The following is a 144179-nucleotide window of genomic DNA, read 5'->3' as shown; positions in this document are numbered from 1 at the left end:
AAAGGTGAGCAATTATTCTTGATTTTCTTTTATAATAAATGAAAAATTTATTTGTGAGACTAGAGAAAGTGATTATAATCTAATAATATGCTAGTTAATTATTACCTAAACCAGAAACCTCGATCGCACAGTTATTAAGATAAATACACCTTCGCAATGTTCTTAAATCAGCACATCTTTGTTTTGTAGAATCGAAAGTTTACACAGCAATGCCTTTCCTCAGTTCATCTGCGCCTTTCGGATAATATTCAGCTGTAATTTGCTTTCGACAATTGGTTTTTTCTTGTATTATTAGTGCCTTTGATATTAATTCGAAAGATAATGATAATGCTGCATTGCAAAAAGATTCTCGATATTAATTTCTTTATCGTATTTCAAATTTTCTTGAACATCTTCCAAGTTATGTGTATTCGATTTACAGGTAGATGTGACAGTTTGCAAAACAGATATACGCAGGCTATGAAAAAATTTAAAAAGTTCGGAAAACAAAAATTGAAAAGACCCAAACAAAAAAGTAAACCACCAACAAAAAGAAATAGTCAGTCTGGTGAGACGACAACTTTAACTAACAGTAAAATTATATCGCAAATTTAAAGCTACCAAATATAAAATAGAGAACAGCTCTTCACTAACCGCTTATTACGGTACTTCTATTACATTCCAACACTGAATACATTTATATTTCCAGCCATTTTAAGTTTTGCAGACAATAAGTTAATTTTAATTTCCTCCCTGGTATTTTTCCTAAATTTGTGTATAAAAAGCTTTTAAGGATTAATATAAAAGAATATATATAAATTGTGCTTTTACTTTTGTTTTTGCAATTAACGTTTTAATGTAAAAGAAAGTATACATTTTATATTTACTTTTGTTTTTTAGTTTGATCACAAAAGAAAATTTTAACTAAACTATTATATATTCATTTATATTACTATGTCCTTTTATTTATATTAATTGGTACAAATATCGATAGTTCTTTATTGGTTTTGTTGTTTCTACAGTACTATGTCGGGGAAAATTTTTTCTAAACTACGGTTCTCGTCTAATTCTTCTTAATTTAAGGTATTCTTAACGAATACCATAAGAAGAACTCTTACTCATTTTTATTTTAGATTTTGTTTATGATTAAAAATATTTTTGGTTTAAGTATATATGAATTTTTTTGTTTTTATCCTTATTTGAAATTTTTGAAATTTAATTTCGATCCTTATTTAAGAAAAGACGAAACACTCTCATTTACTTTGGTTATTGTTAATTGACAGTAGATTGGTTTTCCCCCTTAACAAGTCAATTAATCTGCCATCAATGACAATAGCTACTTTTTCAGTACTTTGGATTTTGAATTTAATATTTTGAATTTTTACTGTTAAAGGATTTTTCTATACAGATTTAAAATAATTCTTACTACAATATAAATCTAGATGACTTTAGATCTGACTTGGAGAGCTTTTTAAAAAATGTTTAATTAAATATTATTAGAGTCGCGCAAAATGCTTCAGAATTAATTAATTAGTTAAGAAAGTGGTAAAATATCCTAATAATATAAACGAAGCTTAATAAAGCTAAACTAATTTATATAAACGAAGTCTGGCAGTGTATCTAAATGGAAAGTACAACAAAAAAAAAAAAAAAAAAAAAAAAAAAAAAAAACCATTTGAAGCACGAACGTGGAAAACAGAACCCAGTTAAAATTAATAAATGAAAAATGAAAACAGTAATTATTAATAAATATTAAATAACAAAAAAAAATCTGAAAATCTGAAATGTTTCAGATTTTAAATTACGTCCAAAGGGGCGTTTTTTAACATTTTGTGTGTTACCTTTCTTTATTAAATATCATGTTCCTCGCACTTAAACCATAAGATCCAGTGCAACAGCAATATCGCAAAATAGTTTTAAAACGAGCATATCTTTAGAATTTCCGATACAGAGACTCACGCGCTGGAGATAAAAATGTTTTTTCTGCACAACGTTGCCATTGCTCGCTTTGAAATCCTTGAGTTTGTTAATCAAAAATTCGTCAAAGTTTTAAAAAATAGGAAATCGATCATAAAACAAATTTCAAATTTCAAATTTGGTCTTCCACATGCTCATATTCGTTGGAGGATTACGTTATTCAAAATTCGATGACTCTATGTACCGTTATTTTATGACAATGTGAGAAATATACATACATTTACGCAGATTTTCATTATTTAATTTCTTCAAATATAATGCAGGACTCTAACATTTTATGGCAACAGTTTGAAAAGTGAACCGACATTTATCCGTCCGACGCAAAATGCCAAAACGAAACTAATAGTCCTTCGGGATTCAAATCCCTTTGGACTAATAAAAATAATGAATAATATTTGATAATTCCTTTATCTTTGTCAAAGAACAATGTAAGTAATTTTCAACAGAGTCAGGCTTCTGAACTAAATCTGAATAAATTGCAACATAAAATATAAAAAGAAATTCTTTTTAATTTCTAATTAATTTAATATAAAGGAAATAAAGAACAATATATTTACAAACTCTCCATGGTTACTCTCCATGGTTTTATTTTTATAGCTAAAAAAATGAAAAAGTGAGGAAACGATTAAAAAGAAAATAGTTTAACGTTTCAACCATCTCTAATAGTTAAAATTAAATTAATGCAACATGGATAATTAGCAATAGAATGATGTTTGCAATCCATGCAAATACATGAAATTAAGAAAGCAATGAAATGTCTGCTTCAGTATTTACTCTAATTTTCGTCAAAATATTTCGGTATGTGCGCATGCCAAATGTAGAATGTGGTTACGTGCAACGGAATATGTACAATATTGTAAGCAAATCCCACTGTTTATAAATTTTAAGTCTTTCGCAATAAATGATTGGTTAAAACTACTTTTTCTATTTCGAGTACCTATTTAATAGAATTAAATCTCAATTCAATTATTTGGAATTATTAACGGTCGCCCAATGGGAATCTTTTAAAGCATAATATGCTTTACAAGTACAGTTTATCCATTAAGATATAGCATAGGGTATAGCGAAATATTTCTGTGATACTTGATAAATACACTTAGACTAACATGAGAATTCCATACATCATCTTTATATTTTAAAAGTGAACAAATAAATATTGTAATTCTATAAAAATATTTAATATCTTCATTTAGATATATAATGATTTAAATGCATTTTTGTTAGCAGCTGCGTTTATTGAGTTTAAATAGCGTAGTTTATTAATTAATAACAGACAGATTAAATATCTTAAATTTTGGCAAAAGGCAACAGATTTGAGTGTAAACGGAAACAACGCATTTACAAGTGAATGAAGTGAATAAACGCAAAATCGAGTTACAAACTAATAGTTCTTTTAAAAAAAATAAAGAAAAACACTTAATAATAAAAATCTGGTTGCAAACAATTCAGGATATCGAAATAAATATGTTTCTAAACTGTTTAAAACAGCATTTCGAATTCCCAATGCAGCGTTATGGCATATATAAATAAATAAAGTAAATATTGGCATATATTTTACTTACTTTATTTACTGAATATCATATTCTTTGCAAATATGCCACATAAAATTCGATTGAACAGCAAAATCACACAAAAAATTATAAATAACATACCGCTGGAGATAATAATGTTTTATTACGTAGAGATTTTCCAATGCTAGCTCTAAAAGCGTTCAGTTTATAAATCAGAAATTCGTTCAAGTTTTACAAAATATGTAATAGATAATGAAACAAATTCAAAAATCGGTCTGCCAGGTGCCCATGCTCGTGTAGAGGACTACGTTATTCAAAATTTGACGGTTCTAGGTACCACTTTTTTATCACAGTGCAAGAAACATACATACTTTTATGCAGATTCTTCATCATTTAATTTTTATAAATATAATAATAATAATATTTGGAGGCAACAATTTGAAAAAGAATAGAGCGCATTTAAATGTTCTACCGAAAATGCTGTTTTCAGACTAATGCTCAATTCGGGACTAACGTCGCTTTTGCGCTAAAGAGAACACTCTATAAATTTAATGCTAATAATTTTTACATGCTTAATATTTAATAAAAATGAGATGCAATATCTCAATTCACATCAAGCATAATGATGTATTTTAAACATACTTAATAATTAAACTCCTAAAATTACACGAAATTTCTACGCTATTTAAAAACAATAAACGACCTTAGCATTTTACTTATATGTTGCATAATCACTAACTATATTTACATTTGCTGATACAGTGGACATATGCAAATCATTGTCAGAGTTTCGGCAAACTTAAATAACACCTGAATGAAGACATTAGGTATTACCTGTTTTTACGCACAGGGCAGAATATCTGAGCTGGATGTTCTTTTGGAACACTTTCTAATAAAAACTGATTCGTATTTATGTTATCGGGGTAGCGATTCTGCTAAACTAAGACTCAAATTAATAGTTTTTATTGTCTTATTTGTTCGACATTAGTGGGTCGCAGAAAGAGAGGATATTGAGTCAATATAATGCCAGTCCTATTTTGCACATTTAATCTCACGTGCTCTTTAAAGTGATTTTCCAAAACATTGCTCAGCTATATCGACAACCTAATTTTATACCTTGTGATATGCTAGCACATGTGATGTTTGAAACTTATTGCACGTACGTTTGAGTACAACCAAAGTAGACACATTAAAATTCAAAACGACCTTTGTATTATTAGGAAGTTTGAAAACGGCTTCATAATTTATATGCTTGGGATATTTAAAATGTTTTATGGGATAACCTTAATTTTAACTTGAAGTATGCACATGAAAAGAAGAACAGATAGAAAAGTAAGGCAAGGACGCAAGGTATTTACAAAAATACATCCTTAAAGAAGGATCCAGTAACAACGGATCTAAAAACCAATCCCTAAACACTTCGTGAATTTCTAAAAACTCAAACTTGTGTATGTAACAAAATGCAAGCTGTAATGGAATCCAAATTAGGGAGATTTTTACTGTCATTATTAGCCTAAAAGAGGGTTAACTCATAAGGGCTATTTGTTTCAAAACGGCATTTTGTGGCGTTGGTACCTAGAGACATTAAAATTTAGAATAACTTAATCCTCCACCCGAATATGTGCATTTGGAAGCCTGAATTTTGAATTTCAAAGTTGTTTTAATATCTATTTCCTATTTTTTAAACTTTATCGAATTTTTTGTTAAAAATTCAACGATTTCAAAGCAAGCGATGGCAACACTGTACGAATATTTTTTTATTTTCCGCGCGCGAGACTGTGTATCGGAATTTTTAAATATATGTTGTTTTTAAATATTTCGTGATATTGCTGTCGCATTCCATTTTATGTGGTTTAAATGCGAAGAACATGATACGAGTATTTAATAAATAAAGGTAACACATAAAACGTAATAAAACGCACCTTTGGGCGTAAGAAAATCTGAAAGCTTTAAAAATGTTATTAATATTTTAGTAGCAGTTGATAAATATTTAATTGGAATTTTCATCGACAAAGGGCACTTATCTTTAACAGCAATAATGATTACAATCAGCAACACTTCCTATGTTACAATTATTTCTGTAATGATTATTAATATGACTACAAACGTATTTCTGACTTTCATATAAAGACAACTTATTGAAAACTATCTTATTGAAAACTGTGCATAAATGAATTGTTTATTCTTTACAAGTGCTACAGAACTGCAATGAAATTCCAAATCTTTACTAGAGAAATCTTAAAATAAAGAATGCTAATGTAATATAATTTCTATTTCTCAGTATTAAAGAATAAATAATTCGAAAAATAAGTGACTTAAGAGATATTTAAAAATAAAAGAAGATTCATTTTTTAATATTCCAATCTCGCACTTTAATTACTATCAAAATTAAGAAAATATACTTCCAGTTCCAAATTCTTAAGATGATGAGGAATCAAATCTCGCAACGGGAGAATTTTGATTAAAACTTACAACGTTTTACAATGCCAAATTTTGAGAAAATAAATTATAACTAATTTTTCAGAAATTTATTATAAATGATATGAGTTATTTAATAACGTAACAAAAAATAATTCTGAATGGAAAATGAAGTTCTGATTAATATAAAAATAGATTTTTAACAAGTTTAATTAAAAAGTAAATATTTCATGAAGTTTCTGTTCGAACATTCAGTAGCTGTGTAAAGACCTTAATTTTATCCTAACCAATTATTTTTAGCTTGACTTTCCATTCCCTCCTGATTTCAGTTTCCTGCCGGAATGTAAATTTTAATGACATAGTATGCAAAAGCTAAGTGTGTTCAGAAGAAGTATTTAAGCTTCGTGTGAAAGGGTGGCAGCGGAATCAGTTTCGAGTTTATACTGCACTAGTGTTTGAAATTAGCTCTCTAGTTGGTGTTAGACACTTTTCAGATTTTACTGATATTCTAGGCTCGGCTTTGCTATGTACAGCCGATTTAGCGGTTTAGATAAGTTAAGGAGCCAGTCGTCAGCCGTTCTAATTTATTACGATTTCTACATTTGTATTTTCTTCTTCAATTTAGTTAGCCACAAGGGGTGGTGAAATGTGAGCACCGAGTGCGAGCATTTTGTTAAATTTTGTTTAAATAAAAGGTTATTTAAAACCTTCTTCTGCAGTATCTGTATCGAGACCCAACAACTTGGTCTTTAGGTGAAGGCAATAGCCATATGTCACGACATAACTCTCTCAAATAACTACGCCAGTTACCGTTTCCACGTCTATACAGACAGGCTATCAGTCATTCATGCCTTAACGCAACCAAAGGCAAACTTCCGAAGTTATCGCGGAAATACAAAAAATGCTCAAAGGCCGCTCTTCATTTACGGAGAGCCGCTTTTCCTGGATAAAAGCACATGCTAGAATCCCTCGAAATGAGGAAATGGACTGCCTCGTCCAAGAAGGAGCACAGAACCTGAATGCACAAGATCTCAAACTACCAAATCCCATCTCAAGAAAGTAACACGGATTACCTCAAATGAACGGTGGCAGTATGAGTGTGACACAGTTCCCCAAGGAAGAAGCTCCAGTGATTACTACCACAAAGTTTCAACAGAACGCCTAGTCTCGTCCCCTTACACCACCAGGTTTGTTACCGGCCATGGACCCTTCCCCCTTATAAGAGGTATGGCTGCATCAGATTGTTGCGTATGCGGAGACACAAGCAGCCCTGAACACTATCTAAATACATCCAGTTACAGAGCAGCTGCACGTAAATCTGCCGATCAGTTGACGCAGGATAAACGTTTCTTGATTAAACAACCGGCTTTTATAAAGAAACTAGTCAAAATGATGGCAAAATTAAAAGCATTAGAACTGAATTGTGTCGTGTGAACTAGCACACGCCATGCCCAAGTTACACGAAAACATGATAAGATTACTTTCTGTTTTGAAATAAATTCCCGATGCAGTTCTCATGGGATAACGGAAGAGCGTTGTTCTGAACAGTTGCGAGATACGGACAATAGCCATATGGTCTGTGTAAGTCACCTGAGTGTCCAGATTCTGCTCTCACCTGTCACCTGCTTGATGATCTCTGAAGTATAAGTAACGGTTTGGATTAATGTTGAACGAAATTTAAATCGTAGTATGTATAATTAATAAGTATGTATAATGTATGTGTAATTAATAAGTATGGATAATGTATGTATTATGTAAGTATTATGTAAGTATGGATAATGTATGTATAGCTAATAGGCGTGTATATTCTATGTATAATTAAGAAGCCTCACTTCTCGATATAGCGTATCTTTATATAGTCACTAGTTGTATAATGTGCACTGATACTGATCTGAATATGTCAGCAGAGATCGGGAACGTATTATTAATGTATTATTATTGTATACATCAATAATGCAGAATGCATAACGATGAATTGCTAATGGTTTGGTTAAATATTCAACGAATTTGAAATCGTAGTATGTATATTTAATAAGCATACACAAAACATGTATAATGTATGTATAATTAATAAGCACCACCTTTCGGTATAACCTATCTTTATATATTTTCTAGACACATAATATTCACCGGTACCAATCTGTAATGTGTCAGTAGAGTTTGGAAAGGTAATGTTAAGGCATTGTATGTATTAATAATGTATAATACAAAGCAAAGTATTAAAAATCGTTTAGTTACATGCTCAACGAACTTGAAATCGTAATATGTATAAGGTATGTTTATTTAATAAGTAATATGTATCATTAATAAAAGCACCACTTTTCGATGTAACGTACCTTTAAGTTAAATGTTCCATAATGTGCAATCTGTCTGTAGAGATTAGGAACATTTATTATTGTATGTATTAATATATCGAGTGTTCTATTAATGTATAGTGTATAAAGATGTATTACTATTGCCTTAATTCAACATAGCATCACTTTCTTGCAGTTCAATGTTTAATGTTATGTTTTAAATATTCAACGTCCTTGAAAATGTAAAACGCACGCTTACTAGAAGTAACACCGCTTTTCGATGTAAGATATCTTTATATTGCCATATACAAGCATTATGTATAATATAATAAGCATTGGTATTATAAGGATCTGCATTACGTCTGTGTTCTACCATCAGCTCTTGTTTAGCAATATTGTTTTTCTGGACAGTTGCGAGATACGGACAATACCTAAATAGACAGTGAAAGCCACCCGGGTGTCCGGACCCTGCTCCACCCGTCACCTGCAGTACCTGTTCTTCAAAGGTGATGTACGTGTGAGTAACACGTGCATACGAAAATATCCCTAACATTAACTAGGAAAGCCGAAATCTTAGTTAAGATAGACATGTTACAATTAATAATCAAATTTAATAAGGAAAAGTAACAGTTGCCGGGTACATTATAACGGCTTAAGAAATTCAGAGCACAGTACAGATGCGAGTACACAAGTTCACATATCTCGGCGAAGCAGAGACGCACACATTTGTTGAAGTAGTTCCACTTGACTGCCGGGGAAAATTTTTCTCTCCCCGTCAGCCTGTAGGTTTGCCAAACGGGTTTACTATTTCGCCAATTGGCGCTTTTCTGTACAGTTTTTAAGTCCGTATCGCCTGTTTGGCGCTGCCGCTGCATACTCCCTCCGCAGTGTCAACGAAATGTGACATACCGATGCGGGGGTCGGATTAATCGTATAGAACGGGTGATACAATTGTCCGAAGTTTTTTTCACACTCTTGGAAGCAACTTGAGAAGAGTCCATGGTTACAAAAGCGGGTTTCAGTCTATCTATGGAGATCGTTTGCTTAGTCCCTTTTATTTCGAGATCAAACGTTTTATCTTGTCTTTCTAGCACCTTAAATGGTCCATCATAAGGAGTCTGAAGTGGTTTTCTAACTCCGTCGTGTCGAACAAACACATATGTGGACTTGTGAAGGCGTGGAAGAATGAAACATGTTCGCTGGCCGTGGCTAGAAGTCGCGGTCGGGCGAACACTGGCAAAGTGAGATTTTAAATCCTCCACAAACTGTTTGGGGGATGCATCCGGAGGTGTCGGATTGAAAAATTCTCCTGGGAGACGGATAGTCTTTCCATACACCAGTTCAGAAGTGGTTGCTCCTATGTCCTCTTAGAGAGCGGCGCGGAAACCCATCAGCAGAGTTGGAAGGGCAGCCACCCAGTCACTGGTATCGTGCGCTTTTAAGGCAGCTTTCAAAGGACGGTGGAATTCCTCGATCAGTCCATTCGCCTGTGGGTGGTACGGAGACGTCCTGATCCTCTTGATTCCCAATAATTGGGAAAGGGTTCGAAATAAGCCGCTTTCAAACTGTCGCCCTTGGTCGGTAGTAATAACAGTCGGACAACCAAATCGAGTAATCCAGTGGTCATAGAAAGCCTGTGCTACTGTGCGTGCTGTTATGTCTGGTATGGGTACTGCTTCGGGCCATCTAGTAAATCTATCTATCATAGTTAGACAATAATAATTATTTTGAGAAGGAGGTAGGGGACCAACAAGGTCAAGGTGGACGTGATCAAACCTCTGTGATTGGTCTGGAAACTTCATTAACGGGGTTCTAGTATGCCTGCTTACTTTTGCTTTCTGGCAGGGAATGCACTGCCGTGCCCATTTCGCGCAATCTTTGCGGATGGAAGACCAAACAAACCGTGAACATACTAACTTTGTTGATGCGCGAATGCCGGGGTGAGACAATTTGTGCAAGGTGGCAAAAACTTTCTCACGGAATGCCGGAGGAATGTAAGGACGGGCGTTACCTGTTGACACATCGCAATATATCGGTAAGCTACAATTCGGTAAGGTAACTTTTTTGAGATGTAGAACTTTTGACTCTTTAAGCAATGTTTGTAATTCTGTGTCGATTTCTTGCATTTTAGCGATTTCCTCATAGTCGATAGGGTTAGGCATGCTTATTGCTTCTATACGCGAAAGTACGTCCGCAGCGATATTCTCCGAACCTTTTATATGGCGAATTTCAGTGGTGAATTGTGAGATAAAGTCTAACTGCCTAGCCTGACGAGGTGAACACTTATCCAAACGCTGTCGGAATGCATACGTGAGCGGTTTGTGATCGGTGATTAAAGAAAAGTTCCGTGCTTCCAACATATGCTTAAAATGCCTAATAGCAGCATAAGCTGCCAATAGCTCTCGATCATACGCACTATAGTTCCTTTCCGCCTGCGAAAGCTTTCGTGAGAAAAATGCGAGAGGCTGTAAATTTCTATCAACTATTTGTGATAGCGTTCCACTGATCGCGAAGTCTGACGCATCAACCTGTAAAACCAACTGGGCATCTTTCTTCGGGTGTGCCAAAAGAACAGCATTAGCGATTAGCTGTTTGCACTTTTGAAATTCACTCCGCGCTTCCTCAGACAAATTCAGGATTGTCTTATCATTTTTCTTAGCCCCTTTTAAATACGAAGTTAAATGTATTTGATTCTGGGCTACGTTGGGTAAAAATCGACGGTAAAAATTTAAAAATCCTAAAAATCTCTGCAAATCTTTTACCGTTTTAGGAAGTGGGTAGTTAAGTATCGGTTCCACTTTGTTCGTCAGAGGCTTGGTACCATCTTTATTGATTATATGGCCTAAAAAGATATTTCCGGAACGCCGAAAACACATTTCGAAGCGTTAATTGTCAATCCATATGAAGTTAATCTTTCAAAAACAGTACGTAGGTGAGATTTATGCTCATCTTCCGTATCACTAAATATCAAAATATCATCTAAGTAGACGGAGGCGAATTTTAGATCTCCAAGAATTTCGTTCATAAACCTTTGAAAGGTTTGAGCTGCTCCGCACAGTCCGAAATTTAAAAACGGAAATTCGAAAAGACCAAATGGGGTGCAAACTGCAGTTTTCGGCATATGATCTGGATGGACTGGTATATGATGCTATGCCCGAACGATATCAATTTTTGAAAAAATTGTCTTTCCGCTAAGCGTATTATTAAGGTCTTGTAAATGCGGGATAGGGTATCTGTCGGGTTCGGTGCACGCGTTTAGTTTTCGGTAGTCTCCTACTGGCCGTATGTCGCCCGAACTTTTAGAAACTACATGAAGAGGTGATGACCATGCTGATTTTGATGGTCTACAAATACCTTGATCTATCATAAATTGAAATTCTTTTTTTACTGCTTCGTATAACTTAGGGCTTAACCTACGCGGTTTACTGTGCACAGGAGGACCGTTTGTTTCGATGTAATGAACCGTACTATGCTTTACTCTACCCGAATCGGATTTTAACTTCAGTACTTCCGGAAAGTCTTTCAAGATTCTGTGATATGTTGAATCACCAGATATTAACTTTACCGAAAAATAATTTTTAGAATCGGAAAGAGAACCAATACGAGTTAATTTCGTAGTATTATCGATAAGCCTACCTCGTTTTAAATCGATTAAAAGATCAAAATGACTTAAAAAGTCGGCTCCTAATATAGGCACTGGTACATCTGCGATTAAAAACTTCCAAGAAAAGTTTCGTCTAAGTCCTAAATTCACAGTTAACAATTTTGTTCCATACGTAGAAATTCTGGAATTATTCGCGGCAAATAATTGAAGCGAATCAGGATGCATTTTCTTAAACTTAGAAGTCGGTGTCACACATGAAACATCCGAGCCCGAATCAATCAAAAAGTTTAAATTTAATCTGTTATCGTAAACATGTAAACGACATGCATGTGCGACTACCGATGAATTTCGATCGACAGCCGCTACTACTAGTTTTCCTGGGCCGTAGTTTTCTGAGAAAAGGAACAAGGTGCTCGACATTTTCGTGCATTATTACCGAATCGCGAATGAAAATAACAATAATTGTTCACACGCTCTCGGGAATGCCCACGCGAAAAACTACGTGCTTTGTTATGTTGATCCCGGGGGAAATTATTCCTCTTTTTTCCGCGGGAGAGTTGCTCGACTTGTTTACTTAGGGCAGAGATTTCACTCCTTAAGGCCTTAAGCTCCTCGGGGGGGGCACCAGAATCGTTAGGGTTTCTGGGGGAACTTGCCGAAGCTGCCTGGACCGCGAACACGCTGTTGTTCGTTGGCGTGCGCACTTCAGCTATCTTATCAGCCATTTTTGCTAAATTGTCTAAGGATTCCGAACTTATTGATAAAATGGCATGCACCTCGGAAGGTAACATTTGCAGCCATAATGATTTTAAAAATTCGTCAGTTATACAGTTTCCACCTAATTCTCTCATTTTTCTCAATAAGTGAGATGGTTTGTCGTCCCCTAAATGCAATTCAGAAATAAGTCTGCGTATTTGCTCGCTTTCCGAATCTGAGAATTCTACTATTAACCTAGCTTTAAGGGCATCATATTTAGCCGTCGCTGGGGGATTAAATAAAATATCTGATACTGCGGAAAGAGTTTCAGGGTCTATCGAAGAAACCCCGTGGTTGTATTTTGTACTATCGCTACTAATCTTCGCTAAAGCAAAGTTACTTTCAACTTGAATAAACCAAAGTTTAACATTTTTTTTCCATAAAGGGGGAATTTTAACTGCCACGTGTGAGATTTGTGGCTCCTGAACCGCCATATTCGATTCCTCGTTGGTTTGGTCTTCCGATCCTGGCATGGTTGCCAATTATAAATATATCGTAAATCGTAAACTTAATGTTTTGCACTATACCTTATCAAAACTGTTGTAAAAAATATAGTAGTATATGTAGTAAAAAATATTATGGCACCATATGTGGTGAAAATATTATTATGAAGAGGAGCTATATGTAGTAAGAATATTTGTATGCAGTAAAAATACTTATATATTTTAATTTCTTATGTAATGAAAAATGTGTTAATTTCTGTAAGCTATGAGAAATATTTAATACAATTATTCAAGTGTATAAGTGATAACCAAAATTTTGAATATCAATTTTATCAGCGATGAAGTTATAACAATGATTAAGAGTACATCACGTTGTTTCCGCAATAACCCGAATGATAGGGATAAAATATGTGACCCACAGAGGATAGCAAAATAAAGTACTTACCCCAGACGTTGTGATAGTTGAAGAAGAAAATACAAGTTATACAACTACAATTCACTCTTTCTATCTTTCCTATCAAAAATTTTATTGTTGAGCTCACACAAATAAACAAGAAAATTAAATATCAGATCATAACTATGGTCCTACTAAAAATACAGAGCGTCCATTCGTTTATCGATATACTACAGAGCACTATCCATTTGCATCACTTTCAATAGATCACGAAATATCTGGAATCGAAGAAATATGTAAACCCGGAATATACTTGTCTTGAAATTTCTTTTGATTTTGAAGCTTCTACCAGTGAATTAATTTGAAGCAGTCACCACGTGGCGATAGACAATGGATGAGTCTTAAATTGCACAATGAGATCGTTAAAATTCTTGTTTTAAATCTTCATTCCACACAGGATGAATTTTCAGCAGCTGCATATAGAATGAAGATATTCAATAAAAAAATTTACAGTTATAGGACTTTTCAGGAAAGTTAAACGTACCTCAAGACACGGCTGTAGGTGAAGACAGTCCGTGAAGAGACAGGCCGAAGCCCGTCCTTCACCCTTGAACTCCCAGCAGCAAAGAGGAAAAAAACCGGTCCAACAACTGCCACCAAAGGCTTGGATGATACGATGACGATTCTTGAAGCGATAGTCTGAAGGTGGATGCCGGCTTGCTAGCACAAAAACAGTATCAATTTAGAATAAAATAATGAAGACATTCAATATCTCAATAAAAGTGTGAGCACAAATATTACCCAAAGATCAATTTTAAACAATCAATAATTAAATTAAAACTATAATTTTAGAGCAAAACATATCACAAAAACATAATTAAGACTAATCACAGATAATTAAAAAAAATTGACCACATACCTGTAAATCCTCCTTAAGTGTGATAAACCACGTGTAGTCCGTACGATAAAATGAGGAGGAAATAAATAGGGTGGACCCTTTATCAGTCATAAGGAAGAGCATTGGCATCAAAATAAGGCATACTTTTAGTTTTTTAACAAAGATTGAGACAGATAGCCATTAGGGATCGAAACAGAAGGAGCGAGAGACAGGGTCACCAATGATGTACGTGTGAGTAACACGTGCATACGAAAATATCCCTAACATTAACTAGGAAAGCCGAAATCTTAGTTAAGATAGACATGTTACAATTAATAATCAAATTTAATAAGGAAAAGTAACAGTTGCTGGGTACATTATAACGGCTTAAGAAATTCAGAGCACAGTACAGATGCGAGTACACAAGTTCACATATCTCGGCGAAGCAGAGACGCACACATTTGTTGAAGTAGTTCCACTTGACTGCCGGGGAAAATTCTTCTCTCCCCGTCAGCCTGTAGGTTTGCCAAACGGGTTTACTGTTTCGCCAATTGGCGCTTTTCTGTACAGTTTTTAAGTCCGTATCGCCTGTTTGGCGCTGCCGCTGCAAAGGCATAGCGAGAATTCGCTATTTCGTCTTCTATGTAGGGTGTACAATTTATGCTTCCAAACAGACAGAGACTCTATAACTGGCGCCCGAAATAGTTTAGAACAATAGAAAACTCTACAGTTGACCTAGTCCCTTCCACTTCCACAACACCAGTGACTCAAGATAACCCTTCCACAACACCAGTAAATACTATCAAGATAACCCTATAGAAGGCTTTGGCTACATTGCCGACACCGAGGGATCTTCTATAAGGCCCTAGTGCCTTTTTGATCAAAACGGTTCATTAGCAGCATTTATATACCAGGTAAGATGATCACTTCATTTTGTACTCAGTGGGTAAAATCTACAAAGTTGCAAATTCAATTTCAGTTCTCCTAGGACAGGCCTTGAGTTGGTATAAAGGGATCGGCAAATTCCTACTTGGAATACCAGGCACGCCAACATACACGTATCAAAGCTTCACAGCAGCCCTCCTAAAAGCCTTTCTAGTCATAAAGAATCGTGCGCAGTTAGAAGCCAAATTGTACAGCCGGTACCAAATGAAATGTTAAGATCTCACAATTTTTTTTCTGCAGTAAAATTCGAGTAGTTAAATTATTGTATGGAAAGAACCCGACGACGTATTAATTTACCCCATCTTTCCGAGATTATTCCTACCGTCGTAATATTTTATAGAGGTAAGAAAACCGTCAAATTTGGAAACTTTTTTTGAGCCGGCCACAAAATACGAAAGACGCCGCATTTCTAGTAATGCACGCATACAGAAGCATAGACAAGAGTACAGAAATTTGTGATAAAACAATGGTACCTAGATCCATCCAATTTTGAATAACGCACGTGAATTGTGAATCGTATCAAATTTTTAATAGAGTGAATTTCAAAGAATGCATTTATTCTATTGTGGTTTATGCGTTGTCGGCGAAGTAGATTTAATTCAATCCAATAAGTTTAAATGAAATGCAAGAAAAAATGCGTATAATTTAATATTCCGTACAAGGAAGTCATGTGGTGTACACATCAGATTTTTCTTTTAGTTCCAAAATTATTTTTAATTTCTTAGTAAATATGATATTAATTTTGTACTTAATATGAAAATTTCTGATGAATTTCAAACCTACTTTCACATACTTCATCAATATTTTAATTGCTGTCCAAACCTACTTTCACATACTTTATCAATATTTTTATTGTACTCATAAAAGATGTTATTTAAAATATCTTCGTAAAAGTGACATTTACAAGAACTAGTAGAGGTAAAGTAAAGGGAACACCAGACAGTCATAGTAAAGCATCAGGTACAGTTACCACGAAATATAATGCTTTTTGAAGGTATTTATGTCATATAATGTTAAAAAAATAGTTTTTCCATAGCCTCATTAAACAGTTTCTGTGATTGAAAATTTTAACCAATTTTCAAATTAAAAAGTCTGCTCCAGTTATATGTAGCAAGAAGTCTTACGATTTTCGTATTAAGAACAAATTTCGCTAAGCCTTTATTTCTGAGCATATTACTGAACTTTCTTTCAGTACTTCCAAATTAAGCTCCTTTGTTCAATTATGAGTTCCTTTGCAGTTCTTAACTTATTCACTTTTTTTGCGGTCTTCACAAAATACCCGTTTTTACATGCTATCCTCATTAAACCAAAAAATGTCTAAGAACATTGTGGAAGTACTTCTTTGAAACTGCGCCATTACCTGGTATATCTTTGGGTGTATCAGAAAAGAATCTACGATCTGATTCTAAACAGGTGCATGTAAAAAGTGGAAATATATTTCATTAACGGACATAATGCATAGCAGAGAAGTGCAGTTCAGTTAGAAGAAATTGTTTCAATATTGTGGCTCCACTGACAATCATTTTGTACTATAACGTGCTTATCCGCCTGCATCGTGTTCATTCGTAAAACAAACTTAATAGGCTATTTGTTTCGAAATGGGGTTTTGCGTCGTTAACTATAAACGGCTCTATTATTTTTAAAATAGATGCCACAAAATCATGCTGCCCTGCATTATTTAAAAAATTTAAATAATGAAAAATCTACATGCATGTATGTATATTTCTCGCATTCTGAAAAAAGCTACCTAAAGCCATCAAATTCTGAATAACGTAGTTCTCCACGTGAACAATGGGCACCTGGAAGCTCGAATTTGTTTTATCATTTATACCATATTTTGTAAAACTTAAACGAAGTTCTGATTTATAAACTCACAGACTTGAAAGCCAGCATTGGTAACATTGTACGGAATAAAACCTTTTTTTTTTCTCCAGCGCGAGAGTCTGTTTATCGAAAATTCTAAATATTATCTGATTTTGCTTTTTAATTTAATTTTATGTGACGTAAAAAGAAACAACATGATATTTATGATATTTAGTTAATTAATTTAACACAAAAATGTTAATAAAAATATAAAAAAATGAAAGAAAGAAAAATTACAAGGCACCTTACTAAGAAATTTGAACATTCATATGATGAATTAACAAAAAACTGGAAAAAAATACAAAAATATTTTATGCCAACACTTAACACTGCATTGGAAATTCAAAACATATGCTGCTGTTAAAATCCTTGTAATTTTTCTATTGAATTTTATATGGCGTAAGTGCGAAGAAAATTATGCTCATTAATAAAACCAAAATGACAAAAAGAATATGGCTCAGCTGGAGTGAGTGTAACAGCAGATTAGCAGATTGCAAACTCAGGAAAGGGGAAAAAATCTCAACACACTATTTCGGGCAACAATTCAAATCTGAACCCTTTCAGAGTTTTTTCTCTTGTCTTTAGTTATTCTTGAAACCTGATTCTATTATTAAACTAAAATGTTTTTTTTAGATTACGTGCGTTGCCAATAAATCATAGGATTAGGCAAATCTCTTATTTCATGCACCAGTATTTCAAAAATAATAGTCTAATCTAGAGCTAGACCAATTTGACATATATTACATATTTTAATTTACAAACATTTTCGTAAGTTTATGTGCAAAATTCATTTATAACTGTTATATTTTTCCTCGAAATATTAAATATATTTTATGTTTAAGGTTAGCAGTGAATTGCTGCTTTCTCCAGTACAGAACAGATTATTATAATTGAAACTGAGAATCAGTATAAAAAATAATACCAAATCTTAATCTGTCGAGATATTTTGAAGAACGAATATTCTAATTAGTCTGCAATGTAGCAACAGATCTTAAATTACGCCTTTAAAATCAATCAAGTGTTTAAAATACTTATTTGAATAAATCTTGTGCATAATGCAATAATACAGAGGGCGTTTAAACATTTTTAGAACAATTTCGATGAAGAATTAAAAAAAACGTAAATACTTTGGATTATATATTTCTGGCAAAAGCTTATTATATGAAATGAGAAATATGGTTTGCTATTTTTAAATTTATTTTTTTTTTTCAAAATGTCTATTTCAAGCTGGGAATTGAAAACAATGCTTTATGCCTTCTAGAAACATATTCTTGTTCCATAGTTCAAAAAGGTTGTGAAAGACATGATATTAAAATTTCTATGTGTAAAATAAGGAACATTATTAATCAGAAAGATAGATACCGTCAATCCTTACTTCTAGATGGAAAGAAGATTCAAATGAGTACCAGAAAATTTTACGTACGTATTAATAAAGTAATAAATCAAGTTTTAAAACTTAAAAAATCTAAAAAGCATTTCACCAACTTTTACCGAACATGCGGCTCAACACAGAAAACTTTTTAGAACCCTGTAATGAAGACTATTCAGCCAGAGCTAAATGAAAGTACATTGTTCCCTCAATGCAACATGGATATTCAATTATCTGAATGCATTTCGTCCCTTTTCGTCTTTTATTACCGTTGAAAACTGCTTAAATTTCGCGAGTTATGTAACAAAAGTCAGTCTGTATTAGTTATAAAATTTTGTTCATTTGTATCATTGTTTATTGTTCAAAAGTATTTTGTTTCATTTGTGGTTTTCTTGTATTTATTGCTGTTTAATTTTCTTCCAGTTTGCTCCTACATTTTTCGTTTGTTTATAAGTCAGTTAAAAGTGAAAAGACATAGTTATTCATCTAATTTCACATATAAGTACAAATGCTTTTAAATCTGTCTATCTTCCGGTTTTCAAGTTTCAAAGCAGCTTTCGCAAAGTAACTTGCATTAGAAGTAAAAAAATGCGTTAAAATCTTTAGGCTATTAAAATCTCGAAAGGACTGTATCAACCTCAGCGAAAAAAGGCATCTCATTTTATACACATGTTTAAATAGTTAGTTCTGCTATCGAACACTTTGAACCATATCGCATTCTTTTTCCGAGAACTACAATTTTTTGCATCTACAGCCAAACTTTGAGTTCTTCAGTTTTGGTTTTGGTCTCGTTTATTTAATAATGGCAAAGCACACTAGGGCTATCTACCTAAGGGGAGGGATGCCTTCGTGGAGGACTTTCTAAAGGAAACTGGCTCGTATACACGTTACACATGGGGAAAATCACGAAAGTGCCCATGCAGCCAGCCTGTTAGCGGAGTTCGAACCTCGGACCGAACTACCGGTATTCAGCGACTTTACCGCTCGGCTGCTGGTGCGCCCTTTGAGTTCTTCAAAGAACACAGTTTGGTCGTCTGAAGAAATAAGTACATTTTCGTTTAGAAGGTGGTGCTAAGATTTCAGTAAGTTTGTGTCTTTTTTTTTTTTTTTTTTTTTTTTTTTTTCAACGTTTGCTTCCAATTGGTTTCCAGTTTTAGCTGATAAAGCTTAGATTTGACTTTATTACTTAGAGAATCTTTGCAAAAAATTTTCGTTTTCTTGGCATTAAAAGTTTAGTTTAGCATAATCGAAACCGCAGAATTTTTGAGTGTTGTTTAAAAGACAATTTGTTTTAAATTTATATTGGTTTTACTCTTTATATTTATTTGTTTTCGAATTTTGGATTTGCATATAATGGTTTTAGGTCAATTGGAATTTTTTAAACGGTCTTTTTACATAATGTTTTTTTTTTGGGGGGGGGTAGTCCTGTTAGCACAACGCTGTCTTTTATGCGTTTTACCAAGTGTTTCGAAGGCGTGTGGGGTAAATCCTGGTACATTTGAGATTCAAGTTTTCGGATTTTAGTGTCTTAAATGAAAACTTAATAGATTCCTTTTTCGGTTTTTGATCTAAAATGAACCAGAAGAACGAAACACGTTTTCGAAACATCTTAATCAGCTTTGGTGAAGCTTTAATTCATTTTTACCTGATGAGTTCTGAATTATATAGAGTAATAATAAAATTTTTATGTTTTAAATTAAAATTTCTTAATTATATTTTAATTTTATATTACCTTTATACGAATAGAAAATATTTGTTATATATATATATATAACAAATATTTCCTTTTGGTTTTACAAAAAAACAATATTAAATGGTTAGTACGATTGTTAATTCATTGTATGTCTCCCAGACGATGCAATACAGTCCGTACAACGCCTAAGCATGCTGAGTATCAAATTATCGATCTGATCTTGGGGAATATTACACCACTCAAAAAGCAATGCTCTCCGAAGTTCCGGTAGACATGTAGGAGGAGGTTGACGGGCTACAACTCGTCGGTCAAGCATGCCCACACGTGCTCTACTGGATTCAAGTCCGGTGAGAATGCTGGCCAGTCCATACGGGGGATATCCTCCGATTGAAGGCATTCGCTTACGATGTTTGCACGGTGAGGACGGGCGTTGTCAGCCATAAACACAAATTGTGCGCCCATGGCGCCCCGAAACAAACGTACATGTTGTTCCAGAATGACGTCCCGATAGATTTGGCTTGTCATGGTTCCAATTTGAACATGCAGGTCAGTTGTGGAACCCAGAATAATTCCACCCCAAAACGAGCACACCTGCACCACCGTAATATTGAAACTCAATACAATAGTTAATTCAGGCAGTTTGTACCTTCATGTTTTTTGCAGAGTGGGATCAAAAGTAAACTTTCAGTTTTGTGCACCGAAAAATCTGCCTTCTTTCCCGCTGGCCGAATTACTTGTTTTTCGATAGAGAATCAAATTTTAATTAATTTTTCAACTGTTTTAACTGTATTTGGTGTTTCATGTTTTTCTGTATTTAAACTTTAATGAAGATATTTTGAGTTTTTACCTATTTTTGCTTTGCCACGAAGTGAGAACTGAATTAATAGAATGAGAAATGTACCTCTAATGAAATTCGATAAAATAAGCTTAAATGAAATGCACTTTGCCTAAATATACTATTTTATGAGATATTTTTGACTATCATAAAGATTTCCCAATCTTTTGAATGAGAAGTAATGAATGAGCTAATCTTTATCCCAAAGTGGAAATCTCTATCCGAGGAGACATAAAATACTCATCATGTTCGGTTCAAGTGTTCTGGAATATGTGATGAGAATTCAATGAGCGTAGAGTTATGTTTAATGCATTATAAATGTTGTAAGCTACTGCATTTATATATGCATGACCGCATTATCATCCATTGCTCAGCATATTTTGAAATCCAATTTACTAAATCCTACTTAGGTAAGAAGATTTATCAGACAGAGCGTATTACTACATTCTTCTAAAGCATTCATAAAGTAAGCCTTGGAATGGGGAAATATTTTATAAACCAGAAATGCGGTGTTACGATGATCAGAAAATATGACTGCATGTGAAAAATCATATGCATGTGCTCCTCGTATATATATATATGCACGTAGATAAAGTATCCATAAAAGTCTTAATGCTGCATTAAGTTTTAGAACGTTTGGCTGTAGACGTGTACTTCCAGTTGCGAAAGAATTTTGAACAATGCACAACATATGTTTAAGATTTTTCGCTCTTTTAATATCATTCAGTAATATTAGTGACATAGATATTTCCTGCGATATGTCAAATGCATTTAAAAGAACCAATTTTTATATTTTAAAATGTTAAACCTGTATTTTTAATAAGTATGTGAAACCGTTTTACTACATAATTTATTATTCATACAAAGAAACGTTATTGCAACATAAATAGGTTTCCTTTTTCTTTTTGAATAAAAGATATAGGAATCGGCTGTATGTCAAGAATGTAATCTTCCGATGTTTTCTACAGCACGTATTCTATAAGATTCTGGTAATAATATCAGCTTTTTAAAAATCTTTTAAAATGGCCAATATCTTTTATGCCATTTTTCACAACATTGGTCACGTTTTAATCTTTTAACATCAAAAAATAATTTTTTAAGTGATTATTTAACATTAGGTACAACCCAAATATATCACAATTATTTTATATACGGCCTCTAAAATTTCAGCTTAAAAACTTTACAATTAAATATATCGTTTATATTCTGTCTTCTACGAATAAAACATTTCGAATTTTATCTTTTTAGAATTTTATATTAGTTTAAACTTAGTGCTGCTGTAGACTTCAAACCATATGAAAATTTAGATTCCATAATTCTTATATTTTTTTTTAATTTAAAAGCCATACTATTAATATTTTCATTATATAAAATGTTAGTATACCTATACTACAAATGAATGGAAAATAAAGTTGACGTAAGGAACTTTCATGGACACCTATATATGTAAACACAAGTGATACAACAGTAAGGATAACAACTCTTCAGTTAAAATATAGTACTTGGTATTTGTTTAATATAGAATACTTATTCAGAAGTCAAACAACAAAAATCAGCGATATAATTTCAAAATTTTCACAGGACGAGTTTCTATGGTTTTACCGAACCACCATCCTCAGCTGCAAAATCGCAAATGAACAAGATAGGAAGTAATGATTAGATAAGAAAGCCTGGACAAGAATAAGCAAGTGACGCCATCTGTTGGTGAAACCAGAACTAAAAAATATTTTTTTAAAGGCCAAAGGCAAAGATGGATTGGAATTAGGATCGTTAACAAGAACAGAAAGATTTTTCTGATTGTGAAATGCCTTTAGAAAATCCAGTTCTCCAATGGAAGATGTTTTTTGAATTATTTTGGCAGCAGAAAAATTGAAAGTGTGATTTTTGGACTAACAATGTTGAGCAACAGAAGACTTCTGTGTTTCCTTTTTTTTAACATATGTCTCATGTTCCTTGACGCGAAATTTTAAGGCTCTCTTAGTTTGGCCAATATAAATTAAACCCCACTGGCAAGAAATCCTATAAATACCCCAAGAATTCATATCCGGAATGGGGTCCTTGAGTATGGAACTCGGAATTTCATTGATGGGAGTATAACAACCCGAAAGTTAAATTTCTGCAAAATATGTGCAACTTTATAATTGATGGAAAGAAGGGAATGATAACAGAATTTTATAATCTCCTAAAACAAGAGTGTGCCTTTTAGTGTCTTGAGATGAGAATTAAATGACTAATTAAAATCATCTAACCGGCCAAAAATTTGTCGACGAAACCCCAGTTTCACAAAACTGATATTTTCTTGACTATAAATCAAAATGTCTTAGATATTTTACACCTGTAGTTTTACTTTTCTTTATGAAAGACTGCACACAAGCATCCTACTCAAAATATAAAATCATCCAATGCTTGAATGCAAGATATGTCACATTAATAATGCAAAAATATGTATTGTGTAGGCTTATCTCATTTGCCTCCGAATAACATCAAAAAAGGCTCCGATTTTTTTTCGAGCGTTTCCAGGATTATGCATATCGTTGGCATGAGTCTTGGTTAATTTATAGGTGACATTACGACTTTCTATCTCCGTCCCAGTGTTCAAGGAGAATCCCTCGAGATACTGGTCCGAGGATCTCACCAGGCCTTAAAAGTTTAAGAAACAACATTTCTTAAAATGAATATATTGTCATGATTTTAGTGCTATTTAATGGCTAAAAAACGTTTAGAAAAGATCATAGCAATAGGTAATTAGTTAGATTACATTAGTTTTTCACGGAGAAGAAATAAGCTGTGATCCCTTAAGCATTACACAGCATTCCTAGAGAAAGCGGAAAAAATGTTTGATTTTCCAATTATCATCTTACAGAATAGAATTTTATTTGAATAAATAAATGTTGAATGGTGATTTAAAGAGCTGCAAAAAAGAAGAAAAGACTTACTCTGAACGAAAATCTTATCCCATTTAATTGTTAACTTTCTTTTCTTTTGTTTGAAGGGCTTAAGAATATTCTTTAATTGTTAAACGGAATACAGCTAAAAGAACAATAAAAATGTTCTCAGCGTTCGGATATAATTAAAAAACAGTATGGAAAAGGGAAATTAAAACTACCAGATAATGAAAAAAAATCATGAAACTCTGGAACAAAACTTTAAAGCTTATACCAAAATAATTTATAAAACTGTGTGTTCCAATTATTGGCATGCTAAAGAAATTTAATCCAGGAAATATAGATCCTCTAAATTTTTTAAGTATTCGCTGAGACGGCAAAATCAGGAATTATGGGACTATCTCGTCTTTAATTTTAAATATAACAAGAAAATGTTACACCAAAAAAAAATAATAATAAAAGAAAATCATTAGAGAATTTACAGTTGGTTGAGATCGGGAAATCGAATGGTTGAGATGAACTAGCTGGGATGAATTAAAAACGTATCTAAACTAGTTACAAATTCCTACCTTTTAGTACCTAAGCCGTTAGTCATTAGCACAATACTTTCGGACTACAGAAATAAAATCATTACGTACAGGAAACTTAAATTAACAACTATGTCACCATGGATTGTCCAGAGATATCCTAGATAGTCTAACATAAAGCAGACGTGCTTTCAGGTAATCAAATGAAATTGAAAGCAAGAAGGATGGCACAGCTATGACATCAGGTTAATTAAGAGTAGAGTAGTCGACCTTGTTGTGGTGAACTCAATTAACACTAAATCAACCTCAGTGTTATCGTCATTTTCCTTTTCCTGGACATTGGAATTTATAATTTCGTTATTATGAAAAAGAACTATCTGTTTGTAAAATTTATTGCGTCACCACATAATGCTGTCAAAGAATAGGCCATGAATAATTTTGTACCTTCAAAGATTTTTAGATTAAATATGCTATATTAAAAGGTTATATTTTTAAAAATGATTGACTTCTATTTATCTTATACTAAACGATACGAAAGAACAAATGAATCTAGATAACTAATTTTTTCATCTGAAAGTGATCCGATCAGGCAAGCATTAGTAGCCAGCTCTTCCATTTATTAATCATCTGTTGCGATTTCCACCAACTATTATACAAAACATAGGTTGAGGGGCATAAGAAACAACGGAATACATGGAACAGAAATAACAGATGGTTTTTAAACGAAAGAATATGCGCAGATTTTAACAAGTTCGAGAAGGTTATTTTAAGTATAGAAGATATACATACCGATATACTAAATATAAAACTATGAGCACACGAAACCTGGGGTTGTTGTTTATTTCACAGAAAAGTTTATTAATATAGAGAATATCAGGAGCCAGCTGAAGGAAACCTTGTATAATTGCTTCGAAATACATATGAAGTTTACAAAAACAACATCTATTTTAATTCCTAATTCCATAAAATATATCTTTATTGATAGTATTTCAGTTATGCATTCCTCTACATCAGATATGCTTATGTATACTACGCATTTATAGACAACCACAAGCAAATTTGTTCATGCTGAGAATACTAACCACATAAAATTGCAGAAGCTGTTGCTTTTAACTCTCAGATGATGAGAAGTATCTTTAGCTCATTTGAATTAGATCCATTTGAAATATTTGCCGTAGAATGTAACTCAAGTTGGCTGCACTTTTCATTGAATTATTGAAAACTATAAGAAGATATATGAATATTGTATATTGCATCCAAAACGTTCTGAGGAAACTAGCAAACGATTGTAGATACATCACAAATTGCATCGATTCCTCAAAGTAAAATACATTACCTGTAATTTCATCAAATTTCAAAACAACGCTACTATAATATAAATATTAAATGACCGAAGAAAGTCTAAGGAAATACAATTTATATGTTTCGGGATACGCTTTGATGTAACTTAATTGGCTTTACATTTAACTTAAAGCATGGCAATAGGCTTGAATAAAACCATAACCAACGACAATGATATATCATTGCTCAATATCAAGCATGGACGGCCAGCTTTCGTTGTCCCGTTAAAGACAGTTATATAATAAAGATATAATGTAATAAAGTATAATAAAAATCGATGTAATTCCGTGGTAAAATAAAAATCAATTATTTTGAAACACCATTATAAATTTAACACCTTGCGCCATAGAATTATTTTAAAATTAATTTCATTTCGCAAACTAACAATAGTTTTAAAACAGTTCCGAAATATTTGTCTTAAATTAATTTTAAAAATATTAAATAAGAACACCTCCGTTTTTATTAATTTTTATCATGACCATACTATTTTAATATTTAAAGCCATAAATCCTTGTTAGTTATCATTTACCGTAATTTATAAGAATTACCTTTTTAATATTGCTTTTAGTAAAGGTGTTATAAGGACGGCTGTCTCATTTCCATTAATTACCATACATAATCATCTTTTCAGACTAGACTTTACGTCTCAGTTCATAAAATGATAACCAAATTTACTTACATATTATTTAACACTTTCTTGGAAGTAAATTTTCATTGCATTAATCTCAAGGAATGGATTCAGAAAATATTTCATTATACTAATTAGTCCACCTTAAAAGAGAAGAATTAAAAAGAATAATGTAAAAAAATGCTGCCTTTTCAGAAAACTGTATACGGTGTTCTCGTACTATACACCGCGAAGATGACATCCGTCCTAGTTCTTGCCGTACGGAATTGAACGTCATTTCTGCGGAAATCAGTTACATTGGCATACAAGGCCTGTTGTTCAGTACATATTATTTTCTTTTGTTACAAGATAGTTTGAATACCACAGTATTACATATGAACACTCTTATAAAACTTATAACATAAATCAATACTATATATAAGTGAAATTATATTGTATGTATGCACATATCTGCAGTGCATTAAATGAATACTACATTTGGTGTATAAATAAGTCAAATGTGATATATTTAATTGATGACAGTCAATTTGGAAGAAATACTTTTACGCTACCGAAATATATAGACATTATGCAGCATTGTTACTTGTATTTAAAGTGTTAGGTTGGCATATTTACTATATTGTAATGAACACTTATATTACGAACGTTATATAACTGTATGAACAATCACCGGATGAATACACCGGATGAGTACAAATATTTGTATATATCAAAAAGTTGATTCGATGGAACAAAGATTTGTATAACAAAAAAGTTAAATAACTACATATACGTAAAAAAAGATTATATATATATATATATATATATATATATATATATATTATATATATATATATAAATTAAATACTTATATTACATTGGCTGAAACAGTAATTTAGCTATTTGGGGAATGACTGTGATGCGAGCTGTTCCAGGTTACTGCGTTTTTGCAGCGCAGTAGGTAGTGATAGCATGTAGTTTCGATAGAGCAACATTGTTATTTTGAATATTATTCCACCACCCTGCGCGAAACTTTTTTTTTTTAGATGGAATTTCGCCGTCAAGCGGCATTCAAAGTAATAGACTGCCCACTTTCCCATAGTCGCAGATGTCTGTGTCGGATAGACAAACCTATGTAGATAGACTTTGTACAGTTCATGTCCTGTTAGGAAATGTGACATGCTGCCAGTTTTGCTCTGCAGATCCATGCTTACACTTGGGAGCATTGCATGTGTACGTCGACCCGTTGTATCATTCCAGCTGGTTTGCCAGTGTCTTATAAGAAGTTTGCATGTGGAATGCTTTAGCAGCGAGGTTGCAAGTGTTGTTGGGCACTCAAGTAAGGATGCACTATTGGAAGCGTCTTTAGCCACAACGTCTGCACTTTAATTTCCTAGTATTCCTACGTGCGCTGGCACCCAACAGAGTACAGGACGAAAGCATGCATGCATGCATGCATGCATGCATGCATGGATGGATGGATGGATGGATGGATGGATGGATGGATGGATGGATGGATGGATGGATGGATGGATGGATGGATGGATGGATGGATGGATGGATGGATGGATGGATGGATGGATGGATGGATGGATGGATGGATGGATGGATGGATGGATGGATGGATGGATGGATGGATGGATGGATGGATGGATGGATGGATGGATGGATGGATGGATGGATGGATGGATGGATGGATGGATGGATGGATGGATGGATGGATGGATGGATGGATGGATGGATGGATGGATGGATGGATGGATGGATGGATGGATGGATGGATGGATGGATGGATGGATGGATGGATGGATGGATGGATGGATGGATGGATGGATGGATGGATGGATGGATGGATGGATGGATGGATGGATGGATGGATGGATGGATGGATGGATGGATGGATGGATGGATGGATGGATGGATGGATGGATGGATGGATGGATGGATGGATGGATGGATGGATGGATGGATGGATGGATGGATGGATGGATGGATGGATGGATGGATGGATGGATGGATGGATGGATGGATGGATGGATGGATGGATGGATGGATGGATGGATGGATGGATGGATGGATGGATGGATGGATGGATGGATGGATGGATGGATGGATGGATGGATGGATGGATGGATGGATGGATGGATGGATGGATGGATGGATGGATGGATGGATGGATGGATGGATGGATGGATGGATGGATGGATGGATGGATGGATGGATGGATGGATGGATGGATGGATGGATGGATGGATGGATGGATGGATGGATGGATGGATGGATGGATGGATGGATGGATGGATGGATGGATGGATGGATGGATGGATGGATGGATGGATGGATGGATGGATGGATGGATGGATGGATGGATGGATGGATGGATGGATGGATGGATGGATGGATGGATGGATGGATGGATGGATGGATGGATGGATGGATGGATGGATGGATGGATGGATGGATGGATGGATGGATGGATGGATGGATGGATGGATGGATGGATGGATGGATGGATGGATGGATGGATGGATGGATGGATGGATGGATGGATGGATGGATGGATGGATGGATGGATGGATGGATGGATGGATGGATGGATGGATGGATGGATGGATGGATGGATGGATGGATGGATGGATGGATGGATGGATGGATGGATGGATGGATGGATGGATGGATGGATGGATGGATGGATGGATGGATGGATGGATGGATGGATGGATGGATGGATGGATGGATGGATGGATGGATGGATGGATGGATGGATGGATGGATGGATGGATGGATGGATGGATGGATGGATGGATGGATGGATGGATGGATGGATGGATGGATGGATGGATGGATGGATGGATGGATGGATGGATGGATGGATGGATGGATGGATGGATGGATGGATGGATGGATGGATGGATGGATGGATGGATGGATGGATGGATGGATGGATGGATGGATGGATGGATGGATGGATGGATGGATGGATGGATGGATGGATGGATGGATGGATGGATGGATGGATGGATGGATGGATGGATGGATGGATGGATGGATGGATGGATGGATGGATGGATGGATGGATGGATGGATGGATGGATGGATGGATGGATGGATGGATGGATGGATGGATGGATGGATGGATGGATGGATGGATGGATGGATGGATGGATGGATGGATGGATGGATGGATGGATGGATGGATGGATGGATGGATGGATGGATGGATGGATGGATGGATGGATGGATGGATGGATGGATGGATGGATGGATGGATGGATGGATGGATGGATGGATGGATGGATGGATGGATGGATGGATGGATGGATGGATGGATGGATGGATGGATGGATGGATGGATGGATGGATGGATGGATGGATGGATGGATGGATGGATGGATGGATGGATGGATGGATGGATGGATGGATGGATGGATGGATGGATGGATGGATGGATGGATGGATGGATGGATGGATGGATGGATGGATGGATGGATGGATGGATGGATGGATGGATGGATGGATGGATGGATGGATGGATGGATGGATGGATGGATGGATGGATGGATGGATGGAGGATGGATGGATGGATGGATGGATGGATGGATGGATGGATGGATGGATGGATGGATGGATGGATGGATGGATGGATGGATGGATGGATGGATGGATGGATGGATGGATGGATGGATGGATGGATGGATGGATGGATGGATGGATGGATGGATGGATGGATGGATGGATGGATGGATGGATGGATGGATGGATGGATGGATGGATGGATGGATGGATGGATGGACGGACGGACGGACGGACGGACGGACGGACGGACGGACGGACGGACGGACGGACGGACGGACGGACGGACAGATTTGACTAGCCTTCTGGAAGAATTAAGAACGTTCTATCCTATTATTATTATTATTTACGGGTTCCGCCCTAAGGCACTACACAAAAGGAATATTTGGAGGACTTCGTAGAGGACTTTCTAAGGAAAACTACGCATGGAAAAAAACACGAAAACAACTATACAGCCAGCCCGTTCGCGGGATTCGAACCTTAGACCAAAACTATCGGTGTCCTGGAACTTTATCGCTCGGCCGAGGCCCACCAGCAGCCGAGCGGTAAAGTCGCTGAACACTGGTAGTTCGGTCCGAGGTTCGAATCCCGCGAACGGGCTGGCTGCATGGGTGTTTTCGTGGTTTTCCACATGTGCAACGTGTATACGAGTCAGTTTTCCTTAGAAATTCCTCCACGAAGGCATCCCTCCTCTTATGTAGATAGCCCTAGTGTGCTTTGCCGAAATTAAATAAACCAAACCAAACCAATTATCGCTCGGCCGCTGGTGGGCAAAGGACTAGGACTACAAAAATGTGTTTCCCAGAATATTTTAAAATATCCCTCAAATTTCTATCAAAATTTGGCATATAAAAATCCCTATCAAAATTTGGATAGTTTATCGCCCACCAGTAGTGTTTTGGCTTATATCATATATATAAGCCATTTCAGAAATTTAAATAGTGATCAATTTAGAATCAAAATATTTACAGTTCTATAAATTAAATTACCATTTTAAACATACAGTATGTGGCCACAAATACGACTACACAAATATACTTGCTAAAATTATTACATAAAATGCAACAAATAATAAAATATAAAATAAATTATAAAACAATAGGTAATATCATAACACCCTGTAAAGGCAGCAATATAATACTAGAAAATGACCACATTATTATGACTTGTTTTTGCTTCTTAAATTAGGAATAAAGGTACTTTGTTTCTAAATCCTTAACTTGCCATGTATTAATAGTGGAAGTGGACTTTACTCTTAAATTAGACAACGTTATGTTAAACTACATAAATAAACATTTCAAAAAGAATTTTCAAACTGTTTTTTCATAATAAATATTATTTGTTAATAAAGGTAATCCTTATGAAACAATAATTAGTTTGCACTAGAATAAATAGTATAAGGTACAAACGATTTGTTAAAGAAAACATTAGACAAAAATTAATCCTACAAAATGACGTGTTTGCATAGTGTATTGCAAGTTTATTGATGATATAAATTCAAGACCTCTTAGATAATGAAGAATTAATACCGCAATATATTTCGTTACCTCTGTTATTCAATAACAGGTTATACTTTGTAAATGAAAATATTTTTTAAAATTTTTACACTACCTTTATGTAGAAGTTTTGTAGACAACCTAAAATAACTTGTGGAAATATCCATTATTTACTATTTAATAATTTAATAATTTCTTTTCTTCTACACTACATTAAACTAATACTACCTTAGAAATATTAAATTATAATTACTCTGATAATAGGTAATAAAAATATGCACTGGAGACTATTGCCTTCAGGAAACCTTTAGTTCTTTTACGTAAAGTTCAATGTGTAAATTTGATTTACAGGTATGTTATAAAAATATATTTCTCGTACTTCTCTTATACTTATTTTTTATATATATTTATACACATACACAGAGTGTAGTAATAAATGTGAGAGTTATTTTGTTTAAAATCATCACAATCTCGAGCAATACGGAATAGGTTTTTTTACTTATATATATATATATATATAGGTAACTATATATATATTTTTCTACCTAAAATCCATATATATATATATATAGGTAAAAAAACTCTATATACGGATATATGTACACTCTTTTGCAAGAAACTCGAAGGACTTTTGCGATCGTGACGAAATTTCGTATGCAAAAACATCTTGATCGAATATGCAAATGATCAAAGTTTGAAGGCAAATGAATAGGAATTGTGATCATAGCACGCAATTCGCAAGGTATATGACCAATAACAAAAGCGAAAAATTCATCTTTTTTGTTGTTGTTGTTGCTTCCTTTGTAATTATGTATAAAAGTAACTAAAGATGCCATTACAACGATATCGAAAACCTTACAAACAACTAAACGACTTCGAACGTGGTCGCATTGTAGGGTTGCGTGATGTTGGGTGGTCATACCGAGCAATAGGCCGTCACTGCAGCGTACAGACACTGCTGTGCAAAGATGTTGGCAGCAATGGTTGCTACAAGGAAACTGCCGACAAAATGAACGCTGTAGAAGGCCAAGTAGCTCAAATTCGAGGCAAGATAGGATGATTGTTCGCCAGGCCCGAACCACTCTACGGTATCATTGTCGACTATTCAACGCACTACAGCCAAGTCTATACCTTACGTGGTACCGTCCACTATCTCGCGGCGCTTCTCTGAGGCCTTTAAGACGTTTGCCTTTGACCCCACAACATCCGCGGAGTCGTCTGGAGTGGTGTCGCAGCTCATCATCATGACTGCCATCAGAATGGCATCGAATAATGTTCAGCCATGAATTCCGCTTCACTCTTGAAGCAGATGATCACCGCATTCGTGTCTGGAGAGGACGGGGCCAGCGGTTCCAATCAGCCTTTGTTTTACAAAGGCATACTGACTTAAACGCTGGAATGATGATGTGGAGCGCTATTTCTTATGGCAGCAGGTCATCTTTAGTCATCCTCCGTACATCTTTAACCGCTCAACGGTATGTTGATACTATCCTGCGGCCGGTTGCATTACCCTTCATGCCACTTTATCCTGGGGCCATTTTCCAACAAGATAATGCCAGGGCACATACCGCTCACATATCTCTGGACTGTTTCCGTGCGGTTGATACTCTTCCTTGGCCAGCAAGGTCACCAGACCTTTCACCAATCGAGAATGTCTGGGACATGGTAGACTGCCAGATTCGGGCACCACAAAATTTCGCAGATCCAAAGCGATAACTGATGGATGCCTGGCAGAATGTGTCGCAGGATGACATTAGAAATCTCTACCACTCCTTGCCTCGACGAGTTCAAGCATGCATTGCCGCCAGGGGCGGTTCGACCAACTACTAATTTGAACACTCAATGGGTGATTGTGAGCCGTGAACAGGTACTATTATCTTGATTTTTTAGTCATTTTACTATCTATTATTTTTTGCAAAGATATATACATATAATTTACACACACAGATATATATATATATATATATATATATATATATACAATATGACAAAATACGATGACTGCGTTAAGAAACAATTGGTGGCTTCAAAATTAACTATTCTAAATTGGGTGTTCTGCCCCTCAAATTTATCTGTTCTCCCAAATTCTGGATCTTTCCATGTTACATAATGCTGCCTGAAAAATGGAATTAAAACCCAAAATTAACCAGTTACAGATTAGCTACACTTATGCACCTATTTAGTATAAACAGCTAATAACTGCGTAGTATCTCTCTCTCTCGCTTCTTCGCCTGACTGCTGACAGCGTGTCGCTCAGCCTCTGCCAGCTATTCGCTTTATTTAAAATGTAATTGCATTTCTAAATTTATGGGGAGCGTTTAGCACTTCTACTCTTCTATTAGTTATTAAGATATGTACTGAGAAATTCAACATCCAAAAATAAATTATGTTTAACTGTCAAGCTGTTCATGATCCTAAAATTCCATCGGATCATTCTAAGACACAATTTCCAGTCATCTACGCAGCAGTATTTTCGGCCATGACTAGAACGAGAATTGTGATTTTCTCCCGCCAAAAGTACATCGTTATATATATATATATATATATATATATACACGTTATATATATAAGCTACGGAAACATAATAGATCCGTACTGAAAGGAAGAATTCTGATTGCGTAGAATGCTAATGCATACTGATTAGGAAACTTGACAATCAAGGTGGGTTAAATTCTATTTTTATTTAACTTGACATTTGTTCCCAGTATTTATTTGGCAATCTAATAGTGTCTATGTTCAGAATATTTACTTTTTTTAATACTATTGCGAATGGAAGAGAGCATAGCGATACTGCGTTCAAGATGCAACATAGATTCAAGCGAAGAGTGTGTTTATCTAATATGGCAGTCTGCTGAGAGAAAAGTTTTGATTTATGTTAGCACGTTAGAAAAGTTTAATTTTAAAAGTTTTAGTTTTAAAATGTTTTAGAATAAAGAGGAAATAACCAAATTAAAGAAGAGCAATTGAAAATATATTATTAAATTAAATTATAAAGCTGATTTACATATTTTTTATCTTACACACACGCACTTATAAATATATATATATATATATATATATATAGAGAGAGAGAGAGAGAGAGATACATATATATAGATATACAGATATATATTATATATATACAGATGTGTGTGTGTTTTAATAGCTGTATAAAGTCATTATTTACTGAAATATAGTCACATAGAAAATTTTGGTAAAATTTATGGTTTCTGTCTTAAGATTTCTTCATCTACATAATTCATTATATTTCACTATACCTCTATCTTCAGAAAGTTTTATAACGAAATAAATTGCAACTGAATATTCTCTAATAAGACAAGAAGCTACTTTATGGAAATTTTTCCATTTCACAAATCTTTCTTTCTGTCCTAATTAGTTGTATGCTTCAGATTCAAATTTATGCATAAACTTTCCCTGAAAATAATTTCGAATACTGTAGTAATTCTTTCTTAGCCTAATTTATTCTTTTTCTTTTTTTCCCAGAAACGCTATTGATACAAGGAACTTCTAAGATTAAAAGAGACCTGCACGTGGATGCCGAATTCAATCTTCAACATTTTGTCATTATTCTAGATTTGAAAGCGTTCGTAATATTTTTCAGATTAACATCGAAAAGAAGTATTTGCAAAACTGAGAATGTTTAAGTCTCATAAATATTTCTTTAAAATGGTAATGCTGGATGTGAATTCTTGTAATGGAATAAGAATGCACTATTTAAGGTTCAGTGTATTCATGAAGTGATCATTTTGAATGAAATATTAACAACTATTTAATTTCTTCTAATCATGTGGTTAATGGATAACTGCATTTTAACATATAAATTGATTGCAGGGAAGAAAATATTACATACTGATTACAATAAAGATGAGTTAATTTCAAAGGTGGGCTGCTTGGACAACATGGCAGGAGTTCCAATTAAATACAGGTTGAAATTGAATTAAATATATGTGTTACGTTTCAATAATACATTTATTTCACTCATTTATTATATTTTGTCAATTCAATATACAAAATTCAATTAATTATATGTATATCTGTATTTTGGAAGGTATGCATAATTCATGTTTCTCTGCTTTTTAATTTAAAGCAGATAACTTCAATAATTTCACGCATGCAGTTTCTTATTTTGCAAAATTAATATCTGGATTTTATTGTTGATAAAAGGTAAACCAAACCTATTTTAAGTTAATAGCTGAAGAAAAAGCCGATTTACCTTTTTAAACCCATACACGCCATTCATGATAGTTAATATCAACGTCTTTTGTAGTCTTCCTCATGTATATTTAAAATTTGCAGTTAGAAAGCATTTACAATATATACTTAACTTACAAATGTTTGAAAGGGAGACACCTTACATTTACGCAGATTTTGAATTAAGCTAGCTTTCTTTCGAAATCGATCCAAAAGCGTAAGTCCCTTTCTTTCAAAAGGAAAAACACTCTAAAACAGAATCTTACAATACACTCCTAAACCGAGTCCCACAACCATTTAAATTCTATATACGTAGTAAACAAACGGTGATTTGTAGGAATGGAATGGTTTAGATTAATTTAGATTTTATTATTTTATATTCTTTAAATTTAAAAAAAAAAATTATTGTTATTTCCATGAAAAACGTAATCTATAGGAATTTAAAAACTACGTGTTAAATGATCCCATAAGGGTGTGGTTTTGCTTACCCCTATTCAAAAATAATAACTACCTCTAAATTGAATGATATACTTGGAGATACACTCAGTCTTATTCTTGACGATAATTACGTGCAATACTTTGTGGTAGAATATTTTGGAAAGCAGTTTTTTCAGCTCTAGATTCTCTACATCCATCCTCTATATGTGTTAACTCAAACTGGTCTTGAGAGAGGAACTCCACTTAAATAGTGCACGGACATTTGAAAATGCATAAATGTTGCCCCAGGTACTTGCTTAATTATATCTACAAAAATATATGATAAATTGCCAGGATTTCTTTCATCGGATTATGCACTCTTCTATTAAATAAACAAGAACCTACGTAATGGGCCATTCACCAACAATAAGTAATACAGTATTTTTCAGGTCAGACCAAACTTCTGCTCGAAACCTTGAGGCTCTTTGGCATAGTAAATGCGACTTGCTCTCAGCAAACAGAGATTAATTTACGAAATACAAGCGGCTTTTGGAAATAGAAATCATGCAATGATGCATTTCTTTATTAATTACTAATTTGATGCCTTAAATTGCATTATGTATGTAGCAATTTAATCTATTTCAAACTGTCCACTCTATTTTTATCATTATACTAACAAATAGAATTGAAAATAGTTCTATATCTGACTATTATCAGCACAGCCATGTTACTTTTAGAGTAGATAATGGCCATCAGGATAACACAAAATATAAAATACGAAAGCAATTCAAAATCAATGGTCTCCATTTTTTTTATCAGGTTAATTTTATTTCAGACAATTCCTGCTTACATTATTTCTGTGTAACCTCTTGTTTATCAACGACGATCGCAATCCATTCTCTCAGACGGTTTTCTGTTTTTATTGGGATACTAGCTTTTTTAATCTCTGACTAGCTTAGTTAACTTCTGAAAAACCTCTTTCGCAGAGGGAAATCGCTGTCCCCGCGAAAGCTATTTCAATTTGGAGAGGAATTTGAAATCTGGTGATTTTATCCCATTACAGGTGTAATTCGAAGTTAATTCCCCATCGTAAGCATGCCGTATCAGTTTTAATCAAATTTCTTCATATTTGTTGCAACCTTTCACACTAAAATGCTACTGGTTCATTTTTTGCGCATAAAACACATTTTTTTTTTTTCATTTGACATCTTTCGAAATAATGCCTTGGTTATTCCACCATTTACGTAACTAATGTTTGAGCACGTTGAAACTTTTGATGTCGAAGAGAGAATTAATTTCACTAGACTGAAAACGATTTTATTTCTATTCAAAGCTTCCAATTCACGTTTTGTCAACTGGCGTTATTCGCGATAAAAATATTTTACCTTTATAATCCTATTTTCGTTTTACTTAAGCTACATCAAACAATGAACGACCAATTGGACACAAACATATTTCTCCTAATACACAACTTCTGTCAAAATACATATGTCAGTGAAATCGCTCTTTAACTCGTGATTTTTCTCGCATTTTGCTTCACGAACTTTTCTCCTTCTAGCCCTCCACAAACATCGCATTAGTTTACAGCATCTTTCTAAAATTTGTTGTGGCTCTAAATTTTTCCCTTCTTTATTCTGCCGCCGATTGCAACTATACCGGTTGCATGGATCTAGTGCCTGCACTACAATTCTTCAATCTGTTAATAGTTATGAATTTAATAATATTTAATCATAATATATATCTAGCATGTCTTTCATATAAGCCTAGTACCCTGAAAGAATGTTGTACGACTATTCACTTCGTAAATACTAAATATTCACGAAATGTGCTGAAGAATTCTGCTGGATTTTAATCCCATAAACGTTTTGTTTTAATCAGTGATTTTTCATTTTCTAAAGTATTCCCATACGTGTATAGGCGCCATTTCAAACAATTATTACTTCAAACTGCCGTTCTCTGGAAACTTCAATTAGACTAACTTTTAGCCTTCAAATAACACAAATGTATGCATTCGCTTTTACAATACTCTTATAATGAATACTGAGCACATTTATCAGAACTGAATAGAGGATAACATCAGGTGCTGCGATCAAATATAGAACTCGAAGCCATCAAATCTGAAACCCAGATCTAACTGGTCGGTCTGCTATCAAACACAATTTTCACTAAAATTATAACATAATTTATGAAAGCTACATAAGTAAAAGCAAGATGAAAATAAAAAATCGAAGTGCATGTATTCTATATATATGTCATAACTCTTCATGCTTCAACAAAACATGTTGAATTCGGAAACTGCTAGACACTTTATTACAATCGATATCCTTATCTTTGTTTAGGTCCGTTTTTACTATTAGGATATAGACAAACTTTAGCATAGGTAACGTTTGACACAGATAAGACTCTTTGAGCTCACTTTCGCTCCACAATATAACAAACATATAAATTAATTCAGGATGAATGGTACAAAGAGAAATCATATTTGTGATTCCTATAATAAATTTATTTTACAGATAAATACATCAAACGAAAGGTTAACTCTCCAACTTTTATTTAACATTCGTGAGAACTTTCTTATTACTGATTATGTTCAGAGAAAAACAATTCACTGTTTTCTAGAATACGGAAAATCTCTAAAAGTAATCATTGTTTAGAGACATTTTTTAATCAGATTTGCTAACAGCGTACTTCACTATCACAATATCACGAAGCAGATGAAATGGGTTAAGAACAAGGTGTGTTTGTACGAGAAGAAATTACAAACATTCTGACTTCCGCCCAGGTGAACAACCAATAGACGATCAATAATGGAAGCACCAGCAAGTCCGTGCATCATGCAGCCAAGCAAGTAAAATTATAACGAGCGTTGCACAAGCTTCTGCAGCTCAGTTTTTTAAGTTTGATAAAACATGAGCACTAAAAACTGCCGAACTGTCAAATGGATAAAGTTTAGCGTAAATCTCCAAGTGGATGACACTAACAGCAGGCTAATATTCCATGATAAAACCACGTTTTATTTCCGTGGCAAACTGAACAGGTATCATTTGATATTTAGGATACAAAAAAACCTATCATTTACATTGGAAACATATATATAATTATCTGAAGGTAAATGGTTTCTACGCATTAACAAAACTCGATGTGTTTAGACCTTTTTTGTTACATTTACTCCTGCCATTTTAAAGAGAAGATTTTCTTATGCTCAAGCTAACACGGCTTAAGTAAGTGAAGCAAGGTGATCGGCTCAACTGATCAAGCTACGCTATCTCTAACAAAAATTCTATGTTTATTAACCAGTTATGTTAATATAATTAATTTTCATTTCTACTTCCGTCGTCTCCCATCAATATTCAAATTAATTCTTATATTAAGCACCAAGTTCTTAAGACAGAGGATTTTGGCAGCTATAGCTGACATCTCGCTATGAATTCTCTTAGCCAAATGTCTTCGTTATTTCATCACTGGTTTGCTTACCGTAATATTGAGAGTTTGAGGGCCTGTCTCAAGGCTTGTAGACTCATTTTGTCTTCTAATATAAAATTTTAATTTATTTGAACTATTGCTTCGGTTGTTCCCACAAGCTGGATAGCTATAATTTTTATACACGGGTTGCGTAAATTTTAGTCTTACGTTTAAAAAAAAAAAAAAAAAAAAAAAAAAAAGATTTATTTATTATCGAAGACAAAGAGGGAAAAAATTATAAATCTGGTTTCGTCAATGCAAAGAAAGTTTCAGTAAATGTTTATCATTGTAACAAAATTCATTAACAGGGAATTAAAAATAAGAAAAATGGGGAAAAGTTTAAAATCAACTAACGCAATGTACTATAAAGGAAAGTTCGGCATAATATATTTACAGAAAAAAAATCCATTTCTTTTTTCTATTGAGTTTCAGAGAGTGAAACAAGGAAAGTACCACTGCATTTCTTGGAAAAAATTAAAACTGATACAGGTATTGTTTATGTACATTTTCAACATATTCTCTGATGTTTAACTTAACGAACTATTATGTCATTGGTCAAGAGTTCACTATAAGCACAAACCCCCCGCGATTGATGGTTTATGGAAAGTTGTGAAAGAGGAATGTAAATAGATACCGCTGTAAATTTTAAGAAATGCCCTTCTGTTATAAATATTACGATCCAAACGTATGGTACAGAAAAGAGTTTGTCAGATCGTACATTAAAAATGCTCATTACATTTTAAACATTAATTAAACCATCCCCAAATCGTTCTAAAATGTGTAAAAACTTTCTGTACATCACCACATGAGTTGCCAGATTGATTGGTAAAATGTTATCTTTGTCCAGAGTTAACAAGACAACTCGAGAGAAAGGTTTGAAAATATTCAGTGATGTGCAGTTCTGATTGCTGATCTGGCAAATTTCGCTGGAATTTATACTGAAACAGGGCAGCACTAAAGGCCGTCATGTGTGAAAATAATGATTCTAAAAAAATTCTGAAATTGCAATGATTTTCGCTTTTAGTGAACATCCAAAGTAATCCTTTTAAAGTTTCTATTTAAAAGTTAACAATTTTTAGGTTAGAATTAAAAAAAATTCCTATGCTAAAAATAATTCTAGGGTTCGATCTTCGGAACTTAAAGTCTTTTTGATGATTCGAGAGATAAAAGAATTTGAATGTCAAAAAAAAATTTAACTTGTAATCCAGTTCACATCTAACGAATTAATTCCATTACTAAAAAGTAGATTTAATCTCAGGGTTTTGGTCTGCATGGCAATTGTGAGGGAAAATAAAAGTTATTAATTTCCATGTCAAAGACGAAAAATATCTTAATTAAAAATAATTTTCGTTTCTCTAAAAACAGTTTCTCTGTTATGTGCGCTGTCACCTACTATTAATTTATTTTTTTCTAGACAGTGCAGAAGCTTAAATTTAAGAAAAGCATTCAAAACTTATTTAAAATGTGTGATTTATTCTTCACTCAATTGCAAAACCTTTTATAATATTCTTTCATAAAGATCGATATGTATACTTCAGTTCATATGTAATAAAATCAAACAACAATTATAAACGAAGAGATATAAAGGAAAAAAAAATTTTTTTGACCTGAAAGAGAAACTCTCAAACGCATCGTACAGTACTTTCAAATTTTAATTTGTTATAATATAAATTTCTGAACACAGAGGAGGAGAAATAAAGCTTCTAATTTTTACTCAACTGTAGCTGGAGACATAAAAAATTAATAATGCCCTCTCCGGCACTTGAACCTGGACCTCTCGAATACGCACCGAGTGTGCTACCGCTACACCACGAAGGCCTGCGAAAAGGAGGGAGAAAATATCTTATACGATTTAGGTATGGATTTGCAGCCCTTGAATATTCAGCTACGGTTCTGGAGTTTTTATGAAATATAGAATGCTGTTATACAATACGTATTAGCGTAATTAAAGTTTCTGCCCCTTCACTTGGTCGAGCCCAAAATATTAGCTATTGAAAGTTGAATAAAATGGCTATTTAAAAACAGGTCGAAACGCCTATTATGCAAGTCCCTTAGTATAACAAATATTGCATAATATTAGTCAAATGTATTAAAAAAAGTGATTATTCATAATGATAATGGCGAACGTTTTTCTTATATCTTGACAGATTTCTTGGAGCTGGAACGAAACCATGTTTCACAAAGTTTTATGTAAAAAAAAAAAAAAAAAATTAAATTAATTTTTTTCGGTTACTACGAGAAGGTAATCGGAAATGAGTACTTTATGAAGCAAAATAATAGGTAAAATTACTTAGGAAGTCAAATCGTTACATCTATTTCAAATGGGGATTCGTTTTCCATTCAATAATTTATAGTTTATCAAGGCCGTTATTTAATCACCTTAACGCTGAAGTATTCAGAAAGAGCAAATCAACTAAACGAAATCAATGATGCATTCAAAGTTAAATCGAGGAGGATTAAAAGCAGAAAGGAAGAAAATAGTAAACGTCATGGCCACACTATTAACTATCGATATTTATGAAAACTTTTCATTGATTTTTACCGTTAAACTAAAAGACGATGCTGTAAGTGAGAAGTCAAAAATCAATAAAATTGATATTGCTGGAGTTATTTCCACTAAGTTCATTATTCGTTATTTTAAGCCATGTTAGTCGAAGCTCATGTTATGTATGTCAACAATTTCATTTTTTGAAGTATGCGAATTAGTGTTTTTTGTTTCTTTAAAGATTTCTTAAAGATGTGCTTCTGATTATGCTAGGTACTAACTTAATTTAAACTCTTTAATAATTTTAATTTGCGTTTTGTTTCAGCTTACCAGTATAATGATTCAGATGAGTTTAACGTTTCAGTTTTTTCTTGCTCAAATACACTGCACAATTATTTTACTATTTCTTTAGTACTGTTTTTATTGTAAATTATTATACATAATTTGGAACAGAAAGGGCAGATACAAATTGAAATGTGAAATTAATAGGCTATTGCTAAATTTAAAGAAAATAATTAAACATTTTGTGTGTTCTATTTTGTTATTTAAGTTCAATTTTAATGTAAATTGCAAGCACGTCGGGAAAAGAGATGAAGCTATTGAGACATTACTAAAATAAGATTTTTTAATTAAATAATTGTATAACTGAATTACCTCCTTAAGTCGCAATTGTTTCGTTTGACGAAAGTGCTTATGGTAGCTTAATTCGAGTATTCTTATGCTTTTCCCTTGATAAATCTGTGTGAAACCTCAAACTGGGCTGATTGACCATTTAGTCCATTCTTTGCATATTATTTCTTTATAATTTTTTTTTGTTTGCGAACAAAATTTATGTTTTTTAGGTTTTTAAAAAATGTATTTAGTTTTTTTCATTTTTCCAATTTTGTTTTTGTAGATTAAATTGTTTAATAGTTATTACAGGAGGTTTTTTCGCATAAACTTTAACTACTTTAGTATTGAATTATTTTTTTTTATTGATGTTACTTGTGTACTCTGGAACAGCAGTATCATACTTAAAGCATTAGCAAAAAATTTTTACTTGCCTCTCCTGTGCTAATATATTTTTCCATTGTAAAGTTGCGCGCTTCCAACCTGCACGCAACAAAAGTGGTGACTGCTGAGAACTGGAAATTAGACAGAGTCTTGAGAAGGGTTTAAGTCCCTTTTTATTCAACTTTAGAAATTACAAATGTGTGCTCTTGACGCTCACAAACTACGCCGACCCGGCGGTAAAATAAAAATAAGAAACTGAAAAGAGATAATAACAAGTGACTAACTACGAAGCTCTCTAAACGTAACTAACCTCACCGTGTTCTAAAATACCGCTGATAATTCAGCAAACTCTGAATATTACGTTGAAAGATTAACAAACTGCCGAGGCAAGCACACAGGCCGAAACGCGTGGTTCTTCAATTTCTAACTAGCCACCTCCACGCTCGTGAAGTAAGAAAGCACTCTTCGAACTCGTTTCCTTTCTATTTAACTCAGATACTTCCGCTGACAATTTGAATCCTTGCGCGTTCTACTAAAATTTACATACTCTGGCATTGGCAATTCCAGGGGAAAGTAAGGCTTGACAGGAAAGATAGTTTAAACTTAAAATAAATGTTAGTTAAAATAAATATAAACCTTACATCATGTTAATATTTTTTTTTTAAATTCTTCTATGTTAATATTTTAGTAATACTGCGTTGAACTATTTCATGGAGCTACAGCTCCTGGTAACGTTTTAGCAAGCTCGCTACAATATTTCTTCCTATTATTTTATATTTTTGCAGCATTTTGTGCAAAAAAGTTTTAAGACCAAATAGGTCTTACGTCACATTACTTGTTAGCTTTTCAATTTCTATTTCGATTATATATATTAAATTTTATTCTGCTACAATAATTATGAGAGGAAGATATATTGTATATCTGCCCAGTCCTAGGGCCATCATTTGGCCGGTATCATGGAAAGCAAAAGGAAATGTCTAAAACAGCCCTGTAAAAATTGTAAGTACACCTGCGTCTCTTTTTCTCTGTTTTTGGTAACTGACATTCCATCTAACACGCAAAAAGCGACAATAAAAGGCATATATAAAGTATAAATACTATTTCAGTATCTTTCAACGAATCCAGCCTTCTCGTATTGGTCCTACAAATGAACAAACTGTGCAACTTGTGTTAAAAAAGAGAACCAAATTTGGGGGGGGGGAAGGAAAAAAAACTATTTACAGCCGAATATTAAAGATCAGACTGCCAACATTCTAATGCAGTGGCAGTTTCATCTAGGTTAAAACATAGACGAATGGCCTGGATGCATAGTTAATTTACATGTTTACCGCCCATGTCTAACCTATTTAATTCTTTACAAAGTCCTCCACAAATACAAGACAAATAGTCCTTGTTTGCTGTGATATATTCATATATTTAAATAATATGAAAGAGAAGAAATATTCGACAAATACGAATATTACGTTCTTCAGAAACTTGAACGATTTGATAATGATTCTGATACTGATGAAAAATACAACGAAAATAAGCTTCAGTTTTATTATGGAAAGCCGCAAAAACTAAACCTTGAAAATCTACCCTCAAACAATAAATCAATATTAAAAATAACCTAAAGAAATCTGATATCATTTCATTATTTTTGTATTATATGATATGTGACTGCCTTCCAGTTTCTTTTAATTCATTCAAAGATTGAAGATATTACGAATTATGCAACTGCCTTTATTATGTTTGTTTCTTTCATAAGCATATACAAAATCTTGCACATGATAAAATTCACCTTAAAAACATGAAATAACTGAATATGGCAATCTGTATCATAAAGTACACGTAGAGCTGAAATTTTCGATGTACAGCCAACATCCAAATTAAAACGCAGTCCATCTTATGGCAGTTTTTACGACTATTCATATCCTTGTTATAATTCACGTTCAGTGATTAGTAATTTTATTTTACAGCTTGGTCTAACAGTTATGAAATCAGTTACTTTATCATTCAAAGAAATAAAGGCTGAAGACAATTATTTTAAGATTAAAAGCAGCGAAAAGATGTTATCGAGTTTTCCCTTTCAGTTTTCAACCTGCAAATGAAAAAAAAAATCTATTCTTGGCTGGTCAGTTTCCGAAGAGTATTAGCTAGCTAATACTAATGTGTGTTTTCCAATTTTTTCCCCCTGGAAAGCATTTTTCATGCGTTCTAATTTGGAGAAACTTGTTTTGGGAATTAGATTGCATCGTAGTTTTAAAGGTCTTAATTGGAAAAGTAGAAAATGAGGTGCGTAACTTGTTCATATCTTTTTTTCCCTACTGACTTCAAATAGAAGTTGTATTTCCAATAACAACATACTCAGATAAAAGTTGAAATATCGAGTAGCCTTCTGATTTTTGTATATTTTGTAATTTCTTTCTGCCTTTGGTATTAAGGTATTAATAAGCGCTTTTTTTTTCAGATTTGCATGTACAAACAAAAATTATAAGTGGTGGTTTCTAGAAACATGCAGTTATTTAATTATCTTAGTAATACATCGGATATTAAGCGACAATGCCTTTTTACTGAGTGGTCGAAATGATTGTATTTTCTAAGAATTTTGCATTTAATGGGAACAGATGCGCTTAAATACATAAATATGTACAGTGACTTTATTTTGAAGTAAGTTAATGGTATGTGTCTCAACTTCTAATGAGGTCTTCATATACAAACAACGGCGAAAATAATTTAAAATTTGAAATACATTGATACTGATTCATGCAGACCTTTGATTTCAATTTGGAGTCTATATGAACAGTTTAAAGTATATAAAAAATTTAAATTTTAAGCACCAATAATTTAGAATCTATATTCGTAAATATTTTGATCTCTGGTAATTTAAGGAAATTTCCGCATTCAATAATAACACATTTATTATCACATTCTGGTATCTAGGGAACTGACAAAGTAAAGACCTTGCTAATGTTTTCATTTCCGGTTCTGACATAAACTTTTATATGAATCATTTAGATTCACAACTAAGCAAAATATGAAGAACTGAAATTTAAAAGAAATCGATTAATTTTTATGAAAAATGTTATATTTATTAATATATTTATCTTATTATTTTGGCTTTATTTTCGTTTCTACATTAGTCAACTTCCACCAGAATTCAAATAAGTTAAAATATGAGTAAAACTGATATTTCAGGCAACCCTTGGCTGCATAGATTCATAGTCTTTCTGTTTAGTTTAAAATTCTGGTAACCGCGGTTGCTTTTGCGAATACTTTGAAGCGACCATATTGTTCGTTTTGTATTTAATATTTAGTATAATTTTAATGTGTGTAATGATTACTCGAAAATTAGCGCGAAGTCCTAGTTCTGGTAAGTTTTTGACTTTGCAAAATAATCAGATAGATAATAAATAGATTTTATTTTAAATTCTTACTTAGGATGTGACACTTTCAGTTAAAAGATAATTTGAATGATAATCTTATAAAAGTCTTTAAGGTTACTTGAAATGAATCGCTATTTTAATGTTATGAGAAAATGTGTATTCAGGCTTATTCAAATGAAAAGTCAAATTACAATATTTTCTAGAATGGTTTAACATCGAAAAGTATGTTTACCTAGCAGCGATGAATAAATATCGATTTGTTGTTATTAACTGAAATATGGACTGCAGTCAAATGCACTACAGTTGGACTACTACTATTTAAAAATGGACTATATTGTTTACATTGAGTTGGACTACAGTGTTACATGAGAAGTTTCTAGTGAGTTCAACATATGTTTAAGCAAGTAGAAGTATTGAACTAATGAATAATTACATTTTATAATGTAGAGACATTAGGATATTTTTGGAAGCAGGAGAAATGAAAAATGAGCAAACGCCTTCGCCAGGAACCGAACCACGGACGTCTGGAATACGCGCCCAGTCTACAGACCACCACACCACGAAGGCATGGCAGGAAGGCGGGAGAAATACTTTATATACTCCCTCTTTTAAAGGGGATTCCTTTTAAAAGGAATTTCGACTGTTGATTTTAGGGGATCCAATCGCCAAATCCTGGTTGGGGAGAATCATCATCCACCATCCTTTTTTAGTTCGAGTAACACTTTAGAGACATTAGGATATTTTTGGAGGCAGGAGAGATGAAAAATGAAGCAAATGCCTTCGCCGGGAATTGAACCACGTATGTATAATACTGGAATACGCACCCATCCAGCAGACTACCACTTTACGAAGGCATGCCAAGAAGGCGGGAGATATACCTTATAAAATAAATAAAATAAATGAATTGATGCTCAACCACTGAAGAATTATTTATCGAAAGTGAATATTTCCTACTGGGTTGATCATTAGTTGATAAATAATTCAGATATAAAATTAATGCCCTATATAATAATAATTAAATTTTTTCGTGAGAAACTGCACTTGCTCTATGATATAAACGCATTCATTAATAAATTACGGATGCGTGTAAAGAGAATTTAAGTTCGACGATCATAGAAGTTTTAAAAAATGCCAGATATCTTTAAAAAATACTAGATATTTTTTTCAAACAACACATTTTGATGAGAAAATGCATACATCAGTATTTACTGAAAAAAATGTGAACCTATACTTCAGCTCCTCTGAAATTAATCTCATAAATTTTCAGCTACACTGCGGGTAGTTTTGGATATTTTTAGTAACTTACACAGAAAGTATCATTCCTGAGAAATATAAGGGAGGCACAATTTTTTTTTACTTATGGTTCTAATGAAGACAAATCTATAAAGTACTATCATATTATATTTTCAATTACGTCATACAAAAATTTAATAATTCATTTTGACTAAGCCAGTTTCACAAATTTCATTCCATAAATTGCTATAATTTTATATAAGACACTTAAACACTAAGACACTTTTACTGATGTCCACTCTTGACAACTAATGTGAAGTCGGTAACTTTAAATTTATTGGTTTCATTCAGACGATTTGTTTAATGAAAATGATTTCTAATAAATGAAAAAATTAAAATAAATCATATTTGAGGAAACTTATAAATAGATATAACACTAGTAGTATGATTGCTAGTTTAACCATCTAACTAGCTAAATGAAATTGTATTAAGTACTATTATTTTTTCATACCAATCTAACCACCTCAGGTACGCGGCTGCTTTTATGCTTCACAAAATATTTTTATAGTAGGTTTATTACTCAAGGCATGTTATGAAAACAAAGACTAAAGTTAATACGTAATTATACACATTTTTCCACTGTTAAATTTTGGAGAAATGCAGCTCTTTATGTTCACATCCAGAAGGATTCCGATTGAGAAATGCAAGGTAAACGTTCTTAAGCATAAAATATTAATTTCGAATTACACATGTGCAAGCAATTTGATAAGTCTACGTAGAATTAAAGCTTTAAATGAAGACATCTACAGTTAAATCAAGATAAAAGCAATCTTTGCACAAAAGCTGCCAAAGCAGTATGCCAAATTTTCTTTACCATCCTTATGGCAAATTTTTTTTCTGTGAAAATAGTTGCGCTAAATTAATTAAGATTGAAACCTTTCATAATGCAATCTTGACAGGTCCATGAATGTTACAGCATGTGCTTGTTAGAATTTTTGCTAACAATCCTAAAACGTCAGTTTGTATTATAAATACTTAACCTAGTAATTTTAAAATCCTCATGTAATATAAAATGCATTTTAAATACTATTAATTATCAGTTCTTATGATTTCTTCAATAATAAAAGTTACTTCAATACTTTTTTTTAAAGTCAAACTGAGCTTTTAGATAAGTTTTCGAAATTCTTTGTAGTTTTAAGTGCTTTAGAGAAAGAGAACATGTTTGGAAGAATCTTTTGAATATAGTCTTTAATGCGATAAAACAAAGCCACTTTACCTTCAAATTTAGAATTCATAATAAAAGCGAATGTACTCTAGTTTATTCTCCTGAAGATTAATTAGGCAATTCCCATTCTATTAATAGCGCCTTGATCAAAATGGATTCACTTCTGTCAACTCTTCGAAATTGAACTTAGTTAGACGCCAATTTTTTTCTTGCTTAAAACCGGAGGAAAATCGCCTGGATAAGTGATAATTCCATCCAAGAAAAAGGGTCCTTATTTCAGTCATTAATTATCATAATCTTTTGACAGCAATTTGCGTTTAAAGCGTCTGTGGAAACCGATGAAATGATAGCTGCTTTCCCCTTTGAACTTTGAATGATGAAGGAATTAAGCAGCAAATTTATTGAAGCGAATTACGAAAAAGATAAATTCAGTTAATGTAGCAACAAAATTTGTGCTGAAATGGGCTTTACCAAATTATCAATTGTCATTAGAAAATAGCATTACGTTGAAGGGTCAAATAAATATGAAGGCACAAACATGAGATTTATTATTATTAAGTTACTGTTGTAGATAACAATTTTATATTTTTCTTTTTGTATTAATTCATTATAGATCATTGTTATTTCACATTTCTTATTGGTTTAAATTTTCTTTTATTTCTCTGTTCGTAAAAAGGTAAAAGTTAATATTCGGAGAGAGGAAATAACATAAGATGTGTTTTGCACAGGCACTACACTATAATTCAATAAACTCAGGAACAATGAACTGTATTATATCTCACTTTAATTCTCATTAATTTACATCGTTCATGGCCACTCGAAGCCACGATTCTCTCACACGCTCTTAGCTCACAATCTCATGTCACAAAACTACAAGAGCTCAAGGCGCATGCGCCGACGCTAGTAATGAAACGCGCGCGCAGGCGCAACATACCGCCCGCCTTGACATGATGTAATCATTCAAAATTAGATCTCACAATAAAAAATTACAGAGTGACAATACGAAATACAGGTAAATAATTGTAAACATCAAATAATAACATCAACAAAATCAAGCTACTATAATAAGAAAATACAATAATTAATTACAAACATACTTTTTGTTTAATTTGGCATAGGTAAAGGACAAATTTTATTAATTGATCTTTTAAAAATACCTCTTTTCGTTTTCACTGAAACTACTCTAACCTTATTGTCTCTACCTAAGAATATCTCTACGATTCTGCCAAGAGGCCAGTTACATACAGGAACATTATCAGTCTTTAAAATTACCATAGTTCCAACCTTGACATTGTCTTTTTCAAAAAACCATTTAGTTCTTCCTTGCAGTGCACTCAAATAGTTATTTCTCCAATACTTCCAAATTGTTTGCACTATTTTAGTCAATTTTTGCCAGCTCTTTAATCTATTATCGTTAACGTTTAAAATATTAGGTTCTGCAATAGCCGTGATAGGTCTGCCTATCAGGAAGTGGCCTGGTGTCAAGATATCAAAATCCTCTGGTTCAGATGATAAAGGATGTAAGGGCCTAGAATTCAAAATGCCTTCAATTTGAGCAATTACTGTAAGAAACTCCTCATAGGTTAGTTTCAAATTGCCTACTACGCGTTTCAAATGAAACTTAACAGATTTGACACCTGCCTCCAAAAGACCTCCATGATTGGGAGCTCTAGGGGGAATGAACGACCAATCAATACTCTCACTCGATAAATAATAACCTAATTCATCATCTGGTTTGCTGACTAGCCTATTCAATTTCTTTAATTCTGCGTTACTACGAACAAAATTGGTTGCGTTATCTGAAAATATGCGAGCACACTTGCCTCTCCTGCTGAAAAAACGCTTTAAGGTTGTGATAAATGCTTGACTAGACAGGTCCGTTACCAACTCAAGATGACAAGCTTTGGTAACAAAACAAACGAAAATGCACACATACACCTTGTTAAGGTGACCTTTTCTCTGATGTGGGTATTTTATAAAATAAGGACCAAAAAAATGAACTCCAACACAATTGAATGGAAAATTCGGGCTGACTCTTTCTTGAGGGAGTTAACCCATAAATTGTTGACAGGGCACTGGTTTTGCTTTGAAACATACGACACACTCATGTACTATTTTTCTACAAGTGTTACACCCGTTTAGGGGCCAAAACCCTTGTCTAACATTAGACAGTAAGCCTTGTGGACCAATATGCATATATTTCTTATGAAACATAACAATAATTAGATTAGTCAACTTATGATTCTTTGGTAAGATTATAGGAAATTTTCTATCAAAATTCAACTTACAATTAGCTAATCTTCCTCCAACTCGTAAAATTCCATATTGATCTAAAAAGGGAAAAACACTTCTTACCTTGCTATCTGGAGGTACCTTACCCTCCTTTTCAAGGCTTGAGATTTCTTTTTTTAAAATTCACTATCTTGAATTAGCTTAATCAGTTTAAGTTCAGCTAATTTTAATTCTGAGCTCTGAGGAGGACCTGAAACCTTGTCCTTCCCCTTGCAGTTGTTTACACACCTAAAAATAAAACTTAAAACACGAATAATTTTAGTGTAATTGTTACTTAAATTTAAGAAATCCTCAATGAAAGGGTTAGCTTTCACATTAAGAAAAATATTAGAGTCACTAAGGATTTTAAGTTCGTCTGGAAAGTCCTTCACAATGACTTCCGCCGGAATCTCTCTATTTGGATAGTCGTCGTATCTCAGGAACAGAGGGCTTTTCCACCACATATCATTTTGTAGAAGTTTACTGGGATCCAAACCTCGGGATATTAGATCACTCGGATTCTCCTTTGATGACACATGACGCCATTGATGACCATTAGTCAACTCTTGAATTGTTGCCACTCGATTTGCAACAAATGTCTTCAACTGGTAAGGTTCCTTTTGTATCCATGAAAGCACGATCATGGAGTCACTCCACAGATAAACTTTATTCACAGGAATCTCTAATGCAGATATTACTCTAACCATCAACCTTGCAAGTAGGACTGCCGCACATAGCTCCAGTCTCGGAATAGTAACTCGTTTAATAGGCGAGACTCTGGATTTACTCGTCACTAGTCTTGTCTTCACTTCTCCATTTCTCGAACGGCACTTGCAATATATGGTTGCTCCGTAAGCTACTTCAGAGGCATCTGCAAATCCATGAAGTTCCACATAGTCTATTTCTGCAATAAGAATAAAGCTTTCAATTTCTATTTTACTTAAAACTTCCAGTTCAGTAGAGAACTTCTTCCATTCATCAGCTTCCTTTTTTGGTAGTGGTTCATCCCAATTCAGCTTTAACAACCACAACCGTTGGAGGAATATTTTGGCTTTACTTATGATTGGCCCTAGTAAACCAATCGGGTCAAACAATCTTGCAATCGTGGACAATATTTGTCGTTTGGTAACAACTATGTCATTATCGAGTTTCACTCTAAAACAGAAACAGTCTCTTCTAGACCTCCAAGACACTCCAAGTGTTGTAGATTCTGCTTCATTAGGAAAGGAATAAGAGTGATCTTCAAGATCCGCAAGTTCAGCATGATTACTGCACCACTTGTGCAGTGTCATTCCTGCACTCTTTAGTATTGCAGTTAACTGAGATCTAAGCTCCTTAGCTGTACTCAAAGATTCCGCTCCACTAAGCACATCATCCATATAAAATTTTTTAAGTAAGACTGGCGCAGCTAATGGAAATTTTGGACTTTCATCAATCGACAATTGTTTAAGAGTTCTCATAGCTAAGTATGGCGCACTAACTGTACCGTAAGTCACAGTAGTAAGTTCGTAGATTTTCACAGGTGCATCACTTTCCTTTTTCCACAGGATTCGCTGCAAGCATATCTGTTCAGGGATAATTTCAATCATTCTATACATTCTTCTAATATCCGCCGTAAATGCGAATGGGTACTTTCTAAATCTAAGCATGATTGAAAAGAGATCAACTTGAATAACCCCTCCATTACGTTGTAAAGAATTTATCGAAATTCCATTTGATGTTAAACATGATGCATTAAACACTGTTCTCAATTTAGTTGTTGTTTTTTGAGGTCGGATTTTTAATAATATTCCATGATGTGGCATATAGTACACTACCCTAGGCTCATTTTTCTCTTTAACCTCAGTCATATGCCCTAGCTCTTCATACTCCTTTAAAAAATCCTGATACAGACTCAAATATTCAGGGTCTTTAACTAATCTTTTCCATAGGGAATTTAATCTCTCAAGGGCAAAATCTTTTGAATTTCCTAAGCAAATAGGATCTTCCTTTAGTGGCATTGTTACAATGTATCTCCCTTCTTCATTCCGCTTATGAATTTGCAATAATTTTCTTCACATATTACTGTTTCTTTATTTTTTGGAATGGCTGTTTCTACATTCTCTATTTCCTAAAATTTTCTCATTGTTTATTCTAATTCATTAGATGTTTTCATTAACCCACAACGTACGCGGCTCTGTTCTTCTGATGTAACGCTTCCCGACACTATGAACCCGAACACGCTGTTTTGTAAAATAAGACTCGAGTTTTCATATCGAATTTGTTCAAATTTTAGTATCTCAAAGAACACCTCAGCTCCTAAAAGCATCTCTATACGTTCTGGAACATTAAAATTTTTATCGGCTAATTTTATGTTACAAAAATCCTGCATTTTAATATCAATTTTCCTTGAAGGAATCAAATCTTGCGTGATTTTTGGTACTACTAATAAGTCTAAATGTCTCACGTAACTTTTATCTTTATTGCTAATGCATGCCGAAACTCTTTTTCGAATTGTAAACAAGGAATGATTTAATCCGGAAATCGCAATGTTTACCTTCTCAGAATCAAAGTTGAATTTATTCGCACAGTCTCTGCTTATAAACGATGAAGTACTGCCGCCATCAAGTAATGTTTTGACTGGATGTAACTTACCCATACCATCACTAATAAAGCAAATAGCCGTGCTCAGAAGAACACTTTTTTTGGATCTGTTTAACACTAGTCGCTGTAAGTAGAGTATTACCGCTGTTAGGCAGAAAGTCTGGCGCTAGAGTGGAAAGCACACTGGAACTACTCGTTGTTTCGTTTTTATTTTTTTCCTTCTCTTTCGATGATTTATTTTCTACCGGAAAATGCAGTGTCATGTGGTGTCTTTTCCCACAAACGGAACACGAAAACTTTGATTTGCAGGTTTTGACGGAATGGTTTAATGCTAGGCAATTAAAGCATAATTTATGACTTTTGATGATTTCAACCCGATCATTCACCGGTTGTTTCAAGAAATTTGGGCATTTTGCCAAAAAACGATTTTCCTCACAAAGAACACACTTTACGCCTTTTACATCGGCAAGGAATACCTTTGAAACATTTTTCGACGTTTTGTAATTGTTGCGAGATTTTTGAAAACTGTCCACACTTGCGGCAAGGGACTTTCCGCGAGATGTGAAAAATAAATCTGCTTCCTTAGCCATTTGTTGAGGCGGAAACCAACTTTCAGCTTGCCTTACAAAAATATGGGCTGACGTTTCTCGATCTAATGTCTCAAACAATTTGTCTGATATTATTAACTGCTTCAGAGTTTCAAAATCAGACACATTCGAAATTTGTGGTTAATCGCGACACGAACTGCACATGGGACTCATTTAGGCGTTGAGCCTTTTTAAAATTTTCTAAAACAATTTGTGGTGTAGGTTCGAATTCTTTTAGAATAATAGCTTTTACTTTTTCATAGTCACTTAGCTCCTCATCTCTAATATACACGATAATGTTCGAAGCCCGTTCCCCTAACAAGTTTAACAATATTTCCGCCTTAGATTTCTCAGGCACATTTTTTGTCGCGAAAGCTCTTTCTAAAGACGAGAAAAAATAACTCCAGTTTTCAGGTTTACTCGGAACCTTCAATGTTAGTGTTCTTATACTTTTAATAAGATAATCTAAGTAATCGGAACTTTCTCCTTTAGTTTCGTTTTGATAGTTATTAACACTTTTGGTTTCAGCTCGCAATCGAGCAATTTCCAGTTCTGTTTTACATCTCTCTAATTTAATTTGTTTTAACTGTAATACTTTAGCTTCTTCAGATTTACGATGCTCTACTATAGAATTACCCAACTCTATTACCGAATTTGGATCGGATTTAAAAGCTTCACCACTTTTAATCGCTAAATTTAATTCTGTAACAGTTATCTTTTCTCTTAATTCTATATTCAGTTCTAAAGCCAATAGCTTTAAATCCTCTTTAAGTGCACCTTTTATCAACATTGTACTCTTAATGAAATAACACAAGATAATAAGTAATTTTTCTCAATTACTTAAACACAGTAACACAGTATATAAATTTTCTCAAAACTCTTACACAGTATCTCAAAATAACAAAATGGCATTTTATTCTTAAATCGAAACTGCTGACTTACTTTTAAAACTCTTACACAGTATCTCAAAATAACAAAATGGCACTTTATTCTTAAATCGAAACTGCTGACTTACTTGTTACATGTAACTAACTCATAATCCATAGATCTCTGGCCCATGACGGACCACGTGTTTTGCACAGGCACTACACTATAATTCAATAAACTCAGGAACAATGGACTGTATTATATCGCACTTTAATTCTCATTAATTTACATCGTTCATGGCCACTCGAAGCCACGATTCTCTCAGACGCTCTTAGCTCACAATCTCATGTCACAAAACTCCAAGAGCTCAAGGCGCATGCGCTGACGCTAGTTATGAAATGCGCGCGCAGGCGCAACAAGATGCATATATCGTAAAGAAAATAATAAAACGACACGTTAGTTTGATTTCATACGAAAATGTTAGTCTTGCATTTTTTTAGACTTTCAAATTCTCAGCAAGATCAGTTACATTGCATGCCGCACATTGTGATAATTCGGCTCTCACAGTTTCTGTTAGTTTCTTTCTATTAAATTTCTCGAGAGGGTATTTTATCAAAATATTCAAACATATTATCGAAAAGTATATTCATAAATAGAAATCGGGCAATATAAAAGTAAGATAGTTTGAATTTTTTAAAACATGTTGCTGTGGAAATACGAAAAAGAAATATTGTTTTTTTTAACTAATTGCATTTTAATCCTTTTGAATGAACACGTAACATGGTGTTTCCAAATTACTTAATAACGAAGCCATTTTATGGATGCGTCTTTTTATTCAAAATAGAAATAAAATACGCGTAGATTGAAGCGATCGTATTAAGACAAATGAAGAGAAAAATACTCAGCTCAAGACTTCATTTTCCGAACTGAATACGTAATCGCTTATATACACATAATGAACGAACTGGAACATTCTAGACTTAGAGGGTTCTAGAAAATTGAGAACATTCCGCAATAAATTGAACATAGCGAAACAAATCAAGACGAAGGAAATTTAATTAAAAATCAACTGTAGGTAACTTGCTTTCTATATGGGTTTCGAACTTGGGACATATGTTTTCGAAACGGTTCGATGTCTTACCCACTGACCACGATGTGATTGGGCGAAAGAAGCAATTTTCGCTAAAATATTTAATAAAAACAAATCAATTATTATATATTATCACCGTTTGTCAAAAATGTGAAAGATCATGCAGATGAATTGGCCTCCCAGATGGTGTAGTAGTTAGGAGAGCCTACTGCGATATCGAAGGGCCCGGACTCGAATCCTGGAGAAGGCATGGATTTTTGTAAATGTACAGCAACTTTGCGGCATGGGGTCAGTCTAAATACATGGCAAGCCTTAAGTCCTCTCGAGAGATTAGTGGTATGGAAGAGGGGTTGGAGACCCTCAGACCTGTCTCCCCAGGTGCTCTCCATCAGATTTGGAGTGGAAATGAGCCCCTGAACTGGCAGCTGAACGTTGCTCAAGGCTTTTGCCAACGACAGGAGCAATATTGCTCTTCTGTTTCTTGTTCTTATGTTTCAGACAAGGAGATAAGTCGTAACAACAACAACATGAACTGCACTTTCGCAATATTTGAAAAATAAAACTTTTATGAAGAAAAACTGTAAGGATGTGTTTATCATAAAAACAACAACCCGGTAATTATATAACGAGCTCGCTCGGCAAAATTAGTATATATTTAATACCGTTGACATAGATCAAAATCATGAATCTGTATTCTCTGCTATGCGAGATCTGTATTTTCTTATGATTTATGTTATGTTAACAGAAAGAAAGGTCTCACTCTTCAGACGTTCTGAAATAATTATTATGTAGAATTTCACAACTTAATTTTTTTCCCTAAATTATAGACGTCACAAACGTGACTCAAAACTTTATATTTTAGATTTGCTGTTTCGCCTTGGCACAGCACGTAGTAGATATGCTACCATATAAAAATACGACTGAAAACTATCGCATAAGAAGTGACGATAACTAAATTTCATTATTTCTCGCTATTATTTAATTTGGAGGCAAATTTATTAGTAATATTTACAGAAAAATATTAAAATACAGTTACTATAATAACAAACATGTTCCTAAAATTACATCATAACATGCTTTGATACAGAATTAAATTAATGTTTTATTTTTGCAATCCCAATTAAAATCATAAACCACATGATAAGCTATCTTTAGTGATTTAATATTTTATATAACACTTTCGAAATAATTCTTCCGTTTCATTCTTTAACGTTATTTAATAAAATGTGTTGCAGATATAATGTCCTTAGCAAAAGTTTTTTTTTTTTTTTTTTTTTTTTTTTTTTTTTTTTTAATTCGCATGTAGAAATTCAAGAAAATCAGAAAATCATGCACGAGAAGAGCGTTATAAAAATATTATTCCATTTTCATCCGTAAACCCCATATTAAGGTATATGCCATTAGTTATCATTTTCCAATAATTAATTAGTTATCCTCTTCTAATTAATAAAGAAAATTTCAGACATCCTTTTGGTTTCCTAATGTCCAGCTGATAACGAATTTTTCAATTAAAAAAATAGCCACAATATCCTAGATTTGAAATCTAGAATTATTAAGTTTTATTTACTCTACGAAGTTCTGAAACTAAAAATATAATATTTAGGTATAAACAAAATTTACATATTTGTATTCTTACTTTTACAGCATTCGTAATTCTGCCATCTAGGATATTTTAAACTACCACTAACAGTAGCTGGCTATTAGGATATACGTTATCAGTATCTTTTTGACATAAGGTGAGAATGTTTCCTTATAAGCCTGAGAAATAAAGCGGTTATTGTGACACTACCTAAAAGACAGGGATGTCTTGTTGAGGAATTTAAGTGTCAAAATATTTCACACCCAAGATGCGCATCAATCAAAAAAGGATCAATCTGTCAGTTCGCCATCATTAAAAATGCATTAATACCTTAACTGATCGATGAAAAGGAGCGAAGAGTATAATGCACACATCTTTGCTTTCAGAAAGAAGGTAAACCTGTGCTCCTCGCCATTAGTGGAGTAGTAAGTAACAGTATCAAATTTTTGCTTGGATTCTAGATGCTTTACTTTAATGAACTGGGAGAGATTGTGTGGCAGACTCCAAGAACTATTAATATTGATTTCAAGTATCTGTTGGTTTGAGATATATAATCATTTCCCAATCATTTCTTTGTTTTTGATAATAAAATACTATTTAATTCACCTTGAAATATCGTTCCTTTACATTGATTTATCATTCTGTTAAACGTTTAGATTATTATAATTATAAAAGTTGAGTTAAAAGCTAAAGCAACATTCATTTTTATGTGTTAAATTGTAAGTTAAACGCTAGTGTTCAAATCTGATAGGTATAAAATGGTCAAATTATTTGGAGTGGGGTAAGTGCGTAAAGGGAGCAAATGTATATACCGGTTATCTTTATTATAATATGACCTAAATTTCTAAAGCTAATATATAATAATATACTACAAGTTAATATGAGCTATTTGACATAGGTGTCACAAATCACTGAATGTAATTGTCATGCTTAAATCAAGCATTTCATACCAGGCTTCTTAATATTTCTGTTGTTACCCAGTTAAACATGTTACAGAAAACAGTACACCTTACAGAAATGACAGGTAAACTCAAACATTAGTAAAACAAGTGAGCAGTAACAAAGTTATATCTTGGTTCAACAAGATTTCAGAGTATCTTTAAATTAAAGCTAAGCTCTTGTTCCATTTTTGAGAAAAGTGCAGTATCCTATGAAAATGAAAATTTATCAGGAACTTCGAATTTTAGTTAATTTTAATTAAACACTTATAGCTGTGAAATTGTTTGATATCTAGGTATTGACATAGCAGACTGAAAATACACAGATTTAAATTCAACTTTACAAAAAGGAGTCTGTATTTAGTCCACTTCACGTTATATTTAGAAAAGATTGCTAGCGGGCATTGTGATCTATAAGGGATGAAATGTCCTAGAAAAATGCACCGACATATGTACTTGTGGTCAGCAAGAATACATATTAAAATCCTTACATTTTAAAAAGAACCATTTTGTCCATTTAAGAATGCTACGTAACCGCTTGAAACTTTAGGGATGTGCCGCTTGTCTACACTGCTCGGAGGTGGTGGTGTGGTGTATTTAATTATGGCAAAGCACAATAGGGCTATCTGCCTAAGGGGAGGGATGCCTTCGTGGAGGACTTTCTAAGGGAAACTGGCTCGTATACACTCACTGCTCGGAGGAAAAAATTGCTAGGAAAATTTGTTTATAAATATAAATTAGAAGAAAACCTCAAGTTATGACAAGTCTATGAGAAGATCTGAATTCAAAAGTTCTTAGCGTTTATACTGCAACTCTCTGAAAACGTGTACCTTTTTGCTTAGTTTACAATGAGACGAATCATAAACTAAAAGGAAATTATTAGAATAACAGCCTCGTATCTCTCCTCTAAACCCAAAACTCAATTAAAGTTATGGGTTAAAAATCGGTTACTCAAAACTAGTATGCGATGGAAAAACATGATACCCATATTAATAACTATTGCAAATAGTATATTCTAATATTCAATATCGAAATATTATTTATCTGAATTTATATTGCGCTTTGTTGCTCAGTGTCGAGATGTCAAAAAATATCTACAGTTATCAAAAGAGTTTCAATTATTCAGATATGAAAGGGCAGATATAATGTTAGTAATTACTAAATACATTTTCAAATATGAATATCAAATCTAGCAATACGTTGTATGTTCTATCGGGTCAGTCCACAAGTTCGTGCGCATTAAGCATATGCGTGGAATTCACTATGACGCATTTCCTAAAACAATAAAATTTTGAAACTTGTCATGCTTTGACTAACATAATATTGAGTTCATCACCACCTTTCGTAAATATCGGACGCATTTTAGTGCACATAGATGATGAATATATATAATCAGTACAAACGTGCTGTGCTACATTTTTTTTTTTTATTTTCGTGTGGTGAATCTGCCAGGTTTTCAGCGATAAAAATTAACAGTGCACATGGTGAACACACTATTAGTGTCAGGGATGCCCAGAAATGGTTTAAAAAATTTAAAGTTGGAAAAAGCAGCATTGATGATGGACCCCGTTCAGGACGTTTTGAACTTTTAGAAACAATTCAAAAGGTTAATTTAGAAGTTAATAGTGAACAGTTTTGCCGTCTAAACTCAGAATTGATCAAAAAACGCCCACGATTGGTGAATTTTAAGAAAGTGTTGTTTCATCCTGATAACGCTAGACGCATACGGCTCGAACAACGCTTCAAAAAATTAGTGAATTTAATTGGGAGCTTTTGTCACATCCGTCTTACTCCCCAGATATTGCCCCAAGTGATTTTCACTTATTTCGTGCCTTACAAAATATTTTACTGGGAAAAAAATTAAATTCTACGCAGGATATGCACAATGAACCTTCAATTTTTTTGCATCAAAACCAGAGTCTTTCTACAGCAATAGCATACATAAAGCTGCCTGTAAGATGGCGAGACATTTTGGATAATGGAGAAAAATATATAATCGATTAAAACGTTAAATTGTGTTTTTTTATATTATTTAAAAATTTACAAAAAATGCTCACGAATTTATGGACCCAATATATTATTATGCATTTCAGTTAACAATTACTATTATTATAGATCATATTTTTCGATTTCGATAAGAACCGAGTATATTCATTTCGCGTATAAAGTCAAACTGCGTTGAACCTTTATTTGTTTCCTCAAATTTGTCTGGTAAGTAACCGCCACGGACATGCAATTCTCTGCCTTCTAAACTGAACTTAAGAGGAAGACAAATTTTATTATATTTTTATTTTTATATTTATTCACGGACTGAATTTATTGCATTTCTATTTTATTTGATTTTATATGGATGATTTTTAAGTTTATAATCGTTACTTAAGTACGTGTAAGAAATAACTATATACGAAATAACCTTAACGTTTTACTCTGGTATATATATATATATTGACCTCTCTAAGGCCCGCAAAATTTTTTATTTAAATTATTTTTTTTGAAGTATTTAAGTAATGGAAATATAGCTACATACTTGACATCACCTTTTTTTCCACATTTTTGGATGATTTTAAGGAAGAAAAAAGAGCAGTTGCTTACATATCTAATTCATCTGAGACATGTAAAAGGTTTGTAATTAAATTTCTTAAGACATGTCTCCACAGAATTAGTAGCAAACAGTGGATAGTAATTAGGAATAATTATTTCCCAGATCTCATTTCTAAGAGTATTGCAAAAAAGGTAAGGTTTTTCAGTTACTTGTACATTAGTTTCTTATGTATGGGCAGATTACTCGACTTTATTTCTTGAGAATTGTCTCAATTTTATACCTGCTCATATCTAGCAAATTGTCTAGAGACTACTAAAGCGTAAAATACTATCGTCACACAACAGATGATTAATGAGTTAATGAGTTCATTATAAAATATTCGATTTTTATTTTTAATGCTTTTTATTCATCAAAATCATACTTATTTACACTTTAATAGAATTTGAACATTTTATTATTTTATTAAACATTTGAACCGCTGGATTGATTTCTTATTGCTTATAATATTATACTAAAGATTTCAGACATTAAAACTCAGTTCACGCATCTTAACGGCTTCTAACAATGCGACTACATTGTTAGAAGTCTACAGACCGTCATTGATCATAAAAAAGTCAAGAAGCTATATATCGCTACAGAAAGTGCTAGCACAAAAAAGCGAGAGATTAAATAAATCGAATTATTTATAGATGACGCATAATTAATTATTTTGCAATCGAGGTGAAAATGATATGACATTAAAATCTGCTTTCAATTGGAGTAATGGTGAAAACATTTATGCAAATCATCATTCCTCAATAATCAAAGACAGAATAAGTATTCTAGCCACAAATGCTTTTATGGAGCCTTCATTTTTGTAACCGTTGTTTGAAGACACATACTTCAAGTTACAATATTCCTGTCTTCATATTTTTAGTTTTAAAATACCAATTTTATGAAAAGTTATAAAACCTAAATTTTTGAGCGTCTTTCAGATCCCTACCATTACGTTTAATACATTATATTTATTATAAGAAAAACGAAAAATTCGTCTTGGAGATGATAAATACTGCCTGAAATATGTAATTTAATAATTTGGAATTTTTAACATTATTTCCAGATTTCCTTGAAGAGTTGATTAAAATGTAAATTAGAATAATTCGAGGCTACTTTTTCTTATCAAAAGTATATTCATTTGCGAGTTATTTGGATGTAGCAATTTTTAATTTATAACTGTGATAGCTTATTCTAACTTCAATAGTTAGATTTATGACTTAAATTCCCACAGATAATTTATAATTTTCAAGTGCTAAAAATTCGTTATTAATTCTTTCATGCACATTATTACTTTTAGATAAAAAAATCTAATAATTATACAAAAGCAATTATTACAGTAGATATATTTTCTTTTTAATTTATGCAAATAATGGTACGAGTTGGTATATGCCAATACTGAATAGTGCTAGTAGTTTACAGAACATGAGTTTTATGATATTTTGTGTATAAGGTATCCTTATTGAACAAAATATATATGGATTAATAATTTCCATAACAATCTCAATAGCATGCTCGTCTTTTTATCTATTAATATCAGACACCTTTCTTCCAAACTGAATTATATTGTAGCTGCATATAAATGCAAACATATTTATCTTTTTCTTTGTGCACATAATTGAATATAATTTTCAAATCTAAATTTAAATATCTCTGTCGATATCCCAAAATTCGTGTTTTTAATTTAAAATGCCATGACATAAATATTTTCTTATTTAAGCATGTTTATTATAGAAATAATATTAATGTATAAGTGACCATTGGCGAAATAATGGATACGTAAGGTCTTTTAGGAATAGAATGTAAGAAGCATACTTTTTCACTACATAATGCTGCATGAAATATATCAATATATGTAAAATCATCTTTTTGCTAGATATTGCATCATTTATACATGTTTTAAAAATCTCACTTTGTTAACCGAGGTAGTTTTTTTTTAATTTTATTTTAAAGCTGAATTTAAGAATTTATACTGCTTGGAATAACAGCGCCTCTACGAATCTGAAATTTTAAAGCATAAATGACAAATAAAAGGTGTTGGACCCTGTAAAAATGCAGTATCTTTAAGATTTTTGTATATTCCAAAGTCAGTATTATATGATGTTAATGTATATTAATTGTATGATATGCTATACTATATAATTGAAAAAAGGAAACTTTAATCTATACATATGTCTGACAGTACCTATATAAGAATTGTGTTACTGGAAATTAACTGGTCTGTAAAATGTGCATAGTCTTCTATAATTACAGACAGGTTTGTGAAATCCCCAGTTTATGGAAATTTCTAACAATGAGACAAACACAATTATGTAAAATTCAATCATAGCCTCGGATGGTTTTAGCAAGCATAGTTTTAATTAAATGCTTTCAGCAATATTAGTAATTGAAATAATTCAGCAAAGGACCAAGAACCAAACTCAGTGCAAATGTCTAAGCTGCAAGGATTTTGTAATTATAAAATTTGATTTATTTATACGAAAATGCAGCATTTTGTCTTCTATGCAATAACTCACATGCATTTGTTTTATAGAACATGTACTTCATAGTATCGTAAATCATTAATTGGTAGAGCTACACATAGCCTATCGATAAAGCTGTACATTGCTCTACATCGATAAGCTGTACGTATTATACATAGCCTATCAAATGCCCTAGTTTCGAATATACTCGTATTCAGCAAGGAAAGAATACATTTTTCCCCCAAGATAATGAATTTTTCCTAAAATGTAAATTTTTATCCATGGATTACTTTCACATGTCTTTCTCTACTCTTTAGAGAAAATAAGTGGACATAATTTCCTTTCTCCGCTTTGGAAAATAAATTATTTTACAACATTTATCTACATTTACTCAGAATCCTAAATATGATCAAAAGCACAAGTTTCTAAGAAACATGGGCTATTTATTATAAAAAAATCAAATAATTTTTTACTTGTTATGCCTGTGTCAGTATAATACACCGATCAAAGAAAAAATAACTAAATATTTACAAGCTTAGCAAATGTAATAATGTAAAACTTACTGCTTTTTTAAAAAGAATATGGAAATAACATCTATGAGTGAGCATCGTCTCACCAGTATGCAGCGTTCCCAAAGCATTATCATTACTAAAATACCGAGTGTAGGCGTTTTGATTGAAGACTCAAAGCAGTATAAATTGATGCGGCAATTTTACCAGAAACAAAAGCAATATTAATTAATGTATAATGCGTGACAAGTATGCAAATAACATGTTGTAGTAAATATACCCACTAGCTTTCCTCGCATGTTTATTTGTTGCAAGTCCATTAATATCACAATTTTAAAAATGCGCAACTTTTTTCAAAACAGTTAAATGTATTTCTTTTATTCAGAAGCACGCAATAAAATTAGGTTGAAACCTAATTTTTGACGATTAAACTAATATGAAGAGATTTCTCAACATCAACTTTGTGGAGACTGAAAAAATATCCCTGAAATGTTCTCTCAGAATGGATGAAAGAGAGATTAATAAGATGGCATTAATAACCTGAAAGTTAACAGGAATGAAATATACAAAACGAAATATCAGGACAGTTGAAAATTATAAGAGCAAATTAGGTAGAACAGAAGAAAAGATTAGCCAGCGTTAGAAATTTCAAAAAGAGGAAAACTGAAGCCACTAAAAAGAGTGGTATCCGCAACTAAGAAAATGTAGGCTTTGGTCTCGTTCCTTACAATTTGGAGAACATGCAATAATTCAGTGTAGTCTGAACGCTCGGTAGTTTGAGTATTGATTCACTTTACTTCAGAACCCATCGCGTAAAAGGAAAAATGATCATCATATATTTTTATTGAGGATCATTTTGGGAAGTGAAACTATATTTCAATGTGAGGAAACATTTATGTACAACAAGCTAGTTACACAAAACTATGCAATGTGAATTAAAACTTTAAGTATCACACTGCATGTGTTTCATAATATACAAACTCCACTACAGGCATCTATATTTATTAAATAAATAATAATTCGCACCTTTTTTCTTCAATTTGATGCATTTTAGTTTTATGTTTTAACATTCTCTCATCACTTGATTTTTATTAGCCCAGTATGGTTATTAACCTAGAAACGCGATTTTGCGTTGTTTTTATATTAATGCGTTGTTTCTCTTACCGATCAAGTATGTTGCTGCCATTCCGCAAAATACAAAATATTTATCTTTGAAATTAAATCTGCCTGTAAACGCGATTTTTCGTTGTTTCACTTTTATGCGTTCTCTTTTTTTCATACAACTGTGTTGCCAGCCCGCAAAATTTAAAATATTTATCTTTAAAATAAATGTCATAAACAATTTATTTATAAAGAAAATATTAATTAAAATTATTCATTATTTTAATTTATAAAAAAATAATATTTTTATAGAATTACGTCATGTATATTTTTCAATTTTAAATATGTTGATGATATAACACGTCCACATATTAGCCAATTATCGTCCGAGTAGGAAAGTTTACTAGCCTTTATTAGTAAATCCTTTAATTTAGTTTTATGATATGAAATCTAGAGCGGTTGGAAGCAGTACATAAATATATCAAAATAACTAACAGCGTTCCAGATATTAAATATACAATTTTTAATGCGTAATTTCCTATTGAGAGAGATTGCATTAATTAAGAATAATAATTCCAAATGTGGCAAAGAATGATGTATAGAATAGGGTCTTCCTGATTAAGAACCACAGGTTTCTACAACATGATAAAACATGATAAAATTTTGGTTACAGGTGATATCAAATGTTAAGAAGCTAATCATTCATTATCTAACTTGTCATGTACATTTTAAGCCGACATAAAATTGTTACTCAGCCTTATGTTTGTTAAATGAGCATGTACGTTTTAATTTTATTAATTTTTCTTTGTCCTAAATACTGCATTAACTGATAAAAAATGGACATCACTAACTCACCAAATTTTGAAATCTAAATGAATATAATTCGGGCTGCTGAAAACATTATCACTCTTTTTATTATTACGAACTTATCTCAGCGTTTGTTCCTGGTATGAATGCTTTTTGAGAATCATAGAGTTAAAAGGCGTCTATAATGCTCTGAAATTCTAAATTAATATCAGTTACGTTCAACTTGGACAAGAAGTTGTTTTGAAAGTAAAATCCTAATTCTAACTAAAGGTTTTACAGGCAAAAATCTCGAAGTCGCAGCATACAGGAGATGGCAAGATAAGCTACAAAAAGGAAACGATATCTACGATATTTTTACATGAGGGGAACATTTTAAGATGAATTCATTCACTAAATCGAATAGCCAGTGCGATACTTTATTGTGATGCGTTCAGACATTTGAAAAAGGCTAATTTAAATTCTTCAACGGTTAAGGTATGAAATCTTTTGCTTCACTTTGCGAAAACGTTATATACAGTGTCATAAAATGTAACAGTTTTTATCAAAAATGAAATATGGAACTTATCTCCTTTAACGCTCAGATACGGTGTTTTCTACAATTTAATCTGTAAATTGGAATGAAACTGAAGACATTGCGTTTTGATTTCATAAATATATTATGGTTGAATCGCAGAGGATATAAGGCATGCCACCAGCTATTTAATCTGTTTCACAAAATATTTTTGCTGATCAATAAGTGAAGTTCTTTGTAAATACTCGAAAACTTCGATGCATCTGCTTACAAATCTATGCAGCATAATGTAGGTTTCCATTTCATTCACGCTTCGAGAGGAGAACTTTATGTTTGCTGAAGTGCAGTTCTAGGTCGAATTGAGCCCCAATACTTCTTCGGATGATACTGAGTAACAGAGTTCCACCACAACTTCAAACGCATTTACAAGCATGTCGATATAATTTCATGATTCAAAAAAATTCTTTTGAAAAATGTATGCCAACGTAATAACATTTCAGATTTGAATTATAATAATACTTATATACATTCGTTTTGATTTTTAACTACTCTTAAGTTTTACTAGCATTTGAATTAAACTACCATATCCTTCCTGGCTCATGTCGCAATTTTCGATCAGACCAGAAAGTAAGAAAAATTTGAAGCCATGTGACAGAGTAGCACGGTTTGAAGATCTAATGTAGATAAATTATTTTGCTTTTAGTAAGTGATTTAAAGGTTAACTATAGTTTAGAGCGAAAGGCTGCTTAACCTTGAATGCATTTGTGTTGTAAAAATTTGAAATTTACTACTGAGGTAACAGCTTCATCAACGTAACAGTAATATACGGCAAATCATCAATTTAATTTAAGTTTCAATTTTAGTTGTTAAAATACCAAAAAAGGCATAATAGATTTCATTTTAATTTTAATTTTACTTGATTTTTGTGTTACTAATTTATTAGGCTAACAAGTATGCGATAAATCTTCCTGTTAACTACATTAAGTTGCTTAACGTATGTTAAACTTTAGATTTATTCGTTGATAAACTAGAAATTAAAAGCAAAAATATATTCAAATCCAGTGGTTTGATTGACGTGATCGTAGAACTGAGTTTTAATATTCAAGCTTAACATTTTGAAGTGTTCCGGAGAAATCTTCAAGCACATTTACAGCTGAAGTATAAATGTAGAAAGACACTTCTGAAATGATGTAAATCAAACATGGTTCCAAATTTGGTCTATTTCTTACGCTTTCTTTCTGATTAACGTAAATTATATCTGAATTCAGCATATAATAAATATTATCTTCTGTATTCGAAAATATTATTCATAATGTAAATTTTATTATTAATAATATATTTGAATGCAATAGATGTTTTTTAATAAAAATATTTCATAATATATATTTTTTTAATAAAAATCAAATGTATGGATTTAAAAAAAAACGAAGAAATATCATTTCAACATGCGAATAATAATGCAAGATTTCTATTATTTCTACTATTTCTAATAAAGATATAAGTCATTTATACGTAATAGCATATTAATTTCATAAACCGAAATCTTGCTCAGTAACATCCCACAGGAAATCATGCTGTTTGTGCCATGGTATCGCTTCTGCCATTCTTTGATGAAAAGCGCTAACTTATTTAACTCTGTGCTGGGGAGTTAGCTTCTTCCAACGAAATTTCCCCATTTTCGGCCTAGTCAGTTTGCATGAACGATGAAATGAGCTGTGAATATGAGATTATTAATGAGGAATTAAGGAGAAAGATTACGATCTCCCCATGCACAACACGATCTCTATTTTACATAATGGAGCTTGAAGATTGAGTTTCCCGGTATCCTGAAGGAAGATATGAGACAGGTTTCATCTCAGACAATTATTGCTTTTGACGATAATGCGAAGAGAAGGATTCGTAAGGTGGTGTAAAATTCCTAAACTTGATTAAGAGAATTAGAAGTTAAAAATATTTTTACGGTGAAAGTCAAGTATTATGCATTTTTAATAACCCAGATTCCTATCATTAATTTATATTCTAGAAGTATATTCCTTCACATTAATATTATATGTACTGATTGCGAGTATAAAGTACCCTTAAAGGGATAAAAATATTTGCATTTAATCTTAATAAATCTGATGAATTCTTGCAGAAAGTGATATTAAAGATCACTTTTCAGGTTATTTGAAAGATTACTGCTCAGCGTTTCTGTTATGTCACTGATGATTATTTGAGTACACTTTTTCGTGCGGCTGAGTCCCTTGAACGTAACGAAGACTCTTGAGATATTAAGGCATATTTGAATTATTGTACTTAACGTATCTTTAAAAAATATTAATAACAATTTTCAATGTCCTGGATGTTTTGTTCTTTAGCGAAGGGAAATCCAACTGCGCGTGTGACTCCTGCGCAGTAGTTTTATGTACATGTTGCTCCGCATCTTCGAGCGGGTGTATTGCTGGTCGATCTTTGTAGCGCGTTCGGGATTAACTCCCCAGACAAAGGACTGATGGGTTCGGTCGCTTCTCAACAATGTATTAAGTTGCAATTTTATGTCCATTTGTTGGGAGGTAAGAAATGCATCTTGCTTAAACAAAAACATAAAAATTGAATGAATTATAAACGCCAATAAAAATTTTGTGAGTAAATATTTTAAGTGAACAAGAAGTGGGTGGACGCATAAGTATATCGCTACACATCACTTGAAGATAAATTCTTGTTTTTTAAGTTACTGCATACGAAAAAAAAAAAAACTTAGCTAATTAAAATCTAAACTTCCCATGGCTTACGAAAAGAGATAAATATGATAAAATATATACGATGAGGAAGTTAATTTACGAGTTTCAGTAATAACAAAAGATTTTTAGAATTGTAAAGAGCACAAATTATGTTTAGTATATGTAGATAGAAAACGTATAGTTAAGATCTACTTGATGATTCATTTAGACTTTGGTCTATTTAGCTTGCAATAACAATTTATGTGAGTTGATTATTTCAATAAGAGGGCTGTGGATAGATGGAAGTCTTGTTATGTTATATCTTTTGTTATGTATTCTTTTAATTTTAAGTGTAACTCATAATATTATTTATTTAAGTTTTAATTGGCAGAACTAGTTTCTAACTGTTTATATATATTTGTGAAAGCAAAGAAAATGAGAGAATATACTAGAAGGAGTGAGAATGAGAAAAAAATGATTTTAAAGGTTTTCCTTTGGGGGGGATTGGAAAAATGCGTGATCTCCATCTAATGAATATAGAACCTTCGAGTACGGGGTGTTGATGATTGCCTTTTAAAGAAAATAAACTTGTTCCACGCCGTCATAGAGTGATTTTGAACAGAACGCATTGTCTTATCACATATGCTATTCGTAATCGGAACACGACGTTGAAAGAAACATTTCTCAGAACGCCGTCCCACGAAACCAGGTTACCATCTTCACTTGGTAAAGATACTTTAAGGCCAAGCAGGAATTACTCATCGCTCAGATTGGCGAAAGAGACGTCTGCTTTAAAATTCCGTGTATATACAAAATATATTTTGTAATTATTTTAATACTGCTGGCTCAATACCTTGGCAAAACGACATGTGTTTATTACATTAATGTTACTTTTAAACTGTAATTTTTACTCCTATTCTTGTAATGATCTGTTGTATATACTTTTGTAAATACTTTTACATCGTACATTCAGTGATTTGTCATTATTTCTAATTTTGTTATTGTAAATAATATCTTTGTATCTATATATTTATTTAATAACTATTATGTACACAAAATGATGACATTTACTAACATATGTTTTGTGATGAGTGAAAAGTATTTATTTTATTTATTTATTTTAAAATATTTATTTTTAACCTGGCGGTTGTTAAATACATAATATTTTATACATATAGTTTTCCCAAAAATGGCTATAGGAAGAGAGAACAAACGCATGGCAGTACTGTACAGAAGCTGCGAATCAGTTCATGAATATAGAAGATAGTCAGAATGAAAAATATATACTTTTTATTTTCTGAATAAGACTCTGTTTTAAGTAAAATATGTGTTACAGGATTAACAGATACAAAATGTCAGGCAAGCAATAGACACTCTCCTTAAATGTTAAAATTAAATTTATCAAAAAAAATAATTGGAGAATACTAATTTGACAAAAGCTGACAATGCAATGAACCTGGATATTCCTGGAAAAATACTTAAAACTGTTGTTTATGATTAAAAAAAAAAACTTGAAGAAAGAGCAGACATTTGTGGACAACCCGTTGTAAGTCTAGTCGGTTGAAGAGTAGTTCAAAAATTTATACACTAAAATAAATTTATATCAATAAAAAGACATTCTTAATGTTCATAAAGCTGCTCTTTTCTTCAAAATTTTGTCTGAAAGGACTGTGGCTTTCAGAGGTGACCAGTGTCATGAAGCTAAGGAAAGTAAAATTCTCTCGTTGTTTTCCTTTTTCAAATGCTGATGATACGGAACAAATGACTGCCTTAGTTATAGGGAAGTCACAAAAAACAGAGATGCTTCAAACATGTTAAATCCCTGCCATTAGAAAATAAAGCAAATAATAAAAAGCATGGTTGAGTACTAACATTTTTACAGAATGGCTCAAAAAATAGACAAAATTATGATGAGACAAAATTTTACTTTTTATGGAACAAATTACTACCCATTCTCAAAATTCAAATTTCTTGCAAATGTAAAGGCTGCTTTCTTCCTGACAAATTGCACTAATTTTTAGATCTGTGTGTGGTTAAGAATTAAAAATGTTCTACGGGCAAAAGTTGATTCAAATCTTCCTTCATAATATAATCACAGAAAATACACAGAAAAGTTAAAGTATTCTTGAGGCTATAAATATGATTTAACTTCACTTACCTCAATTTAAATCAGAAACAAACCTTGATTCAGTTGAAAGTTTTTGCGATGAAAATGATGATGAAGCTGTGATCATGGATAAAACAGATTGGAAACTATTGAAATTTGACATTACAGTTAGAAAATACGTAAAGTATGATGCCAATGTAATGATGTCAGACATACGCACAGTTGAAGAATTGTTTGAAAGAACATTTAAGAAGCGGGCATGAAGAAGAAAATTAACACATAATCCCACCTTATTTTCAAAATTCCACCCAGTGCACTGACATCTTCAGAACTGTCTTCATTCGTACGACAGAGAAAACATTTCAAGATTTAAATTTTAAATTCGAGTTATAGCGCTTTGCTTGACATTTGGAATAAAAAGGCACGTCAGACAGCAATTAAATCATTTTTCTTTTAAAAAAGTTATAATTTGTTTTAAAATGTTCTTGGAAAAATAATTTTACCAATTCAAGACGGTAATTCAAAAAAAGAAAAAAAAAAAAAAGTGCATGACTTTTTTTTCCTTCAATTTTATAGAACTACGTACAGAAATTTTTACTCTTATGATATTAAGAATAAAAATATGCATTAATATCGTTTTTTAAATATTAAGCATAAAAATTTTTATAAATTGTTTAAAATATTGTTTTTAAGAGTACACTTAATTAGCAATTTGAATATAGTTAATATTTCAAACAAATTGAAAATACGATGAAAATTTCTTAATTTTATTATCAGCAGGTTAATAGTATCAAAATTTTGCACCTAATGAATATACCTATGTTTCACATTGTAAATTAAAATTTAGTTTATACGTCTTTCTCATTTATATGTCGTTTGGATGGTCTTTTGATAGACATATCGTTTTTTAAATATTGGTCTTTTGAAAGACATATAAACGGTGTACAATGTTTCAAGTTCAACTAATTGGTATGGTTATTACTGTTTCTGTTATAAACACGCATACAAGGCATAGTACTGCACAGTAAAAAAAAAAAAAAAAAAAAAAAAACTGAGATTGAAATTAAAATGTTACTTTCTTTATCTTCATTTTCTTGCAGCATATTTTACGTAAAGTTTTAAAATAATTTTTCTTTTGTTTGCAATTAAATGTTTTGCGTATTTAACCTTTTACGAGCCAATTTCTTGTCCAACACAAAAATCATGTCATTATGAATATTCCCCTATTGTACTACAGATGAATTCTTCGTAACATTTACATTCTGGTTGGATTTGATATCACATAAATATAGACGCAAAGAAGAATATATGAAAACATCCATAATTAAATTTTTGATGAAATGTTTATCTACCTAACTAGGAAAATGCGTAACTGATCAATGCATCACATGAAACCTTTAAAGCTTTACTTATCTTCAAAGCTTTACTTCTCCTTTTTGTTTTCATATTTTTGAATAGGCGATTGGAAAAGCTTTTGACAATGCATTGCAAAAAGATAACCAGAAAATTATCAGCTTCTCAAATATACATCTATACAAAGCAATTTGATGTAATTTATTCGCAAATTTGCCAGCTGGCGTAAATGACAATGCGTTTAAAAAGATCAGTACTGAAGCAATTAATTAAAAATGGAGAAAGGAATAATGAGGTCTTGACATCAATAGGCTTTACTTGCTTTGTTGGAAAGTACCTGAAGGTAATGAATGAAGCGTCAACAACTGCCTGTGAGGCCTGTGAAAGAAGAGGATTTTGCAAATTCTATTAGATCTTAGAAAAGGATGCAAACTCGAAACTTGAACGACACGCCTAATCATCGCAGGACAACTTGCTTTTAAATATATTTTGTGTATTTTATTCATATTAATTTTCCTAATTAAAGTATTTTGAGCTACCTTGGTTTATTTACTTTAAGCAACCATGGTTTATGTTTACAAAATGTCTTACATCTTAGGTAAACAAATAATAATAATAATAATTGCCTTTTACATCCCCTAGCTCACGATGCTCGAGCAATTAAGAATGCATAAATTTACAGAAATTGCAGATCTTGTTTTCTGCAGTGTATGTAATTATTTTGCTTTATGCCACTGGTTAAGACTGCATGTAAAATAGTTTATAGATGTAACGGTCTCAAAAACGTTTCGAAATCTTATCCAAATTCGAAATTAAAAGTATTCTCCGATCTCTCCAAACTTTTATAATAATAATAACAAACATTATTTATAAAGTCTTTATTCGAATCAAAATTCGAAGCATGCGTTTAAGAGTGACAGGTTTAAGGTTGTGTTTGGCTTTTAATAACTTCAACTCTTAATTGAGTGAATTAGTATAAAGGAAAAATCCATATTTAGCTCAATATCCCAGGTAATCCAAGAACAAATGCAAAGCGGTGGAATTTTTAAGTAATATAGACTTTATTGAAGAGATGCCTTCGTTGAGGACTTTATAAGGTAAACTGGCTCGTATTATCCCTACGAATGAGGGAAACATTATCCCTAAGAATGAGGGAAACATTATCCCTAAGAATGAGGGAAACACAAAAACAAACATTATAGCGTACTGGTTGAATAGAATAGAACATGTGATGCAGTACGAGTTATTAAGCAGCATTTATCACTCGGCCATTGCTGGATAAATCCTGGAAATAAGGGCAATCTACAATATACTTAATAGATATTATTAACAATTTATCTGCGTCTTAATTCAGTTTAATGTGTAGAATATGTTCGTTTTATCACCTGAATTGAATCAATGTTCGAAACAAGTAGAAGAACTGAAGAATAAGCAATATTAGAAGACCAACACTTAGAAGCAATATTAGAGACCGAGCGGTAAAAGCCGCTGAACACTGGTAGAACACTGGTCCCGGCGAACGGGCTATGTTTATGGGGTTGTGGTTTCCCCCATGTGTAACGTAAATACCAGCTAGTTTCCCTCAAAAAGACCTCAAGCGAGCCAGACCTCGAGCGACCTCAAGCAATATTAAATAGTTATTGCATTGCATTTAAAAAAAAAAAAAAGACAAATGGGAAAATGTCATGGAATTCAAAATCGTACTGAAACGTCGGTTTAACCTACAGATGTTTTTATACAGTTTTTGTAGATTTTAGATTTTGAGCAATTAATTAATTGGAGCAAAATTAGATTTTATATAATGTGGAGTATAAAAATCAGTTCAAATTTGTAATATTGTGAGTTTTGGGGTTCACAATATTATTTGCTGAAGCCGTGAATAAGTTAAATAACTTAATAAACCTTATGCTAACTAAACGAGCAGCTCCTGAAATAAACTCTTAAAGGCTAATTAATTCAACATCTGCGTGATCGTAATTAAATGGGAATAATGCGTTGTGTTTTTATACATTCGAAACCGTGCTAGTAAGGATCGGACAAGAAAATAAATGTAATTCATGAAAAAGAACATAACATAAAATGTCAAATTAATTTTGGTTTATCTTTATTAAATATTCTCAGATCAAAAAATGGGATTTTCACAGAATCATCCTTATCATAATTTTACATGATATATTAACTTAATTCATAAATTTGTGAATATTAACAGAGATGTTATAATTAACACTGTTCAAATAAGCCACACGGCTGAAGATAAGGAAGATACGTTATTAAAGTTCTTTCTTGTTTCACCACAAGTAAATGCATATTAAGTATGCATTTACTTGAGGCACAAACAATTAATTCAGAAAATTTAACAAAACAATTAATTCTGAAAAAGTAAAGAATACATTTTTATTTTTAATTATTAGGGCTTCAGCCAAGACTTAAGTCTCCGTATGTAATAACTAATTTCGTTACCATTAGAGAGCATTAATTCCAGAGATGAGTGATAATCCGCTTCGTTATTAATACACACACATTTTATTTACAATATAATACACTGGTTTACAAGCATTATTATTAGGCACACGCCTTCATTGTTATTAGTTTTAACATCTTCGTTCTAGACATACATGGCGCCTTCGATTCGCTGGCCCGACGCACTGAAGAGATAAAGGGACATCTGTTGTCCAAAGATTCTCTTTGAGCTAATATAAAGTTACCTTAGTCATCGCCTCATACTAACCACAATGACGGTGACTGGGCATGCAACGGACACAGTAACTTTCAGCTTTCACCGTCGTCATCAACCCAGCCTGTATTTGTTCTGTATTTGTGTTTAATGGATTTTATTTAAATTAAAATTTCCTATTCTTTTCTATTCATTTTTCATTTTTATTTCCATTTCTTTTTTTCTTTCTTTTACATTTAATGTATTATGTAGCAGATTATGCCAAGCATATCAATGTAACTTTGTCATACCTTTACCTGCATTGAAATCATCCACAGAAATCATTAATCCTTCACGTTGTGAAAACCCATTAACAATATTTAAGTTGTATTTATCCATTTCTAGCTCTGCACATGTCGAAACTGATATTATTTTCCTCATTTGCATTACACCCTTCTTACAACCCTAAAATATTGATTCGTCGTCCAGAACTCGTCTTGCGCAATACACACCGAAGATTTTTTGTAGACTTTGACTTTTCAAAAAAACTAAAACATACCAGTTTACTTACCCCTTCGCCAAACATAGTACTGGGGAACTTGCAATCCAGGAACTTTAGCAGGAATATTAATTCTGGCAGCGACGTGGCATGCTGTGATATGCTAAGTGCCCCAGTGAAAAGGCTGCCCTGTCTTTGTTCGGTGTCTTGTAGGTTGCGTTTTCAGCCAGGTTTGCCTATGTGAACATCCTTCTTTGATTTGTCCTTTCTTCTCTAAAATCTTGTAAAAGGAGTTCGGATACCCTACACAAATTGTTGGCAACTTTTTTATATATTTGTATTTATTACTCATATTTTAATTTCTTATATGAATTGTTTTGCTAGGTAGGTTTACTTATCATTGGAACTCCATACTATTTTAATTATATGATTCCGATTAGTGGCTTTGAATTCCATGCGCCATAGATACAATTTTATAAAGCTATCAAAGAGCTTATATTTTAAAGTAAGCCTTTAAGAATTACATTTTTTTACATGTTGCTTTGGAGAGCTGCACATTTTGATATTTAATTATTCTACTAATAATAGTTTGGAAACATTAGATTATTTTGAAGAAATAATACATGAAACATGAGCAATGCTCTCGCCGGGACTCGAACTTAGAGCTCTCGAATACATGCCGAATGTGCTACTGTACCACTACGAAGGTATGCAAACAGAGAAAATACCTTACAATATTATTCAGTTGGTTATACTATTTTGACAGTATTTACTTAGTTTGTCATTACGTCATTTTTTAATATGAGAAGCAAAAACAATATTTCGTCAAATATATGCCATTGGAATTTCCTAAATACCTGTTTTACACCAAAATCTCGAAAGGAAGTTGTGAATCACTCAATGTCGTATTCAAATATACAAGCACAGGAAACAAACTCATCAATTGATAATGAATTCCTCTTGCTTAAAGTAAGTTACGATTTAATTAACAACCAATTAACATAAATTTACGAAAAAATAATTACGAAGTAATTTAACACTAAAGTAATATAATATACAGTCAGTCATTTGGTATTCACTGTGATATTAACACATTTGCAAATGAAAGGCAGAAGATTTAAAAGCCTCTATTAAAATTCATTACTTAAAATTCAACCCATATCGCCCAGGCAAAAAAAAGCCATAAATAATTTTCTTTAAAAAAGCTTAACATTTGTATAATAACATGTTTCACTCTTAAGGGGGACTGTGGAATTTAAAAATTAGTTTCTTAAGTTTTTGTGTTTTCAACAAGAAATTTTACACATATACATATTATAACATCAGTTTATAAAATATATGTTCAAAATGTCAATTTATTTTAAATTAAAAATTTTTAAAAGAAATAATTAATTACTTTAATTAAAGATTAAAAATGCTCCTTGAGCTCTAATTTTCACTTTTTTCCCTAATTTTTCCTTTCAGTTAGTTATAAAGACTTAAAAAAGGTTTTGTGTACCCGTTATTGAATATGATGAATCAATAATTTTTAAAAAGAAATTTTGTGAACTTAAACCCAATTTTCGGAAAAATATCACCTTTTGTTAAATATTATCACAAGTTTAAACTTCTTAATAACTTCATATCTAAAAATCTGATGTGTACACCACATGACTTCCTTGTACGAAATATTAAATTATACGCATTTCTTCTTACATTCCATTTAAACTTATTGGATTGAATTAAATTTACTTCGCCGACAGCGCATAAACCACAATAAAATAAATGCATTCTTTAAAATTAACTCTATTTGTTTACCATAGTGACACTCTGGCGCTAGATTCACTTAACAGTATTATATTTCGTTCATATTATAACTCAGAATGCACAAAATATACATCATTTAAATAATTATCCAATCGTTGCCACATGTTCTATTCAAATTCTATAATAAAGCTAGAACAATGTATAAAAGAAATTAAGGAAACAAAACGAAAAAGAAACAGTTTTTCACAGACGATTGAGTATTTCTCATTCAATTAATTCAGTTCTCACTTCGCGACAAAGCAAAAATACATAAAAACTCAAAATATCTGTATTAAAAATTTTGAAGTAAATCTTAAACACTTATTTCCTCGAAAAAAATTCCAGAAATGTTTAAGCATGATTTAATTCGCAATCATAAATGACGGCGTTATCTTTGTTGTTGCGAAGCTAAGTTTATCTAGATTGGCAGCAAATCCACTATCCTGCCGCTTCAAATGTAAAAAAGCAATGGCCGCCATCAAAAAAATTATTAGGCTTAGCGGCACTTAAACAACTTTAAAATTATTGATAATTCTAAACACACTGCATACAGATTTACTAAAGGCATAAAAACCTTAACCGGAAGATAATAACAACAAAATTCAATCATTTTTAAAGCAAAAAATGTACAATTTACAAACATATACGAGTAAAGAAACTGAGATCACTGAGCCGGGTAACAGAGTAGGTATATCTATAAATATATTTATTTACGTTTGGTGCGGCCGATTGCAACCAAAATACGAGGTACACATCTACATGTTATAGTAGTCCTATATACAAAATTTCAACGTTCTGAGGCTACTCGTTTTTGAGTTATGCGAGATACGTACGTACATACGTATATACGTTCGTACAGAAGCCACGAAAAATTCTCTTCAGAATTCATTTTTAAGCAGTTTTATAATTTTTTTGCAGGAAAAGAGTATTTTATTGTGTCGTTACGTACAGATATCACGCAAAAAAATGTTTAAATTGCATTCGATAGCGGCCAAAATGGATATTTTCTTTGAAATATGCTGCCTGAAACTTTTCGCGATTACAATACAAGGAAGTAAAAATACATACACAGTTCTACTGTAACATATAACAAGATAGTTTCTTCCAAATATCATTCATTTTGAACAAAAACATGAGTGGCATGGAGCATTTTTAAAACATAGGAACTGCCAAAAAATGTGTTTTGTGAAAAACGAATTTAAAGATCTTTTCATGCCTACGTTTAATACATGGTCATGAGAAACAGCAAATTAACTTTAAATATGAATTTGTAAACACTAGATAACATTTTCGTGTTATTTAACTATTTTTAATCTCATAATATTAAATATGACAAATATAAACATATCTGAAATTGGATTGTGATTCAAAGTTATAGGGAGAAACAATTTATGCATTTTATCGAATGAAACTTTTAAAATTCACCCCCACCATATGTTTTACTTTCATTTGTCACATTTACATTATCTTTTAATGCTTTACAATATATTTTTACTATTTGCGTTTTTTCCTAAGCAGGTAAACTTCTTTTTTTGCTTTGGTTTAAGCGACGTTGATCCCGCTTTTTGGCAACGAATAAGGAAAACAAGTTTCCTTATGCTCTACCCGTATAGTCTTTACATAACCAAAGTTAAATTCATTAATATCTGTCAATCCTGACATTTCTAGCATTTTTTTAGAAATAAACACTTCTTTTCGGCAAATACATAAATTATAACTGGTGAAATACTTTTTTTTTTTTACATTTTCTCCAAAATTTAAAGGTCAAAGTTTACATTGTTTATACATTTTAAATGCTTGTAACTTCTTTAAAAATTAGAATATTTGAATTCGTTTTTCTGCGTACGATGTAGTTACGTATATGGAATATTACGAGAGTAAAAAATCAAATTCAATATTTTGGTTGATTTTTAGCTAGTTTAAAGTCCACCGTCCCCTTAAACTCCATTAAATTAAATTAATGAGCAAGTGCAGGCATCATTTTATCCATCCCTCTCCTGTTTTGTGAAGGCCTACCCACTAGACGTAAAATAACAGCATTTTATTCCTTGTATTTCGAAACTATAAAAGCCCAAATCAATTAATCTCATATTATTAAGTTTTTTGGATTAATATGCACATGGAAATTCTTGTATGAAAATAAGTGTGTGTAATTGCTAATACCAGACCCTATGGATCCATAAATATGATTATATACTCAAAATCGTAAAAAAACAACCTTATATTTAGCGTAGGTATAATGAAACACTCAATCGATTTCGAGGGCAGCTAAAGGTCCCTCTTCATCAGGAGAAAGAAATACATAGAAAGAAGAAAATAGGAGAAGGAGTCACAGAAACACGTAGTGCTTATCAGCACTGCACGTGGTTATAACTAGATTTTTAATCAGAGTTGCACTGGCCACCTACTTTTACTGAGCCAGGCTGTCTGATCAAGCATAAAGAAATATTAGCGAAGTTAAAATAGGGAGCGAGGGGTAAATGCACCTTACGCTCCCTATTTTACCCCTCGCTCCCTATTTTAACGTCGCTAATATTTCTTTATGCTTGATCAGACAGCCTGGCTCAGTAAAAGTAGGCGGCCAGTGCAACTCTGATTAAAAATCTAGTTATAACCACGTGCAGTGCTGATAAGCACTACGTGTTTCTGTGACTCCTTCTCCTATTTTCTTCTTTCTATGTATTTCTTTCTCCTGATGAGGAGGGACATTTAGCTGCCCTCGAAATCGATTGAATGTTTCATTATACCTACGCTAAATATAAGGTTGTTTTTTACGATTTTGATTGTCACATTAGCGTGTTTCTCTTCTAGTCTATGATTATATACCTTTTTGCAATATTTTTCCACATGTAGAATAAGTCAGTCATAAAAAGAAATATTGCATTCATTTTAAAATAAGAACTTACGAACTTAGAAGTTCCATCAATTCCAGTAAAGATAGGGATATCCAAATGATATTCCCAAACAAATAAAATATATCAGTAGTTAATATGTGTATAGAACACCTACTAATCTGTTATGTCTGTATGGGTTCGTATTGGATTGAATTGCACGCATAACCGATAAGAGTTTGATAAAATGTATTTTCCTAAAGAACACTTTACAGTTCTGGAACGTTTAACAGAAGTACTCGTACAGCTGTTTCCAATATGCCAGGGTACAAAAAGTAGTTACCACCTCAAAGTACAAAATGCCAAATACAAGTGAATATAAAAAGCTACAATGGTCTCTCAATACAGCATTTCGCTATTCGGCATAAAATGTCACTTAAAACTGGGTTAAAAGTAATGCATAAGCTTCCACAGTGGTCTCTCAATATTTTCAATACTCTGATTTAAATGCATAAGCTTCCACAGTGGTCTCTCAATATTTTCAATACTCTGATTTAAATGCATAAGCTTCCACAGTGGTCTCTCAATATTTTCAATACTCTGATTTAAATGCATAAGCTTCCACAGAGGTTTCTCAATATTTTCAATACTCTGATTTAAATGCATAAGCTTTCGCAGTGGTCTCTCAATATTTTCAATACTCTGATTTAAATGCATAAGCTTCCACAGAGGTTTCTCAATATTTTCAATACTCTGATTTAAATTCGGAAGTGAACTAAAACCTGATGCTATATCCAGTCTTGTATATTTTTTCCGTGGGCACCGAGGCATTTCCAGTACCTTAGGTGTTTCAAAATTGCTGGAAGTCATACGCAATTATAGTTACTATAAATGCGTATACCTTCCAGCAATTAAGCGTTCGATGCAGATGGTCGATGGTCGATGTTATAAAGGTCGATGCAGTTAACATAGAAATCGGACCAAAATGTTAGCAAATGGTCATGAAGTCTGGCCACGTTTGAAGATTATTTTTGCCAAGTTTGACTAAACAAAGTCTCCAAAAGTCGCAGTCGCCACCAATCTGGCAAGATAGCCATTTACCTCAGTGTTAAATGGACTTATTCCTGTAACCTTATTATTGTGCATAAGGATTCGTATCTTGAGACCTTGCATGCTGCATTATACAAATGATACTACAATTTACTAAAATTATTTAAATATATGCAAAATTGAAACACTATCAACTAAAGGTTGAATGTTTTCCAAATGTTTTTGTCATTTGTCAGAATATGTTTTTGTTAAAAAAATTTATTCGCAGATTTAAAAATTTCATCAGTACTTCCTTATGAGATATTGAAACTGTCACCAATTCTTTCCATACGTATATACATTCTCTTGTTTATTTTATTTAATTTTCCCATCAGTAATTTTAGTTACAGCATGTGATATTTGTGAACAATATTTATCTTGTTTGTCAATGCTCTTATTCTCTTACATGTTCATGAAAGCGCTATGTTAAATTAAATATGCACATAAAAGTGTTATATTTTGAACATAGAATTTGAATTGAAGAATAATTTATTTGGAACAAATATAATTAAATCAGAAATAAATTATTTCAAATAATATTTTACAAAAAAGTGCCAAGCCTAATATTTATATTTGAACTATTGTTTACTTTTATGGTAACTTAATTAGCTGTAAACAATGTGATTGTGATGATCAAAATACAGTATGGGCATGTAAAGCTCATTTCTACATTATGTTTTAACGTGTTTTCGAAAATAAAGTTCTTTAAATTATAATTTAAAACTTGCAATACAATTTGTGACATATTTTTAAACCTAGTATCTGCTTTATAATACTCAAACATGTATACGAGGAATATAAATAAGAAACTAATTTTGGAATTCTTTCAAAGATGACCAGGTACTAGCTTCCTCAGTTTATAAAAATTAGCTAACCTGAGAAAAGTTCCAAGAATTTTTCTCTCATAATAAATCCAAGATTTGATGGAAAGGTAATATGTTTCTCTCAATCAGAAGTTTATATGCAGAGAGGAAAACTTGTTACGAAAATAATCTTAATTTATTTGTGTGCGTTATTTGTTGGAAAATATAACTACTAGTTTGGTGCTTAAGAATTTATGATGATTGGGTATATAAAATAAAGGAGAGCCATAATACATAAACATACGGTTGTCACGTTTCTCTTCTGTCTCTGCTATCGCTACTCTCCAAGTAACTTTCTTTCATTATATGGTAAGGTTTCATTGTTCAAGCGTTTTTTGCTGTAGTATTGAGCACATATAGGTTTTAGTAATGAATCTCCCTTTATTTATCTTATGTGGATCATAATTTCTGTTTGCATAGTTGAAAACACTAAGCATAGATTTTTGCTTTAGTGATATCGCTAACTATGCTTGGTTTATATACCGGCTGTCATGAACTGCATATATGTTATGAAGTTAACGGAGGAATAGAACGTACGTGACGGAAGGATAGTAAATAAGCTGTGTTAACAAATTGGAAATATTGATTAAAAGATATAAATAGTATGCATATTAAAATGCTATATAATGAAAATGTATTGTAAAACATATAACATCTCATTGAATTATTATATGTTTTTTATATTACACTAAAGCGAGGAAAGTGAAATTTTATAGCGTCGTTCATTTTTATACTTGACAACTATTTAAGTATAATTCATCGAATTATCTCAGTATTTATCAAAGATTGAACAGTAGTGTAAAGATGATTATCACTTTATAGTTTTAATGAAGGTTTCTAGTAATATTCTTGCATCTTAAAAAATCTTACATTTCTAATGATTGTTTTTAAAGCTTTCATACTAGCCAATTTTAACCCAGTTTTAAGTGGTAATTTTTTGCCCAATAGCGAAAAGCTGTATATTTGTTCCTTTTATTTACATGTGTAACGAATTAAACCTTAAAGACATCATGTTGATTTCAGATAGAAAATAGCTCAAAATAGGAGAAAACGTTGAAAACAGCGTGTATATTACATCTCGGACAGGAAGCGAGTTCAAATGGCAAGGAATTCTTCATAACAACAATAGTGTACATCAAGCGAAACTAAAAGCTGCCAATCCTCCTAAAGTTTTCAACTAATAGCATTCATGTAACGGATAGCCAGTCTTCCATGTTTGCGATTACAAATCAGCATCCTAACCTTCCAATAACAGAACAGACTCAAAATAATATAATGGACAGCAGAAAATGGTTATAATTACATAGACTAAAGATATAATAACTGTGAAGGCAATAAATATATTATTACAAAACAAGCTGCACTTAAACAACTAGGAGATAAAATTGAAACTCATGTACAAGATCGACATTACAACATGTAGATTAAAACTATCGTCGCGTAAAAACGGCAACACAAATGGGATCAAAGACCACAGACCGCAGAAAATTTCAATTATTCCAAAGATCAATAACAGCATCGTTAATTCAGAGTATTTTATTTCTGAGCATATCGCCGGCTATGGCCCTATCTCCATATATCTCAAATAATAGAGCTTTTTCAACCACAGATCATTGTGAAGAAAAGGAGATCCTGACCACTACATCTTTACATATACCCTAACCTAGAGATTTCACATTAGATATCCAAATAACTATGATATAAAATTTAAAAGATTCTTGCTGCAGCATCGCAAAATGTATAACAGATTTAAATCCATCACAAAATATCTACATCATCATGGCCCCGTAGTATGTTACAGTTTACACCCATAATATGAATTCACGGCCGAATTCTTGTAACCTTTTTGGTAAACTACTTATAACGTTTTTAAAATTATAAATAACTGCCATTTTGGGGCGCCTGAAGATGCCTGATGATTAGTGCGCTGGATCTTTGCCAGTTTTTTTCTGTGACACGGTTTTGCACACACACTTCTTCCTAAACTAACTTGTAGATTTTCGGTCTAGCTGCTTCAGTTTCTGATTTCCATTTCATCAAGGCTAAGTTTAAATCATTAACAGTCGGTTTTAAAAGTGTCGTCAGGCGCTAGCAACGGAATGCACTCAACATTATATGGCCTTCAGTACGTAGCGAAATGATCCCCAATAAGTAGCTAAAATTTGTATTATAAAAACTGGTAATTGATGTATTAATTGGTTCCCTTGTGTCTTTAGCATGTTGTATGGTTGTATGAGGAACATAGAAATCAGAGTTCACTTAAAAAGACATGCGTGGCTTTAGGGGATCATATTTACTAATTTTCAGATAAGAGACTATTGGACACAAAAGGTTTCTTTCGGTTGTAGGATGATGGTATTTAACTTCTTGAGAATTACAAGTAGGCGGCTTAACTCACATTTCTAAATAAGTCTCGACAGTTTGTGAAAAGGAAAGAAATATGTTTATAAGCCAGTTACATACAGGCCATTTATAGGGGCAAAACTTTTGCATTTGGAGTTAAAAAAAATAAAGCAAACTTTTGAGTTTTAGGCCGGTGAAGTGGTTAAGGAACCTGATTTCGGATATTGAATTATAGAAAGCTTTGAAATAAAGTTTACTAATTTATGTTTCGCATTATAAAAAATTATGCATCTAATGTTTGGTAGAAGTTTTCTGATACAGTAAATATCTGTTCGGTAATCTTCTTTGTTCCACACGCATTCCGGTATATCACGATCAGGAAACCCAGCATATATAGTAACGGATACATTCATGTAACGGATAGCCAGTCTTCCATGTTTGCGATTACAAATCAGCATCCTAACCTTCCAATAACAGAACAGACTCAAAATACTATAATGAACAGCAGAAAATGGTTATAATTACATAGACTAAAGATATAATAACTGTGAAGGCAATAAATATATTATTACAAAACAAGCTGCACTTAAACAACTAGGAGATAAAATTGAAACTCATATACAAGATCGACATTACAACATGTAGATTAAAACTATCGTCGCGTAAAAACGGCAACACAAATGGGATCAAAGACCACAGACCGCAGAAAATTTCAATTATTCCAAAGATCAATAACAGCATCGTTAATTCAGAGTATTTTATTTCTGAGCATATCGCCGGCTATGGCCCTATCTCCATATATCTCAAATAATAGAGCTTTTTCAACCACAGATCATTGTGAAGAAAAGGAGATCCTGACCACTACATCTTTACATATACCCTAACTTAGAGATTTCACATTAGATATCCAAATAACTATGATATAAAATTTAAAAGATTCTTGCTGCAGCATATATACAATTTAAAAGATTCTTGCTGCAGCTGCAAAAAACCCAGCATATATAGTTTATTTGGTAGCAAACATCCTACAGATCAATCATGAATGGAATTAAGCACAAAAGACCAGCTGAACTTAGATAACCACTGCATAAACATGTTTGCATAAGCATGTTAGCTTCTCCTCCTGTGTGCTTGACCATCATTGTGGCAAAATTTTAAAAATATATGGCCGCAACTGTTTTCTACGTTTAAACGGAATTTTCCGGCCGTAACGCTGAGAGAGTTTTAAAATAATATTTTTTTTTATTTTTTAAATTCAACAGATGGCACTTCTTGTGCTACAAAATAAAACTGCGGTACTTGCGAGTATTTAAAATAACTTAATCTAACATTTAGAGCCAAGTACTATAGTCGAAGACTTCACAAATTAACATAAGCGTGTTTAATTATTTAAATTTAGCATATTAAACGCCAGTTAGAAATGTGGCTAAAGCCGGAATTATCTTTGGCACAGCCGGCAATAAGATATAACTGAAAGTAAGACTGACATTCAAATCCTCGGTTTAATTATTTTACAGCTAATTTGCATTCTGGTTAGGACTATGGAAAGAAGAAATTATAGTAAAGGTTAAATCATAGCAAATAGCTAATTAACATAAACCTTGCAAACTGACTAACAGTCTTGTTTAAAAAAATAACAATAATGTTTTATTTAAGTATGGTATAGTTTAGTTTCAGAATGGTCAAATAAATCTCAATGATGAATTGATGTAATTCTATCAGCAGATGTGGCCTTAATGCGTTTTTATAAAATTTGAAATTGTGAAACTTAATCAGGCTACTTTTATTTATGAGCAACAAAATTTAGTCGCACTGTTTATTTATTTCTAATTTTAAAATGGTTTCACAAATATTTTCTATAGTTTGATTTCTAATTTAAGAAATAATTTCTTACTGTTTAATGCGCATTTTTTTAGTTAAGTATAATGTAGGTACACAGGAATGAAGCCGTTTCAAAATAGCAATATTCTAATATTAACATAGTAAATTTTAACCTTTAATACAAAAGCTCAAATTTTATAATAGAAATATACTAATATTAACGTAATAAATTTTCCACTATAATATAAGAGATAAATTTCATAATAGGAATATTCTAATATTTAGTAATAAATTTGCCACTCTAATACAAGGGCTCAAATTTAAGAAAAAAAAAAAAGTTAAATATTTTGATTCTTTAATCCAAAAGCTTAAAACTAGAATATCGTTCTATTAATTGAATTCAATAATAAGATGCAACATTTTCATACAAAATGGCATAGTATTCATTAAAACTTTTACTCACAAGTACTGTATTGCTTTTGTTTTTAAAAACACGCTAGTTTCACCTTCTATCCTAGCGACTACCACCAGATATATATATTCTTTTGTACGTCTCTAATGCAGTTTTAAAGATATATCGCCATTTTTTGAACGAACAACCAAGTTTATTAGTCAAAACTTACAGAGGTGCTACTTTGGTAGACGGTTGCATGGAATTTTGGCGATTTACATTGGCGCAATTCTTGGCGCGGTTTTTACAATGGTCAGCCATCTTGAAAAACTTTGCTTTTACGTATTTTACGCATAGTAAAGTATTCGAAACTTAAAAAAAAATAATAAATAAATAAATATCGTTAATAACAATGGATTAATTTTTTGTTGAAAACGTTGTTTTTTAAGATGGCTGGCAAATGTAAATAAATACATTTACTAAGAGTATAAAATACTCTACATAATTATTTAACATGAAAACATATGTGGCAATAAATATCTCTACAATTTTTGAAAACAGTATATTAATTTCTTAATAAAAATTGAAGCATACAATTATAATGTAAAAGAAAAATATGTACTTAAATTTTTTTGAGTATTTTACCTGTCGTTTATTAATAAGTACTACAAAAAGACCGGGCTCATAATTTCGATATCAATAAAAAAAATTTCCAGTCAAAAAGAAGGAATATCTAATACTTTTTTTACTGTTACAGCGGTTATTTCTACCACCGTGACCACAATACCATATACGACCGTCCTCACAATCATCTCTTTAAACGATCTTCATCTGTGATCCACATCACTCGCATTGTATTAAAGAAGCAATTAGCGAGGATTCCTCCAGAAATTTAAAATAACTTTCCTCTGACCCTTGTAACAATTTATAAATAAATCTTTGATTAGGAAAGCCAGGTTGGCAAAATAAGGTCTCAAAGGACAATTTTTTTTATTCTGATACCAATAATTCTTTGTAATTACCAAAAACAACATTCATCTTTAAAAAAGGGCATATCCATTCGATTTGAAATCTAAGGAATTCAAAGAGATGAATAACAAAATTTTAAAATGGCTCGGTATTCAGTAACCAATCAAGGAGGTGATTACATCACGCATAGAATTAAAATGATTTAAATAATCATACATATAAAAATCATTTTAAAAATAAAATGCAAAATTAAATTATATTTTAATATTTAACAGCCAAAAATAATGTTTAAAACATCAGATTAAATCTATAGATATTAAAACCAATTACTTTTAAAGTAAGGTGACGTCATTGATTACATCATCCACAATATAAAATTATATAAAATATCATAAACAATAAAATTTTTATTTCAATTAAAAATGCAAAATTATATTGATTTTTAATATTTAGAATCCATAAATAATATATAAACACGGAATTTATGCATAATAATAAAACGCATTATTTTTTAAATAAAATGACAACAAATTATCGGTTACCATAAATGACTTCTCCAGCAATGGGTTTACCATAAGTCGTATCGCTCGCCCAAAAAAAATCCTCAAAATCCGTGCAACCGTCTACAAAAGTAGAACTCTTACAGAATAACTGAGAAATATTTTTAATCGCGCGTATAATCTGCGGATATTCTTTGTTCCCGGTTTCTTTACATTTCTTAGTGGAATTTTATTCGTAGCGTAGCAACGCAAATACGGTACAATATATATATACATATATATTTGGTGCGGCCGATTGCAACCAAAACAGAAATTCCACTACTACATGTTATAGAAGTCCTATATACAAAATTTCGACGTTCTGAGGCTACTCGTTTTTGAGTTATGCAAGATACATACATACGTACTTATGTACAGATGCCAGGGAAAAAAAACCCTTCTGAATCCATTTTAAATTAGTTTTATAATTCGGTTTGAAAAAAAAAAGACTCCTTTATTCTGTCTTTACATACAGATGTCACTCAAAAACATCGATAAATTGCATTCGAAAGAGGTCAAAATGGATATATTCATTGAAATATGATACCCGGAATTGTTCGTCATTACAATACTTCCTCTACTTCGAACAAGGGAATAAAAATCCACTTCAGAGAATTATAATTAATTTTTCACGCGCATTTATTATGTAACTAACTTATATGCAGCGATTAGCTTTGCATTTGAAATAAAATATGAGGAAAGGTTTGTATTAGATTGCAATCGTTGATAATTACATAGCTCTATTTTTTATGAATATGAAATTTTTGTAGATGATGTTTAACAAAAATTGCGCTTGAGCAATTTTTGTTAAACATCATCTACAAAAATTGCTCAAGCGGAATTACGTAACGAAAAGATACGAAACGGATTGAAAAGAAGAAGAAAATTAAACTATGAAAATTTATAATAATGATAATATGTAATGGAAGAGTTGGAAAATAATACTCAATAATATCTAATAAAGTTACGTTATTATGATAAACTAGAAAGCCCGGCGGTCATACGAAATGACCGCTGCTCTAGATATTATAAATTGTAATTAAAATGATTTGTGTAAAGGTGTCTGCTAATTCAAACTGAATTACGCAGGGCAGGCGGCGAGAACGGCCCTTTGCTTACTGCCCCACGGGGTTTCCCCTTCTACTTGCTTAATTGCTTAAAGTAGAGTGCAGGAAGGAAACCACTGGTGGTACATTTCATTAAGAGCCACCGCTAGCTCAATCAATAAACGTGTTTTAAATAATGAAATGTTAATTCACATGTCAAAGACACAACATTTCTTGTGTAGATCTTTCTATAATATTTAAGCTCGCCTTGCAGAGGGACCATCAATTATTTTTAATTTTACGTCTCTTCTTTCACGAACTCTTGAACAGGCAACATAAAGCTGATCGTGTCCAAATGCAGACTCAGGTAAAAAAATGCCAACACGCTTAAGCGTTTGGCCCTGAGACTTATTGATGGTCATAGCAAAGGCAAGTTTTACAGGAAATGGTCTACGTCTCCACTGAAACGGCAACTTCACCCCATTGGTTAGTACAGTTACGCAAGCAACCAATAAACTATCGGCGACAAACGGACACTTAAGCCGCATAAAATGAATATATTTATTTATTTCATTTTATTTGTTTTTTCATCGTTGCCGGTTTTTGCCGGTTGCATATTTCCGAATTCTATTACATATAGATGTTAAATTTATTTATTAAATGTTAAATGCACGTGCTCTTGTATTTTTAATTTTTCTGGCTTAGCTTTCTCTTAATATTCGTCACGCGCTGCACTGCACGGGGAATAAAACAATTTACATTTACGCAAGCAGCCAATAAATTATCCACGACAAACACTTAAGCCGCATATATATAAGATAGGTTGAAGGAATGACCTGTTTTATTTCATTCTGCGCTTTCATTTTCTAGTTTTTCCTAGCTTTTACGATTGCAGTTTCGCTTCGTAAATTTAGAATGATGTAATTTAGACGAGTATACAAATACCAGCGGACATTTGCATCTGTTAAAAGCTGTTAAATTTATCTTGTTCTCTGGTGCGTATCTGCGTAATTGCTGGCAAATGAATTGATAGTACTTTTACTTGTACTCTCACGGACGAGTGAACATGACTTTCCTTCGACCAACTTCACTGGTCTAATCTTCTTCCATTTGCAAAAATGGAAATTTCATGTATTTGAATTAAAATTTCTGGCACAATGTTTGAAAATTGAATCTTGTTGTCTGAAAAAGAAATATTTATGTGAAAGTCGTTTTAATTTGGTTTCGCATTGTATATCTAATATACAAAATTTCTGTGAATCTGGATGGTTGCGTAAATAATGTGCAAAAATTTCACATTTAGCTTCGTTAAGTATTTAATAGTATGTGCAAAATATGTGTTCAGATATTTCTTAATTTAAAAAGGATATCCGAAAATGTCATTTTAAAAATATATAACTGTACTTTCAGAGGAAATATGTTCTTGTTACTCGACAAATATTTTTCAAGTAGAATGACATTTCTAAATGCTGTCATCTCTCACAAAAAATGGAAAGAAAAAGACACTTGAAGGCTCCTTTAAAGTATTTCAATTTTTTACTTTCAGTTGAAGTCATCCAAAAATTACCTTCCCTCCTGTTTCTATCCAAACAGTAGTATACTAAGATTAATAGAGCTAAGCGCTGAGTTCCCTTTCTTCCTGTACCTTGAAACAAGGAAACCCACTCCTTTTATTCCTTTGGCTTCATTGCTCAGCTTGTCTGAAGTAGAACTCTGATTGTGATAGATGCTCCTGGTCTCCTGATAGATAACAGGAGGAAAAGGTGTCACGTACACCCGGAAGGACATTCTCGAAAAAGTGCGAATTTCTTCCTTTCCCGTCCCCACGCCTAACATTTTACCTCTTATTTAGATACAGTTGGAAAGGATGGTTTATTATTTGCTGTTGGAGCATTTTTATACATTTTCAAGTACGTGAGCGAGGTGCGGAAGGAGGTCCAATGAAAAGTGATGGGAATTTGTTAGAAGTAAAAGGCGTAAATAAATGATTAAGCAAACGATGAAAAATATTTTTTTCCCAAGAAATTACTAAGACATTTTAGCTGAATTAGGTAGTTCAGAAAATGTATGATGTATAATAAATAATCAGAAATAGAGTAGGCTTATTTAATGGCTGATGTTTAATATATTTGAGATAAATTTAGCAGCATAATAATATAAAAAATAGACAAATTAAATGTATATTACTCATATTTTTAGTAACTATCCATAAAAGGAACCGTGCTACATGATGTAATGAAGTTTTAAAGAATTCTCGCCATTTTTGAACGAACAACCAACTTTATTAGTTAAAACTTACAGAATAACTGAAAAACATTTTTAAGCGCGCGCATCGTCTGCAGATATTCTTTGCGGATAAACATCGTCTGCGGTAATTTACATTTCTTAGTGGAATTATGTTGGTAGCGTGACAACGCAAATACGTGACAATGAGTGTTGTATTTGTTGCAAACCTCATGCGCACGCGGTACAGTAATAAAATGCGCAGCTTGTTGTTTAAAAATAGAGTATTCTCGGTATTAAATAATTGGATTAGTGTCCGCATGGTATTAATTTGTATCTAGATCGCATTAGTTTCTTTTTTCGGCATAGCTTCAATATAGCCCACACGGCATTTTAAACAAAAAAATATCGCCAAGAGCGGCGATAAATGATATGATGTGGTAACCCATACTATTTGCCAAACACAATGTACGAGTAAATAATAGGATGGAATAACGGTTACAGCTAATATAGCAGTAAGTTAGTTACATTTATTCAATTTCAGTACAAATTACCGAGATATCCGTTTACTCAAAGTTTAATGCACGTGCCCTGTATTCTTACTTTTCCGGCATAGATTTCTCTTAAAATTTGTCTCACGCTGGATTGCAGGGGAAATACAACATTCTTAATTAGAATTCTACTAAAATTAATATCTAAATACACAATTCGTAACACTGTTATTGGCGATTGTTTAACGCTCAGACACCGTGAATACTATTTTGTATATATTTTTGTGGCTACCTTGGAGGTGATATTTTTGCGTTTAGTTGTTGCTTGCTCTAAAACTTCTGTTTGTGCTGTTGTAATTAATCCCGTGTATCAGGAGATTCTAAAGGAAAATTTAAAGTGGGAGTTTTCAAACAAGCGTAAAAGTTTGGGAACAGATATTTTATGTATGAATTAACAAGAGATTATGAACCTTTTAGAGGATTTTTGATGTATTGTGGATTATTGAAGGATAACGTTTTTTGTGAAAACGTTAAGATACCATGCTGGTTAGTTAGTCAGAAAAGGCTCCTCGAATGGTAGTATTTGGAGATGTAAGAAGTGTAGGGCTGAGAAATCAATTAGGCTAGGATATTGGTTCGCCTGTAGTAAGCTCAATTTTTCTGGAAAAATCTTTTTTTACAACGTGAATCAATGGAGTTGGTTATGCGCTAGTTTCTGCAGTTCTGTGATTTCTTTTAAGTGAAAGCATATTTCTTAGTATATGAGCAATGCAGAGTTTATTCAATGTCTGATTTTTAAGTGAAAAGAGATCGCTATATACATGGGCAAAGCTAAGATAGTGCGCTATGCCGAATTTGTGCAATTCTCTGACCTTTTTAAGTGAAAATAGATCGCTGTGTTCATGGGAAGAGCTAATGTAGTGCGCAATGCCGAGTTTTGTGCAATTCTCGGAAGTTATTTTAAGTGAAAATAGATGAAAGTGTACATGGGCAAAGCCAATGTAGTGGTGCAATGCCGAGGTTATGCGCGGTGCCTAGTTTGTGCAATTCCATGGTGTTTCTTTAAGTGAAAATAGATCGATGTGTACATGGGCAGAGCAAATGTAGTGCGCAGTGCCGAAGTTATGCAATTCTCTAATGAATATGATGTAATTTAGGAATTTATGTCGTTACGTAGCAAAACTTTAATTTGTGAATATGTGAAAATTGATAAATTCCAGAGTGTTAATTTTAAAAAAATATTTTTTTTTATTTGTATAAAAGCTTAAGCTTAAAAATCTCTGAAAATACTAAAGTTGTATGAACTACAAGTATGGAAGACTGCGACGTCTTTATCGTTTTAATAATTGGTAGAATTCGCTTACTGTATCATGGTAATTTTAAATATAAACAATTTATTATACTTATTTTCCGTTACGCCTAAGCTTAAATGTCAGAAATGTAAATTCAAAGAAAATAATTTAATGTTAATTTACAATAATAAACAATTCATTATTTTTTAAGAGAAAATAGAAAGTACGCGTAGCATATAGGCGAGAATACATTATGACGTCACAAGCTTATTCCATCCCGTGTATGGACGTCACACAGCTCCGCCTTCTCAACTTTGTTGATGCAGCCTATTCTATGCTTCTACCAAATTACTTTTTAAGAGTGAAATAGCTAAAGGTTTCTGGTATTGTTTTTAAAATTACATTCTTTTAACCTTAATTATTTTTATTAATCATTTCTTAATATTTCTTTCTCTTAAAATAGTGTATAATAATCGTCAATGTATTTCTATTATCCACGATTTCTGGTGAAATCAAGATGGCCGCCATTTTTTTAAACACGGAGTTTCGTCGAAAATTTGTATGACAACCATTTTTCAAAACAACGTATCACATGTGCTTTGGCGCCAAAACAAATTCGCCAAACTTTGAAGGTGGGCTATACTGAAGCTGTTCCCTTTTTTCATTCTTTTTTTATTTTACCAGATTGATATTTTTATTTAATAAATTGTTCAATTTCTCAAACGTCATTTGCTACCACGTATACAAATTTGTGAATTGCGTCAGCTCCTCTGTAAATAACATATTCTTTATAAAACTAATAGAGCCTGTCTCTCTTTGGTAGGATACACTAAAGAGCTCTAAAAAGCTGTATCAGAATTGCTTTCAAGTTTAATGATTACAAAGTCAGAAGAAGGGTGCATAAGACTCTTTTATTCAAATACAAAGATCTTCACTGACGGCTCACTTAGGCTTAAATAAGCCAACACTTCTTAGCTTAACTTAAATATGTTGAACTAAAATCTAATGTTGTTAGATAACCCTAACGGCTTCTAGGATAAAGTAAGTCTCTGGTTTGTAAAAAACCGGCGAGTCAAGCTTAATGCTAGACGAATTCAATGCCACAGAAACAAATCTCTATTTAGTCACGGTAACGACGTGGCCTCAAGTACGCAGAACACGTTCTAAAATCAACTTGCGAAACCTTTGCTTTTAAATAGTACTTCCTTTTCCCCTCAATCTGAATTCGCTCATTTACATTCTCGCATAAAAAGCATGGGTGAAAATGAAGGCGACTGAAGAGTTACTTAACTCAAAATGAATTATTATTGAAAAATAAATAGATAAAACCTCACAAGCTCATAAACATATAAATGTAATAAGTAAATCTATAGGCCTCAGGTGTCCGATATTTCATTATATAGGAGTTTGTTGGAACTAGTTGATTTGTTGTTTCCTTTTCAAAAGAGGTCCAAAATCGGCGTAAATGACAAATGATACTCGCATTGATCTTTTATAACTTTAAAATTTTATATAAGTATATTTTTAGGAATATCATCGTTTACAGGTCTATTGCGCAGATAATCAATTTCATGTGTATTTCAAGTCTTCTTTTGAATAAGATATCTTAAACACCTATCATTTATAAATAGACGACGTGTAGTTATTTGACATTTTAGCTAATATCGTTCGAGAAATTGAACGATTTATTAAATAAAAATGTCAAGATGATCATTAATCCAATAATAATGAAAATTTTGATCATCTTTCATATAAAACAAGTTTACTTAATTTTAAAATGTATTATCAGTTATTCTCAACAGGTATAGTGAGATTGTTTAGTTTCTCAAATTTTGGAATATTTCCTAGTGATACAAATTATGTTCCTTTAAAATTTAACTTATTTTCAAGTTTCACAGTAATACTCATTTTTGGATGAAATTTTAGAAAGTAGATCGCAGATAGTGTAGACCAACTAAAACATTTATTATCGTTATTTTTACTTCATTGTACGAAGTGAAGGAAGTACTCTAGTTGCAAAAGATTTGGGGTAGCATAATTTCAACGAATAATATCCATCTTAACCGTTCTCGAATCCATTTGAACGATGTTTTTGTCCATGTACGGACAGAATATAGGACTCCTTTTCCAGAAACGGATAGAAAAATGGATATGAAATGGATTCAGAAGAGATATTTTTCGTGACGTCTGTTTATACGTACTCATGTACGTATCTCGCATCACTAAAAAGCGAGTAGACTCCGAACGCTGGAATTTTGCATACAAAACTACTGTAACATGTAGTTGTGTACCTCCCTTTTTTGCTGCAATCGACCGCACCAAAAGTGCCTCGGCGCCTTGAACTCAGTTATTTTTATTCTTATATGCTGGTACGTTCTGCATTTTTTTACTTTAAAAATGACATAATTATGTTTTTCTTACCTTCCGATTTTAGGCCTATCGTTAATCTGTATGCAATAGTTGTAGAATCATCAACAATTTTTAAGTTGTTTATGTGCGGCTAAGCCTTTTTCTTACTATAGCAGTCACATTTGTTAACATTTTAATCTCAGCAGAATAGCGAATTAAGTTAGTTTCTACAACTTCTGTGTCTTTTTGCCGTGTTCAAACAAACATAAACTTTCAATTTTGTGTACCGAAAAATCTGCTTCTTGCATGCTGCCCGAGTTGCTTGTTTTTGCGTAGAAACTGTAATTTTAATTGTAAAAATTGCTTTTTTTTAATTGTTAAAACACTAAATGCAGTTGTACTTGGTGTTTCATATTTTTCAATTTTTAATAAAGATATTTTGTTTTTCGATTAGTATTGTCCGAGAACTGAATTAATTGAATGAGAAATATATCCAATACACTTCGAGGAAATACGCTTAAATGAAATGGAGCAAAAAATGCGTATAATTTAATATTCTGTACAAGGAAGTCATGTGGTCCTCACATCAAATTTTTTTAAAAGGGGATATTTAATTTAACTCTCTTTTTTGAGTTTAATCAATTATATGATAAATAAATCTTCTTTTTTAAGCGTAAAATAATTATCGATATCACGTTTTGTACAATAATTAGCGTAGCTTCTTTACCCTTTTTGAATTTAATGTGTTTTCAAATGATCTATGCATTTGAATTGTTTGATTAATAAAATAAGTATTTTTAACTTTTGTATAATTATGGCTATTATTTGCTCCATAATAAGCATGAAGTTGTTTCATTGTCTTCTTTTTTAATACCATTTATAGAGTAATATTTTTAAGAATTTAAATTCTTTTTGCTTCTGAAATGTCTTTACTTTGTATATTTTTATACCACATTCACAATCAATTCCTGCGCATTTAATTATTATTATTTTATTATTAGAGTCACACTTTTTACATTTGCAATAATAATATTTACTTGTAGGATAAAAATTATCTATAGCGTTCTTATTTTTACAAGTTTTGCATTTCTTTGCCTCCATATATATATGTAATGGGATGAAAAAATAAGAGAATGAAAAATAGAAAATGATTAAGAAAGGATATATTCTCATTTCAAGTAAGTTTGAACAATTATTTCTTTATCTGGTTTCAGTCTCATGTCCAAACGCTCACCAATTTTAATTTTTGCTAAAACAAAAGTTTCTTTTTGAAATTCCATACATATGAATAAATACACACGAAATACAATATCATTAATCCTTATCACAACAGATACAGGACCTAGCTCAAAAGATTCTGTAACTAATGAAATTTTAACGTTTCCTTCTTTAAGAAATATAAAATACTCCGTTTCCGTTAATGCATTACTAATTCTAAACTTAATGAATTTACAGAAATGCCAATGCTCCTGAGGTTTAAATAATAAAATCAAGAGAGCTGTTGTATGAAATCGAGCAGGCGTTTCATAAGCGAAAGATTTCGTAGCGACATCATGGTTACTTACAGAATATTTGCAACTAGATAAAATTTATTTTCCATGTCATAATTTCCATCATTTGCTAATTTTTTAGGAAGAGAAACACACAAACCTTCTTCATAGTGTTATAAAACTTTATCATCTTTTTCAGAGTTTAACTATTATTTTTGTATCCAAATACCTCCTAATAAAAACATTTTTTTTTTGTTTAAGGGGATCTTTATCGTTTCCAATTCTTCTATCGTTTCGATCTATAACATCTTTAACTTGTAAATAATTGCCATCCATATAGACCAAAAATAAATCTTCACTTGTGACATATTTTTCATTATTTCAAAAATCGGTTAGAATTTTATTTTCCATATCTTAATTTCCATCGCTCCTTAGTTTGAAACTTTTCCATTTTTTTATTGCAGAAATAATGCACTGTCATTTATTAAATAATGAAAATTTTCCTTTTTCCAAAAGAAGTTATCATAGAAAATTGTTTAAAGCCATATTAATTTTACAGATTCATTTTTGTTTCAAAATTAAGTAGTATCTAAAAGAATCATTTGGAGCTTTTCTCAGTTCATAGTGAAAATTAATATTTAAAATATTTAAATCCGAAAAACCTTCGTGACGTAAAGAATTGAATAGCATCATTTGATAGAGACTTCCAAACTCTATAGTTTGTCAGACAACTTGTTCCCGTGTTGATGTTATGTAATCCTGCTTCTAAAAGACCTGAATACAATTGATTATATTTTTATTAGCAAATTTAATTTTATACAATTCAGTCGGAATACTCATACTGCTGTTAACTGTTAATCTACAAGAAATCATGTTTAAGTTGTCAAATATCATATTGTTCATTTTACATTATTTAATCTTTCAACATACTGTGGAATTACATAGACACTTAACACTTCGTCTGATGAGGATTTGATTTCACACATATCATCCCTATTTTTCAATGAGTATGATCTCTCAATTGTAAATTCATTCTAATTTGCTTCAAAATGTTTATTTAATTTTTTTAATTTAAGATTTTTATTATAGTGTCTTTTGTGACGGTAATGAAATCATCAACCAAATAAGTGGAACTATCAAATTCACTTCTACAACAGTTATAGTCGGTTTTGTCACTTGTGTGTAACATATTCATATATTTATTCCTTTCAAAATCCATTTCAACTTTGAAATCTGTAATAACACTTCTGCGTTCGTTAAAGAATGTAAATATAGGTTTTGAGCGTCTAGAAACAGTTTCAACTTAACTTTGTTTCTTAGGCTCGAGTCTTTCAGCAAAAACTTGTTTAAACCGCCAGCACGCGTGCCAAAATAATGAGCACGAGAAGCCAGGCTGGATATATCATACCCGACATCAATTAGCAGATTCTAAATGCATTAATTATATAAACATCAGCGTAAATGTGTATTAACAAAACAATGGCTTTAGAATATATTACAGAATATTATAAATGAAATGCTTTGCTTACAGTTATTTTACACATCTTTGAGAGACTGAGCTGATTTTCTCTATATAAATACTAATGTTACATTTCTTGAGCAGAAACCGTGTCTTTTTTGTCCTTGTTTTTAGGCCAATCATCTCATTTTCTGTAAACGTTTCTCATTTTTTAAGATGGGGGTTCCATGTTAAAGTCTTCTGAAACGAATTTTTCTTATAATTTCAAAGGAAGTATGATTTGCTGCCGCCGTTGATTTGTGTTATTTTCCATTAACTGCAGTCCTAATGACCTAAGAGAAGAACGTCTGTTTCTAAAATGGGTTGATAACCCTTTTGTAGAAAGTAAAAGTATTCGTGCATTAATAGCTGCAACATTTAAAATCGACAGAATAATCACCATTGGCTATAGTTTCGATACTTTAGCTGTAGAATATACTGCTGCCGTTTCATCGACATCTACTGCTCCTTTGGTTATATTAGAAAAAGAAATAATCTCTTGCTTTTTCAGCTCTCCAGTCGATTCGTTAAATTTATTATCATTGTGCATAGTTGAAAAACGTTTTCTTGGTCATAAAAAAACAATCGTTATTTCTTTCTGGAAACGAAAAATTTTATCACATATTTCTCATTACTTCTTTAAAAAACCTGGCGGCATTTATGTCTTAGTCTTTCTTACAGTTTCGATTACGGTTATTTTCTTCCTTAGTAGGTTCTGAGATAGCTGACATCTCATATACAATTATCTACGATCAAATGCCATCCAGAAGTGTACAATAGTCCCATCAAACACTTTACAGTAGTGCTTGCATTGTCATCAAACTGAAACGGTCCTTTTTTCAGTTGACTGGCATATAATTTCTATTTTCCAAGCATAAACTGCCAACACAAATATTTTTATTTGCATCTTTAGCAGATTATTTATACATGTATTGACTAAATGTACATAGTCCTCTGAATGGTTTTAATTTTTCATAAATTGTTGCATGTTCACCTACAGCGTGGCAGTTCTCAACGAATGTTTTAAAAAACTGTCTTATGGGAGCCAGTTTATCCAAATCTCTTCTACTTGGAAGATCTCGGATATCATCAAACCGAAGGTTTCTCAGTAGGAAAAGGAATCGCTTGCAGGACATTGTTTTGTAAAAAAATATCCATCTATTGCCCACAGATCTTTACATTGACGTGAGAGGATTTATGAGCACCACATATGTACAAATGTCCCAAAAGCGCTTTCATAAATTTTCATTTTGGCTCATGAACAAACCGCTCCTGAATAGAATCAGTGTAAATATCTGCACATTGAGCTCTTATTTCTAACATGTCTGTCGATGTGCAGATTAAGAACCCAACGGTGCTGATGCATCTTTTGAATAACCTATATTTCCAAGAATTTTGAAGATAATGTTTTTTGAACTAATTCAACAAATTCCCTAAAATTCGTTCGTAATTTGATTTCCTTCCATAGAAAGCCATTCTTACCTACACAATTTTCGTCATTTATAGTTCACTATCTAATTCAGTGTCTGTATCATTGTTTATTGATGAATTATGATTGCTGCTGTTTTCTTCATCTATGAATTCCTGATCCTCTTCGCGAAGTCGATTCATCATTAACTTAGATGCCGCGCCATATTGACTAATTAAGAGAGTAACATGCCCCGACGGTACTATTCCGAGAACAGCATTCAAATAATCATTCCACGGACTTTCCACCTTCAAACATTTGACCTTAAATTCAGCTACAGAAGATTTCTCCCATTTCCAGAAAGAGGGGTTGGAGGAAAGGAACAAAGAATAAGCCCCCGGTATGAGATAGTCGGGTTCCCAGGTTAATTTTTATTCAGTTTCACATTTTATTAGTATCTGATATCGTTTTTACATCTTCATCAGGTCCAGAAGTTAGCTGCCAGCGGTGGAAGCTGTTTCTACTAATTTCGCACCCCATATAAACCCCAAAACCACTCACAAATTTAATAACTTCGTCTTCATGCCATACTGTTTACGTACAATATTTTTTTTCATTTGCTTTCCTTAACGGTATCGCAGTTTTAGTGGCCAGTAATGTATTTCATTTAATTTTTTTTATTTGCTTTTATATCGGAAAAAAAAATATTTCATTTTTGTTATACTCAATTTGTCTTCATGCAGTCTAACTACTTGCAGTTAAGTACGAATAGAAGATAGTTAAAAAAATCTTCATATGCTTCAGTTGTAATTAGAAAACTCGTTATTTTCTGATTGCAAAATAAAACAATCGTGCAAAAAAGACAGGAAGAGTGTGGGGCAAAAACCAATGGAAGAAATAACAGGGAAAGAGCAAAAGAATTAAAATGCGAATTCTCGAAAACGGCATTAAGATAAAAGCGTTGAAACAGATCAAAACTAGAACAATAAAGGCAAAAATATAGTGCTTACAGCTGACTACATAATATAGCTGCTTTGGGAACTAGTAACCAGAAAGTTTGTGTTGCCACAAATATTTTTGTAATTTAATCCGCTTTGCAGCAAAATATTTCATCATGTTTCCACCTTGCGCGCATGATATTTTAAAAATGACTAATGGTACATACTTCAAATTTGATGGAATTTTTTATATGGGCACTATCTTCTAACTGAACGAAAAATATGACGCATATTTTAATATTAAAAAAATTTATGCACGAGAACATTACATATTTTTTTAATAAAATACATTTTATAAACTCAACTCCAAATAAAATAAAAATCTAACATGAAATTCTCAGAATTTTTAGTTCACAGTAGTTTCCAAATGTTATAAAAGCTACATATTAAATATGGAATTAAATTATGCAACAGGATATTTTAAACTGTGGTGGAAACATCACGAAATATTTTGTCACAAAGCGGATTAAATTATAAAATTATTTTGGCAACATAGACTTTCTGATTGCTATTTCAGAAAGCAGCTATATTATATAGTCAGCTGTAAAAGGTTGGACGTAAATGTTTTAAAATGAATAAGTTATCCCAATTCTTGCAACAGTCACCTATTCGAAGATCTTAAGGGTTTTAAGGTGTATGAGTACCCTTATATTCCTAATGGTTTGAGATTTCCTGGTAAGTGTGATATACGAGACACAGTGTGAAGTAACTGACTGGAAATATGTAAAATGATCAGATAAATTAGAATAATGCAATCCTCTGAAATGATGCTGTGAAGTTCTAATTTTTGTCTTTGGTTCTCAGGATAATGATTATATCTAATCAATTTAACTCTGTAACTGAAATTACTAAAACTTTCGTTATAAAACAGACTCCTGCCCTCAATTGCTGCCATGGTATGTTATTCAAATAAAATCCCAATTTCATTAGACTTTACAGTATCTGGATGTTTCTGAATAATTAATAAAAGTGTTTTTTTTTTAATTTAATGCTAATTTAAAAAAAAAAAAACATCTCAAGATGTATGTTCTTCTTAGCTACAGATGTTAGTATTTTCCCATAGCTTTTTTCCTACTTTTCTTTTCTGTATATACATATATTCTTGAAAATATTTTTTATTTCCATTTGAAAATACTGATACCTATATTTTTCAAAGAATTATACTCAAATATTTTTCAATTATTATACTCAATTATAATTAGTTCAAATTTACAACTAAGCTGTTTATTTTAAAGTGTTCTTTAGGTATAACTCCTTTACTAGATTACCAGATGAAAAATTATAAAAACTAAAATGGAATAACTTTATATCATGCCTATATTTCTACATCTAGAATCAATGAATGATATCAGAAGTTTTATTGAAAACTACAAATAAATTCCAGTATACCATGAACGATGAGTAATTACATTTAACAAATGGTTCAGAGTATTTTTTCGCTTATTTCAGAGCTTTTAAAATCAGTTCCATGGGAAAGCAAAAAATATTTGCCAAATGAAACTTCTATTAAATTTTTGCACCTTCGCAACAGCTTATTTTGATTTTGCTTATAAGCATAAAACTTTTCATGAGTTATATTTAAATGTGGGAAATATTATCCGCATCTGTGCACCAATAATAATTTGAAAATAATTTAGATCTTGTCTAAAAGTAATATGTAGGTGCGTTTTTATGATATAATTATTTTAGAAAAGAAAAGTGTATATCTACACATGTAATGTTCACCCCAAAATATTAAAGTTACATATTATTCACTGACACCGACATCCCAAGTAGGTGTCTATTCAAATCCCAGAGGTCTCTGTTCAATTCTGCAAATTACTTCCAAGTTCGATTGCTTTATTTTAAACATTCTGAAAGATAATTTTAACTTCTCCCGAAGTTTCCTTTAATACTATAGAACAAAACTGACGGTAACACATTCTTTCACGAGAAAAATATTTTCCATTCCTAACAGAAAAAGAATATTTCTATAATCAATAAACTTCTTTTAAAGCATTAACGAAGTGGAAACAAGTTTTAATTAAGAAATCATTAAATAATCATTAAGAGACTGTTAAAACTGTATCAAGAGAAAAATTAACTGTGAAGATGAGTAGAAAAAGTCCAGTCTTTATTCAGCGTCAAAAGAATAACTAGGCTTTAAAAAGAAATAAAAATGAATTTCAATTCTAGATCTGAAGAATGGTAAAAAAGTAAAGGAAAAAACACATTTCAAAAGAGCGAAATAATTGAAACGATAGTTAATTTCTTTTAGTTTTGCCTGAAAACATAATCAATACTTAATACAATGACAAAAGAAATTTTTTACTCGGAAAGAGCCATTTGTGCTGGAAAACGTAGGTAATATTTAATTTTAACATCTTTTCTTGAGACGATCGAAACCTCTGATGTGTCATAATATGAGTGTAAGCGATTGCGGTAGAGTATAAGTAATGGAAAAATATTTATACTGCAAAAAATTAAATTAAGATTTCTCAAATTATACATTTCAAAATTTAGAACAAAATAATATAGTTCAGGTTTCTCTTTAATAGGATTATAATTCTCAAACTATAACTAAAACAGAACATAAGGAGTATGCTACAACATGCTACTTTATGTAGGTAAGAACACGTACTTTCCGAAAATAAATCTGTTATCAAAAGATAGTACTCTTACGAGAGGAAATGTATTTCCTGGCACTTAAAATTCTTATATGCTGGCATTAAAAAAACTCAAATGCACAGCGTATTTCCAGTATCCTCAATTGCATAATACAAGATAAATAATAGCAAGAAGCGAATGACACTTTGCATGTCTCAACAGTAATCGAAATTATTTGAACAGAAATTTTATTAAGCGTATGCTTATGGGACAAATTAAGAGAATTTTTACATTATGTTGAATTTCTGAAAAACTAAAGTGTGATGGTATACTGGACAAGAGACAATTGAGAAGTCCCTGAGGCAGTCGGTTCCTTTTCTGCAGCAAGGTAGCTTTCAAATTTAGGATGGCGAGATGAAATTGCTCTCCCAAAAGCAACCCAAACATCTCTATAGAGTTAAGGTCAGGAGATCTAGCTGGTCAAATCATGCGGCGAACTTTCTCAAGGCCAGGAAATCGTTTGCTCTACCATCTCAACCCTCTATGTGTTAACTATGTCGTCCATTACAGAAATTGAGGACAACTGCTCCACTGAAAAGTCAAAAATAGGGCTGAAACATCTCCTCACTATACTTCATAGCAGTCAGGGAGCCTTTCAGGCATATGCGTGTGTGTACAGCAATCTAATGTAATGTTTACTCAAGCCATTATGATTTTTCTTCTTGATGAAAGAGAGAGAACTTCGTGTTTCAAGCTCCATATACATATAATCTTAGATCAGACTGAATCTCTACTCATCTGTTAAATAGCAAATACTGTGCTGAAGTCTGGCCCAAGGCGCAAGCTGTCTGCACCATGCTAAACACGTTCTCTTGCGTTTTGCATTAAACGGAATGCAAACGCTTTCGCTCAACTGGAGACCGTGAAACTCGGGTTCCAGTGGCAGCATACAGCTAATGTGAGAAACTGTAGCAGTCCTGTGTCTCCTGGCTAAAAGTAGTAAATAAAATTCATCATTGTGGATCTCGATCAAACTTGTCCAGGTCTTGGACCGGTATGAAACCAGTGTCCTCAATAGTTTTCACAAATTGCAAACACAAGTGGTGCGTCACATTGAGCTCTGTAGCCACTTGCGCTTTTGAATAACCTGCGTCCAGTCAAAGGACAACTTCCAATCTCATTCCGTTATCCAAATGCGCATAACTACTCATTATACTTGCTATATTATAAAATTTATTCTACTATTGCGAGAAACACAGCGAATATCGCGAAGGAGTACGAGCACAAATTCGCCTACTCCCACCTTCAACCCCAACTACCGCTGTGTGACGCGATTAACATGCCTAACGCATGCTTGCTATTTTCTGGCTGCCATTATTTAGCTGCTTCTAGGACAGCTTCAAATAATGTAGTGCCTAAGTGAGTCCATAGGAAAGGATAGTGGGTGAGAAAATTTTAAAGCGTGAGCAGTTGCCACGTGGGTCGCCAGAAGGCATTGCATTGGTTATAATGGTTCCAATTATAAAGCTCGAAAAATACAAAATTTACACAATGTATATATAAGAGAGGTAGCAAATGATGAAAAAGGTTACATAAAATGGTCTTTGAAGCTATATACATTTTTACAATGACGCAAGTCTTAAAAATGAAGTATTTTTTTTTAACTTGAAATTTTATTTAGATGTTCGCTTCGTTGCTCTATATGCAAGGATGAAAACGAAAGGTATAACAATTCGTCTGGTTTAAAATTATCTGTTGATAATGCAGAACGGAAAGATTTAAGGAAACTGTGCGGCAAGTGGTATTAGTAACAATGTCTTTCGAAAATAGGTAAACAAATCATTAAAATGTTTCTAAATAATTTGAAATTCTTGCATAACAGGCATGAAACGAGAATATTGGGGAAGGGGAGTAAAGAAGAGTGCTGTATACATGCGATATGAGGGATGAAAAATACACCACAAAATAGAAAATAGTGCTTGATGCCTCAAAGAAAAATTAGTTTAAATCTTTAAAGAATTATTCATTGTCAGGACACGATTTAAACCCAAGCATAGGAGGTATTACTATCAATTTTGGAAAGCATAATATCGCATTCTGTGCGGACCTTTAGAAGGCTTTTCAGGAAACTGGCTTAACAGACGAAGAAAAAAACATATTTGAAATTTTTGAAGTTTGCTGATATGACAGTCAATTTACTCAAAATTTAGAAAAAAAAATATGCGAGTTATTATTCAGAGTTACTTGTAGCTCTTTCATTATAGTCGCTAATATAAAGATCATATTAAAACTGAAAGAATATATATTAGAAAGTTTTTAATATGTTAGACACATTATTAAATGTTGTTGATCTAGTTTTCAGTTAACATTCCAATGAAGAATCGTACTATTTATCTTCTACTGCAGGAGAAATTCTTAAATACGGTAAGATGCAGTCATGCAAATTTAATTCTAACAAATTATAGAAATTTAGAAAGTAAGTAAGTCATACAACGGAGAGGAAAACTCTAATCTTCATATGAAATTTTCAGGAATATTATGGCTTACTGATTCTAATACATTTCAACTTGATGTTCAGCCTATTTTAGATAACTTAGAGAGTGTCAAAGGTACAAAACGGTTGCCCATGCTAAAAGAATTTCACCCTGTAGCATGCATACCTATATTTACCACACGAATTAGAAGTTTATTCAAAAAGTGTGGTCAGAGGCCTGACCTGAGATGAGGATTTAACCCTAGATTTCAGGAATGAATGGCAAATTTTGTGCACTGAAATGGAATATCTTAAGAGACTAGATACCTAGAAAATCGTCTAACAAAGAATGGATTTTGTAAGAGATCAGATACCAATTCGCATGGTCTGCGATATTTCCTAAGGCATTCGATGCAACAGTCTATTTTAGGTACCTTATAAGATATGTCTCCCGCATTATTAGCATGTCTTCGCAGTGTAGTGATCAGCACGCTCGACGCGTATTCGAAAGGTCCGTGTATCGAGTTCTGGCGAGAACATTGCTCATTTCTCATGTATCCCGCTCCTAAATTACCTAATGTCTCTACAGTGGCGTCCGAACTAAAAAAAAAGTGGTGGATTATAATTCTCCACCACCAGGATTTGACGATTGGGTCCCCTAATCCCCAGTCTCCCTTTGTATTTCTCCCGCCTTCTTAGCATGCCTTCATGGTGTAGCGGTCAGCACGCTCGACGTGTATTCGAGAGTTCCATGGTTTGAGTCCCGGGTAAAGCATTGCTAAATTTTCATCTCTCCTGCTTCGAAATTACCTAATGTCTCTACGACCCCATTGAACATACTGAAAGTAAACCAAGTTTTGTCTAGGTAAAAGTAGAATGCAACCTGTAAAACGAGTTACCTTTCCTCGAGTAGAATTATTGGGAGCTCTGATTTCTACGTAATATTTAAACATTTAAAGATGGAACTAGAGTTTCAAAATAGAAAATGGCATCTAGTGGCAAAGTCCAGTTTGTTTATCACTTCGTGAATATTTATAGCCATTAAAATGGTAACAGAATTAAGCGCAAATGTATAAATTGGAAAACAGATGTGTATTATGTTGTATATTAGTATCTGAAACAGTTTGATATATTAATAAATTTATCACTTGTACAAAATTTAACATATCAAAGCATAGATCATGCGTTTTGTACGTAATTCAAATAAAATAATCTCTAAGATCTCCTGTCTAATGATTAATCAGAAATGCATAAGGAATAATTGTGTTGAATTAAATGCACTTAAAAATGTGCATTTAACACTGAAATAGGCCAGACAAAATGTGGAAAATCTATCATCATAAAATCCAATTTATGCATACAGTAATGTATTGAAATTATTTTGCAGTGATAGAGCTTTTGCTAAGTTAGTAAATACACAAGCTGATTTTGTCCGGCGTGTTGTTGCTGCATACATTAGAAAGGACAGTAACAGAAAAGAAACTTAAAAGACGAGTTTGTAATTGAAATTCCTATTAAAATTTTAAAAAATCTGAAAGATTTCAGATTTTAAATTATGTCCAAAGGGTCGATTTTTTTAATCTTTTGTGTGTTACCTTTATCTATTAAATATCATGTTCTTTACACTTAAACCATAAAATTCAGTTCAACAGAAATGTCGCAGAAGTATTTTAAAATGAGCATATCTTTAGAATTTCCGATACACAGTTCCGCGCGCTGCAAATAAAAAGTTTTTTTTTTTTTTTTTTTCCTTTTTCTTTCTTTCTTTTTTTTTTTTTTTTTTTTTTTCTTTAGAGTGTTGCCATTGCTCGCTATTAAATCGTTTAGTTCGTTAATAAAATGTTCGTTAAAGTTTTACAAAATAGGAAATTCATAATAAAACAAATTCCAAATTTTAAATTTGGGCTTTCAGATGCCGATATTCGCAGTAAGATTACGTCATTTAAAATTGAATGGCTCTAGGCACCGTTGTTTTATCAAAATGCGAGAAACATACATACATTTATGCAGACTCTTCATTATTTAATTTCTTCAAATATAATACAGGGCGATAGTACTTGGTGGCAACGGTTTGAAAAATGATACACCCTTTCAAAGTTTTCAACGCAAAATCGCAAAACGAAAACAGTAGTCCTTTAGGGACAAAGCCCCTTTGGATTAAAAATTCATTAATTGGAATTCGCTTCCGTTAAAACAGCTCGATGTATTATTATAACATTAAATGTGGAGTTATATTTAAATTTTGTAAGCTAGAATTATAAATATGAGGAAATTAACTTGTTGCCGAAAAGAATCAACAAATCAAAGTTAAAGATGTTGAGTGAAATTACGGGTCGTGGAAATGAATGACATACTTTCAGGAAACTAAAATATGAACAATTTCTCTTAGTACACAAGTTTCAAGTAAAATGCAAAAATACGAAAATCTAAGTAGTACGCGTTTTTGAATTCTATTTCACCTATTTCAGTACTTTCGTTAAGTGAAAATAACAACAATTCTTTGAATAAGAAATACCAAATAAAGTAATTTCAGAAATTTAGTAAAAGCCATAAGAGACATAGTCAAGAATAATTTTAATAATAAATCGGGATAGTAGAGGATTTCCAAGGAAGGAAAACAAAAAATATATACGATGCCGAAACGTTGATTGAAGCATACACTGGTGTGCAAAAATTAAGGACGAGACGGTTTTTTTCAATATAACTTTGTACAAAAGCTTTCCAAATCAACACATTTAATACCGTAAGACCCCAATACGTAAGGACATGAGTAATGTAAGCAACGCTTACTAAAAGAGAAATCAGAGGGATAAAAAGAAGCTTTATTGAAAAAGTAGCATGGAGCGCAATGCGACTGAAGGCCGAAACATCCCTGTGATGGGTGTCCAGCAAGAAACATCCGGTCTTTAATAGGGGATATGATCTCCCCTGAGTGCTAGGCAGGTTTCACAGCGTCTGCCCATGCTGAGAATGAGGGTGTCAATGAGTTGTTGAGGCATTGCTGCCCATTCGTCTTGCAGCGCCATCGAAGCTCTGAAATCGTTACTGGTGGTAAGGTACGAGCTGCCAAGCGTCTAGAAAATCCAATACATGCTCGATGGGATTGAGATCCGGAGATCGTGCCGGCCAATCCATACGTTCAATATCCTCACTCTCTAAGAGCTGTTCGGCAGCTACTGTGCCATGACATGGTGCATTGTCGTCCATGAAAAGGAACTGCAGACCCATAGCGCCTCTAAAAAGACGCACATATGGAAGAAGAATCTCGTTACAATAACGGGTCCCGTTGACTGAACCTGCGTGGAAGATGTGAAGGTCTGTACGACTACCAAGCATGATGCCTCCCTAAACGAGAACACCGCCACCTCCATACCTGTCCCTTTCAATGATGTTCGAGGGACGATTGCGGCTTCCCCGCTCTCTCCAGATGAGTATGCGATGAGAATCGCTACTCAGACTGAATCTGCTCTCTTCTGTAAAGAGTACTCGTCCCCATTCATTGTCTCTCCAATTCCGGTGTTCCCGGCACCACAGAGAACGCCTTCTCCGATGGGCAGGCGTTAGAGGTACACACCGTACAGGGCGTCGTGCAAACAGACCACCACCGTGCAGTCTTCTGGCCACGGTAAAACGCGATATCGGTTGTCCAGTCGCCTGTGTCGTGTGTCTAGCGATTTCTCCCGCTGTCTGCCGCCTGTTTCTTCTCCCCTGTAAGGCAATATACCGGTCATCTGCGGGTGTGGTTCCTCGTGGACGACCACTACTAAGCCCCCGGATAGCTGTTCCTGTAGTTTGAAATTGTCTCCAAAGTCGTGAAACGATGCTGTGAGCAATTCCGAACTCTGCAGCCACACTTGTCACACTGCGGCCTTCCTCCAACTTCCCAATGATTCTACCTCGGGTAAAAGCATCCAGATGTCGTCTAACAGATTGATTATTCGCCATTTCTCGCTGAGGCAGCAACTCGGTGTGATTTTAACTGCTATACGGCGTGCAATCCCTTTGCCAGAAATACTGATCTTACACCGACATGCTTTATACTACTCAGACACTCCCCCATTACGTCTACCTGCATATCTGCGCATGTGCTACCGTACATCACCTTACTTAATCTCCTGATTGGTCTTTCTGTCCGCTCTGCCTCTTTATTCAGCTGATATGCTAATTCGACTTCGTCCTTAATTTTTGCACACCAGTGTAATCTGAATTTAGATACTTAACGACAATATTTTATTTGGAGAGTTTTTACAAATGAAAGTATCGGATGCTGTTTTTTGTTCTCAAAGCTTTGTGTGATAAGTTATCTTAATTTTAACTTTTAAAAATGCAGCTTAATATTTTAATCATTATTTAAAATAGAAAATAACGGATCATGTTTTCATATCTGAAGACGTTTGAATGTTCAGATAAATAAAAAAGCCTCACAGTTTATCAGTGTTTTGGTGTCACGCTCAAACAGAGTATAAAACATGTCATTTTAAATTCCTACATCTCTAAGAATCAGAAAAAAGAAGAATGACTTTTCTAAACAATCACTGAGCAATTATTTTGTTTCTAAATATACAGAAGGAGAATAAATGTTCAGCGTTCTATCAAAAAACAACCGCTTTACGAATATATCGCGCTAAATTGGTCTTTGTATAAAGAGTGAAAAATGTCAAGAGATTATGGTGACTCCGTTATATTTATCTTCATTCTTTGAGAGTATTTTTTGCAATATCAAGAGAGAGGTAAATCTTTTTTCACATTTTCCTTCACTTACATGCGTGACATTCATTCTAAAGAATTTATTTCTATACATTTCAATATTTCCTTGCGGTATGACACTTAATTTTTTATACAAAAATAATAAAACGTTAACAGCAGATACGTAGGATGTCTATTTATAATCCTAATGAGAGAAAAGATAAAAATAAAAAAATAAATGTCGGCAACATTATAAACCTAGTTTGGTTTCGTTTATTGAGATTACGGCAAAGCACACTAGGGCTATCTGCCTAAGGGGAAGGATGCCTTCGTGGAGGACTTTCTAAGAGAAACTGGCTCGTATATACATTACACATGGGGGAAAACCACGAAAACACCCATGCAGCCAGCCCGTTCGCGGGATTCGAACCTCGGACCGAACTACCAGCGTTCAGCGACTTCACCGCACGGCCGCTGGTGGGCATTGTAAACATAGATTGAACTGAGTGAAAATATTTGAAAAGACCGGCGAATACGAACTAAAACAAATGCCACGAAAACTTTCGTTGACAGTAATTAGTGTGTTATTCGTACAAAAACGTTTAGTTCACCGAACATTCAGACAAGTGGATGGTTAATTTTCATCTTAAGTGGGTTATATATTTGAGTAAATTTATGCCTTCAACACCAAGAAAATAACTTTCGCAAAAAGAAAATTGCTTTACTCTGTACGCAGAACTAAATTCCTTTAAGAAGCTGTATATGGTCAACGACATATTAACTGGGGTTATACCAAGGATACGGTTCACTGTTAATTTCGCTTAATTAGAGGATAGTTAAAACATACGGAATAATTGATGTTATAATTAACAGGAAACTGCCATTATAGTACAGTTGCATTTCCAACAGTTTAATCTGATGAATAATTTCTTTTTATTAATTAAAATCAACATTTACAATAAAAATAACAGGTTTTAAAACAACACAAGTAATGTTTTAATTTCCCTTGTGTTTCAATATAAATCAATGGAAACACATGATTTATATATGCACACTTTCATAATGTCATGAGAAGTTTCGATCAGGATCCAACAATGTTCTCGTCAAGATTCGAACTTGTTTCAAACCAGACGTGCTTTCAAATTATACACCTCAGACACGTGACAAGCAAAGAGGAAATTCCTTACGTTTTCGCTTCTTTCAAGGAAAACTGGGGAGAATAGAACCCAGCCAAATCCTGGTGGGTACAAATTATCATCTGACACAATTTAGTATGATGCAGCTTGTACAAGTATTAGATTTATTTCAGAGAAGGAAATATAAAAAGTCAGTAATGCTCTCGCCTAAAATGTCTAACAGCATTTTATTAATTTAGTGTTTGTTTCTGTGAATCAGGTACAATATACCCGATTATGTGCAATCAATTTAAAAAGTCTTCATAATGATATTATATCATCTGCTATTCCCACCATTGTGCATTTTTTTTTCTTTCCCGTAGACGATTCTTTTATTACCTGATGGTTTTCAAAATAATTTTATAGTTTAAATCTATGAAAGCAGCTTGAATTCTATTTTTGAACTAATGATATTTAGATTAAAAGGTTTGCTCACTAGTATCAAGCACTCTATTTTACTTCCTTTTGCTTACCATCCCAAGAGTTATTTCAAATAAGCTTAGGATAAAATTCCTATTCGTCTGTTAACAGCAGTGGTAGGATGTTGACGTGTCCTTATTCTGTGCTGCGAAAAAAAATGCATTTGTTATAATAACAATGGCCTGAGGAGGGGAAAACAGTATGCGTATAATGTAATACTATTTTTCTCATCATTTACTTTTTAAAGAGAATAAATAGATCCTTCCTCTAATTATCTAAGACTAAAATAGGTTTCCAATGTAATTATCATATAAACTGAATACTCATACATTACCAATTAACATTTATTTAACCTGAGATATATCTAAATCAATAATATTCAAATCTAAATCAACCGTCTCCATAACATAACTAAGCAAAAATCTAAAATTCAATGTTATACGTTTCTAGTTAAATTGTGTGTCCTTATCAACTAAAACTAGAGAAGTGTATAGCTTCTATTCGCTGTTCTTCTTACAACGACAAAATCAAAGCCCAAAGAAGGTTTAAAATACCCTTTTATTCATCTCAAAGAATAATAACGGTTGATCCTTATCGGGCTTACATGAAAAGCTTTACGTGTGCTTTAATGTAAGAAAATAAAAAAGTAATTTATTTCTAACTAAAAATTTAGCCGAAAAAGAACAGACAGAAATAACTAACTGAGTTAGTCCTTGTTGAAACCTCACGGGCAAATACTAACTGGCACGTAAACGGCCATTTAGCTTGTGGTTTCTTCTGAGCTAACGGAGTCAGATTGAAGGGGAAAAAAATTCCAAGCATCGAAGGAAAAAAATGCGCCATTTTTTTATCCTGCGATCCTTGGAAAGAGATGAATGTTTTAGGATCATGACGCTGAAAATTCCCAGGAATGATAAACTGGCATATTTATTGTCGACTAGCTCCGTTATGCGTGCAGTTCAGATTTTTAAACTCACTGCGCTTTGGGGAAAAGATGGTTTTGGAGATGGGTCGGCAAAGTCAGTTATCTCCGTTAACTCGGACAAACCCCAGTCTGAACGGCCCTTAAGACTACGGCCGAACGTAGTAAAATAGGCTTAAAGCAAAGACGTGGTCTGAAAGCAGAACACGCTGTAGTGGGAATTTCTGAGCTATTCTACGAACTATGGCTGAACTTCCCGTTAAATACCGGTTCTATCTCATTTAAATAAAACACGATAATGAAAACTCATTCTGACAGGGAGTGATAGGTAGAAAGTAAGATAATAAAGAAAAAGGTTTCAAAATTAAAAATAACTATTAGAAAATAAAAATAATTCCTATAATGTAGAAGGAACCTTTTTTTTTTTAATTTAATAGTTTTGAACAGCATAAAAACGTTATATACCGCCTTTTTGCTCTCAGTGCTACGGTAACACATTTAATGATCTGAAATGCTTAAGCTCTGTAGGCAACAATATTAGTCTTACACATACAATCTCAAGAATAGCATAAAAGCTAACTTTCCTAGTTTCATAGACATTGCGCAATCGGTTCCAAAGAACGTTCTAACTTCCCGACAGTATCTGTTGAAGAGGAAAAGCCCACCAGCGGCTGAGCGGTAACGTCGCTGAACACTGGTAGTTCGGTCTGAGGTTCGAATCCCGCGAACGGGCTGGCTGCATGGGTGTTTTCGTGGTTTCCCCATGTGTCGTAGATGTTGCTTTATCAGAGAAAGCTGCAAAAGGTTTCAGCACACCTATTTAGGTAGCTAGAAAGACCCCTGAAACATTAAAAAACTATTTTCGGTGCTTCAAGTATTACATATTATAGATGGTACAATTTTTGGCGAAAAACAACCCAGAAACACGTATTAACAATACATATAATTTATATTAGCTACTGATGGTAATTAATGCATTTTAAAGGCCATTTTTATTTGCATAACAACTTTACTAAATTCGAATCGACAAAAGGTTGTTAATAAGGAAAAAATTTGCTAAAAACGTGAAAAAAATCGAATGTGCTCTAATAAATAAAATTATTAACAAATGTTAATTATGGTTTCGTACTTATTAGGAAAATGCCGTGGTGTTAGTTTCCTAATTCATTGCTAATAAATGTATAAAAAAATAAAAGAAAATCCACACTCCTGTGCACCAGAACTGTACCAGATCGCCCCCTTTTTTTCAATGTTTAGGGTAATTATTTATTCGGTATACAGGGATTATTGTGAAAATCAGATCAATAATTCACTTAGTGCATCTTGTAAACATATTACATTATGCATTTAAGAAATGTAAGGTAATTATTTAAATTTTGATATTATGCTTTCGGGTTTTACTCTAACCTCTCCCTTCCGTATTCCTCACCAAAATGCAAATTAGTTACCCAATATTTAAACTCAGGTTTTGGGGTTTTAAGATAGAATAAGTTTCTAATTTCATGTGAACGCTACGCGTTAGTTTTTTTGCCTGCTCCTATCACTGTAACTCTTGGACTTGTGTTTTATTGCTGCTGATCATTTGATTTTGAAGCTCCAGTAGAATTACTGAGCTAGCTTCTAATAATATTTAACTACGCAGCCGTTGGCTACTGTTCAAAGTTTAACTTAAATTTGACTTTTCTTTCTAGCTGCAGTCACCACGAACTGCTGCTCATATTCTTGCACATGAGATTGCCTTTATGTTCTAAATTCTGTTTTAAATAAAAAAAAAATGTTTTTAACCCTCTCACAACTTACCATGACATTTACGACGTAGTTACTTCAGACTTCGAAATTATTCACTGTACATCTGTTAGGATTACTGGACTAGTTAACATAACCATGTTAAATACAGTCCAACAGAATTTCTGATTTCTAGCATCTTCCAGTTCTCAACTCTTTCAGATGCAGCTAGAAATGACTAGGGTTATAATATTAAAAGAATCAACATCAGAATGAACTGAGACGATACGTCTGCAAAATAATGAACATTAGAAGATTAACTTTTACTATTTCCTAATATTCATGTAGATAGACACAGTAACTGCTGATAATACTATAATGGGCTGACGTATTAAAATTTACTGTTAATGAACTCTCTCAATCTAATTTTACCATAACCTTTACCGAAAATAATTTACCATCACATGCAAGACGTCAGCAGAAATTGCAAAAGTTAGAGTATTGTTACGCGCATACGGGTTTGTAATGGAATGAATGCACACAGAACCCATTATATCTTCATAAAATTAATTTTACCAAAATAAATACTTTAAAGTTCTGGAACTTTCTTTAAAACTAATTGTACAGCTCTTCTCAGTATAAAAGAGCAATATCAGTAGTTATCATTTCGCACTACTAAGAACGTTAAAAATAATGTGATGCCAAGCCCCTCTAAACAGCGAAGCTTGCAAGGAGATGCCTCAATACGCCGAAGTCTATTCCGAATTAAAATCTGTAAACTCATGCTCTTTCCGATCTCATATAGTTTCTCACCCGCTGAGAAATCTCCAGTAACTTGCATTTTCGAAATTACTGGAGGGGACCAACGGTTAAAGTTATATATAAGAGTCGGATACGGTTACAATGGCATAAATAGATTAATTACATTAATTCAATTAAAATACCAATTACAGCTCTATAGGGACGGAAAAATGTCGCCAAATGGTCGCCAAGTCTGGCAACGACTGTCGAGCAAGCGAAAAAATTGGCGATAAAATTTAGTCGCCTAAACCAGCTTCGCTTTTCTTGAAGCTGTCCATGTTATACTAAGCAAAATTCTTAAAAAAGAATATATATATATATATATATATTATTTTTGCTTGTGTGCACTATAGGAAATATACATCTTTGTGCATAAAAAAATTACATTTGTTAATATTATAATCCGCGCAGTCAGGAATCCACGTAGCCACATCCTCGTAAGTGATGCTCAACTAGAGCAACAGAAACTAAATTATAAAATTTGCCACTATGATTTTATTTATGCTAACAGAAAATGGGCAGCATAAATAAAATCATAGTACTTTAAAAGAAGTCCGTTCTTTCTCTTTCATTATAGCCTAAGATAAAATAACACTGTGGATAACGCAAATGAAACCGAGACACATTTCCAAAGCGAGACGCATTATAGAGAGCAGATTGGCGGATATGAATGCTTTGTGCATTCGCGGAAGTATAACATCAATCTGAGATAACTTCTCTTAAAATACCCTTTAAGGAAACATACCTACGCTTTAGGTAGCATAGACAACCCTTTAGGAGTTTGCCGTAATTGATTAAACCTGGAATTTACTATAAATCTTGTTGTTGGTGTGGGAATAAAAATAAAATAAACATCATGTGTACTCAGTTAAAACGCTTTTCTTTCCTTGTGGCTTACAAACGCATGAAATATTGATCGAAATTATAAGCCCTTACATAAAAAGCTAGCAAATATTACATTATGACCTAAAGAAAGGGACTTTTTATTTTTTCGCTCAGTGACGAACAAAAATGTAAGTTTCAATAAGTTGTTAGTTAAAAAAATGTAAGTTACATAATGGAGAAGAGGCATGAAAACACTTAATAGATAAACAGATAAAATTGTACACATAACAAGTGGCCACAGTTCGATTAAATGTAAAACCCTCACTAAAATTAATCTCCTAAAGCAATAGGTAAATAAAAAAATTAAGTAAAACAATACATAATACTTTAACAATCAGGGAAACAGCAATAAAATAAAAAGGAATTTAAATGTTTACAGATATTTACAGCAATATGTCCATTGCTATCTTGTAATACATATATGATTTAAGTTTTATGTGTATCTTGTATTCTTGTAAGGTATTTTCTCCATCCTCCACATGCCTTCATGGTGCAATTGGAAACTTACTCGACGCGTATTAGAGAGGTCCAACGTTCGAGTCCAGACGAAGGAAATGCAAATTTTTTCATGTCTCCTGCTTCAAAACAACATAATGACTGTACCAGTGGCGCTCCAATTAAAAGTTGGTGCAGGAAACTTCGGCACCACCACCTAGGATTTTGCAAGTGGTCCCCTAATCCCGATTCGCCCTTTAGAAGGGGAAGTGTGTATTTCCGCATAGCTTCGTGGTGTAATTGGAAATATTCTCGACGCGCATTTAACAGGTCCCGGCGAGAGCATTGCACGTTCTTCAGGTGTCCTGCTTCAACATTAATGACTTTACAAACTACACTTATTGGAGAATTTCAATTTTACCAATGATAGTCTGGACTAAATGGTTAAATGTCTCCTTTTTAAGAATACAAAATGATAACATTTGAAACCAGAAAGCAAGAAAATTATGTGCTTAAATTAATGTTTTGAAAATTTGCATAAATTTATCTAAGAAATTATCGGAGATTAATGTTAAAACAACATACATATCAGAATGCATAGCCCTTAGCAAATCATATCAACAATGTTTTAATTTTTTGCAGGAAATTCTGAGACTGAACCTTCAGAAACGAAACAATTATTTCTTTTCCAGAAGCTTTCGGAATACATTGCATGTTTTCCAGATTTAACAGCGGTAGGTGGTAAAAAAATATAACAATTTCCCTTCCTGATAATAATGTTGTTTCGCTTGTTCTGAAAAACTGAAAATAGGATTTCTTTGTATTTTACTAAGTCCGTTGTTGTAACGCAAGCTTTTACTAACGAGCAGCAACTATAAGGAATAACGATTTATCTTTCCTTTGTACTTATAAAACAGGGCCCTAAATAAAACAAACTGATTCTGAACTATCATTTTGAAATTATGATTATTATTTTATTATTTTATGGCCCCTTACATATATGATCAATAAAAGTTTCAGCCCTTTTGGGAAATATAAAGTGCTATTTCTAACGTTCTTTCTTATTTGCTATTGATTCTCAGTTTTTCTTATAGGTCATTTAGAAGTGCTTGTATTTTGATTATAAAAATGTTCAAAGGAGCATGTACTTGTTACACAGTTTGAAGAATTTACTACGTTAGATAAAATGACATAAAATATACACATAATAACAAAAAATACACGTTCATTTATTCTGGATGAGAGGAAACATTATAGACAATTTCAATTGCCATTGAATTTATTCATTTGTTTTCCATTGAATTTATTAATTTGCGATGTGGAGACAGCATGCAAAAAGGGGAATTGGAAATTCATTTCAGGTTACGGGAGAAAAGAAAGAATAATGTTGTCCTTTTGCCTTCATGAAACGCATTATTGCGCTAATGACACTAGTATTTAGATAGCACGTATTGCTAGAATTAGAGAAGGCACAACAACACGCGGCTCGTTTTGGTTTGAATTCCTGATTTTAAATAAAATCGCTGATGCAGCTGAAAGATATATGTTTAAAGTAATTAACAAGTATATTACTTTTATAGACGTAGTGACTACACGCATACATACTAAAAATAATAATTTATTTTACTGTATTTGACATTTATAGACATTCACCTGCTCTAAATCAACATTCTTGTTATCATGTGAGTTAGAGTTCTATATAAATCAATTTAGTATAAGTTCTTTAAAACTTGCAACCTTTAGTACTAATCAGTATTTTATTGTGTTTACTCGACTATATGAAGACAAGCAAGTCTTTGCATTAAAACCAAATACATCATGTTGAGGTGTAGATGGAACAGGGTTGTAAATACCAATGCAGAGTATTATTCTTAATAATAGAGTTTATTTTAAATATTCAGTGAACACTGGACAGAATAGTATACAGCAGATGACATGCGTTTAGACATTTGACATTTTTTACGTATTGGTCGTCAATTGGCTTCAATTATGCATGACAGTAACTTATAACTTAAAATATTTTTCAAATTACAAGCTAGTAAACCGAGTGAAAATTAAACGCTTCGAGATGGAAAACTTGAATTTCCCATATAAAGAAAGGAACAACTGTGTATAGTTTAAAATGTGGCAAAATAAACAGCTACTCAACTTACTTTATAGTCAAGATCTGAAAGGCTTCTGTAATAATGCAATCAAAGGAAAAGGAAGTATACTAAAATGAATGGTCAAGCAGATAACTATGATTGAAGCAATGAAGCTAATACTACAACAATCATTTCGACTAACAATCTGCACCAAAATGTTATTTAAAGCATCAATTTTTATTTTCAAGAAGCAAAAATAAATAAATAAATAGACACTGACTTTAGCAAAGAAAAAAAAATGTCTTTATCAAAATACGTTGAAAAACTGAATTGAGGTTTGCGGGCTTTGGGATCTATCAAGAAGATTTGTGTTTAAACATCCTTTATTAGCTAAATTTGTATCATTACTTGTTTCAGTCTCTATTTTCATAATCTTAAGTTCATTAAGATGACATTTACACTAGTAAATAAAGTAAAGAAGCAAAAATATCATAAATTATAAACTAAAATACATCAGTTGACAGAAAATCTCACTTAATAAAATTGTTTTAGAAAATGAAAGCGCATTTTCCTCCTACAGATGACAGTAGGGTATGTAATAAATATGTTTCTATTAAGGATCATGATATACAATACAGAAAACGAGAGTGAATTAATACTGATTAATCCTGTATTTCCAAACAGTACTTCGAGGATATTCCTCATATATTATAAAATACGAAAGTTATGGTTTAGAATAAATCTTTAATTTTATTTATCTATGTTGAAATAAATACTGTCATAAAGGATTTAGTGTGGTCAGTGGAACTGAACAGATTAATTACTCAAGATATGCCTCATTTTCGATACAAGGAAAGCACTTAATTAGAAGCCATACCTCATTAATCTCAATTGCAAAATGGAAGTTGGAAAGGGGAAAATGTACTCGGTATCCAAGAATTACAAAAGTTTATGCTTTCTTATACTGAGAAAAAATATAAATATATGTATACATTCGTTAAACTTAGGTCTAAAATTCAAAGTTTCTTTCATTACTCCATACATGTAGGATCCTAATACCATTTGGAAAGAAAAACTTTTAACACAGAATAATATTTGTTTGTTGTAATAAGAAGTCTAACTATTACGAAAATTCTGATCCACATACCGAACCTATTACTACATACAGGAACTTCTCACAAAAGTACTGAAATCCGCTGAGTTGGCTTCCGTCTCAGAGTATTACATAATCCATACAAAATTGGTTACCAACTCAGTATTTTAAGGTCCTTGAAGATATTAAAGCATGCATACTTACTAATACATAATACAAATATAAATTATAGATTCAAATATGTGAAGCAATTACATAATCAAATACACAGCACATTCTTGAATAAATGCTAATACATTCTTAAATAAATACTTAAACATAACTCAGTTAAAAACATTGTACAAAAGTTATTACATGTTATGAAGCTACTGTATGCTCACAATACTTACACTTTATACCTATTCACTGTACATTTACCAATACTTCATTCACCAATGACTTGTACCATATTATTACAAAAATGCATTATACAGCACGTACAAGTACAATGTATTATCAATCTACTTATTCACTATTTTTACATAGAAATGCATTATACAGCAAGTACAGCATTTTATCAATCTAGTATTTTTTAACGTAGTAACGAGTATTTTTTTTTCTTTTTTTTTTGCATTCTTAGGTAAATATAAAACCTGTTTCAAGTACTGATACATTACACACATGCAAATTTACCTTACAGTATATAGTACTTTATCCAATCTCCTATACTTTATAATATTACTGCGCATAATACAAAACAAAAACAAAAACAAACTTCCAAGTAAATTTATAATACAGTACATTATACTAATACGTTGTACCTGTATATTACATAGTTACCAATATTTAATGCAATTGCAAGTATATTACAACTGGTACATTTACGGATGTAGTTACCATTTCAAATCAATTAGAACGTTAAACACGATGCAGTGTAAAGAGATTCTAAAGAGCGAATTTCACACGAAGGACTATCAATACTGCGAACTCAACTCTGAACTAAATATTGAGAACTGATGCTCTTTGCATCTCAGAGAGTTTTTCCCATACTTCCGGTACCTTCGAAATTGCTGGAAGGCATACACAGTTACAATTACTTACAGAGCCGTGTACAGTAACTTTTAAATATCATATCACAGTTATACAGGTTTAAGATCAAATATTTGCCAAATGGTCGCAAAGAGTGGCCAGTTTTGGGAATTTCTCGCCAAATTTAACAAACAAAAACTGTTACCAACTTGAAACATTCTCGTCAACGTTAAATTGACTCAACGCTAATTGTGCGCTGTAAGCTTATTTTCGGGCGAAACTGCATAATTTTGAGGCCTTTTATGTTACTTTATTCAAGAGGTATTACAGTTTTACACACAATTTCACTGAAATTATTTGTATATGTACAAAAGTTCACAACAATAATATATTTTAACATTTTGCCAGCTTGTGAAGATTCAACGAATTTTCTTCAGGTGATGCTTTAGCCGATGCATCATTAAAGACGAATTTACTTCTCTTGAAACAGTGCTATTTAGAACCTAATAACTAGTAGAAGAAAATCATGCAGTCGTTTCAAAGTAGATATTCAAAATAAAATGTTTGTTTGGCGTAAGAAAATGATCCATTTAAAGTTAGCTAGTAAGCCAAGAGACCTACTCAAGGTAAGATACGGAGTTTTAATATTACCCAGATGTTTGATTAGAAATGAGTTGTCGTCAGCATGAATCACATTAAAAGCTAACACTTCAAAACATTAAATTAGCTTGCATTTAAAATGCCAAATGGAAATGTGTGTTTGTGAGTATGGCAAAGCCTCGAGGGATATCTGCCTAAGAGGAGGGATGCCGTCGTGGAGGACTTTCTAAGGGAGCTGGCTCGTATACACGTTACACATGGGGAAAGCCACGAAAACGCCCATGCAGCCAGCCCGTTCGCGGGATTCGAACCTCGGACCGAACTACCGGTGTTCAGCGACTTTACCGCTCGGCCGCTGGTGAGCCCGCCAAATGGAAAACATGTCTGAACTCAATCAGTGTTTTCAATTTAAATGTAACTTATAATACATAAAATAAAAAAAAGTATAACACCTTACATAATATTAAGTACTTTTATTGAAATTAGCAGCTTATACAATGATTTTAAACTTTCTGGATATATAATTCTGTCAAATGGCTTGTCACGTCTCTGTGTATTTAAGGACTTACGGAGGTTTACGATGACAGATAACAGAGGTAGAAAATAAGTTTCATTTATTTTTAATTGCACAAAATGTATGCTGGAATGCTAAATAAGTATATGCAATTAACTGTTTCAACGGTCTTTTATTTAAATGAAATAAAAATATTAAACAGGATTTTTTTCCTGAAACTGAAACATACTAAAAGTCAGCGGGATAAGCCAACACGTCAGCACACTGTAGACGGAAAAAAACCCACATATTTTTATGTTAAAAATATGCTGTCTCATCCGAGTTACTGATTAAAGTAGTTTTTGTGTTGATAGGCTTTTGGGGTTTTTTAGGAAATATATTTTTATAGCTCTTACTTTACATACTTCAGTCGTTCTAAAGAGAATTTTTAAGGTGATTCAATTAGACAATAAACATAGGTTAGTTTTTTAATTTCAGTGTCACGTGTTTTATGTTTAACTTTTCAATGCTGTCATTTCTGAAAATAGGAAAAAAAACACACGTTCCAATTAATAGTTTTACAACTGAATTGAAATAAAAATAAATTATCTTGTTTAGTTCAATTGAAGGATTGATCTACTACAGAATGTATTTGGAATAGCTTCAAATATAAAGATATTAAGCTAATATTTAAAACAGTTTATTATTTTCATACAGTAATTTGGTTAACAGCAATTACTCGCAACTTTAAAAAGGAGTATAACAGTTTCAGTAGATAATCTTATTAGACGTATTATCCCTTGATATGAAAAATATTAGGAAAAATTCTTTGTTTTGTATCAAATGATTTCTGTACCTGAATTTTAAAAATAATGCGTAGATTTTTATAGCTTTGCACTAGAATTCTATAAATGTTAAAACATATATAATTGAGTTTACACAGTTGAAAAAGAAATACGACAAAGTATAAATTGAAATAAGCAAGAAAAGAAAAGTAAATTTAAATTGATATAAATTTTAATATTATTATATAGATTTTAAAGTTCTACAGGTTTAAACTGATCAGGTATAGTCTTCAGATGAAAAGAAAATTGATAAAATATTTATTTGTGAAGAAGAGAGACGCATGTGTTCTTATCGCTCTTGAAATAGACTGGGTTTGATACAAAATCTACGGCTGGATGTTTTCTTAACTAACTGAACTTGTTATATTATATATCATGGTCATATGGTCTATGTGTCTGATAATCTAGAGCTTCATTTAGCCCTTTGTGGCGCACTATACTTTAACGTCGGAATTTCAACAAAAAAACAGTTGTGTTCAGTCTATTTAGGCCTAAAGGAGTATACATGTAAAATTTTGTAAAAATTGCACTTACCGTTTTAATTTTGTGGGTGTTCCCAGAGCTCTTAAAGTGCGACTACGCGAGCATTGAAGTGAAGCACGAAAATGAGTAGAAGCTTTTGTATAGTAATGAAAAAACTATGTATTATGGCTGTATACATGGTTTTCTGGATATGCACAATATGCTTGAATATATATGGATAAGAGATAAATATATGTATATACGCAAGTCCTATATAAAAAAATATTTACAAATTTTTCGATTTCTTAGCTTCATGAAATTGCTCAAAGCATGTCACACCTTTTTCATAGAAGCACAGACCAACTTTGCAGGGTGTGCACTCAAAACTTGTTTTGTGATAACTCGAGTTACTGATAAAATTCCCGCCTGAACTCACAAAAATTTCAAGATGCCCATATTAGGGCTTTCGTAGCACAAACCACACCTCACCCTCAATACTGTTTTTTTTTAATTCATTCCTCCCAAAACAATAGAAACAAAATCTATAAGCAGATATTTTCTCCTAAGAACGGATGTTCTGATGCCTAATAATATGACATCGCTAAAGGCGCAGTGTTCCCTTAATGGAACACCCTGTTTTATTCGATGATTCTGCGCTTGCTTTTTCTATGAAAAATTAAAAAAATATAGAACAAATAATATATAGCCATTAAAATTATACAGATTTTTTTTCAAACAATTTTTTTGTATCACAAAAAATAGAGAAAATTACTTGAAAATAAGTGGATTTTAATAACACATCATAGGTGAAAATTCTGGGTCTCCTTGTGATATGCTGCCATCTACTATTTAAAACGAAAAGTTCAAAGTATATTGTAAAGGCATATTTATACATTTAAGGTTGAATTTAACGGTTTCAAAAGTGATTCAAGTTGGGTGCTCCATGTAGTGTAACACTGAGCAACAAAAGGTTAGAGCGAATGTTGATGTAACAAATCTGCAAGAAAACACTTTAGAGCTCATTTCTGATTTATACGAGGGTGGATCCAAAAAACAAAGTTACAAGGATAGTATAAAGTACTTATTAATGATAGACAGAAAATGCAAAAGGGAGTTAAGAGGCCTAATTTTCTATCATTTTTCATACAATCACCAAATATATTAAGCATTTATCTGAATGCAGGGCCAACTTCTTTAATCCGGCTTGGTAGAAATCACGTCCTTGCCCATTGAACAAGTACTCGGTAGTTATTTTCACATCACTGACTTAAGGAAACCTCATTACAGATAAATGTTCCTTCAGTTTTGGAAAAAGGAAATAGTCACTGGGTGCTAAACCTGGGATAGACGTCTCACTTTTGCATAAAATTTGTATTTGGCGAGTACCATGGGACAGGGCATTATTATGCAGGAGGATGACACAATCACTCAAGATGCCAGGACGCTTGCTTCGGATGGGTTCACGTAACCTTATATAGGTGATATAAAAACAGTTGGCAGTAACGGTATGGCCACGTTCCAAGTACTCGATCAGGATAACGAATCACGGCTCGCACCTCCAAAGAGGGGCCAGTTTTCTAAACATCTTGCCATTTCAATCGCTGCCACGCATCTGCAACCTTAATCTACCTACTCGCACAACTGCTGCTAGATACGTAGTGCCATCTGTCTACACTCTGGGGGGGGGGGAGAAACAATTCCACAATACTTACTTTTCAAATGCTGAGGCTTGTAAACGTTTTTTAAAGCCACCTGCGTAGCTAGTCTGTACACCTCAACAAATAATAAAATATTTTCAAACCATTACAATTCTTTAGGCATTAGACGCTGTATTGAATCAGCAGATCTTACCTTCTACACTGATGTGTACTCAGTGCTAGCACAAGGCTTTACTTGCAGCTTAGCTTTGCTTACTCTGTTAGCAAAAGGTCTTAACTGTGCAAACAACGCCAGCCCATGGTACATCGTTTCCATCTGTTAGGAATTGCTACGCGAAGCGGTTTAACTACCGGAAAAGTGATTCAGTAACTCGTCGTTTTTTAAATAATGTGATGCACGGTTTCAGTTTCGGTTGATATCATGTTGTTCAAATGCAACCTAACTGAATGCTCACATGTTTTACATTACCCAGTATATCGAAGTTATGCAGCTTTTTGTACACGTTTGTTCTTTGTTCTTTATCGCAAATAAGAGAACAGTGAATTCCAAATGAGGCAATAAATATAAACACCTAAAAAGAAATACGCAATACAAATACTAATATGAGGAAAGCAATGGATAATTATTAAAACAATTAATGTAAAATTTCTGGGAAACATTAAATTTGTGGTATTAAACAGTATACTTTGAAAGATCTTCAAACTTTATATCATGAATATTTATGAGAACTCTTAAATTCAAACTGCTAAGTGCTGTGATTTAAAAATTTATTGAAAATCTAGTACCCAGGCGTTCAAACGTTGGGTCCTCAAAGTGTTTCTAAACTACTGAAAGTAGTATATCCTATATTTTGAAAGCTGTTTACTTAAAAAACAAAGGGGAAAATAATTTAGATGTGTATAAAATGAAAAATTTAAATAATTACATAGGTATTCGGAAAAGGGAATATTTAAAAATGCTTTAGTTGATTCAGAATTTAGTGGTAATGAGTTGAATAAAGCACGATATATGATTTCGCATTGTATCAGGAATTGTACAATTTAAAATTACCTTTATGCTTTTCGTAAATATCGATTAATCTAATATTTACATTTTTCATAACTATTAATATTTTTTATACCAAAATAGGACAGTGTTTGGCAAAATGGTTCCGAAATCACGAAGATGTACTTAAAATTAATTGACATTTTGTAACAGAAAAGAGTGAAACCGCTGAAATTGAAAGCCATCGTATTTGCATTTGCCATACCTCAATTCAGTTATAAGTAACAAATTTAAACAAATATTTTATTCTTTTAAGCGCAAGACACCCTAATAAAATATCAATATATTATAAACTAAATCTAACACTATTAAGTGTTAATGTTTAGTAAAATAGGAGCAGATATTGAGGTTTCAATATCAATCCATTGACAAATTTGTATAAACCGAAAGTGCTATATGTAAACGAATTTGAAAAGTAGTATTTGTAAAAAAAAATATTCACTGATATGTTTGACGTAGCAACGATAAAAAAACTTCGAATACCTTGTGCTGAATATATGTTTTTGAATCCTAAAACATAGTGATCACGGTAAATACCCTAAAATCCTGTAGGTCGAGCAGGCAAACGAACTGGCTGCGCGGATTTTTCTTGTTTTCCTTTTCCCATGAGTAACGCAGATAAGAACCAGTTTCTATTAGAAATACTTCCTCGAAGGCACACTTTCCATTATGGATATAGCCCTCACATGGCATAATTGAACAAACACAAATTAGTCTTCGCTACAAAAAAGAAAAAGGAAAATGACAAACCTAACAAATGAGTATATTTCACTTTGCAAATATAAAAACACACTCCATTTTCAGCATAATAAAAGGTAAGTGATGTAACTATTTTTAGAAACCTAGTTTGGCGTAATAAGCAGAAAAGGGACAGCAATTTTTCTTTTTGCTACATATGCTTTTTTGATTATATATAGGCTTTTTATATTTTACTGGTAAGAAACGGATCATGCAGAATTTTCAAGAAATTCCTCCATTTCTTTGAGCTATAAGTTTGTAAGGTTTACATTTATTTTAACTAACATTTATTTTAAGTTTAAACTATCTTTCCTGTCAAGCCTTACTTTCCCCTGGAATTGCCAATGCCAGAGTATGTAAATTTTAGTAGAACACGCAAAGTATTCAAAATTGTCAGCGGAAGTAATCTGAGGTAAATAGAAGGGAAACGAGTTCGAAAGTGTGCTTTCTTGCTTCATGAGCGTGGAGGTGGCTAGTTAGAAATTGAAGAACCACGCGTTTCGGCCTGTGTGCTTGCCTCAGTAGATAGTTAAATCTTTCAACGAAATATTCAGAAGTTTCCTGAATTATCAGCTGTATTTTAGAACGCGGTTAGGTTAGTTACATTTAGAGAGCCTCGTAGCTAGTCACTTGTTATTATTCATTTTTAGTTTCTTATTTTTATTTTACCGCCGGGTCGGCGTAGTTTGTGAGCGTCAAGAGCACGCATCTGTAATTTCTAAAGTTGAATAAAAAGGGATTTAAACCCTTCTCAAGACTTTGCGTACTTTCCAGTAATTCGCAGTCACCACTATTGTTGCGTGCAGGTTGGAAGCGCGCAACATTACAAGTTTCTACTCGAAATAATTTACGACACTATGTTTAGCATAGGTCAACCTATCAGAAGGTTTATAAAGTCACAGGACCTAACAATACAGGTCACTTACCTAAATTCTCGAAAGATTCCTCGAAACATAGGTTTGATGAGACGTTGAGAGAAATAGTGTTACGTGCTGACCAGAAACTTCTGTTAAACCTTAGGCACAGAACATCAATTCATATTGCACTTGTTATCATGAATTAAGGAAAATCGCAAAAATGACGATTACTCTAAAAACCAGTTGTAGAAGTTGCATGCATGTAGAAGTTGCATGCACAGTATACAACGCACAGTAAGATATAAAGTAACATGGAAAAATTTCCCAAACAATTATGGTGTTATAAAAATTTGCATATGTATAAAATGAAAAAAATCGGATGTGTCAGTTTGAGTATGAAAATTACCTTCGGTATGGAGCATGATCTCTCCTAGAACTAATGCAACACTTACAGCAGTGTGGGATGCTGTAAATTATGCAGTCTATCAGTCCCGTGAAAAGGGTCTGAAGAGGAGGATTTAGAGCAGCAATTCGTCTTCATAAAGTAGCTGAAGGTAATCATCTACGATAGAAGCCCTGTGCTGTCTGGCATTGTCTTCATGTATCAGGAAATTATCACCTATTACCCTGGCATAAGAGCGCACATAAGCTTCACGGATGCCATATATTTTTCTTTATTGTTTGACTTTATATGTTTGTCGTATGATGACTTTATTGAAATTGTTCTAAAAAATGTGTAAACAACTCTCTGTAACACAAACATCCACCGTTACATTTCTTACGTCTGTATATGCCCCGTCCTCGAAGTCTCTTGACGTCATATTTTAATAAGATAATGTCCAAACGCTTTTTGCACATGATGTCCCGATCTTCCTTGGTCAGCACGTTCTTCAGGTCTCTCATCCATTCAAAATATCTGGGCATGCGTAGTCGAGAGACAGGCACGTCACCACTCACCAGCAACAATGACTGATGATCTCTGTCATAGAGCTGAAGTCGCATGGAATTAAGTACCCTCATCTGTTATCAAACCTCAGTCAACTCGATGTCTCGCTGGATTACAAAGAAACTCTGTGTAATACATTCTGCACGCTGTGTAATCCAAACCACTTGCATATTTAATCACATCTTCTTCCTGTATCACTGTATATGTCTAATAACAAAATATAATGCGATTGACTTTCTCTCCTTATCTAGCAGTTTTAATGGCTAGCAGTGTGTTTATTTATATTTTGGACGTACGCAGACATAAGTTTAACAAATATGGTTATCACTACTCCCAACAATGAACGAATTCTATATTAACCGAAAAGTGATCATTAGACACTGGTTCAAATCCCGACGAATGGGCAGGTTAAGTTTTTCTCATTTTAGTCAATCAGTCTGCCATGCTTTATTTTAATCAAAATAAACCAAATCAAGTCTTATCTATCATTAATGATAAAGAGTTAAATGAGAAATGTATTGTATTATGCTTACAGTTTTCATTAGTTTGCAAACGTATTTAAAGTTTGATTATTTATGCGAAATGATCTATATCCAAATTATAAAAAACGTTATTAAATTCTTACTTTAGCGAAATATTTCTTAACTAAAATAGTATGCCTTTCAAGTCCTGTAAGCGAAAGTATTAAGAAGGTAAGTTTGAAAGAATTTTCGTATAAACCTAAACATCCGAAAAGTAATCAAAACTGAAAGTAAAATTAGATCACGCTATGTATAATAAAGGCGGGTAAACATAGCTAAGACTTGATCTACTTATACAAAACGAACAGTCTGCCTGTCTTAAGTAAACCGTTGAAACATTTTGAAAGAAATAAGCAAACTTTATGGAAAGATAATCCTCTTTTACGCTCAGAGTAAATATCAGTAAGAAATGAAGTAGGATTATAAGAGGCTTCCACTTTCGGCTTCAGAATTTGATACATAAACAATTGACAGAGAGGTTAATAAAAGATTAACTCTACTCTTCTAAAAGTGTATTTTATTGCTGAAGGTTTTTTGTAGTCAATGAAAATTTTAAAATGCTATCATACTGCTTAATAGACATATGTAATTAACAAATATAAAAAACACTTGTTAAAAGGTTTAGATAGAAAAACTACGCCAAACATTTTAGAGCATAGGACGTTTAAATTAAGTATTCGTTATATTATTTTCGTTTTATGAGTTCCATTAATCGACTGTTAGCTCTGTGGCCATATTGTGATCAGATGGAGAAAATAATGTAAAATAAAGTAAAAATTAAAAAAAAAAAAAAAAACAGAAACAAAACGAAAAACTGGGATATAAAAAAAAAGCGACAGATAAGCTTTGGGAAGATCGTCCTACTGAAAGTGACAACAATAAGCTTTTGTGCACTCTTCATCTAATATAATAAAACTCTCTGTTGGTAAAGATGGAGCGTGTTTATGTTTCGTCCAACACCAGTTTCTGCAGATCTTTGCTGAGACTTGTGTTTCTTTGAGAAGTGGAATAAAGCTTGTAGTAAAACGTGGATATGTAGCTTTGCGAACTGAGATCATCAAACACAAAGAATTCAAAATGACAGAATGTAGAAATTTGTATTTTGAAACTCGCAACTTAACTGCCAATTTTCATTAGAGAGGGAAATGTAAGGATGTCATTTCCATCTTCTATTACACATAGTAATTTAAGTTTCTAAAGAGAAATAATAAAGAATTTATCTCTAATATACATGTTCTTTCTGTGTTGATAAATTCTACCTTACATATCATTATTTTCCTTAGAGAACTCTTTTTCAAAGAAGATAAGACACATTTTCCCTGCTCCACAATGTGTTTTTACAAAATATACTCTGTTGTAAATAACTAAGAAAACCGTTATAACTGCTGATTTCTTATCTATGAACCATTAATATTGATTTCGTGTATACCATGCCTATGCGATATTTGTCTTTTCAAAGTAATTTTACGCAAAATTTGCTAATCATTAGCCAATTCCTACCAACTTTAAAGATTACTCATGAGAATAGCTTTCCGTTTAATTTAATAATTTTTAACAGTTTTCAATATCAATAGTTATAAAATGTGCGTGTGTATTCTTTTGAGTTACCATTTCATCTGTTATTCTGAATGCAGTTTGCAAGTTAGTTCAATGCACACCATTGTGCTGTGGTTAAAAAGAAAATAGAAAGGAAAAAAAAAGCTATTTTTACCATCCTTGATTAAACATGCGGGCTCAAATTACTTTCACTCTTGGAGTAATGTAATGGTAAAATGCATTTGATACCATTAATTAAATGAATAATGAAAATATAATTATCAACATTATCTAAGCTAACAAATAAGAGAAAGTATTACGGAAATGAACTTACTGATGCTTAGTTTGGTACGCAAAGAATATTTAATTATTCGTGTAATGATTTAAGAATCTTAGGGAAGCAGAACAAACGTATTGACCACAATTTCCCAGAAAACGCTTGGCTAATTATATTTAATTAATGTTATTTTCATGAAATCACAGATAATTTGCTGTCAAATATTTGTAATATTTTTACGATAAAACAGATTTTATTTAGCATCCTAGGACTGCTCATTTTGTTTAAGCCATAAATTTTCTTATTACGCATTATTATGCAACGTATGAAAATTTTGTAGAGATATTTTGTTTGGAGGCCGAAGAGATGAAAGAAATGTGTGTAATTTTTAAAAGATCTATGAATTTCAGATATTCAGTAAGCAATTGCACTCATACAGAAATAAGGTTTGTTACCTTAGCTGCTTATTTATAAGTCATAATAATATTACAGTTTTGCTATAACCAGGGGCGTAAACTGAATTTTTATAATGGGCATGCTGGCAAATATTTTGAAGCTTATATTAACAAATGAGCATTAGAATTACACGTGTTTGAAAGTTTAATATACTTCATACGTATTAATATGTTGTTAAAATTATATAATATGAAAACTAATTAAACACATATAATGAATTTTTCATATTCTTCTCATTTAAGGTTTCAAATGAAAATGTTTCAAGTTAGGTTTGCAAAGAATTTACCTCATAATTCAGGTTTGCTCCATTTATGCAGATGCACTATAATATATTTTCAAATGTAATCTGCATGTGAATTACATTAATTATTGATAACATTTTTTTAATCATTGATATAATATAAACATTGCTACAGTTAACGATGATATTAAAAAAATCATTCACCAAATAATTCACATTATCAAAATAATAACACATTATCAAAGTTGCTTGAAATTCAATTTGCACACGCGCCAAATGCACGAGCTAAAATATCAAATCCGTCACAAAAAAAAAAAAAAAAAAAAAAAAAAAAAAAAAAAGGAAAAAAAGAAAAGAAAATCTGAAAGGTTTCAGATTTTAATTTCCTTCCAAAAAGGCGTTTTTTAACGTTTTGTGTGTTACCTTTATTTATTAAATATTATGTTCTTTGCACTTAAACCATAAAATTCAGTTCAACAGCAATGTCGCAAAATAATTTTAAAATGGGCATAACTTTAAAATTTCCGATGCATAGTTCCGCGCGCTGGAGATAAGAAGGGGTTTTTTTTCCCAAGTAGAGTGTTGCCATTAAAAGTAATTACTTCTGACAATAGACGTGGATGAAACTTACATCTATGACATCTCAAAGCAGAGCAGAGTTTAATTTGAATTACTCATGTGATATAAACATACCAGTTTGCAGAATTATCCACAAAAATTCCTGAAAGTTAGTGTTTACTTTGTACTAATATGAAATCGATAATAAATTTGGGCTTTCAGGTGCCCATATTCGCAGTAGGATTACGTCTTTCAAAATTAGATAGATCTAGGTAGCAATGTTTTATCACAATGCGAGAAACATATATACATTTATGTAGCTTCTTCATTATTTAATTTCTTCAAATACAAGTATAATACAGGGTGACAGTATTTGGTGGCAACGATTTGAAAAGTGATACGCCGTTTGGGTTCCTTTTGAAAAGTTTGGTGATTATTTTGTGTTTATAAGGTTTTCATACGCTTTGAAGCTGCATTTTGGCGAAGCAGGTTTCATTAAAAAATATCGCCAGCAGAAGCGCACAGAAACAATCTAGGACCACCAGATGTTACTCATTTCTTCTTTTTGTACTGCTCAACAGAAAGTAATGAAATCCTATCCCTGCAACACTTCCTCGAAGGCATCCTGAGATACAGAAAGTCCTGAGAGTGGCTGATGTCAAGGATCTAAAGAACGCTTTATGTCATGAAATTCGAGGCATCCCAGCAAGCAACTCATGCAAACAGTCAGTCAATCAAAGCTGCTCATGCTCAGGAGCCAGAGGATCAACTGATTTCTCATCTGGATGACTTACCTAAGCAACTCAATATCTTGACACGGAACTGGAGTGGCAACAAACCGACTCTAAAGTGTTGGAGCTCTGCGTAACCCTCCAGATTGCGTCTGGTGATAAAATCGAAGGTTATGGGACTTATATTAAACGTTAATATCAAGTTTGAGAGTGACGCCTACCATCATACGGCATATCTAGCAGATATTACCGACTTTTGCATACTCGGGTTAGACTTTCTAAGTGTATAAAATTTTCCGCTGTTTTTTAAAATCACGAACTGCATACTGCGTCTGAGGACATAACCCTGTTTGGAATTAAAGATGAAGGAGTTATATAATTTCACCAAATTATACTTAAAGACAACACCACAGTATCAAAAAGAAAAGAATTTTTACTGCCTGGATTAATAGCCGAAGACAGAAATTTTCGGTACGGTATAAAGGAATATTGTAAGAACTGTAATAACAAGCGATGAGTACGGTAGCCTTATCACTCATCGACATATTGAGGACCGTCATCGCGGTGAGTTGTGCCAACATCTGAGATAAAGCGAAAATCATTTGGGAAGACGAAATTTTCGCAGCATATACTCCAGTGACCTGTGTTAAACTAGTCAATATTCCGCCAATCTATAAGTTCGAAGACCCTAATATTGGATTAAAAGCAGAAGCACAATAAGCAATGATGTGAGAAATGCTGTAGAGCGTGTCATTCAAGAATTTCAAAATATTTTCTCACGTATATATTTTGATGATGACCGAATCAGTTTGACGTAACTAGAATTGATACGTGAGATCATCCGCCAATCAAGCAACATATAAGACATTTGCCGACTTCTGAATAGGAATACATATGAAAACTAGTAAAGGACATGCAAGAAAGCGATGTTATTTAGCATTCCGCACGTCCCCAGGCTTTTCCTATCGTCCTAGTTCGAAATAAAGGTGGTTTGATTAGATTTTGCATTGGCTATCATCGGTTTAACGAGGTTATGAAGAAAGATTTGGACCCTTTTTCTAGATTTGTCGACATTCTGAACACTCTTTCTGAAAGCAAGTAGCTTTCAATACTTGATTTAATGAGTGAACGTATACAGGTAGAGATACACGTTGATAACAGAGAAAAGACGGCATTTACTACCAGAGAACAAGAGTGGCAGTTCAAGATGATGCCGTTTGGATTATGTAATGCACCGGTAATGTTCGAACGCCTTATAGAGACCGCAGTGAGAGGTCTTCATCAGATGTACCTGGATGACGTTATCATCGTCGGTAAGAGTTTTAAATTGTGCAGAATTGTGCACAATATTCTGCAGGGACATTCACTAGCTTTTTTTTTTTTTTTTTTTTTTTTTTTTTTTGAATGTTAAAATACATAGTTAGAATTCTACTACTACTACTGCTCCACTTCTTTTATTACTACTAGTAATATTATTAATTAACAATTCGAAATTTGTGTCCCATTATTCTCGGGTTTTCCGTTAGCACATTATTAATTAACACGTTTTTAGGATCACGGTTGCAGTTGTTAGATTTATATTGTGCTAACCAAGAACAAAGTAGTATTTATTCAGCATTCGAATTTTGCAGCAGGACAAAAGGTAGCTCAAAACATAGAGAAATTAACATGTTGTAAGTAAGTACGTAATGTTTCCACATTCATAGAAACATGTCTTTTATACTGAAACAAGTGACTCTGTGTAAATAAATAGATCATTTACAAAGTTAAATAATTCTACTACTTGCGATTTTTCTTCATTATTGTTCAGAATATTCATTCTATTAGTATGAGGAATAACATCTGATATGTAACGCCTGTGAATCTCACATGCAAAATTTCAACATTTTACATAAAAATTCACCTAGATTTGTTTTTTCATAAGACATCGAGACAAAAATTCTTAATAATAGGCATGGCGATTCAACCTAGAAATAGCAGTTTTTATTTTAAACAGCTCTCATGCATTTACTAAAATTTGAATAAAGTGAGCCAACTTTACTAAAAAATACAAGATATTTATCAGATCATTATTTTCGTTTTTTAAAAATTTTATGCCTTTATCGAAAATTCTTAACGCATAGTTCTTTAGGAAAAATGCTTTTTTCTTCGCTTATCCAATTGGATGTCTCCCTCAGGTCTCATCACCTAGATTTTTGCCATAACAGTTAATGACCTGTATAATTAACACATTAATCTTTTGATCGTTATCGGAATATTGTGAAACACATTTTCAAAGAAAGTATAGTAACTCAATTTTTCTTTTCCATCTTTCGAGTCTGGCGAAGTTTTAGTCTGCTGAGTTATTAAATTTAATAGCTAAAAATTGAAGAATGTGTAAAACACCAAATACGTTTTCCTGTTGTTCTTCATATCTTCGTATTGAAACGGAAACGAAAGGCTTGTGAGATATACTGTTTAGGATACCAGACTAAGTGTCAGCTACAGAGAAATTGTAGTTTTTCTTAAAATGAAAAAAATGAAATTGCTATGAAATATTTTGCTGTTTTATAATGAAACTTAAGACTTTTGTAAATTTAGTCGGTTTTTTTTTTATTATTATTATTTTTCAATTTGCAGTAAGGAACGAATTCCTCGTAAATACGGTATTAATTTGATATGGTATTTAATATTTTATCCTGCAATTCTTGTTTTTATAATTTGTAAGAGATGTTTACTTATGCATTTCTGAAGAACATTTTTACTGCAGAAATGTGAAATGAAACTAATCTAGTAGAAGATGGTACGAATTCCTGTTCTATTTATTTAATTAGAAAAACTTTTGGTTTAGAATTACATGCATTGATTCTTCTAGCAATACCACTTTCGGTAGAATGATGGCGTATCCGTCTCCCATCAACTGTCATCACAATAGCCTTTACAAATGAAGGCCTGGAACGTTGACTGAGCCATAATAATGACATTTATGAACAGTATTAGCAAACAAATAATGGTTAAGAAATCATACGCAGATCCTTTTATTCTTTTAGACATTATATAAATAAACGTTTGTAACGAATATTCTCATTCCTTTACGTATACCTTCGTGGTGTAACTGGAAAGCAGTCTTTTAGCAGTCAGAATGTCTAGATTTTGAATCCCAGCAAGTATATTGTTGACTTTTTTTTTTTTTTTTTTTTTTTACTTCGATAACTTTAATGAATCTAAAGTTACATTTAGGCTTTGAATATGAATGTAGAACCATAAGGATTACTTTATCAAATGAAACTTAACTCAAATTCGCTGATTTACTCTCATTAAGCTTTGGTATATATATATATATATATATTATTTAAGTAACACTTGCCAGCAATCAGATGCATTGCAACAGTTTAATATTTGCCAGAAGCATTTTGCTAATCTAAAACGAAATTTTACATCGCCAAATTCTGAGCTGGATTTATATGGGAAAAAGTAGCTTGCTAGTGCATTGGAAGCAGCATCAATAATTAGATCAATATGGTCAAGACTGTAATTAGATCAAAGTTTATTATTAGAAACAAGGGAGAAGACAATACAAGCTCAAATTAAGGAGACCCATCAATACTCGAGCGAAAAAAGCTACTAAGCCCTGATAGTCTACTACGGGTTTACATGTAAGCGACCGGATTGAAGGCATTATCATGTCTTCTAAGTGTAATGTGAATGCAAGAATTTTTCATTCAGAAACTCCTCCGCAAAGTTGCAACTAATTTCATTATTCATTTTCATGATTGAAGACACAGCTGTATACGTTCGCGCACATTTTAGATATCATACGCAAACCGCAAAGATCCTTTTCTCGTGTACAAGTCATTTCTCAATTTCTATACATTCTTGTCATTTTAGATAAGTATTTAAATGATGTATTGCACGAAGCTTATGTTCTCAAGGGAAAGATATTTTAATCAAATTTGAGTACCCACCATGCTATTAAATAACTATTTTGAAAATATTTTAACAAAATATGTGGTGACTGTTTGATATAAAATGCTATGAGTTACGAGAGACAATTGGCGCTGGTTACAAAATAAAACTAACTAAGTTAGGCCATACAAATATTTAATTATTTACATAATGTACAAGGTTACAAGTTAGGTGCTCCATTTGCACAGACAACGTGGAACGAACGAACGCACCATAGGTCCGCTGCGTACCTTTTTCAACAACCAACTCAACTAAATTTGGCTCCTCTCACAAGAGGGCGCTGATCCTAGACATTCTATATTAAACCGAACATTCCGGCCCCCATTGAAACAAGTTTCAATAATGCCATAAAAGTTTTACAATCAAATTCAAATTTAGACATACATATGAATTACACAATGAAATGCAATTTAACACAAATTATTTCAATACAATTAAATTCAATATCATATAATATAAATATAAAAATATTATACTTGCAATATAAATACATACAAATTATACACATACAAATATTATAATTGCACTAAATGAATAATATAATAATGTCCATTCATAATATAAAAATTTTATGATAGTTGTCTGGTATAGGCAAAACACTTAATTTTGTAATAGGCCTTTTAAAGAGACCCTTTGCCTTGCGTACACTAACTACTCTAACTCTTTTAACCAATCTGGGTAGAACTTCTTCAACTCGGCCTAAAACCTAGTGACAAATAGGCAAATTGTCTTCCTTCACGAGCATCATAGTTCCGGATTTAACGTTATCTTTTTAAACTGCTATTTCGTTCTCTCGCGAAGTTGCGATAAATAATAAATAATCCCGTTGCCACTTTTTCCAAATATTTTAAGTGACTCGTTCCCATCTAGACAATCTGTTGTCAGAGTTATTTATAATTTCTGGTTCTACAGGGGCTGTTATAGAACGGCCAATTAAAAAATGTCCAGGAGTTAACGCATTAAAATCCCTTGCATCTGAAGAGAGAGAGGAGAAATTGGTCTGGAGTTTAATATTCCCTCTATTTGTGTTACTAAAGTTAAAATTTCTTCCATAGTTAATTTTGAATTCCCAACCGTTTTTTTAAAATGCGTTTTGAACGATTTAACGCCCGCCTCCCAAAGCCCACCAAAATGCGGTGCTCTAGGAGGTATAAATTTCCACTCAATTTCCTCTGACAACAAATAGTCGAATAATCCTTGTTCTGGTACTTTAAACAGCTTGCTCATTTCGAGCTCCACGAAAGTTTGTAGCGTTATCGCTAAATATGGTCGAGCTTTTCGCTCTCCTAGCCAAAAATCTCTTTAGGGTGGCAATTAATGCTGCCGAAGATAAGTCTGAGACAATTTCTAAGTGAATTGCTTTTGTAGCAAGGCACACAAATACTGCAACATACATATTTTGAAAAACTCCTTTTCTTTGATTTTTTGCCTTTATAAGAAACGGACCACAAAAATCGAGTCAACATTTTTAAAGGTTGATTCAACTGACACTCGTTCAGCTGGCAGATCACCCATTATCTGATCTATTGGTACAGGTCTGTGTTTGAAGCACTGAACGCATTCATGTACTATTTTTCTAGCAAGATTCCTGCCGCCAAAGCTTTTGTCTAACAGTACTCAATAGAGCTTCTGGTCCAAGATGCAAACATTTCAGATGATAATAGTACATGATCAAATAAGTCAACCTATGTTTAGCTAGCAAAATGATTGGATATTTACAATTATAACTTACCTGAGATTGTGCAAGTCTGCTACCGACGCGTAAGATTCCATCATTATCGATGAATGGATTTAACGACTTAAGCTTGCTCCTACGAGGTACTTGGCTATCCCTCTTAAGTGACTCAATATCAGAATAAAACTCACCTTTCTGCACTTCCCGAATCAAAGTTAACTCGGCCACTTTCCGTTCCTCTGAAACCCTTTCCTTATTCTTAATGATTCTGAAGAACCTAAAAATAAAACTACAAATTTTGATTAATTTCATATAATTATTTGTTCGATTTAAGAGAGAGGTTAAACTTAGAATTATTTTCTAATATTGAAAAATTAGAGTCTGATAAACATTTCAGTTCCTTGACATAGTCATCAGTGGTAGACTCAAGAGGTTGTTTAGGATAATGCATGTCCTCACGGAGAAGGTCTGGTCCATTCCACCAGATATCACACGTAAGAATGTCACTGGCATCCAGTTCACGCGATATGACATCAGCTGGGTTACATTCAGATGGCACATATTTCCATTGGTATGACTCCGTAAGCTCTTGTATTAAAGCGACTCTGTTACTCACGAAAGTTTTTAGTAAGGGTGGTGATTTTCTAATCCAAGCAAGATAAATCGTAGAATCAGACCAAAGAATCACTTTTTCTACTTTAAGATTCAACGAAGATATCACTTTATCCATCAGTCTGGATAATAGAAGGCAACCTGACAGTTCCATTCTAGGAGTTGATAAGGTTTTTATAGGTGCAACTCGTGACTTGCTACACAAAAGTCGAACGGTTGGCAATCCCGAAACTGGCAAAGCTTGAACATAGATTGCAGCTCCGTATGCCGAAGATGACGCATCTGCAAATCCATGGAGCACTATGTTATTTTACTGGAATACAAATCTAGGAATCTTAAGATTACTTAGTTCAGAGAGCGTGGATACGAAATTAATCCACTCCTTGGCCATAGAATCTGGCAATGTGTCATTCCAATCGAGTTTAGCAAGCCAGAGCCCTTGCATGAATATTCTGGTCTTTGCGACCACTGGCCCAATTAAACCAAGTGGATCGAACATTTTCGAAATTGGTGACAGAACATCTCATTTACTATAACTGTTAGAGTGAGGAATGGTCATTGTAAACAAAAAACAGTCAGTCTGAGGATTCCATAGGACACCAAGAGTTTTTACGGACGAAGATTCTTGTTGCTCTTCCATAGTGTAATCTGAATGAGTGATAAACTTATTTTCAGACACAAGCAGATCTGAATGATTTGCACGCCATTTATGCAATTCCATTTTTCCTAATTTTAACAAATCTATTAATTTAGCCTTTTCGAGTGATGATTCTCCGGAAAGTATGTCGTGGAGTAAGAGCGACGGACGATGCTAGAAGTAAGTTTTGGCTTTCATCTATAGCTAACTGTTTAAGAGCTCGAGTTGCTAGACAGGGAGCGTTTGACGTCCCATAAGTTACTGTGTTGAGCTTATAAGTTTGCACTGGTGCATCAACACTGTCTTTCCATAGAATTCTGAGCAAGTCTCTTTGTGGAGGATGGACTAGAATCTGTCGATACGTTTTTTGTACATCTGCTGTGAAGACGTAGCGGTGTTTTCTAAATCTAACCATTATAGAAAATAATTCCTGCTGTGGAATTCTTCCCTTCAACAAAATATCGTTTAATGACAATCCCGATGTCGTGGCAGTTGAGGCGTTAAAAACCACTCTTAAACGTGTACTACTTTTGTCTGGTCTGTAAACCCCATGGTGAGGCAGGTAGTACGAATCAGTTATGGATTCAGATGCCTCAGCTAGTTCCATATGTTTTAAATCTTTGTATTCTTCCAGGAATTCAGAATACAATCGTTGTAAATTCAAGTCCCGACCCAATCGTTCCCAAACCTGATTAAGTCTTTTCTCTGCTAAATATCTAGACTCACTCAACAATTCAGAGTCCTTCATGGGCATGCATACGACGTACTGACCTTCCAAGTTTCGATAATGAGTTTAATTAAAATGTTTTCCGCAATATTTCTCTTCAGGACTAAGTGCTGAATCCGGAAAATTAATATTTTCTACCTCCCAAAATTTTTGCAATGTTTCTTCAATTTTTTTCATTTTGCGTAAGAAGACCACAGTATTGTGATTCAAGTGGTGAATTATGCACAATACCACTAACTACGAATCCAAAAACCGTTTCCTGGAACAATACGTCTTTTGTCGCGCTGCGAACTTGACCCGATTTTAATAAGTCAAAGAAACATTTATTTATTGATTTATTACTGGGTGCAAACTGCAACCAGTAATAAATCAATTTCCTCAGGTGTGTTAAATCTGTAATCAGCTAAGGAAATATCCCTGGGGATGTCAATATTTTCAATAGGTACGGGGGTAAGGGGAGTCATTTCTGTAATTTTGGGAACAATAAAAAAATCAAGTTCTCTAGAGAATGTTTTTTCCTTATTGGCAATTGAAGTCCTCAATTTATAATTTAAAGTAATATCAGTTCCATTTAATCCTGAAATCGGAGCGAAAACCCTTGTTTTTTAATCCCTAATTGTTTTGCAAAATGGTCAGACAGAGTTAATCTGTGAGCAGCTGTCAAGAAGAGCCTTTCCTTTGATGAAATGTCCCCTTCGAAGTTTTCATCATAAGAAGCGCAGATGGCAGGATAACACTTTTATTCGTAGCTAATAAACAATTTGAAAGACACGTCGCCTTCTCATTCGGCGCCGAAGAAATATCCTTCCCCCCAGCTGTCTTCTGCTCTATCGTCTGCGGATGTTTATTTGAAACAGAATCCGAATTCAATGACTCATCCTTATGAAGCAATGTACTATTCTGTTTTGAATGGCAAATATTGCAAAAATAATTCGATCGACATTGCGAGGCGATGTGCTTTTTTTCCAAACAGTTCAGACATAAGTTATTTCGTTTTACTAGCGTAAATCTTTCACCAACATTCATATCAAGGAATTTACTACATTTAAAAAGGGAATGTGGCGAATTACATATAACGCAGTTTCTTTCCTAATTATTTGAATGAACAAGAAGGTTTTTTGGTTTTATTTCAATCGTTCGTTTTAATTTTATTGTGTTTTTTTGGATATTTTCCAAAGTTTGACTTCTTTTTTCTAAGAATGTCATCAAGTTATCGAAATTAGGAACATCTGAAGCGTTTACCGATAATTCGAATTGTTTTCGAGTTTCCTTGTCTATTTTGTCTAAAATTACAGTAGTAATTAAAATATCAGAGAATTTGTTTCGTTCGAAACCCAAATTATTCAAAGCTCTAATGTTTTTATTCACAGCATCTGCTAGACGCCTTAATTCTTTCGATGATTCATGAATAATTTTTTCGAATTCTAAAATAGCTTTAATGTGAATATTAACAAAAATTCTCTTCTTTTTGAAGCTATTTTCTAAAGCCATAAATAATGATTCAAAAGTATCTTCCTGAGTTTGCAACAATTTTGCTTCTCCCTTAAGAGCGGCATGCAGATAATGTAGCTTTTGTGCATCTGTTAATTGTGTATTCGAGGTAACAATATTATTAAATTCAATTTTAAACATGCTCCATTCTTCATACTTTCCGCTAAATTGCGGAAGTGGAATTTCAGGTAACTTTATTTTACGAAATACACCCATATGCGGTCAGGTCGTAAATTTAGAACCCCTTTTTTCCCGGGGGGGCTGAAAAGTAGGGGATAATCTTGCTCCTGCTCTTGACAAAATGTGGGGGTCGTTTAAACATCTAACTTCTCTTACATTCAGTTTTATACAGAGGAAAATACAAATTGAATTCTTCGAATGAATGCAATTTTGTACAATGAAAATGTATTACTTAACGATAAACTGTAAGATAAATAACATTTTTTTTTTTTTTAAAGCCATAGGTGTAGAAAGACAGATATTTGTTACACGAATGAATTTGTAGTAAATATTGAGTTTTTCATTTCGAATGCTATGTTCCATGTATGCGAAGTAGCTGAGTATGTGAGATAATAGTCATAACCGAATGGCTTTCAACCTTTTCACGGCTAAGGACTGTTTCTCAGTTACGTTGTGGTCCCTGCTAAGAAGAACTGTTTTTATTTGAGACTTTATGAATAAAATAACGCAAACTAGACTGCAGAAAATTCTTAAGATTGAAGTTAAATAATACTGAAAAATACATTATTGATCCACTTTTGTGTTTTATATGTAGTAGTATTAACTACTACTATAATCCTTAAATGGAATCCTTAAATTATATATATCTATGTATAGGTATATATAAATGGAATCAAATATAGAACAAGGTATAAAATATCTTTATTATACAATGTTTATTACCATACGTATATTTACGTAATATCGATATAAATAGTTAGTTAGGTTTCGTACATATATAATTTATTTTTATATTTGTATTTTTTGTGTTAGATTCAGTATTGTATACGTATCTGAAGTTTAATTTGTTCTCTTTTTGGGTTACGACTTTAAGTGAGAAAGAATTGTTAGAGCCTTCATAGGGATTACATTATATACAATCAGTTAGGATCCGACTTTTCCTTTCTTTTAATCATTATATATATTGAAATACTACTTGATAACTATACATAAAATATAGCATTTTTTTAAGCTACTTATTTATATATCTATTGTTTGGTCTGGTTTGTTTGATTATAGCAAAGCATTCGACGGTTATTTGCCTAAGGGTAAGGGTGCCTCGTAGAGAACTTTCTAAGCAAAACTGACTCTTATGCACGTTACACGTGGGGAAAACCTCGAAAACGCCAATACAGCCATCCCCGTCGATCCGGATTCGAACCCCGGATCGACCTGCCAGAGTTCAACGACTTTACAGCTCAGCCGCTAGTGAGTCCCCCCCCTCCACACACACACATCCA

At 32.7% G+C, this 144179-nt stretch overlaps 1 protein-coding gene across 1 annotated transcript; it reads right to left on the bottom strand.

The window, feature by feature from the left end:
- Positions 1 to 27703: 27703 nt before the first annotated feature.
- On the bottom strand, positions 27704 to 140585 carry LOC146997775 (uncharacterized). Its single transcript, XM_085814395.1, has 4 exons — positions 140396 to 140585; positions 139600 to 140146; positions 139310 to 139529; positions 27704 to 30196 (listed from the first exon to the last, which is right to left on the bottom strand). The coding sequence occupies exons 1-4, from the start codon at positions 140583 to 140585 to the stop codon at positions 27704 to 27706; spliced, it is 3450 nt and encodes a 1149-aa protein (XP_085670521.1).
- Positions 140586 to 144179: the final 3594 nt, after the last annotated feature.

Source organism: Stegodyphus dumicola, chromosome 4 (genome assembly GCF_044657685.1).
Source record: "Stegodyphus dumicola isolate Sdum_Otavi_A_Nest chromosome 4, ASM4465768v1".
Lineage (NCBI taxonomy): Eukaryota > Metazoa > Arthropoda > Arachnida > Araneae > Eresidae > Stegodyphus > Stegodyphus dumicola.
Note: the sequence above shows the minus strand (reverse complement) of the source record. Positions and strands in the feature narration are given on the sequence as shown.

Bases quoted from the DNA above. Each gene is read 5' to 3' on its own strand.
- LOC146997775 (XM_085814395.1), bottom strand. From the start codon at position 140,585: ATGGAATTGCATAAATGGCGTGCAAATCATTCAGATCTGCTTGTGTCT. The intron at 140,147-140,395 runs GTAAATGAGATG...ATGGATTTGCAG, and splicing joins TCCTCACTCTAACAGTTATA to ATGCGTCATCTTCGGCATAC. The intron at 139,530-139,599 runs GTTTAACCTCTC...TTTTATTTTTAG, and splicing joins ATATTAGAAAATAATTCTAA to GTTCTTCAGAATCATTAAGA.